This window comes from Chamaea fasciata, unplaced genomic scaffold (assembly GCF_029207755.1).
Source record: "Chamaea fasciata isolate MVZ Bird 193981 ecotype frontalis unplaced genomic scaffold, bChaFas1.0.hap1 SCAF_1, whole genome shotgun sequence".
Classification (NCBI taxonomy): domain Eukaryota; kingdom Metazoa; phylum Chordata; class Aves; order Passeriformes; family Sylviidae; genus Chamaea; species Chamaea fasciata.
This window is the reverse complement of record NW_027094086.1, coordinates 46,086,818-46,215,000: the sequence shown is the minus strand read 5'-3', so window position 1 is coordinate 46,215,000 and position 128,183 is coordinate 46,086,818. Positions and strand designations below refer to the sequence as shown.

Below are 128,183 nucleotides of genomic sequence, written 5' to 3'. Positions count from 1 at the left end.
TCAGAGAAAAGGGTATACAGTTTGGGGGGGAAAGCTGTTGTTGCTTGCTCTTCACTACTATCTCAGCAGCATTCTATGCCAAATTTTGTGTGTTACTTTGTGACAAAAGGGGGCCGGTACTGTTTCTCCTCCAGCTGCTGCTTTTTCCTTTTATTGCCATTTTCAAGTCTTAGCACTGAATCCAGCCCTTTGCACTGTCTTTGACTCCAGCTTTTCCCTTCTCCCCATGGGAAAGCCTAGCTGGAGTGCACTAACACAGCCTGCAGCTTTGTTCGAGGTTTAATGAGGAAGGTAGCAGGGGATCCTGAGACATTGCTGGATGATTCCTCAAAGCCATTGCACTCTCTTGGACACTTTGACACAAGTAGCTTAAGGCTACTGTTTGCATCAAGTTGTTCTAGGCCCCCTCTCTTTGTAGGCACCTGTGTCCTGCCATGTGAGTGCACTGTGCTGAGCAAAAGTGCTGTCAGCTGTTCTCCAGGTTCATCTCTTTGCTCTGTTCTTTGCTTTCCTCTTCATTTGTAATCACTGGGGTGAAGAGAGAAAGACTAAAGCAAGTGAGGATGTCCTGAAGGGGCAGACAGTCCAAGTGATTGGACTTGGTGATACAGGCTTGTTCCCAGCAGCTTTTCAAATGAGAGCTGCTGGGTTTCCGAGGCCAAGCACTCACACTCTTCCCTGTGCACTTAGCACATGTCTGCACATGCTCTGAAAGCTGGATGCAGCCATTGTTTTCTCAGGTCCCACAGCTCTAGCTCTGGAAATAACTACAATCTGTAGTGAAGACTTTATTCCTTTGAGGGGTGCAAAGCTGAGTACCAAGACTAAGGAGCACAGCACACCAGACCTGTCTGTATTGCCACTTTGGGTTCTGGGCTCATTACCCCGTGTCAGTGGCTTGTCCCTTTCTCACTGGATATAGAGGCTGCTTGTCTGCAGGCCACAATGCCAGTGTTTCACTTGGTGAAGGTCTTCTGCAACCTAGATGAGCACCCCATTTGGGTTTGTAACACTGAAGGAATAAGCAATACACTTCGTCTTTTCCTTTCAGATGTATCAGTCCTTGTTCCTACGGCCTCTTCTTTCCTCTTCTATTACATGCATGAGCTGGTCACTCATTGCCTGCTCTCTGGCATGTTAGCTGGTAACTTTGCTACCGAGTCTCTCCTCATGAGTCCCTGCTTCAGAGTTCCCCTCTGGGGAGCCTGGTTTTGAAAGGGTTTTCTGCTGTGAAGAAGGGAGGAAAAGGAGGCTTATTATCCTGGGCTTTTGTGGTTATTCTGGAATCGAAGGAGATGGTGGCACAGGTCAGCCCACAGCCCTGAGGCTGCTACTTTCTGTGCTGGGAAGATCCTTGCAGGAAGTTGGTGTTTCATGGTGGCCAAGACTTCCACCATTAAGACCTACTTCAATCAAAGGTTTTCTACAAGGTCCTTATAGGAGTAGGTACCTCCCATCTTCCAAGGAATGTTTCCTTGGCAGGGCCGTCCAAAGTTCCTGCTGGACACCCTATCAGAGATGGTCATCAAATCTCTTCCCCAACCCCATCTCACAGTCCCACAGCTCTTCCACGTGTCTCATTGTCTGCCTGTGTCTGTCTCAGAACTAGCAAAGGGTACAGAGCTTGTTTTGTGTGATTCAGGTGGACACTGAGGGGTGTCAAGACCCACACTGAGGCCCCCAAGGGTGACCAGTGTGTGCTTCACCACAGTTCTGCCCATTTACAGTGTCACTGAAAGACTATCTCCCCTGGGACTGTGCCTTGGTGGGAGGGAGCAAAGGTGAGGGTCTTCTGCATAGGTACTGCTAAGGCATAAAGCCCATCTTAGCAGCTTGGCATGCCACACTCCTGCTCCACAGGCTTTGTTTGATAACTGCTCTGCAGTTATCAGTAAGCAGTTACTGTCTCTACCAGATCACAGGGAATAGTATTTTTAAATCTATTTGAAATGAAGAATTATCTGACAGATCATCTGTATCTGTTTTTGAGAGCTAATTCATAATTACATGTAGTTCCCCAAGCTTATTGGGATATTCACTCTTCCACTTTGAAGTGTTTAGTGTGACAGGGTTTATTATTTACAGTAATTTTAAGGTGTTTCTTATTTCTGTTCTTAGAAGCTGGAAGGGAGGATAGAAGTATTTTTTCAAGTAATTATGTGTGAATATACATCTACTCTGTGTGTATAAGGATGGCTGAGCAACTTCTAAAAAGAAATACTCTACTTTATGTAAAGACTGAGTTATAACAGCTCCCAGGTGTGAAACTTCAGCAACAAGGAGAGAGGGAGGAAGGAGATAAATTATCTTCTTTCTTTAAGAGGTTTCAAGTTTTAATGTGTTAAAATCCTTTGATACTTTTGTGCAAAATTGGGCAGAGAATAAAGACTCCCTTGAAGAGCTGATCAGCGGGAAGTCTCAAGAAGGAAGGGTAGGAAAAGGAGAATGCATACAGAGGATTGAAAACAGAGCTCTCCTCTCTTCAGGAGTTTAGGTGATACATTTACATGCATTCCGGCAGAAGCTTTCTTTTAGAGAAAAGAGAAAACGACCTTTCAAGAACAGGTGAGTATGTGTAGGCAGGCTGCATATTTAATGAAGCAGACTTACTGAGGAAGAAATCCTTATATTGTTGCTTCCTGCTCAATGCAATTTTCGTTTTTAACTTCATGTCTCTTAAAATTGGAAAACCCCTCTGTTATCGCCTCATCTCTCTTTGAAGGAGTAGCAAGTACTGTCACCAACACAGATCTCTGGGCTGTGGGCCACATGCTGTCCATGGGTGTCGGTGTCCTGACGCTGAAAGAAGAGGCTGAAGTAAGCAGAAGATGTGTAGCTACATTAGACAGAGCAGGAGACATGAAAATACGGTGTGGGCTACTCAACATCTCATAGCTGAAGCAGTTTTTCTCTACGGATGTGAATAAACCACGGTTGGAGGCTTATAGCCCATGTGAGCATCTGACTTGCGTCAAGCTGAGGTGGTAATCAGGCTTGTGCTACCTCTTGTCAGGGCCAGGGCTGTAATTTTCTGCACCTGCCTTTCACCAGCCCATCCCTCAGCCCTTTGCAGACCGCCTGGCGGGTGATGCAAACTCAAAGAGGCCTCATCTCACACAGCTCTCAGTCTTTGCTTCTAATTTGAAAGCTTTAGCCTTCTTTATTACAGGGGGGGGAAAAAAAACCTGAAAGTGGCCCAAACGTCAGGTACAGAGGGCAAATATTAAAAGTAAGCTTGTTTTTGCCTTTGAAATTCCACACTTCTTAGAAACTGCTGCTGAGTGATGCCCCAGAGCTGGGGAGGATGGCTCCAGAAAAAGATCCCCTCAAGTGTGCAATCAGCCCTTCACAGGAGTCTGCTGGGGATGCTGAAACAGAAATCAGCATTTCGAGGTGGTTTTTTTTGGTTTTTTTTTTTTTTTTTTTTTTTTTTCCCATGCGGTAAAGAAGAACCTGTGGGAAGGTCCTGCCTATGTCCTTACACAAAACCAGGATATCCAGTAATTAGTGAGAGATACCTCCAGGGCAAGCTCAAATTTTGCAACACTTCCCAAGGCAGGGAAAATGCCTTGGGCTAGGGCAGTCATGGGAAGAGAATGAGTCAGGAGCCTTCTTTTTTTTTTTTTTTTTTTTTTTTTTTTTTTTTTTTTTTCCCCTTTCACTGTAGTCCTGGTCAAGTAAGAACTTTGTAGGGATGAAATTTGCAGAGACCCGACGACTCTTCCAGACCTCGCTGTACCTGGGTGAGGCTCCTCCACTTCCTGAGCTAGACGTCTGCCTTTGCAGACTTTTTCTCCTTAACAGGCTCAACTTTCTGCAGTCCTGAGCCACGTCTGGGAGGGGAGAAGCCGAGCTGACCCCAGGTGCAGCATCCCCCAAGGAAGAAAGCCCGGGAGGTGCCACCCAGCCCTTGCAGAGTGGAAGGGATAGGGTGCTGCCTCTTTTGGTGATTCTTTCCCCTCCTCCAGAAACACACGGATGATTTAAAGAAGGGATCAAGAAGAGATTTACAATTCCTGTTTAGCTGTCACCCGCCTTGGGCGGCAGCTGACACACGGGAGAAGCCGGATCAGCCCAGGGTTGGGGCAGGGTGGGTGGCACAGGGGCGATGGATGGCGGGAGCTGGCGCTGGCCCGCCGGCAGCTCCTGCGCGGGGACCCAGCCCCGGGAAGGGCGGAGAGGCTGCGCTGGCGGAGGCAGCCTTGAGAAAGCTCCAGCTTGGCCTTGCGCCTAGAGGAGCCAGCACCGCCCTGCCGCCCCAGGGCCGCGGGCCTGCCCGGCGCGGCCCAGCCCCCGGGGAAGGCCCTGCCCGTGGGGAAGGCCCTGCCCCTCGGTGCGCCGGCGGCTCTCGGCCAGAGGGCGGCTGGGGCGGTTGGCTGGGGGGCCTTTGAGCCCTCGCTGAACCCTCGATTCCCTCCCTGGGTGTTCTTTCATGTGACGTGGCACTAGCCTCCTCAGTCGCGTCTCTCAGTGAGGAGGTCTCCTTGAGAAGCAAGTTGGCATCGCGGGCAGTAAGACGCACGTAAGGGGCTCGAGTTCCTCTCATGGCGATGCAGCACTGACACTCCCTGGCTCTTGGAACAAACACCCCCAGGCTCATCTGACCAAGATGCAGTGACTCCACTCCTCCTTCCCACTCTTTCCCCCTCCACCTGTTTTCTGTGGTATTGTGTCTCCTTCCCACCAGTTCTTTACCCCCACAGCTGCCTTAGTTTTGCATCTTTCCCCCCTGCTTGTGCCTTGCACAAACCTGCTGTAGCACTGCCTGCCTTCCCTTACTGTTCACCCTGGCTACTGCCCTTTCTCAGTGGTTTAAGCCCTGGGAATGATGTTTTGAAAGTATAAGGTGTACCCCCACTAGTAAACAATGCTGGCATAGCGGTGACAGCAGCTGAGGACAGGGCTGAGGTAATCAACAATATTTTCGTTTCAGTCTTCAATGGCAACCTCTCTTCCACATCACTCAAGTGGATGGACAGCAGGATGGGGACGTGGGTAGCAAAGTGTTTTCCACTGTGCAAGCATGACCACCTGAGGAACTTGAATGTACGTAAGTCTTTGGGACCCGATGAGATGCCTCCCAGAGTCCTGAGGGAATTGACTGGTGTAGTTGTCAAGCCCTTCTTAATGATATTTGAGAAGTCATGCCCAACTGAAGACCCTGCAGACTGGAAAAGGGAAACATTGTACCCATCTTTAGAAAGACTAAAATGGAGGACCATGGGGAGCTACCCATATGTCAGCCTCAGCTTCATGCCTGGGAGGATCATAGAACAGATCCCCCCAGAAGCTGTGCAAAGGCACATGTAGGACAGGAACACGAATTGGGACAGCAGCACAGCTTCCCCAAGGGCAAGTCCTGTCTGACCAACCCTGTGGCCTTCTATGATGGAATGACTACATCAGTGGATGGGAAAGGCTACAGATACCATCTAAGTGAATATCTGTAAAGCCTTTAACACAATATCCTACAACATCCTTCTCTCTAAATGAGAGAACAGTCCATCCAATTTGATGGATAAACTGTTAGATGGATAAGAAATTGGTCGGATGATCATATCTGGGGTACAGTGATCAATGGCTCAGAGCCCTGAAGGACATCAGTGACAAGTGATGTCCCTCAGGGGTCCATATTGGGACTGGTGTTATTTAATATCTTCATTAATGACATAAAAAAATCGAGTACATCTTCAGCAAGTATGCAGATGACACCAAGCTGAGTGGTGCAGTTGGTCAGGATACACCTGAAGGATGCTATCCAGAGGGACCTAGATGAGCTCAAGAAGTAGGCCTTTCCATGAGGTTTTACAAGACCAAGTGCAAGTGCTGCACCTTGGTTGGGGCAATCCCAGACATAAGTACAGATGGGGGAAGAAGTCACTGAGTAGCACTGCTGAGAAGGGCTTGGGGGTGCTGGTGGATGAGAGGCTGGACATGAGCAGGCAACATGTACTTGCAGCCTGGAAAACCAACTGTGTCTGGGCTGCATCAAAAGCAGGGTGGTCAGAAGATCAAGGAAGGTGTTTCAGCCCCTCTACTCCACTATGATGATTCTGTGAATTCTGAACTGCAAGGTACCTGTCTGCTTCATCCAGGCACCCTCCAGCCTGACTTGAACTTCTGTGCTTAGGCGAAACCCAAGTGGAATGCCCATGGACCAACACCCAGGCCAGGTGCTTCCACCTTTATCTTTCACAGCTGTTGGACACCTCTGCTCTGCCTGAAAGCCTGCCTTCCTCTTCAGCTTCCATGGCTGATTTGATTCTCCTCCCCATCCCTCAAATCTTTTGTTTCATTTGGATGACTACCATTGCTTCTCACCCTTCTTCAGGTTTGCTGCTTTGATTGCCTTCCATAGGAGACATCTCCTGCACAAGCAACTCCTCAGCTGCCCCTTGTCTGAGCTGAGAGCTCACAAAGCTTTATTGCAAACCTGTTGTCCAGGCAGGAATTGTGAGCACCTGGGGTCCCTGTGGGCATGTTGAGACATTAAATCAATTTGAGCAGGGCTAAAATAGGGCTCAGTTACTTTATCTCTCATTATCTTTGTTAATGAATAGGCAGCGTCAGTCCTGTGGTATTTGGGATCTTGAGAGCTTCCAAACCTTGAATGTAACTTCTCGAGAGCCTTGAGGAGTGCTGGCTGCAAAAGTCTCTGCTATCATTTCTACCTTCCCAAGGCATCAGAGGTTCCCTTTTCCCCAGGGAAGGACAGCCAGGGTGGAGCAGTTTTCCTTCCCTAGGTTCCTGTGTGCACCTCCTGCAGAAAGAAGGCACGCTGTCCCAGGCAGCTGCAGTGCTTTTAGGCTATTAAGCTGTTTCAGATGTCTCGTTCAAGTTGGGCTTTGCTGTGATGCCAATAAAAACTTGCTGGTGTTAGGCTTCTGTGGCATCACAGAGAATGCCATGAGAAGGAAGCACTGACTTCTCAGCAGCTGAAACCCTGCTTTGGGGATTTCCCTCCATCTATTTTTTGTTAGTTCTCTTTCCCAATGTGCCATCCTCTGTGGATGTCCATGGCCCATTGCTTGCGGCAATGTAGACCAAGGACAGCACTCTATTATACCTTCCTAAGATTTACCACAACAAAGCCTTTTCCTGAAACTAGCTGTGAATCCTAAACTGACTGAAAGGTCACATCTTGTAATACGTCCAAGCATGTGGGGCTGCCTTGGGGGTGGCACTTTGCAAATCCTCTCCCTCATCCTTTTGCTTCCTGATTCTGCTCTGTCTTCAAATGGGCAGGGAGCTCTCAGAGAAAATGGAAAACAGTCTCCACTCCCATGGGTTCATGGTTTTGCCTTCCATTGTGCCAACAGCAGGCTGTCTGAGGGAATACAAATGGTGCTCAGCACCGGGTTTGGATAATTAATACTCTTTCTTTGAGCTACAGTATTATTTATGCCTCTGGTTGATATCTACAGTGATAAAGATACAGTACTTTCTGTGACTGCACAAAATAAATACATAGGAGGGAAAAATGGAATTTTTGCTGGTCCAAATTAATGTGGGCCCAAAACTCTCACATTAAATCTCCCAGAACAAAACCATCCTATTTTCATGACCCCAGGAAATGCTCTCCTAGGGGCTGATGTGCCTGCATGTACCCAGACCTCCCTCCCCAGAGCAGCTGTGGGGGGACAGGAGCTCACCTTTCCCACAAAAACATGTAGAGACAGATAGGTCACATCCACCATGATGTCACAGGGCTTGTCTGCCACTCCCAGCATGGCTGCAGTGGGGGGACAGCATTTTTCTTCTACTCCTGGGGGAGAAAAACCCTTGCCCATTCTATCCTGCCCCAAAGGCAAAGCAAAAGCTGTGAGGAGTCGCTCCAACCTGCTGTGGTTGATTTAGACTATAAAATTGTGGGGGATTTTTTTTGGTGTTATTTAGTGAGCAACTCACTGTGAATTTAATAGATGAGTTTTGCTATCAGTAACAACCCCCTTAACCCCCAAGCAGTTTATTTCATGTGTACAAGAGTAAAAAAAGGGAAAAGTAAGAACACCTCTGGGGAAAATAAGGGGTTGGGAAATGGCTGTAAGTGTAAGCACAGGATTGCCAAACCCACATGTTCAAAAAGTATGAATCAGATCTCCAGGAATCACAAGACTGGTGGTCTGAATTCCAAGTATGAAATCTGGGCAGTTCCTGAAGGGTATTTCTCTCCATGTTTTCAATGCTCTAGGGGAAGCTGTATGCCCTCCCTTGGGGATAGACTGTTGGTGGGCTGGAGTTGAGGCTTACACATGCCTATAAATCCATCCTCCCTATGCTGGAGCCTGAGATGGTTGTCATGCCCTCCAAATCCCCCAAGGCTGCCTCACTGCAGTGTTCTCCCCGACTATGGGGCATTGCTGCTGCTCCCTCATATCCCTGATGAGCTGCCTGGAAGGACAGCCAAGCCTCAGTGCCCACCTTGCCACAGTGGGGAACAACAGCTGCTTGCAGCAGCGTTATTCTCCTCCCTGTGGATAGGTGGTGAGGAAGAAGCATCTTTATTTAGTCTTCAGACTTTAATAAGAGAGAGATGCAGCTTTGAATAGTCCAAAGTTGTACCTAGCCAGGGCCATAAAACCAGCTCAGCACTGCCCGAGGTAGGAAGAGTTGCCTGCAACACGTGTTCTGGAGGGACATGAATTGCTTTTCCATACTATGCAGGAGTTTGCTTTAAGACAAAGCTGAAACTTTTTTATTGGGTTGTGCAGATTAATAGCTGCTCCCCCAAAGTTACCCAAAACCCCTAAAAATCTGAGAAGAGAGCTGTGGCAAACTTCCTTTGTATTAGATCAAGTGGCCCAATTTTTTGGCGCCTGAGCCCCCAGGCAGGGAGCAGTCTTCACCCACACCTCCAAATATGGATGTGCTGGCAGGAGAGGGAAGCTTCCTCTGTCTCCTGCCTCACTTGAGGGCCTCTAGATCTATAACTGATCTAAACTGCAGTTGCCCAATTCGGCCTTGCAGAGTCAGCTTTGCTGCAAGTCCTTTCTTGTTTCATTCTGGAGTCCCTCAGTTACCATCAGTGCCACAATGTTGGTCCTTGCAAGCTCTTTGGTCCTGGTACAACTGCTCAGTTACAGCTGTCCCCACTGAAGGAGCAGCATGACCTCCATGGGAGAGGACTCCCTAGGCAACTGACTACACAGCTCCATGAAATGGTCTACCCAAGCCCAGCATGGTAGTATTGCTTCCCTGTGCTGTGAGTGTTGCTTCTGTTTCAGCAGAAGCCACTCTCGTCTTTGTGTTTTGCCTCCTTGTTGCTCTTACATCTCAACTGATACTAGTCAAGACTCATTGGTGTGAAACATGGGGAAATCCCAGGCTGCATGGCTTTTCCTGAGCTCTTGTTGGCTAGGCAAATTACCTGTTGTAGGGAGAGGATTCAGGAGTTGGAGGGAATTGCATGCAAATGGGAAGAGCAACCAAAGTGCCCCAGTTCTCCCAGATCTGCTGAGGCCGAAGACTGCAGTTGGCAGTGCACCTGCTTCGGTGAGGGGTGGAGCTGCAGTTGTGCAATGGGTAAACCTCACAGCCTTTCTCCTTCAAAGCCAAGCATCATATTTTGCTCCAAAGCACTTGTACCACCCACCTGTGGAAGAGGAGTACCAGTGACTTCCAGCTGGATGGACAGCAATCAGCAGGCAGCAAAACCACTCACATCTAATAGGAGCTGCAGCTCTTGCAATGGTAGCTGATGAGCAGAAGCTGGTTGGTTTCTAGGGAAGGAATGACTCACAGCCCATCTGTGATTACCTGTGAGTCGTCATGCCCGACTCCGAGCTCCCCAGGGCCTGGTGTAGCAACGTCTGCTTCCTGAGTTCAGTGAAAAGGAAAAGGTGCTTGCTCCCTTTTGATGAGTGTGGATTAATCCATGTTTGCCTTAGGTTGGAGATAATACCAATAGCACCAAGCACTCCCTCCTGCTGCATATCAAGTGTGGGAGTATCTTGGCCTGAAGGACCAGACATATTAGCCTGACCCATAAGTGAAGCATCTGCATCAAAGAGGATGCGAGATTAACGTGTACATGGACAGCTCGTGGCTTCGTAACTATGCCTGCTTGCCTCATTAGAGGCCCTTTATCTGGTAGATGGACTCATTTGCCAGTATAAATACACACTTGCCAGCAGGGGTCAAACACAGTGCATAAAGTGCTGGAGAAGCTGGAAGAGCAAAATGCGTCCAGCATACATGGCAATGCTGGGAGAAGAGCACCGTTGGAGCCCAGGAGAACAGACCCAGCCATATCACAATGTAGTTCTTGCTTTGATTCCTTTTCCCCCAGTCTCTCTATAGCCATGGCTGCCTGAAGGGGAGAGAAAAAAAAAACAAAGTCCCTCTCAATGCTCACTGCAATCACATAGAGTACATCAGCCCATGCTGTTGGTTGGAGCAAGGTGATGGAACCTTTGACTGCCCCTAGGCCAGCTCTCTGCATTGTGGTGTCTCCAGAGCAGGAAAGTTTGCTCTCTCTTTCACTATCAATGTACAGCTGGCCCTCACAACCCACTCTTGTTTGCAACAGCAGAGCAACCTATGTGGGCCATGCTTCCTAGGACATCTGCCTACACAAGACTTGAGCTTCCTGCCCTCCCATAGTGCCGGTTCCAGGGATACAAGCATGTGGACATGACAAAGATGTCTCTGCCTGCGCCCTCCCAGGAAGAGCTCTGCTACAGTTGGATCTTCATCTGAATAGTGCTCTAGGTCCACACAGTGATCACCCTCTAGATCTCTGTGGAGTTCCCAGTCTTCCTTGAGACCAGTACAGGGTACAAGGCTTAGCATACCAAACTCTTATCCACATTGCAAGCCTGGTGAGTGATTCCTACTTGCTAGGTTTCCTGATATGTTTTTCCATGTCCAGATACTGTCCACAACCTATCTGGAGAGCCATTCCCCACAACCCCCTTGTCTCTCTCTTAGGAGTCGCATGCAGAGTGGATATTTTGAGATTTGGGAATGTCAGTCCACAAGCAGCAAGTGAGCACTTTTACCTGTTCCAAGCTCCCCATAAAGTTCTTCAGTGTGTGCAGTCTCTGAAGAGCTATCAGGTTGTTTCTATGACAAAGTACCTGTCTAGTTGTAGCTACACGTGCCGTCAGTCTACTGATCTTTCCTCTCCTTTCAAAGGGGAGGGATTTTCCATCCTTGCTGTGAACTTTCACTCATGAAACAGCACTTCAGTGTGGACGAGATGGCCTCGTAAGTGATGGCTCCTTTCTGGAGTTCTGAATACTGCTGACTCTTCAAAAGACTGGATTTGCTGCTCAGCCTTTCCCTCAAAGTAGCAGCCCTTATCCAGCTAAATTCAGCTGGGGGAATTCCACCTGTAAGATGTGCAAGTAAGGGCAAAGACATCCTTTGCCTTGTTTCTGTCAAGTTTCTGCTCCCCAAGGCCTTGCTTTCTCTGTTGGTAGTTCCTGCATGCAGCAGCAAGTCTGCTCCCCGTGTGTTTTGCTAAAGCCAAGATGCCCACACATTTTTTCCATTGTGAACCTGGCTTCATCCCTGCCAGCTCACGCAAGCAGCTATTGTTAAATAATTGTTTGAGTCATCCACTGAGCCCACACCCAAGCAGGCGTTTCAGATTTAGCACATGGGAGATTCACTGCTGTTGTCGTGGCTTTGGGGTACCCTACCTCCTGCCTCTGCCCAGGAGGATGGCAGCACTGAACACACTCCAGATGGGCCATTTCATGCCCATCCTTTCTTTCCCAGCCTCCAGCCACCAGTAACAGATCCTTAATGTAGTACAGAAGAGCCACCAGCTCACACCCAAGCTGGAGCAAGGGGTTTTTCTCCTGCTCCTGCTGCAGATCTTCCCCTTTTCTCCGTATCCCCACTGTTGTTACCAGAGCAAATGTCAGAGTTGCTTCCCCCACCAGTGATGATGCTTCCCCCTCACCCTTACTTGATGAGTGGGGTTTATAGTTGAGTTTTAGTTTGGCACAGTTGCTACTCCCCAGCTGTGGCAATTAGAGGATTTGAGAAGTTCATTACAAAGCCCTAAGTTTTCATATGGTCATTCTGGCTGACACCACACTTTTTACCACCTTCTACATACAGAGCCAAAATACTGGGCACATTTTCAGAAGAGGGAAGATTAAAAACCCAACCAAAAAATACAAAACAAAACAAAACAAAAACCCCAGGAAAAAACCCGAAGTGAATTACTAAAGTTTATAAGGCTAATACTTTATAGGGCTAGTATGCACAGGCCTGGGGCCTTCAAGATAATATAATCTAATACTTGGAGATCCCCTGATGAAAGGCACTATATATGCAAAGTGCTTTATAAACATTAATTAGTTAATGTTGAAAATCTTGCCCAGGGCAAAAAATAAAAAATAAAAAAATCCTACCAAAAATCCCCCTTCCCTCCCTCTCTCTAGTCCCTAACTACACAAAGTTAATGATTCTGTGTGTGCAAACTTAGAGTACATTTTAATTTCTGTTTACTTCTGGGGAGATGGAAGCACTGGAAGTACTTTCATATACGTTTTGCTTCTGCAAGCGTTAGTAACATGGTGGCTTCTCCTATCGTGTGCTTTAATCTCCATGAATGAGGACACCTCAACATCTACAGCATAACTTTGGACCACAGTGTTTGCAGCAAAACTGCCCAGGCTCTACTTGCTCATCCCTTCATAGTCTGTAATCACCGACCAACCAAGCAACCAACCCATGTGTAAAGGTCTTTGTGACAGGAGTTTCCATTTCCAGGCCACATTTTCAAACCTCGGGCAATCAACAGGTGGTTTCAATGTCATCACCACATCATATGTCACCACATAATGTATGTACAGGGAGCAATGGACAAAGTAATACACGTATTGCTTATCACAAAAGGAAGGAGTCTGAAGGACAGAGCAGATCTTGCAGGATGAGGTTGTGTTTCAAAGTAGGTGTTGTAAAAGGCAACAGGTTCTGCATTCAATGATATTTCCAACAACGATATTCCAGGTATATTTCATCTCTCCTTCAAGATCTCTCCCAGGGAAATATTCAGCTTTTTGATAACATTAGGGGTTGTTTTCCCTGGAAGCCCACATGTGCGCTGTTATAATGGTCCACCACAGTCCATCCCACTCCTTTCAGGGCACTGTGCTCCCTCTTCCATGCTTTGCAAAGCTTAGGGACCCTCACAAGCAACACTTTTCTCCTGGAAAAACGCTTTGCATCTCTGACAACGCCCTTACAGAGTCCACTCAGTTCAAGCAAGTCTGCACAATGCATGGTCCTAGTATGCCACAAATCAGCTGCCTGACTCGGACTTCTCTTTACTACATCCACCAGCAAAGGACCAGCAGGTCCCTTGTCCTATGGCCAGGGTGGGTGACTGCTTCCCTCCACTATTCTCCCAGGTGCAAGGGCAGGAAAGACCCCAAGGGAAGAAGATGTGCAGGCAAACCCCTTCCCTGAAAAGCTGGTGGTATCGTCTGGAGTTCCTTTCCCCCATCTGTCCTGTTAGAACCCCAAACTCATGCCTGTCAACCCAGACACTGGGATAAAAGTGCTTGATGGAGCAGAAGAAATATTTTTGACAGAGAGGAAGAATGCAACTTGCTTGCAGGAGCAGGGTCTTGCCCAGCAAGGTTTTCCAGGGCTGGGTCAACCACGTCCTCTTGGCAGTGGCTGGATGCAGAGAGACCTATTTATTTCATCTGAGGCCTTCCCTGCCAGCTGAGTTTTTGCAGGCACCTGATCTTTTCCCAGCACCCACAGTAGCTAGTGCTGCCTCCCTGACAATGGACCTTTGGTAGGGCATACTTTTCCTTTTCCTCTCCTGGCTCCTGGGCACCTCGAGGAATGCTCTTACCATTTTGGCTCCCCCCCTGTGAGATGTTGCTGTGCACTGGCAGCAGGACACTAAGCCAGACATTTTCTGTCTGCCTGGGCTGTCTCTGGGAGAGGCAGAATCAAGAGATGAGACCACTGCAAGGTAACACCCTTTCCCTTAGCCTCAGACTTGGTAACTGGTATGAGCAAAGTCTTCAAGTGAAGTGGAGTCAGTCCAAGTGACCACAGGCCATGCTGATGGTGGCTGTCTTGCGCCTCCAGCACTTAGCAGCCAGGCAGCTGCCTGGCTTGGGAATGAATGCATCTCCTCTCCAGCAGCTTGTGAGGAGGTGACTTACTGAGCTTCACTGCATGTGGGTGCAGCACTGTGCTTGGCAGGTGAAATGATGGGGCCAAGGAATCGATGCATTCCCAAGGATCTCAGCCCCAATGACAGTTCCCCTTAGTATCAGTGACAGCTATTGTTTGAGTCTTTGGAGAAGAGGTAAAGGTTTGCTCTGTTCTGTTCCAATCACTGCCACCTCTGGGCACAGTCAGGGTTCAGCTGAACATCTGACTCAGGAGAGTCATCTCGGGGGAGTTTTGCCTGTATTCGAAAGCAAGATCAAGCTAGCAGAGAGCAATCCCTTACACACGTATCTAATGCAGATGTACCTGAATGAGCTAAGCTATACTTTCATTTGTGCAGTTAGGGATGGTTAATTTTAATCCTGTGTCAATGGGGGGAAAAAGTCCTAATAAATAAATTATGCTGCCAAGTGCTCAGATCAGCACATCCTAGCTAGAAGCACTACAGAAAAAGCCGCCTTCCAGCACTGCAAACTGCTTTAAAACATCCCTTCAAATAGATGTTGTTGCCAGCCAGTGATACATCAGTACTGTTGTGTTGGCTTCAGATCATGAAGCATTCGCCATTCTGAGGGTGTGCAACTCTGAGGAAGAAGAAAAATGAGAAATATTTAGTAGTTTCTGATGATCATCTTGAGAACTCTTGAAGAACCCCGATTTTTCAAAATCACTGCACATTTGCTCTCAGCCAGCCTGGCTGCTTTCAGGCATATCATGCTGGGCACCCGCCAAGGCAACCACTGAAATTGCAAGTCTCCTTAGAAAATCTAGATGGGAGATTGTGATGGAGGAAACTGTCTGTGCTGCTATTGCTGAAGTTACTGATTTTTACCTCCTCTGTTTTTAAATTACTTTGTGGCATTATTTGCTCTCAAAGAGACAGCTAGGAATGTCAGGAGAAACTGGAGACTGGAAGCATGTTTTATATTGCTATGGGCAAAAGACTTGATTTTCCTGGGATTTCTTGGATACTCAGACCCTGGTTAAGTTCCAGGGACAGCAATTAGCACAAGGAACTGTTGTGTCTAGGTCAGATACCACCAGTTTCACCAAAGCTGTTGGTTTGTGCCACAGCAGAATATTTGCAATATGTATTATGACAGAAGCTTTTTACAACCCACTGATGAACTTCTATGTGTAAAATGTCCCTTTCAATTTGGGCTGAAGCAGACACTTGCTTTGATAGTTATATGAAAAAACCCTTAACTTTGCTTTGGGATATTTATAACCGAAACATGCAGAATTATTGCAGCATAAAATCTGCTTCACTGGGTCTTGGTGATATAAAAAAGGAAAAAAAAAAAAAAAGAGGAAGAAAAAGAAAGTTAATGTAATAAAGAAAAAAAGACAGATGACTACACAGAACACACTTCAGATCTACAGCACTATATTGTCGCAGCAATGCCACCAATTCAATTTAAATCCTAAGGAAAAAGGTAATGCTATTGAAGCACTGCAAATTAACAACAGCCCTGGCCTTGTACATCACCCCTTCACGACAACCAGCCCATCAAACACCTTTGCTGCTCCACACAAAGACAGAGCAGAGGAAAAGTGAAATGGTTTCTCATCCTCTGCCCTGCTAGAGGCAAGTGCCAGCTCTCAGTGTTGTAAACTGTAAGGCAAGGCAATCTGCAATGCTATAGAAAGAAAACAAATACCACAGTAGCAGGCAGGCAGGCAGGCGGAATGATACAGATATTTTTAATTGATGCTAGAGAAACATAAATAGATGAAGCTGGCATTAAGCAGCACAGCCCTTTTTCTCTCTCTGCCAGGTACCCATTTACCTGGGCTCATAACCAAAGGCCAACATGACATCAGAAGCCCTGTGGTGTTTTGCCTTTGGGCAACAGCCGGTAAAACTGGTTTCATCTGGCAGATGAGCATGTGAGCTGAGGTAATTGGTGTGTTCTTTTCTGCCTCAGATTCCTTATCTCATCCTGAATATTCCCATAACCTCCCTTTTTCCAGTCCCTTTTGTTTCTCAACAAAAAAAAATATTTACATTGAAATAAACAGTGGGAGCCTCTAGATCGCATCGGGGAGACACAGATGCCGGTAACTTCATGAACAAAGAGCCAGCACGGTGACAGCTGCAGAAGGATTAAACTGGAAAGGGAGGGTTTTTCTAGTGGGACTGTTCCTGAACATTAGGGGTTGGAACAGACACCATTTGATAAAGGAGCCTCACTCAAAACCAGCTGCTCACCTGCCCTTCCATTTTTCTTTCACTCCTGAGATCAGTTTGGATTCTTTTTCTGAGATGTTTTGCAACTGCAGATTAAAACCCACCTGAATGTGATCAGAGCACAATGTGAGAATCTTTCTACACTCCAAGGCTGAAAGCAACCAGGGCTGCCTATTCCTAGGACTGCATTAGTAGTGCTTTGGCAGTGCAGCTATCCCAGGCTATGCAGAGGTTATGCAGGCTTCCTGCAGGCATACCTCACATCTCTCCCTTCTTTGCTCACTGAAGAGAGCAGGGTCATGGAATAAATCCTGCCAGCAGAACTATATTTTCTAGCATATCACTGAATGTACATTACCGGCAGTTTTGTTGGATTATCTGTTTGGATGAGCGACTTCACCCATCACAGCTGTTGTTTAGGGATTGCCACAGCATGTCTGCAGGATACACGTGCTCAGAACAGTACTGTGGGGCAGCACCACAGCCAGGTAATATGTGGCTGGATAATCTGGGGGATGGGACAGAGATTTCTGGCTTGTTTGGAACATATGAACCTCTGCAAGCTTCCCCTGGAAAGAAGTTGGAAGGCAAAAAAAGGTTTTCTCCTTCCTTCCTTTAAATATACTACTGATACGTATAAATGTGGCAGAAGGACCGGGCACCATGCCTAGCAGGGACATGCTGGGGATGAAGTTTTTGCTTTGACACATTGGCACAAAACAGGTAGGGTGCTGCCTTCATCTCTGTAGCTTAAGGAAATGTAGCCTGCTTTTCAGAAACATTGTTCTTTCTACTTATATGTCCCTTTGGAGCTGTGAGATGCTGGAAGCATAGAGAAGCTTGGGAAATCTGGCAGTAGACAAACCCAGACACTTGGGTTTAGCCTCTCACATTTTGAATGTTCTCCCTCTTCTCCTATGGAAATCACTGGTGAAACTTCCCACTGAAGTGAAGCTGAGTCCCAGTCTGTTAATGCTGACATATTAAGAGGGAAAAGAAAATGCAGAACATAAGAGAGTAAAAGGAGCCTCCAACCTGCTAAACAAGGCTAAAACACAAATCCGGTGGTTATGCTAAATAGTCCAAATGAAAATTATCCAAATGTACAGGATTATAGGAGAAGAAAGAAAACAGACAACTGGAAAGAGAAGATGAAAAATGGGCTAAGGGAGGAGGAAGATATAAAAGGTGGGAAATTAATTGGAAAATCCACTTGGAGATGAAAGAGAGGCCAAAGAAGATGTAGAAGGAGGACACACTGAAGAAGATGTAGAAGATATAACGAGAGATGTAGGAAGGTTGGTGTGAAACACAGGTAGTTCTGGTAGTGTCTGGCAGGCACCGGCATGGGGGCTTTGGCATGTGGGTCTGAGCCTCATAGATGACAGGAAGAAACACCTAGAGGAGTATGGACACCTCCAGAGAGGCTGGAAAATATCTGAGCCCTTTGTGGTCTATGGAATAAGACATAGGGGAAGATGAAGCAGGGAAGGAATGCAGGGGTGTCCCTTGTCTAGCCCACCTTGCTGGATGTGCCCAAGAGACCAAGCCTGGACAGGTGCTGCAGGAGCTCCTGCTTTTTCCTGAGGGACTTCAGGGTTTCCTGCAGGACTGAGAAGCCCAGGGCAGGGATGTGGTCCAAGCAGTGAGCAAGGCAAACCCAAGTGGCTTCTCCAGCACATCCCGTTGCCCACACACACAGACACATACCCCCACATCCCTCTTTGCACCGCCCTGCTGCTCCCAGCCCATGATCCAACACTGTGGGGCTACCCAAGACCTGAGCAGGAAGCTGGAGGGCTGCAGCCTGTGCTGCTCTTCACCCCTACATGGCACACAGATATTTGGGAGCCAGAGGACTTAGGAAGCTTCTGAGCTTGTCCAGGAGGGTGGCTCTTCCCACAGACCCAGCCCCACAGTGATAGCACGTGATGCTCCCTGCCTACCAGGCTTTAAACCAGGTCCACACAGACAAAGGTGGGAGCACTGTTTTAACCTCACCTATCCCTGTCCTCTCTTCTGCACTGAGAATGTTTTGGCCAGGGTCTTAGCAGCAGAAGGACATGTGCCCCGCTGCTTCTCCCTTTGGTGAAATGCTAACCAGCACACCACTTCAGCAAGAAGACAAATGCCTCAGGTTCAGAAAACACATTTTGGACTTTAAAGAAGAGTGAAATGAGGCAGCTGCCCATTGTGGGCAATTTAGCTTAATGTGATATTGAATTCAGCTGTTTAATACACCCAGATGATCCAGCAGTGAGTGTATAAAAAATTCCCAACTTCAATAAATAATGAAGATGTGAAGAATTTTTTTTTCTGTTTGTTTCTTTTTTTAATGAAAATGGCAAAACCACTAATTTGCTACTGTACATCTGCATCAGTTATTTAACGTGACATCTTGCTATAGTAATAATCCATCAACATCCAGTATTACATATGGAATCATAAAAAGGTTTATGCTTGTGTTGGTGCTTTTGCTGTCTTCCAAGCCAATTATATACATTTTACAATAAATTATACATATTGAACTGAGGACCTGCTGTGCTAATTGCTCACATTTTTGTAAGGGAAAATGTGGTCATGGAGTGCTTTTTTCATTTTAAGCATATTGAGGACATGGCAGAAGAAGATGCTATGTCTTCAGTTTTTCAGAGCTGAAAAATCAATATTTAGCCCGACAATAAGTAAAACAAAAAAAAAAAATCAGGAAGAAAGAACTCAGGGGAAGCTTTCTCTGGTGTGTTCTTGCCCCTCTGCGTCTTCACTTGGTGAGGTACGGAAATACTAACACAGTTTCAGTACTGTGAGTGTCCCATGAAATGAAGACCAAACTTCTACTGTATCAAAAGCTAAGGGCCTCCTGAAATGCCTCCCCAAATCAGGACCCCACAAGGATGATGTGATGGAGCTCTGTATCTGCCTTTTTTGAAGTTCTTTGTTTGCTCTTCAGCAACAGTGACATGTTGACATGAGATACAGCTGCACTGTTCACAGAATTTCTGTGAGTAATACTTTAAATATAGTTCATTACATTAAACCCAGCACTTGCACCCAATGGCTTTTACGTCCCATTAGGACAGAATCTCCATTCTCCTCCCTACTTAAAAAAATGTAAAAGATATGTCTTGAATGGAAAGAAAGTGAGGACAGAATTAAAACTCCAGATAATATGACAATGGCACCAAGTAAAGAGGTAGGGCCACATTTCACACACCTCGAGGAACTTTTCAAATCTCAGTCAGTCCAGTCTTGGAAATGACAGAAAACAGAATGGTTGAGGTTGGAAGGGGCCTCTAGAGATCGTCTTGTCCACTCTCACCTGGCACAAGCAGGGACACCTTGAGCCCATTGCCCAGGGCTGTGTCCAGGTGCCTTTTGATCTCCAGGGGACCCAGAGGATTTGTCTGATGGTGGAACAGGGAGCTGGGCACCCAGAACCCCTCGCTGCCAGCAGTACCTCTCCCAGCCCCAACACTGAGTACATGCACTGCCCTGGGCTGCTGCTGCTTGTTACAGCTGTGACATTTTTGGGGTGATTTCTCATCACTGGTGCTGCTCTTGCAGCTCTCACTCATGCAGCAAGGCCCCATGAGCTGGGGAGTACACCAACACAAAGGCTCCATGGTTATCAATGCCTATCACCACACCTGCTGTTTGGAGCACCAGCTGAGGCTGGAGCAGAGCACACTGCGGAGACAAAAATAAAGCCAATCCAAACACTGAGGACGAGTAAATGCCCTAATTTTTAAAGATGTGCATCAAAAGGGGTGGTTCATCTTGTATTGCAGCTGTTATCAGGACAATAAGAAAAGCAAGGAATAAAAACAACAACCAAAGACGTGGCTAAATCTCTCAAGTTGCAAAAAAGATGTGTTTTTTAAATGAAAGCATACTAGCTAAAACAAAACAAAACAAAACAAAACAAACCCAAAGATAAAGAGTAACATTTACTACAAATGCGTAGAAACATCCTGGTCCTCATCAAACTACGGGCCCACATCACGTCTTTGATGGAAGAAATTAGAAAAAGACCCATAGCATATACAACAGGGAACAGGAAAGCAGCATTTCCTAAACATTTTCAAAATGTGCACTTTTTTATCCTGGCAAAACAAACTGTATGCTGTTCTGATTGATTTATTATCTCAGCATTGCCCTTTGGGCTCAGTGGATATATTAACATTAAGCAGGTAAAGACTTAGGAATAATTTAAAATAGAGTTTACAGTAGCTGCAGATCTGACTGAATTCTGCTGTGGGATGGTGAAAAAAAGAGGAATGCTCTATTAAATTTAGAGAAAAAGACAGTTGTGTTTAAGTGTGTTAGTGAGAAGAGGCTGAGACTCACTGTGGCCATGAATTCTCTGCCAAGCTGGCAATGAACATCATGGTACAATTGGTCTGGTTTCACAGAGAAGGTCCTTTCTCAGAGCCTGACATTCCTTCCCTCTCCAAAGAGCAATGGAGGATTTTTCCCTTTCACCAAGGAGCAGATCACTCAGGAATGAACTTAAATGCATGAAACATGTTAAACCCACCAAGTTACATGCACTGTATTTGGTTTTCCTTAAACATAGTTTCTTTGTACTTCCTTGCTAGCCTTCAAAGTGTGCCAAGTACTCTGCTCATGCAATATCTGGTTTCAGGCAAACCAGCATGGCAGTTTGCCTGAGCTGAGAAAATATGCTTGAAGTCGGCATTCACAGGCGGGTTCAACATCCTAAGGAAAATGCTTTGTTTTTGTAGCCTGAAAGTATGTCACAAACATGAATAGAATTATACACTCACTCTCCCTCACCCTCAATCCTCTTTACCTGAGGAAAAAATTATACACTTCCAATTATAGGGCCAGTTAAAATCAATACAAAGGTGGGAGAAAACAGATCATTTTTCTTATGGAAGTAACTGTTTTCATTAATTTTTCATTAGTCCTGCTTTTGTTGTGCTATCCATCACTGAAGAAGCTGGTATGCAGTAGATTACATTTAGGTTATCTTACATGCTTCCAGGATTTAGTAGATATTGCCCGATAAAGCTGCGAGCTTTATGGCTTTAACTTACATCTATCAATAATGCATCAGAAGAGAATTTTTCTGCAGAACAGCTGTCCCTGAGCCAAGCAGCTTTCTTCTGGAATAGCTGCACTGGTTACAGTGGAGATGATAGCACAGCTTTTAAACTCCTCATCTAAAGGCTACAACTGTGAGAAAGATGAGCAGATGCTTAAGGAGGAAGATAATCTGTGAAGGTTTGAGCCCTAGTTTCCTACTGTTGTCATTTTTATTGTGGAGCATTTGAAGCTGGGAGCTGGCCATGCCTTGCCCCATCTCAACAACCACACCTGAAAAAAATTCCTGCCATCCTGGCACACAGCAGGATTTTGTTGTGAGCACTGTATGAACAAAGAAAGCTCTTTCACAAACTGCACTGGAGTGCACCCTTCTCCCATTTTAATGCCTGAATTCTGTGTTGAGGAACATAAACATAAACAGAAAACGATAGCCCCTACTGAAGAGCTGAGACAGAGAAAGGAAATGAAATAGACTATCAGTAGACTTCACTTAAAACATGTAAGGTAAGAGAAATTTTATTTAATTTATTTTTCTCTCACTTTGAAAGGAATTAGAACAAAAAACAGAAAGTGTGTCAAGCCTAACATGGTTGTAATGCTAACATTTTAAGTTCATTCAGACATCCCAGCAATGCCTTCTATGTGCTTGAATAGCTTCTAACTCTCAGCTTAAAATAATGAATGTGTCACAGTTCCTCCTTGATTTCCTCCTCTTCCTGTACTGCAAGAGGGCTTGTGGAAAAGGACAGCTAAGGGGGACTCCAGATGTGCAGTCTGACACCCAAGTGACAGTCGAGCTTCTGCAGCCTCTCCAGCTGCAAGGAGAGTTTATTGCTGCCTTCTTCCCTTAGAAGTGGAGAGATGCTTAATTGAAGATCTGTACAATGCTTTGAAGAGACCAAGCACTGCATTAGGGCCAAAGTTATTACCCTTGAGCTGTCCAGGCACAGCCCCCAGCAGAAGGAAAACAAGCCTCCTGAACTGGAGAAAGCGAGGGAAAGAATGCACAGCTGCTTTTGGTTTTAATGTAAGCCACCCAGAACTGAAATATTTATTCAGAAGCAGCAGGGATTAGTAGAATCATGGCTCCAGCTCTTCAGAACAAACATCCATGCTCTGCTTGTTTTGCCTTTTTTTTTTGCAATTTCTTGGCGGTTAATCAAATGAAGTATCAAACATCCACTGGTGAGCCTCACTGAGCCCTTTGGTTTGACCTGAAATCAGAATGAATGCAGTACATGAGTTTAGGGGACTTCACCACATGCAGTTTTTGTTTTAAGTCAATGTCACCCTGTCTTTTAGACTGCATCCTAATGGTAAGGAGGCAAGGCCAGCCATCCCATGCTTCGCATTTTCCTCAGGAAAATTAATAACAACACTGACAAGCTACATAACAGAAGGCACAAGACCATTTAGGGTTGTAGATGAGATCATTTATCAGTCCAAGCTCCAGAACACAGAGACAAATCTCCCTCTCTCCATCTCTCTTCAGACCAGCATGCGAGAACTGTGCTCTGAGGACCTCGGGACAGGGATCAGTGGGCTGGGCTAGGGTACCAACACTCCATGCTCCCCAAGAAGCACAAATCCGGCCTGCTCATACTAGCAACAGTCTCTCCAGAGAGGAGAACTCGTGTATATAGGGCTTTAATGAGGCTGAGAAGACTCTCATCAACCCATGCTTCCTCTGACCTGCAGTAGAAAATACTGTATCTTTAGAAACAACAGAGATGACATTGCTGTGGATGCAATGACAATGACAGCCCATGACCACAGTGCACCCCTTCAGCTTCCGACTGGGGTGTGAGGCAAGTTCACCATGAGTATGGAGGGCAGAAGATGGGATCTGGCCCATAATCTCTGACATCACCTGAAAAATATTACACCCCTATTATTTTAGGGGCACAGGACTCCTATTAGGTCCCTAGTCAAAAAATATGAGAAAAGAACCAAACCAACAACAGAAGAGATTCAAGGAGAAGTGGGCTTTTCTCCATTTGTGAGAGGACATTTCCATTTCTGGAGCTCTTACTTGTGCAAATAGAAGATGCTTCAGCAGGCTAGCACTAGGGTTTCCCCGCAGCATCAGCGTTAACATCCTGGTTACCAGCTAGCAGATATAGCTCAGCTTACAAGGGTTGAAGTTGCGCACTATGTGCCTGCATTTTTTCTTTTTAAGATGAGTTGGGGCTATGATTTTAGCAGTTTCAGTCTCAAATAGAGGATCCCATATGCTAAGTCAGTTTTGGGGTCTTCAAGAAACAGATCAATGGGGTAGCAGCCAAAGCCAACACTGGGACCTGGTGCAACATATTGATTTTTGGTGGTAGTGATCCCTCCAGACCCTCAAGAAATAATAAACCACTCAAACTGAAGTCTGAGAAAAAGCAACTGGTTCACAGGCCCTAAGGATGTCTTGGTTTCATTTCCACTGTAAATAAACCTCAGGCAGCTTGAATGCCAACATACAAATACCAGTTGTCCGTAGAAATAATTCATAATATAGAATTCCGCAGTGAAGAAATGACAGATGGAAATAAATGTTTTTATTTTTCTGAAAAACTGACCATTGGTCAATAAAAATGCTTTTCTCACCCCCCAAAATCCAATCCTTCCCCCCCACCCCAAGTCATGCAATGGAAACATTAAAGAAAATTTCACTTGACAAGTCATTTGGGTGGCAGTAAAAACCCTGTAATTAGTATAGAAATCAATTTTTAAAGCTTGCTGCAAAAAATTATGCTTATGAACAAAATGTTTGACTTCAAATTGAATTCAGTGCCTGTTCAGCATAAAGGAAAATAATTGAATGGGTGGCTCAACTTTCATGTTTTCAGAGTTTACTAAGTTTTCTCCATTGGTTTTCGTTATGCATTTTAGTGGGCATCATAAAACAATGCATCAACTCGACTTGCTTGTGCCAGTCAAGCACTGAGGTGATCAGTTTCTTTCTACAGACATGTGGTAACAGAGAGGAAAAATATTCATTAGGCCAGACTGCCCAGCTAGTACATACCTGAAGACAGAATAAATTAGCAGCAACTATTTACTGGTACTGCTTCTGCAAAGAGAGATTAACCCAGTGACAAAGCAGGACTTCACTTCCTCCTGCATGGAGTGAAGTAGCTCAGTATTCAATGGGACACTCGGTTTTAAGATTCATCCAAGCATGCCAGGATCCATACTTACATTATGCAGCTGTTTGGTACATTAAGGAGGTGACAGGGAAAGAACTAAACCCTGGGTCGATGGTTATTGCAGAAATACAGCATTTGCATTACCCAAAGAAAAGGTGAGGACGAAATTCCTCTGCCTGTGTCTCACTGTGGGAAGGGGAGTTAGTGCCATCTGCAATCTCTGCACATCTGCAGGAGATCTCCTGGCAGCTGCTTAACCAACTTGCTGAAGTACAATGTTGGCAGCTACTGCTCACTGCAGCGCTGCCTCTTGTTATTAAATACAGCACCACTGATGGCATAAAATGGAATCAACACTTCCTAATAAAAAATTAGATAAATTTAGATGCCAAAATTACTGGTTAGGAGTAACCAGAGACAAGCTGACAGTGATCTGGTCCTTCTTGGTTCCCCCACTCCTCCCACTTTCCTGGAGAAGTTTCTTATTTGTTGATCAGTTTTTCTAGTGAACATTTTAAAAACACATGCTTATAAACCTCAATGGCATACAGGACTAATCTCCTTTGCTCTCTAAAAATCTACAGCCAGTTTATTCCTTCATACATTTTTCATCAGCCATCACTTTGAATATTCATGACCTATTATTCCATGACCTTATCGCAACTGCAGAGATATTTAAATGCAGGGTCTCAGAGTGATTTTTGACTCCATCAACACAAGCAGGCTTGGTGAGAGGGTGACCAGTCAGTTGAAGATTTGGGAGGAGCACCGAGGTATCTTCAAGGTCATTGACTTGGACAGGTACATGCTGAGCAAACAAAACCATCAGCAGAGCCTAACCAGCTGGCTTTGGGAGCCACATGTTGGAAAGCATCAGAGGCAAAGCTCCTCATCTTCCACACTCTGCCTCTGCAGAGGCTGCAGACAGTGAGGGCCCTGCCAGCACTGGGGGGACACTTCTGGGGCTGCTGATGCTCCTGGCCCAGCAGGCTTGGGGTGCCTGCTCACCAAGGAGCAGGAAAAGGAGCTGCACCACCCCAGCTCCAGCCTGCACTGAAGCTTAAGCCCATATGCACAGATAGGGGCCAGCAGGGCAGGTCTGGATGTGGGCATACCTTTGGGCTGAACAGAGAGTGTAAACACATCCCCAGGGACATTGTGGAGGCCCCAGAAAGTGCAGCTCCACGCAGACGCACGAGAGGATTTATGCAGCAGTCTCTGAAGAATCACATCACCTCGCACCGGCAGCCATGTACTCTCAAACCCACGGGGACCAGCATCTTTTTGGACGCCACAAATTCGATCACTTCCAATGGTTTGAAGATCTGTTAAAAATATTTATTTCCCTGGATTTTAGCTTTCCAACTTCTATGCAGACTAACAACCAAATTGTGGGCAGTAAGAGCAAGCATTTGTTTATTTCGTAAGAGGACTTCTTGCTGTTAATTGAAAACAAGCATTTTCAATGAGGCAGCTGTTTCAGTACTGTGAATAGACAGATCAGCATCACATTGAAGATCTAATAACCCGCTAATGAACCTTAATTTTGAGCCCCCTCCCTCACCCATTTTCACATTTCAGTAATTCCAAACCACTGATATGTGCTGCCAGTTATTTAAAGATGTCCTCTGACATCTTTTAATAAAAACCAGAAAAAATGTAATTTGTTTTCTTTTAGTTAACAGACTATATTAAAAACCTTGTTACATGTATCTAACAGTTTCTTTTTTTCTTTTCTTAAATAAATAGCAAAGTGTCACCAACATGAATGGAACACCAGCACCATTGCGTTGATAGAAATTTCCGTACTAGGGTGAACACACAGTCATATTCTGTAACAGTGCATAAAAAAGAGACTTTGGAGGAAAGGTGGTGGTTGCTGGTGCATCAACCCGTGAGCAGTCTGTGCAGTGGCATCGGGATGTGGTGCCTCTGCAAAGTCTCACAGGCCTGGAGCTGGTGTCTGCAGAGGTGGCCTCAGTGAGACTCTGCACAAGAGCAGCTCGCGGGACATCTAACGCAGGATGTGGATTTACTGCCTGCTGCCAAGGGTAACACAAGGGGCTGGCCGTGTCACTCTCTAGGCAAAACAGCAATGGCTTGAAACGAGGGAAATGAGCAACCTGAAAATCAAACAGACTGACTAACACTCCGCAAGGCAAGGCCTTGGAGAGTCAAAGCTGCCAACTCCTTAATCAAGAGGGAATGATGCAAGGATTCACTGTTACACTGAAGGTTACAGAACCAGGTGTCATTTTTTGATGGGTTTCCCTGGGCTGAGCTGGTGTTATTTTCAGGTCTGACCAACAGCTTCTCTTCCAGCTGGGACAAAGCTTAAAAGGGACAGCACTGAAGGAACAGCAGCCATGTGCACCACACCAGAAGATCCCTCAACAGTCTCTGCTGCCTTTGACTCACTCCACCTTGTGCAGGCAGCACTGCCTGTCCACTGCCTTGCCCCTCTCCATGCTGGAGTGCAGTGCAAACCCACCTCTCTGCGTCTGTTGGCTTAAACCAGACCCTTGTTATTTTAAACAGGAGTTTATTGTATTTAATACATTATAAAATTTGAAAAAATTGTAGGAAAGCAGCAGATTCAAACCAGAGCATCTCTACCAAATATTAATTATTCTGGCCCCCTTTGAAAAACACAAAACAAAACAACAAAAAAACTCATTCAAAAGAAAAGTTAACCTTTCACATCTGTGAGGGCAGACAAAAAGTGTGCGACTTCTGTACAAACTACATTTAAAATTTCAGCTTTCCAATGCAATGGATGGTCGTCTCCTGAACACCTGCCCATCCACCTCTAAAAAAGACAGACATAAATCTCCATATGCAAATAAAGTTGAGTCAAGGTGTGTACACATTAAAAAGTGGATGGCTGTTTGGCAATGAAAATGGGTGAAGAGTAGTCCATGAATCCCCCCCTGGCAATGGCTTGTACACCGTTAAGTGGGCCCAGGAAGGGCCTAGGACACTTAATGGCCATCACAGCACCAACCTCATCTACCACATTTTGTCATTGCATTTCCTACCCTTTGACATATACATACATATATATATGTACAGACATACATATACATACATATTTTTTATGTGTGTGTGTGTGTTTTCTTTTATACCTTGAGGTGATTATTATTATCACTACTATTCCAAGTGTTCCCATATGAATTCAGGTGTGGTCTCTATATTTGATATAAATGTGTCTTTTATTCAATTTTAGTTCCAGGACTTGTTTGGAGTCCAAACTGCACATGAAATGTCCCCATTTTTTTTTCCTCTTTGTTTTCCTTTTTTTTTTTTTTTTTTTTTTTTTTTTTTGCATAAAGAAACATGTCCATTTTAGTCCAGAGGCTCTTGCTTTATTCGAATGACAGAGGGTGCACGAGATGTCCTTCTGAGTTCTCGTCTCAGTACGTATTCACTGAACTGGGAAGAGTCCACCCCACCTCCACATGAGCCAACAATCTCAAACCCTCTTTGCTGTAACCTCTCAAGTACCTGCAAAAAAGAGGAAACAAACACCAATGTATAAGTAAATAAACAGACTGTTAGCTGTCCAGTGATAATAACTGGTGTTTTCAAATGGATTCAGCTAGGGGGAAAAAAGTGGTTACACAGCTTAATTGTACTGGATTGATTTCTGCTGACTACGGCCACTGAGCAGTAAAAAAGAAAAAAAGAAAAAAAAAATTTTTTTTTTTTTAGTACTGCCAACAAATCCAGTCTTCTTCTGGCCACAGAAACATGACTAAAAAAGCACATTCTCTGCTTCATGGAATTTACAACACAAAAGGGCAAATACATGATTGCACAGCGTATGTGCAAACACCTCAATGAAATGGTGACAGTGTAGGTTTCAGAAAACCTACCATGGTATTTACCAGAGACATAAAACCCAACACTTTTGATACTTTTATCATCATCTTCACCTCTTCTGTGCTTCCTTTGAAGGAGACTTCCTGGGGTTTACCAGAGTCAGCCTGACAGACGCCAGGCCCAAGGAAGGGGCTGATGCTCCTGGACCCCAGAAGATGTGGGACCCTCTATTTAGCATGACCAGACCTCACAAGGGTTGTTCTGGAATCAGTTGCCTACCATGGCTTTCCCAGCTGTTTCACCAGTTGTCAATCTGGCTTGCATTCATGCTGGGACAACACTGGCAAGCAGAACAGCAGGAGGCTGCAAACGATTAGGGCAGGGGAAGAAGCAAGCCGAGGTTTAAAAATGCTTCAAAGAAGACATGCCACGTCTTTACATAAAATGCTTCAGGTTGGCAAACGTCTTTCCAAAGTACTTGAGCATGGCTAATTGCACAGCAGTCATATCAAAAAGGAAGGGGTAGGAAAAGAGACTTGGAAACAGTGATCAAAACACAGGTGATCTTTAGCTTTTAACAATATATGCCAAAATCGCCTGCCCCTGCCCAAATGTGTCAGTGCAAGCCACTACAAAACAGAAGAGGAGAACTGGGGTCCTGAGAAAAAATGTAGTGGAAGCAACTCTCGAAACTAGCTCAGCCCTGGACCGTCCATTTGGTCTGTACTTCACTCTTCAGGTCTATTGGTAGCCCTTGTCCTGTCTCCCATTTTTATTAGTACTGGGAGATGCTTATATCCTCCTGTTATCAATGTGGGATCATTACCTCTCTTGAAGCCTGTAAATATTTTGCCACTCTGACTCAGGTCTTTCACATAAGTAAATATGCTTTGTAATTCTAATTTGTGCAACAAAAATGTAAGCATCAGAATAAGTGGCAAAGTGCTGAAGGATACAACTGCCTTGATAACTATCATATGATGTAGCTAAGCAGCCAGCCTTGAAACTCCTTTTCAGTTGTACTCTGACATCTAAGGCTGTCCTAAATTTGCATTAATCTCTATGACAAAACAATTCTGATGCTTCAGCATGAGAATCAAGGCCAGCAAGAGACAACTGTCCAAGCATAGCATGGATTAGATAGGTATAGATAGGTCTATTTAGAACCCTGTGTTAAGTGCTAGCACAAGTGCAGTGCCTGGTCAGCCTTCAGTGTGTCCCAGTGCTCAGCTTGCTTCATCTGGAGAAAAAGAGGCTCAGGGGTGCTGAGAGGAGGCTGTACCAAGGTGGGTGTTAGGCTCTTCTACCAGGAAAGCAGCAACAGGTCAAGGGGAAATGGCCTCAAGATGCACCAGAGGACACTCAGTTTAGGTTGGACATCAGAAGGAATTTCTTCACTATGAGGATGATTAAGAATTGGAATGGATTACCCAGGGCAGTGGTGGAATCACTATCCTTGGAAATATTCAAGAAATAACTGGATGTGGCACTTAGTGCTGTGGTTTAGTTGACGTGGTGGTGTTTGATCAAAAGCTGAACTTGTTGATCTTGGAGATCTTTTCCAACCTTAACGACTGTGTGATTCTCTACCTGGACAGTGGGACCTGGCAGAGGAAAAGATGCCAAGCTCAGCTTTCAAGCCTGTTCTGTACAAGAACTGACTCACGAGCATACAGCATTTAGGAGGTGTGTTTAAACTGAACAGCATTGATTGTGCTATTGATGGTTCCACATGGGAAGTGCTGGGTACACAGGATGTGCTAACTAGGTGCAGGCAGGTGTCTGAGGTTGGTTTTAACCAACAAAGGATAAAAATGTAACACTAACACTGAAAGTTCATCATAATTATTCCAGGAATTACGGGCATTTGTCTCCCAGACATTTTCTTACCCATTTCATAACATCTACTGATTTTAGACATTGCTACATTGCATCATAGAATACTTTGGGTTGAAAGCAACATTTAAAGATCATCTAGTTCAACCCCTCTGCAAAGAGCAGGGACATCTTTAACTAAATCAGGCTGCTCAGAGCCCTGTCCAGCCTGACCCTTGAATATTTCCATGAATGGGGCATCCACCACCTCTCTGCACAACTTATTCCAGTGTTTCACCACCCTCACTGAAAATTTTTCCTCCTTTTATCTAGTAAAAGTCTACCCTGTTTTAGTTTACAGCATTATCCCTTTTCCTATCAATGGCAACAGGCCTCTACTATGCTATAAAAAAATCAGGAAAAAACACTGAAAGTGAAGGGTTTTGTCTATGACCACAGAAAATTCTAACACTACTGTGGTTTCTTTGCAAAGAGATTTGGTGATACGTGAATTAAATGGAGAAAGAGAACTCGACACACAGAAGTTAATGACTTGCTTAAAGCCTCCAGCTGATTCTGCTCACCAAAATGCTCCAGTGACATGGAACGGGGTCAGCCCACTGGTACCTGGCCAGCAGCTCCCTTTCTAAACTCGTGCATGTGACTTTGTACCTGAACTGAGTTGAGGTGACAGTATCCGTTCAGCGGAAATCGGATGACGTGCGTGGAGTCGTGGTTCCAGCCGGCGTTGACAGAGTTACACATCACATCCCCGATCTCTGGGAACACCTCCTCTATCAATGACTTATCTCCACTCAGTGTGATCCTCTCGCCGAGATCTGGGGCAACTCGCACCACCAGGCACTCGCAAGACTTGGAGAAGCGGCCACTCTCCCGGTCCTGTTTCCACCGTTCCATCTCTCCCAGCATGGGCTGAAGCTGGAAATACTTTGCTTCTTCATATAACAAGCTGTAGTCCTGAAAGACACATACATTACTGTGCACAGTTAAGAGAGGCATTGCTAACGTGGTGCTTAAGGTATACGGTTATTCAGGCCAATGCTGCTCTAGGTCTGGAGCCCTTCAGACAGAGCTCCTAATTACTGTGTAGGAAGGTGTAATAAAGTAACAGTGCAAGGAAAAAATAACCATCAGCCACTTGAAACACAATGCATATAGCAGCACTTGTAAATGTAGGGAAAGGCTATGCTTGCTCAACTCTCTTTTGCAAAAAAAAAAAATAATCAAAAAAAAAAAATCCCACTTTTCCCCATATTTCATCCCCACAGTGATGTCATATAATAATGATCTCATTGAACAGATGGAACAGAATTCAATCAGGATTCAGAAAATTCATCACTAGATCCACTGTGTCTTACAGCAATACTAGCAGGCATTGTAACAGGTATAAGAATGTAAATGAGGGAGCTTGCAATGGTTCTTAGTGTAAAATGATTCAGATATTTGCATAATGTTTGCACATATTAGTGCATTTTAAAAATTAAGTATTTTTTAATACTTCCCTATTTTGCCACTAGTATTGTTTACCACATCATCTCAAATGCCAGAGCAGAGGGAACGCATTTCTAGGCATAGCCACTGCAGAAGTAATTTAGAACTGATGATGTGGAGTCTGCCTACTGCCATTTTTTAAATTTAAAAAACATTTTTTAAAAAAATCTTGTTTTTCTAGGTGTAAGAGCATAAAACCATTTGGAAAGTATTTATACAGCGAAAAGAGATACATGAGAATTAGGGAAGAGAGAGAAACAGAATGACAAGAGAAGCCTGCTAACAGTTAATATCATCCTGAATTTGAACTAGAAACCAAATACTTGATGAGGACACCTAAACCATGGTAAAAATACTGCTTACACTTATTGCGTAACAAAAAAGTAATGTTATCTATGTATTTCTAAGAAACAAGAAATACTGTTCACTTTAATCACTATTTTTTTGTACACCTTAAAGCAGAACTGGGGAGGACAGCCCTTTGAACATCACAGTTGGGTGAACTTGCCAGGAGTTACATTTTTAATTTCAGCACAGCTACAGTATATTTATGTGTTTAAAAGGCTCTACATATGTAATTTCTTAATAATGCATGAAAGGTGGCTTTTCCTTTTTCTGTATTTCTGATTACCTGCAGGAGAAGTGCCGAGAGCAGCACAAAGCCATGCCAAGGCTTCAAAAGAAGGAAAAGATGCTTATCTGTTAGCTCCAAACTCCCACATTATTCAGGGAGATCTACCCTTGTCACGTATTGGAGCAGCAAGGATGTGTCTACAGCAAGTGATTCAAAGGTTGCTGAAATACAGACTCATACCTACTAGCAGATAAACATCACATGGATTCTGAAGCTCTGCCTCTGTAGGCTTTGTCTGACAGTGAACTACCACTAATTCAATTTTTTACTAAAAATAAAAAAGCAGGCTCTTTATTAAAGTTTAAATAATAAACATAGAACTATTCTTTCCTGACTTCTCTAAAACTCCAAAATTAAACTTGCAGTATGCGTTGAAGAGTCTGAGGGAGAAAAGATTCTACGACTTAATGCCCAAATATTACCATGTGTGCAGTTTATTTTGTCAATATTGTGATTCACACACCACTTTCTGAATTTCAGTGTGGGAATGGAAACTGAAGCTGCTGCAGTCACTGGGGAAGCATAAAAATGGATGAGAGGACAAGTAATCAGCAAAGCTCATGAGCAGTCAGCTGCAGATTGTAACATCACTTCTGTTTCCATGAGTATGGTACAATATTTAATTTCCCTAGGTCAAATCTGGCAAGGTTGCTGCATCACCACTATATCCAGGAGGGGAAAGTTTAATATTGATGCCACTCTAGGAAAGGAAGACACCACTTTAGCAACCCCACTCTTACTTTTGTCATGTAGCTAAAATCAAACACCATACCCTGCAAGTTCCCCTTGCCTATCCAGGGCTCTGTTTTGACTACACAATAGATACTTGCTTTACCAAGGTACATGGAAAACACCCAAGTCCCTTGAAATCTCACCTTGAAATCATCAGGAATGAGGAGTTTTGATGTCCTTAAGAAATTCAAGATATATCTGAACATCTGCCCATCTCTGTCGATGAAATAATGCTGCTTGAGACTGTCGAGGACAATGGGCTCCGTGCCATCGAAAAGCCGGCCAATTCTGGAGAGGAAACAAGAGACAAGGAGCAGAATCAGACCAAGCTCAGCTCAAGAGCTAGCTGTTCAAATTGCCCAGCGCTACAAAACCTTCTCATGCAAACTTCACTGAAGCAGCTCTGTGGCTTTGTTTCATTAGAAAAGGGCTGGTTTCTAACCACTGTGTAAGCCACATGTTTCCCAGCATGGCCTCATTAAGTTCCAAGCAGCACAGCTGGGGAGGTGGAAGGGAAGAAGCCAGGCCAGCAGCTCCTCCCACCCATCTCACTGTATCTGTATCTCATAAGATGACAACCCCTCAATTATTTTTGACTTTTGATAGTCCCCTTCAGGACAGCCCATCCCCTCTAGCTGCTCCAACGCCCTGGACTTGACTCATTCTGCTTTCCAGAGTATTGCATAGGGAACTTGATTTAGTTTGGAAACTACTGGGGAATAGTTTGGTTTGGTTCTTTGCTTGGTTTTCACTTGTTTTTTAAACCCAGGTCACTTTCTGGATACCATTTACTGCAACCAACACTAGGGCAGGCACAGCTGAGGAGAGGGGCAGCACACTGTGGTAATATAAAGATGGGGGGTACAGAGTTGATAACATTTCAGTGTGAGGTAATGCTTTAATGTAAAAGTTAAGTCCATGTGGCAAGAGTCAACCAGAACACTCTAATGATAAAGAAAAAGGTCTCAGTTTTTAGACACCACCCACTGACCACCAGAACCCTGCAGCCACCTAGAGACCCTCTGTTTGGCAACAGGTCTTGCAACATTTCTGGATGTGGGTCTCCCAAACCAACTTTAGTTAGAGCAATAGGAAGGGCTGAATACGCCAAACCAAACCCTCAGAGTTACACCAAATAAATGTTTTGTTTCTGCACTGGGGATTTGTGAAATACTCCTGAGTCACTGGTGGTTTCCCAATGAAATGAGCAGGAGTGACTGGCAGGTCTGATTTTATGAGCCTGTTCATATGTCTGTACGGTCAATGTGGAAGTACTTTTTGACAACAAAAAGTCATGGCACATTATTTTTGTTTTGGTTAAAAGCAGTGAATAACCAACAAGCCCCCACCAGCAGCAATTAAAAAAAAAAAAAAGCCACCAAATATTCAGAGGTGATCAGCCCTCCAGGCTGTACAAAGCACCCCAGGCTGAGAGATGCCCCAGCTGGCCAGCAGAAGGGGATGTCCAGAAGGCACTCAAGAGGTGAAAGACAGAAGTTGCTCCCAAAGAGGGGGAGGCAGCCGGGCTTGCAGCAGTGTCTCAGGGAACTGTAGAGGGGCAGGGCTCCAGGTGACCATTCACTGTGTTGCATCAACAGCCAACTATCCTCCCTTTGAAAATGGCACAGGCAACCCAAATTGAGTTTGGAATGCTGTCTGTGCCTGGAGCAGGTATATATATAAGTTGGGAACAGAATACAAATCTCATCTATAGTTCCTCACCAGCTGGGAAGAGACCAGGAAAGAAATAAAACTCCATTAACCCAAGATGGCCATTTACAAGTCTGTAATAAATGCCTGAATCAATTCAAGTTGCATGAAATCTGTAAAATATAAGGAATTAAATTTATTTTGCATCATGAGCAGGTACAGAACACTTTTTTTTCAAAGCCATCCCTTGAACTATTCAAGCTTTCTTCCTCAAAGACTTGTTACTGCCTGCCCTGCTGCTCAAAATTTAAGCTGCGACAGCCCACAGAACACAGGCTCCGGTTCACTGGGTGTATGAGCCACATTTTATGTCTAATATGGAAGTACTCAGCATTTAGAATTAATTTTCCCTTATACTCAAGCATGTCATCTTCAAATTTATCACGGAATTCACACACAAAACATGTATTTGGCCAAGTCAGTCATTACTGAAATGTATAATAGTAATTGGTTTCTGCAGCATTTTCCTAGTTCTAAATTACTTATATAATTACATATTTTAAACCTCTAGGCTTTTTGTCTGCATTTTATTAATTGTTTAGAGAAGAGCAAGATAGTATCAGAGGATGGAGCCTTCTGACAAAACCGTAATGCTGAGGAGGAGAGTGCTCAGCCACTGGGAGTGCTACCTGGGACCTGAATGGCTTTGGGAATGGGCTGGAAGTGTTAACAGAAAGATTTTGCTGCTCCCTTAGTGCTCTGCTGTTCTGCAGCAGCAACAGCAGCAGCAGCAGCAAAATCTCAGCAACTGCAAAGTCCCAATTCCCTCCTGACTCCTCTCCCAGGATCACTCTGCAGTACACAACTGCACTTTTGCATATCAAAACAGCATTGACTGTTGGGTAGACCCAATGGGTCTACCCACTGACATTGGGCAGACCCCCAGCAGAGACACTTCTGTAAAGAAAATCAAAACTTTTTTCCCTTTCAGATGGAATAATGTAGATTCCAGCTTCCTTCATATGGCCTTCAGGGAAAAACTTGAGATACTATGGGATCGAATCTGGTGACATGGTCCTGCTCCTAATCTGCATTTGCTACACCCATCAGGAGAGGAGACTGGGCTATGCCAGGATCTGGGGAACAACCAGCATCCTCACCTTCCAGCCTCACCAGAAACTCTTGGGCTCCCAGGGGGACAGTGGGAAGCACTCTCTCATGCCTCACTTGTCACCTCCTCTGTACAATACAATTTGATAACCATCCTCCCTGCCACCCATAGCTTTGCTGGCACTCCTGCTTGGTCTCACAATGGAATTATAGACACCAGTTTGCTGGCACAAGGAAGGACTAGTATGTCATTATAATTTCACTTCCCAAGAAAAGCTGAAAGATGGTTTTCCCCATCTCCTTCTTGACAATGTTGGCCGATGATTGGCAAAGACACCTTTCTTTTTTAAATGACAAATTTGTAACAGCTGAATGGAGTTTCAAGACAGGAAAGTGCTTTGAAGGAGGCTTGCAAAATTAGATGATAATTATATGCAGAATTAGCCAAATATCAAGGGTAAAGGATAAGAAACTGTAGTCCATTTACAAGAAAATGTGCTTCTGAAATATTTAATTAAAACTAACAGGCTGGAATTTTCCGTATATCAGGAAAATTAATGTCCCATGGGTTGAAAGTGTGACCTCCAATGGGTAATAATTAATGTCTGTGGCTTTAAGTATCATATTCCACTGGCAGAAATCGAATGCTTCAAGGGTTGAAAATATAACCATCGGAAAACCCTATTTCCATCAGAGAATTTTAAAGGACACAAACTAGGTATAGCTACAAGCCCTTGTTTACTGGAGAAAAAACAACAGGGAATGGAAAAGATCATCATTTTAATTCCATAAAATACTACAGGGATGGATCTTTCTTCCCACAGGTCAGCATGCCCATAACAGCATTTCAATACCAAAAAGCTAGCACATTGCTTACAGGATTTCTCAAATTCTTCAGAAAAAAGTCCTGCTTGTCAAGTACAAAAATATACTGTCTGCAGCAAAACTGTCTACATAGTGTGTTTATAGGCTTGCTCTCTCGTTGTATAAATACTTAAATATATTATTATAATACACATAAAGAGAAAAGACTTCACTTTAGGATATTCTGCCTCAGCTGGAAATGTGGGAAAGCAGCAATAATTAGAAACAAGATGGCCAGTACTAATTAAACAAGTCAACTATTGCAAAACCCTCTTAAGGCCAAGAAAAATGACAGAGTTCTGTAGATTGTTTTAATGGCTTCACTGGACAGAGCTAAAATTCTTCCTTTCTGTAATCAGAAGGATACAGGAAACATGGAAAAGCTGTATGGCTTGATGTTTGCAAACATGCAGAATATTATATCACTTTCAAACTAAGGTAGAAATAAACATTTTTCTTCTCTGAGAAAATACAGGTTTCCTATAATTGAATATATTCAGTATATAATTTCTCATATTAATGTCTTTTTCAGAGGACACTACAAACTCCAAACTAACTGGAAATCTTTTGCAATAAACTACTTTCAGCAGTTCTGAGCTGCCAGAGTTCCCTGCTCCCCATGTCTTTCACAGAACAACAAAAAGGGAGGGAAACTGGTGAGAAGTCCTTTCCTTAACCCATCAGAGGGGGCTGTGCAGCAGGAGGAGCATCAGTGATGCCCTGGAACCTGCAATCCCACACTAATGGCAAGGCAAGGAACTGCCTGGATTTCACGGAGGGCTGATATTCAGCAGCTAGCAAAGAGCAAAATACTCATGAAAACACATCTCTCTCCTTCCAATAATGAATCACATGACAAAGGAAATGTATTTTATTTGAAATCTTACTCATCTGGTTCGAGCCACTGCAGCAAAAGTGATTAGGAGTTTGGTCCTTAAAAGTTAAGTGCAAGTTTTATTATCACATCATTATATTTATGTGGCTAATGGGAATGCTTATTTAACACTCTGGAGTGTGTGGAGAGTGAGATGGAACAGGCTTTTACTTTTTTTTTTCTCTGCAACTTTTTAGTCTGAGCTGTCCTTATTAATTTCTTTTCATTTTCTTTTACTGAGTGCTCAAAGGCAATTTGCATGAGTCCATTATAAATTAGATCTGTTTAATGGTATGCTCATCTCATGGCTATTTAATTTTACTTCCTCGTATGTCTAAATTATATAATTTTGCACTGTTCCCTAGCAGCTAGTACAGTTGAAGAGGTGTCTATGCCAGTGAGAAACGTTATCCTACCCAAGTGGGGAATGATGAAGTTTCTATTCTTTTGTTTTTTTTTCAGAGAAGCACTTTTGACAGCATCAACATGCTTGTCTTTTTTGAATAACTCACCTCATTTGGATCCATAGAGACTGAACACCTTTATAACTCTGCATAACAAAAGTTGACTCATAAACATAACAGGATACATTTGCAATTTTTAGAACATATATTACAAAAACTGCATTTGAACCAAATACCCTGTTGTAATCTCTTGCTCTCCATGCTATTATAATTTGTTCTTATCTTTTTCTTCTTAGATTTAATTTAAGGTTATGTGTCCATAAGTCTCAGGAATTCCTTGGCACATACAGTTCCTACATTATGAGAAGATGCATGAATACAAATAATTATAAAGCAAAGGTAACGGGAAAAATGTATTAAAACCTAAAAGCTCATGAAACCTTCTGTAGAAAAAGTATTTATATAGGAGCCAAAATGACAGAGAAGAAGAATGTACAGGAAGAAGTATTAAAACACCAGTTCTTATGAGATTTAAAAAAAAAATGTTACATGGCAATTTAAAGAATAGATAAATGCCAAATACTGAGTAAAAGGATGTCAAACCTTTGTGGAAATATTTGCTAAAGATTAAGGAACTGAATCATTTACATGGAGAAGATTTCAAACATCTTAAGATTGTTACTTCAGCATGACAATAAAAGAAAAGGTAGGAGCAAGCTCAGAGGGCTCATAAAGGATTTAGAAGGAAGTGAGATAGACAAAAAGTGGTGGATAATCTTAAAGGCAGAGCAAAGCATGTGAGGAGCAGATGGGAAGGATCTGAAATGATGAGTGACATGGTATCATCAGGGAATGCACCAGAGACAAAAAACAAAACAAAACAAAACAAAAAAAAAACCCCCAAAAAACCAAAACCCCACCACCTAAGAAAAAAGAGAGAAACATGGGATTTGCTACAACCTGCCTGATCAGAGGCAGCATCAGGAGTAGAGATGAAAGCACATCAGACATATTACAAAATGAACTAATAGTTGTTGGATCTAATCCAGATGGACAAACTGACACATTAACTGGAAAAGTATAAATTGCACAACATGGTGTAGTCATGTTGCAGGAATGCTACTGACACGAGAGCAAACTACGTCTTTCTACGCCACAGATGAGCGTGGAGAATGAGAGACACGTATGGAAATGACAGCGGAACAAACGTGGATACATGGGTCACAGGGAACACAGAGGTGGATTAAAACATGGATGGCCAAGGCTCCACAAGTCAGTAGAAGCACCCTAACCTCTGTCTGCCAAAAAAGGAAGTTTTCCAAAATAAAACCCGTATTTTCCCTGCTAAGGAGGTGACCTAGCTGCCTAGGAGTTTCACCCAGAACTAATGATTACACCATGAAACAGAGCTAATACAGCAACTCCCCTGGTGTACAGAACATACTGGTTGACAGTCAGTCACCCTGGTGGGTGTAGGTTGCCCGAATGTTCAACAGAAGCCAGTCCAAAAATGTAGTCTCTGTCACAGCCTTCTCTTGGGATGTGTTCAAACCCCCATTCCCAAACTCAGGACCATCATCTACCCAGACACAACTGGCCCTTGCATAAATGCTGACATTTTAGAACAGAAAGGAGTAAATAGTTGGGATGGGATGTTGAGAGCTATTGACTCATGACCAGAGAACAGTATATGCAGGTAGATGGAAACCATCTCCCACATTGCAAGACGGCAACAAGGGTGAGGCCAGGAGAGCACTACCCCCAACCGTGGATGGGCCAGGGAGTTTCTGTTTACCATATTCCTTCTCCCTCTGCTATGGTGTACCAGGGAGATGCAGACTGATAAGAGGAACAGGCTGAAACCCTAATCTGCATTTTTTCACACAAGGCTAGGCAGGTAAGTGTTTTAAAAGCAATTTCAATACCGTGTCAGCCAAACCTCCTGAATCTTCAGGTTGCATTACAGGCTTCAGATGTGGCTGAGAGAGGCCTATCCTCTGCTCACCAGCTGTTGTCTCAACCCAAACCAGGATCTTTACCCCACAAACCCCATCACTTTTCAGAAAGTGAGGTTCCTCCATCTGACAGACACTGAAGTCGCTGACACTTCCCAAAACATGTATGGGCCGTTCATGTAAGAGCTGAACTTGATGATCCTTGTGGATTCCTTCCAACTCAGAATATTCTGTGACTGAATACATCCTTGATCCACATAGTTTTTGCCTGTCTTCAGATACCAAACACACCTTCAAGCTCTTTTGATACTATTCAGATTTGTCTCCAGAAAACCTAAGCCTTGCAATCCCCAAATAGATGCTTCTTCAGCCAAACCACTGTCTTCAGACCTGTGCCACAGCCCCTCTCTTCCTCTAGGACTCTGGGACACCTCTGGGACCAGCCAGCACCCTGAGTGACCCACCTGCCGACTCATGGAGACTCAGATCAGGGCAGGAGGCTGCAGACACCTGCCATCATCCCTCTCATCACAAGGGGCAATTTGCTGTAGGTATTTTTGAGGATATCAGTCAATAAGGAACTACACACATGGCCTTCCCTGCACAGCCATGGGTCCATAGCCACAGCTTGACCACAAAGATTTTAGTCTTTTAAAATGCCATGCCTACTCTTCTTTCTTTTCAGGCTTGTGCACGCACTGGATATACTGAAGAACAGTCTGCAAGCCTTTAAGCCCCACATCTCCTACAGTGTTTGGTATTTTGCAAATAAGTCCTTAAAAACTTTCTAGTTTTCCAGAGCATATCAAAACCACTTTTCCTGAAATCACTTAAACCAATGAAATGTTAAATCAATTATTCATGCAAATACTTTTGCCATCTCTGTTTTTTGTAACCAAGTTTTCTTGGCAATGATAACATTTCACAGAAAAATTAACAAATACTCTCTTTGCTTGCCAAGATGATTTTACTAAGCTTGAATCCGATTTCATTGAGGTATGTTATTTGTTTTATCTTGAGGGAAGCTGCCTATTAAGTTAGTAGCAACCGTGTCCTTTTGCTTATGATATGGTTATTACTGAGCTATCAGGAGTACCTTTAAGTTATTAGGGTGCAATGGCAAATTAAGTACTTTGCGTCATAATTAGCTAATAACTTTTGAATTCTATTTTAATCATGTTTAAGATGGTCAGGTTGGCTGTGAGTACAGATAATGGAGGACAGGAGCAGAACAGGAGTGTTTATCATTCAATACCAAAAGCCAGAAAGTAGGTAAACCAGTGGATGCACAACATCCCAAAGGCCATGATAATCTATATATTCAGAACACTGAACTCCTTCACAGGCAGCAAAGTAAAAAAGTGGAACTTGTGTCTTAGGATCACATTTAAGTAAAAAGCAAAAATATATCAGTTTCAGCTCAGCCTCCTTTGAGCCTGTGAAATTTTATTATTTTTTTTTAAACAAAAAGATTGTTAACAATACCCATCTTCAAATCCCTGTTGATAAACCTGTTCATGCAGATTCCACAATGAGAGGACCGTTAAAGCAGCTTGGAAAAAATACCAAAGCCATTTCCCTTTCAAAACTCATGACGTTCAAGAAAAACCAAACAACCAACAAAAAACCTTCTCAGAATGGGGGAAATCCTTTGATGTACTCCTTTGCACATCAAGTTTGCCCCTCATCTTGCATGAATTTCATTCAAACCACTATTAGCTCTCAGTATTTCCTCTGTATCCTTGAGAAGACTCGGCATCAAAATTTCACATACGAATCACTGGAAATCAGGAAACATTCTGAGATTCTCCACGAAATGCCTTACAAAAGTAGCAGCAAAACAAATTCTGCATCCAAACCCAATAGAGATCCCACTACAGCATGTTATGCTTTGTGGAAGCTCTAAGGTGTAGCTAATTCTGCCCCTTTCTAGGATGTTACTTTCAGAACCTGGCATCACACTCACATGCCTGAAACCTCTTTCCTTATAAATCACCAACACGGCAATGAAACCATAATGAATTAAGCTTTCCAAGATCTTCACAACTTTGACAACTTAGCCAGAAATCACATCTATGTTGTTTTCTTAACTGCTGCCTTTTCTAAGAGAAAGGACGACATATTTCCATAGGCAGGACAAGAACATACTTGCCCTTCCCTTTGCAAGAGTTGCAAAAGTTCCTCCTGCATTGCAGCCCATAAAGGCAGGAGACTGCACAATTAACTTCTATGTGCTCTGTGGGGGATTCCAGAGGAAGTGCTTCCTGAGAGAGAGAAAGAGGCCACAACTACATTCAAACCTAAGCAAAAACTTCTTATTAATGAATAAAATTCAGAGAGACAAAGCACTTCTAAAACTTTTAGATGTTAACTATGTATGTGCCCATGTCCCCAGAAAACACCACCTTCCAGAGCCCTGAATGAAGTATTCCCAAACATCCCACTTTCAATAAATGCCCATGAATGTCACATACAAACTTTGTAACATCCTTCTTAAGTGCAGTTCATACAGAGGACAACAATTTGCTGCTGTTAGCTTGTGCAGCTAAAGCCTGTAAAACAGATTACCAGGTCTCAGTCCTCCTGCTGAACTTAGGCTTGGACTGTCAGAAGACAAATTTGCCAGGGAAGGTGGAAAAGATGTTCAGTTGCTTTTTGAAATCCATACACAAATAGACAAAGGAGAAAAAAATACACGTACAAAAAACACTATTAAGGTAGTCAAAACAAGCTTCACAAGTTAAGATATGTCAGATATTAGAGATGCACCTGCAAGTCACATTTGCAAACCTCCCTCTGTCTTCAGTGATCCACTCTGTTCTCACAGCACCCTGAACTTGGCACCTAAGCCAGGGATAAGCCAGGTTTGTACAGCAGGCTGTTGCCCATGGGACCCCTGCTTAATCTGCTGGAGCTCTAATGGATAACGAAGGGACTGCAGAAGAGAAAATTGGTAAGGTAGATGGGGGCTGACCTTGCAAAACGAACTCTGTCCAAGCATGTGCCAGATTTCCTCTGCGATACTACTGCTAAGCACACCTGCCTTAATGTTTTTAGCTCCTGTGAGTGAAGCAAGAGGGTACCAGACTAAGGAATGCTGTAAAGAAAACATGCAAGTATGACTCTTCAGAACAGGACTCAAATAAAGTGCAGAAAATACAGCCCAAGGGACACATGCTGAACTGAGGAGGAACAGGAGATGCTGATGACATGTTTAGTAAATAAGCACAGAGGCAGGCAAATGTATTGGAGATAGCATTATTCCACATATACTATGAAACCTACAAAGGTCACCCTGGCTGCCAAAATAATATTCTTTTCCTATAAAGCTTACTTTAATTGCAATGAGAGAAGATGCAAGGCCAGCTACCCAACAGCACATTTATTATACTTCAAATACTAGTGTTTTCCCTTACTTACTTAGCCCACCTGCTCAGAGATTCCTCTACCTAGACTCAAAGCAGTACTTTCAGACTAACACCCTAGATTACAAATTCTTCTAGAAGGGCAATCCATATAGCATAAAAGCATACACAACAGAGGCAAGGAAGAGGTGGGTGTTATGAGCACAGAATTTACTATGAGAAACACAGGACCATACACTGCTCTTTTTCTGATTAACTCACATACAGTACAGTTACATTGCAGTGATTCCTAGTGTGGACACACACAAGTGTCTACATAGAGAAACGTGTTTATACCCGTTTAACTCATTCCCATACATTTACATGTTTAATCGCTTCCATGCTAGAGGTTGAAATGATTTATGCACTTCAGTAACTAGAAAAATCACACCATTAACCAAATCAGTTCACACAAAACCTGTGTGCTAAGTTAAGAGGACAGGAAAGTCCACCTAAAACATCTTAGACAGTGGCTCTGAGCAATAAATAATGCTTATGGCACAGGTTAGAAATGCCAAAGCCACACCTGAACATTTTGCTGGTGGTGGGGTGATAAAAAAACACACAGATAACATTATTTCCATTGACAAACTTTACATATACAAAAGAGTGGCTTTATTGTTTATTAAATTAGATGCTGCCATGGTGTAATCATCCCTGCAGCCATGCCAAACCCAACAGCAGGTCAGATGCAATCCTGTGGAGGAGGTAGAGAGAGGAGAAAGGAAGAGAACGGAGACACAGCACAGAAGCAATACAGCCCCATAAACTAGTGGTGCAAGGAATAATTAACCCATGGATGTGAAAACAGATGCCTGTAACAGATAACTGTAGAAAGCAAAATCTGCAAAAATACCACATGACAAAAGTAGATGTTTCAACATGGTTCCTTTAATAAACAACATCCAGGATGTGATTCAGCTGCCTGTTGCCACTTGAGATACTCCAGGGCATCCCAAAATGCTGGGTGATGGCACAGGGACACTACTGCAGGCTTGTGCCCTGCTGGAGCAGCCACAGGATCTGAGCAGAAATTGTGCACAGGCATTAGCTTCCCATGTCAAAGTGAGTGTATCCCACCCACAAAAATTACCAGAAACTAACTGTACCAAATTCATATATTAAACAAAATCTAACATTCTTCCTAGACACTCACTTTAATTTTTAAAAAGTCAGGCTCTATTAAATAAAAAGTTAAAAATTTATATGATACTAAATTCAGAGCAAAAGTTTGTGGTGCTCCTAAATTGTATAGGAATTGATAACATTTTTAATTTAAGAGCTCTTTTACCTGACAGCTCAGGTTACTCTCACACAGAGGAACTGACTGGTCCAAGCTTCTTCCTGAGCTACAGCTTCACTCCAGGAAATACAGAAGAGTGCCATCCAAAGTCATATTACACTACAAAGTGTGTTAGGAGCCCCTCTTCCCAAATGCAGGCAGTCAGCCTCAAGTATTTTTGCAGGATGTTGAAGTGAGCTGACTCTAGCATCAGGCTACAGCCCATGGACAGACACAGACCCCGTGGAGGGCAGCTCACCCACATGGGGCTGGATCTCATTCCACACACAACTTGTGCACCGCTGCAGGAGTGATCGTGCACCCCAATGTAGCCCTGGTTCCTGCCTGAGATGTTTTGGTTTTCTGAAATTCTTTTCCCAGGGAATTTTCTGTAAACAAGATACATGTTTTTGTAACTATAAACTTTCTTTACATTCTTTCCCTAGGAGGGACTTCTTCTTGATGTCCCTCTGGTCTGACCAATGTGATTGAAGAGGTTTGTCTTTGTTTCACCAAACAAATTGGTCTGTGTAGAATAGTATATAATGGAGACACATCCCAAAAATAAAGGAGCCATCTTCATCCTTCTGAAGTCAGTCTTGTGTCATTGTGGTGAACAACAGTGTCACCCCAAAGATTGCAGCAGCTCTGTCATGTAGCAACTAATAAATGCTGAATGCAGGCAGACAGGTGGGAAATGATCTGTCGAGTGACACTCAAACTAGCGTAACTCCATCAGTCTGGAGGATTTACAACAATGAGGATATATGTCCTACATCCGTTGTGATCTTCCTAGTGGAAACCAGCACAACCCAACAGTGAAAATCTTCCTGGAGTGGTTCCAGGCTGCTAATAAACAAGAAGATACCTGTTAAGCTGAGCATTGCTTTTAAAACTAGTAGAAATCTGTGGCTGATGAAGCAGACTACTGCTTGAGTTTGTAGGTTTTCATTATTTCATTCACTTAATTGTGAAGCTTTTCTCTAAAAAGAGCTAAATGTAACTACACTTGGAACAATAGAAGGCGAAAAAAGCACTATTTCCTAAGGGTCTCTCCATACTCCATCTGCCCAGATGCTGGTAACACCACACAACCCTCATATCAATAAATTAAGTTGCAGCTTGCACTAATACAGAAAAAAAACCCGATCAAGAACCAACACAGGTACGTATGCCAAAAGACAACAATTCCCTTAACAACAACAAGAAAAAAAAGCTAAGAATTTACTGAGAAAAATACTGCGTTTCAAACCTACAGTTTTTTTGAACAATGCAAGTTCTGATACAGGCATTTTTGGAGAGAGAAAACTGTTTCAAAAACTTCTCTCTGTTGAAAATAAAACACATTACAACAATCTTGCATTATTTCCTCCACTTGTATGCTTAGTTAATACCAATGCTTTTTGCTCTATATGTGAATGTAATAAAGTTTTAATTCAGCAGAAATCCAGGTGTCTTGGTAGATTTCTGATCTTTTTTTTCTTTCATCACCCCAAGGCACAGATATAAATTATTTTCTGCTATCTTTACAGGAGATCTACGGAACCATGTTATCGAAAGGTGCAGAAGACTGAAAATAGTTTAGGGTAATCAAGAGCTGAACTGTTTCATCAAAGCCCCATCTCACCAGAAGCCACTGGTGTTGCAACAAACAGTTTAGGGCTATAGTTTGATTTTGATTATTTTCCATTACCTTCCTAAAAACCTCCTCTTTTCGTGGCAGGCAGAAGCCAATTAGCACCATGAAAGGAAGAAATCTGGAGAAAAATATTGTGTTAAAACAACCAACTTTGACTGGGAAGTCAAACCACCAAATTATATACAGCTAAACACCCTATGCACAAGACTCTGTATTTATTTGTTTTAACCTCAGAGTCCTGTGATGGAAACTGATAGTGCAGTTCTTGGCCCCACACTTTTGTACAGCTTTTCTTCCCTTGATGTATACCACAAGATGACTACCCACAGATAATGACAGGGCGAAATGGACCTGGGCTGCCCAGTTGTCCAGCAGCACCATGATGGGTTTTAACAGGAGGGAGAAGGCACCTGAGGTCAGACTGGGCTCTGTTATGTCACCACTGATACTGCAGCAGGGCAGTCGACAAGAGCAGCAAGATCACAGGTCTTATTTGCGTGGAGCTGCCCCTCAGATCAGATGCTTTTCCCAAGCCCTACTGCTCAGCAGTTGTGCCCACTCCATCCCTGAATCCTACACAGAGCTCCAGTCACAGTGGGTGCAGGCACATAAGCCATCTTTGCTGCCTCGAATTGCCACCAACCACCATCTATGTGCTTGGATGTTAGAAGACCTCCGGCAGAGATCTGCCCCAGGGATTCACACTGCAGTAAAGAGAGTCTGCCATATTCACACTGGTAACACAAACGCAGCAACAGCTTTGCGGGGATCCCTGAGAAGTGTTTGCCAAGAACAGAGCCTCACAACAGATGACAAAAGGAAGGGGTTATTTCTGCACTGTGCTTCAAGGGTTGGTTGATCTTTGAGGAAAATCCTCTGCTAAACAAATACTGAGAAGCACAGAAACAGCCAGCATATGACTGTGGACAGCAGCTCAGGCTACTTTGCTGGATCAAAATCAGAGAAAGCAAGTTTGCTCCTCAGAGTCTGTGAACACAGGCAAAATTAAATTCCACATCTCATTCTGGGAGCACATCACTGACTTATTATTTATAATAAATAGACACCCAGACAAGACAAAGAAGGAGCTTCACCACAGCTCTGAAGCAGGGAAAGCTGACAGGAACACATTCTTGCTGGCTGCAGCATGTGGAGTCACTTCTGAGCAGGGACATCAGCCCCCTGCACACTACCTGCCCTACCACAGCCAATATTTTGTTACTACGGCAGAATAATATTAGGACAGCAGTGAGGAAAATAAACTCTCTGTTATGATGGATGTGCATTTAGTCAGCAACGTGCTATAACAAACTTGACCTTTATTAGGACTAGATTTCACTGACTGGGTTTTTTTTTTTGGGACGTCACCCCATTTATTTTGTTCTGTCTACAGCCTCTGCAATTTCCAACTGATAAAGCTTTCATCACCTTTCCCAGTGGAAGCACACTGCAAAGAAAAATATTCTGGTATCCAAGGTCAAGGGAGAGAACCCTTTCTGTGGTCCTTCACAGCAACAGAAAGGGCTCTTGGAAGAAATACTCCCAGAAGAGCCACAGATGAGCTGTCCCGATGTGAAACAGCCTGGCACAGCCCAGCAGAGTTTCTGCAGGCTCAGGTTCAGGTTTGCAGAACAATATGACTGATTTTTCTTCTCTGAGTAAGAACTGCAATGCCAGCTCTACATTTTTTACATGGTACCAAACCTGTTATATGTTCTTAAATCACTCCCAGGGCCATTCATGTTTATCACGTTTCCAGGATTTCATTAATAAACAAAAGGGAGAAGGGCTTATGCCTCTGATTGAACGACTTTGCATTTTAATAGGTAATAATAAACTGACCCAGGTGGAAGCTATACACAATTAAAAGTTGCACCCATACCAGCTGTTTCTATTTTCAAACCAGTGCTTTATGTCTTGTAATGATAGCACACAGCAGAGACTTCCAATAGCATCTTTTTCATCCTTCATTTTGTTGAGCCTACCCAAGAGAGAAGCATGAAACATACCTGATTAGGGCTTTTATTTCTACTTCCCAAGAGGGGAATTAAATGCTCACCTAGAATCAGACCTCTGTGGTCTGGAGAGCAGCATCCATTCAGTTTCAGAGAGCTACACCATTAATCCAAAGTGGAAGTGGGAAACTGCAATTGTAGCTCTACTGATGAGTTTATCAAGGTTAGCTACAAAGCAAGGGAAGGCCAGTATGAGAGGCATGGCCCAAGGCCCAGCTTTATGAGACAGCAATATTAGAAACTGGGAAAATGAGAATGCCTGATGAAAAGTGGAGCCTCCAAATACACTTTAGCTGCAGAAAAGCAGCAGTTTTTCTCCCTTTCCTTTCCCATAAGGGCTTCCAAAGGGGAAATAAGCAGGAAGGTATCCTACCTGCCACTGTTTTGCCAGCTTGTACCTCCCTAGAATAACATTTGCCACCACTTCCCTAGTCATGCATCTCCTTTGCACCACAAGGATGGACACTGGGCTTTTCTCTGTGGCAGCACAATGCAGCCAGTGTGCTTCCCTATGGCATTACTGCAGCAGAGCTGGAAGCTGTCTTGAGCAGTGGTATTCAAACACCACCCTCGTCAGGTTTTGGAAGGCCAGAGGGAAGGTTATCACTCAGGGGAGCTTATACACCAGAGAAGCTAGTAAAGCAAAATTAAACCCTAATACTGTGCAAAGGATAAGGACATTGTTTTTGAAAATGTTAGCAGGGCAAGAGAAAAATATATTTAAAAGCCAGCCACTGGCACATCAGGAGTCAATAGTGCTGGGCAGCAAAATATTCAGAAAAAATATAAGATGAATATAAATATAGTCTACATGTTTGAAAAGTACACATTAACTGCTTCTCACATGCTTTACGGGAACTTCAGTCCTGTGCAGCTGTAGCCACAGCACTTGGAGAAAAAGCAAAACATTTCATTGCTTCAAATAAACATGAGCAGTTTCATGTGACAAGCTCCAAGTAAAAAATGAAAAAAATATTCCTAAAACTCCCACATTATACCGCTAGTAAACTAGAATTTCATAGCAAAAGTGAATAAACAATAGCTTTTGAGGCTGGAGAAATTACCATCATGGTGTTATCTAATCTCTCCCCAGAAGTCAAGAATTATGACTAAACCCTTCCAACATAGATATAGCCTGAAATTCTATGTCAGAAGTATGTCCAATTGCATTTGGCAATCCTTAGCCAAGAGAGAGGCTGACTATAATTGGATGAATATTTGAAGTGCTTCATTATTCATGTAGGAAGGCTAGGTAAAAAGTGTTTTGTAGTCCCAAGACACTGGAGGGTGTGTGCTATTGGGTAATAACCAATTAGGAATGTTGACAGCACTCTGCCTTTGGGATCACCCTGGCCAACAAAGCATGGGTTTGGTGTGTGCTGTTGTGCAATGGCACACACCCACTCTCTACTGCTCAGTTTACTTAAGCTAGGTTTTCACCAAAGGAAATGGAGGACACCCTGAAGGATATGCGTTTGACAGCTCAGTTACACTCAGAAATAGTGCCTCTTCCTTGTTCTGTCTTCCAAAAATACACCCTTTTCAAACAGTATTTCTGAATTACTGATCCTACTGGTTATTGGAAACAAATTCCAGTTCTTCTGCTTTACTGCTTATAATCTACCAAAAGAGCAACATTCTTACTACTTCTGGTAAGGAAACACTGAGGGCAAAAGATCAGCTCCTACCCCTGTAGTCTGGTAAAAAACTCCACTGTGCCACTGTAAATACTTCAAACTCAGAACAACAGAAATCAATTATTTTCCTTTCATGCTAGTCTAAGAAAAACATATGAAACATTAGTACATGCATGCAAAAGATTTTTAAAACTTCAGCATTTAAAAACTAACAATCCTAACACTTGCTCAAAAGAACCAGAAATTCAACACCAATTCAAGTAATGATAGAGCAGTTCAACCCCTATCACTACCTCTCACAACAAGGGTATAATGTATTGATGGTACAAACACTGTTTCTTATTTGCTCCATTATTTTCTTTATCATTGTAATATTAAAAAAAAAAAACAAACCTGCAAATTTACATTCTCATTGAAAGCAAAGAAATTACTGTACAAGCTGCCCAACAGGACTTCCATACCACAAAAGAAACATTCAGAACTTTTCCTGAGAGATTTGCTTGTTTGAAACATCAAAATTCAAGATGTTATAAGGAGGAACATATCAGTTTTTCTGCAGCTCTCATTTTCTGGCTTGTATCATATTTAGCCTGTCCTGTGGCACTGAGAGTTCCGCAGCATTTTCTCTGAAATCCCCCAAATGCCCCCTCACCCTCTGCCCCATGTATCAGCGAGACGACGTTTTGATGGAGCATCAAGCACGGGCCCTCGAGATAATGGATTCAATGGGATACACTTAAAAGATCATTTTTCTCTTTTGTATTGACTGCTTGCACTGCTCTAAGACAGGAAGAGCTTTCATTTTTTATGTAAGCTGCAAGACCCCGAGGGTCCTCTAAACTGTTTAAGAGGGATCAATTTTCAGATGGGTAGAAGGGGCCCAGCAGACGGTCATGGTTTGGAGCGTCTTCTTCCCCTCGCATCACCGACAAGTTCGGGTGAACCTAGAACCAGCACAGCAGCGCTTCCCACTGTTTGGGATTTGTGGTTAGCACTCAAACAGCACTACAATTTATAGTGTGCATGGAGCAAAACAGGCAAAAAAAGTTTCGCAGAAGCAAAATAATCACAGGGGCTGACGGAGATAAACAGCAATAGAGCTGCTAAGCAAAGCAGTGCTTGGCACTGGTGCAGCAGCAGGAAACCAGTACCCCGTGACACGGGTTTAATGCAGTGACATTGCTGCAATTACATCCAGGCAACCTAACAAAACAAATTCATTGTATGGCACAAAATATTTCCAATTCAACGTTGCAACATTTATTTTTTAATTACAGAACAAAGAACAACTTTTGGGGTGTGGAAGGACATAATCTATCATTCGCTCTGAAGTGACACACTTATGGCAAATGCTGTATATTCTAACTTTCTATGCTACAATAAGCAACTACAAGCAATTTCTTAGGCAAGGAATGCAAAGGGTTTGGGTGTGGTTCTGGGAGATGCTGCTTATCCCTCCATCTCCCTCTGTGTCAGCAGGGAGCCGAAGGCAAGCCACATGTTGCTGCACTGGGACTTCAATCACTCCTGTTTTACGTGTGTCACACAGCTTGTGACAGCCTTTCACCTGCAACACGCCTCTTATGGAAAGAGTTTTTACTGTTCAAATATGGCCTGAACAAGAACGCAAATAAATTTTTTAATTAAAAGGAATGGGATGTTAATAGGTCACTTAAAGAACAATTATGTCTACCATTTGATTGACAGGCTTCTCACATTTTATCATGAATACCTCATTGCAGTCCAGGAAGTAGAATTTATCTTTATAAATTGCTGAACAGCTGAAGCGTACCCCATTGCATTTAACACTGTTTTGCACAACTGTCTCATCTTCTGAACAAAACCCTTGCATCTTTCTATTATTACTCTCCCCCTTTACCTCTTTTAATCCTTTGCAAACAGAAAGGTTTTGATTCATGGAAACTGAATGGCCAGTGTTGCTCTCCTTCACCGAATGCCTGTTCTACAAAATGCAGTAGTGTGAAGAAATAGGAAAGATAGGTCTTCAGTAATTAGCTTGGGTACCAGACGTGGCACAGCTGAGTTTGCTGGAAGCAGGAAAAACGAGTCCAGGTGGAGCGTTGTGCTATATTGCTTTGAGCGCCTGAGCTACCCAAGTGTCAACACACACAGTGCTGCACAGTGGAAGGACTGGATAGGAAAGTGACTGTGAGCCCACTGCTTTCCTAAAGGCAAGTCCCTACAAAGCAATCCACAAGTAGCAGCTACAAGCTCAGCTTAAATGCTTTCAAACGGTTGCAGAAGCCCGTTGGTTCTCTGAAGAAGGCAGAAAGTGTGCCTTGAAAGTGCCTAGAAAATACCCACATGAGCTGCAAAAGACAACTGTGCTGGAAGTGTCCTACAGATCCAAGCTAATGTACACATCAGGGCTAGAAACAATTTATTTGATTACTGATTTAAAGACTCGGTGAAAGAGATCAATGTGAATGAGTCCCAGAGCATCCCTGAACTGATATCACTAAGAGCAAAAGCATCATCTGAGATATCTATAATATATGCAGGCTGCTTACCTACTCTAAGACAGCTCACTATCAACCAGAGCCAGAAAACCACATATGTGTGGGGGAGGAAAGGACAAAGCAAGCAAGCAGTGTGCTTTCATCTGGTCAGGTAAAGATCACTTGTGACCTCTGTGAGCTCTGACTCCTTCCAACAGAGAGAGAAAAGTGTGTGTGAAAAAGAAATGAAGACAAAGCAATGAGGGACTTCAGCTGACAGAAGTAGGGTCAATGCTCAGAGCAGAACAGGGACAGAGAAAAAGATACTGAAAGGCAAGAGTCAAAGACACATCAACATCTTGCATGGTGTGGTGTAGACAAAGGCAAAAAAAAGGTTGAGAACAAAAGGAGAATAAAGCTTGTCAGATGATACCTATCTGGTTATGACATTTGAATAAACTGCAGACCGGTTAAGTTAGAGGAAAAGTTCACATAACAGGACCTGGTGACATTCCCTCGGCCAGCACAGCATTTGTGCCTTATTTGCATTAAAATGACTGCAGATAACCATTGAGTCCTGAGCAGTTTTCACCATTTCCTATGCAGCCTCAGCAAATACATCCCCAAATGGCAAGCATATTTGTATACATGAAACCCAGCCAGAAGGTTGATCATCACCAGAAAGAAGCCAGAAGTTGGAATCTATATCCTAAAGCTTCAAACACACCCAAGAGGTGGCTGGGTGTTGACGGCAAAACTGAAAGCCAAATGTTTGCTTCTGCAATTCTGTATGTACTAGATGCCAATTTGCTTAGCAACGACGTTGCAATTTATGAAAGACCAATGAAGTACAAATAGTTTATGTGGGAGCAGAATGAGAACCTCGTGCTAACATACTCCTGGCCATCAGGAACCTCTGTAAGTACAACAAAAGGCAAAACAAACCACTGAACCTCATAACTGTGGTTCAAACCTGGGCCTGATCAGAAGTGACCAATAAGCAAAATACTTCAGCACCACCTCAGTTTCTAATGGGATTTTTTTTTTATTAGGTCAGCGAGACCCAGACACTCAGAATACTGTTTTATCTTCCCAGGTATTGGTCAGGCAGAGGGATTTTACTGTCATTTTACACATTTGAGTGCAAAAACACTGAGGAAGTACAGGACACTACTTTTTACCCTCCGAGTAAATACACATAAGCCCACTTCTACTGACATTTAGAAGAGGAAGACAGACATCAAATCTGTGGCCCCTTTCAGGGATGACTCACCACCAGTTACTGACCACATGATGTGAGAGCCTGCTAATCTCATGGTGCTATTTCTTTCACTAGTCACCAGTCACAAGCAACGGCAGCAACTTGCTGACCTTGCAAGTTAAACATATTACAGGACTACAATTTGAAAAATATTTACTTCTACTGAGGCAACAGTGATGACTGACCTGTGGTGATCGTTAATTGAGGCAAAATGAGGTCAATATATACCCTAAGTTCAATATACATACCTAGAGCTACAATTAATCTTGGTTCAGCCAGGACCAGAAAATACCCCTTAGAGCTCTTTATTGACAGATGTATGTTGCAAGAGAGTTCTCTTTAAAATATCAGTTGTGTAAATTCTCTGAATTTCTTTAAATAGGCATAAAGTATAGTATCATTCACAGTTCTGTTTCTATTTTCTTTCAGAGTCTGTATATGTGGTTACACTTACCAACACAACTGTACTACCTGACTGTGTTGAGTCAGGTTCTCATGAATCAACAGTTAATTTTTTATTAACATACGTTACTGATGATACCAACATCATCAACCTCTATCTCTGCTACTGGATCTATAAATATATATGCTTAGAGATAGTAATCTTCTACACTTTCAATCATCATCGTAAAGCACTCTACAAATTGCTTTTTTGTTAACCTTGGTAAGATGCAAGCGAAGCTCAAAGTTAAATCAGTTATCTTGGGTCACAGAACAGGTCAGTGAGAGTCAATGTATTTCCCTATCCCAAGCCCTCACTTTTCCTTGTCACAAGACCATGCACCAATCAAATGATGAAATATAAAAGGTGAATAACGAGATGAGGAAGACAGGATAGATAACAAAGATTTAACTGACATTCTGCCAACTTCTTCTGCCTATTTCCCTCCTGTCAGGAATGTTGCAAAATATTAAAAAGCTGTGACCTAGACCATTCACGCTAATACACCAGACAAACCTGGTTACAGCAATATTGAAAACTTTCACAGAAGCTTGCTCTTTCACAGAAGCTTGCTCCTGATGCTGCTACTCTAGAAAGATACAGATAGAGATATACGTCTCAGGAAGATAAATCCAAATAAAGAGAGTGGAAAAAAAGATGCAGTAACACCCACTCTCTTAGTATTTCCTTAAAAAACTCAAATCACCAATTGCTCATTAGTTAGAAAATTTTGTATTTCTTCAAGTTTAGCATAACTTAGAGCAGTCTGAGATGTACTTTCCAAGATGAGTAAGGAAGTTGTGACAGTTGTGACAGATCACCCTCACCTCAGCAGATCTCCTACCAAAAGATCTGTAGGAGCAGATCTCCTACAGAAGTCTGCAGCATGGTGCTGCATTTTGCAGGAGTTTGAACTAAGTGCCATGTCAGTTTGTTTTGGACCTGAGGACTGATAACAGAAACTGCCAGAGCTCTGGAACAGTCAAGCAGTGCTGCCTGATTCACAGCACGTCCTTGGAAGTCTACTTATACAACTTGTGAGGGATAAGTCTTTCTTGCAAACAGTCAAAAAAGGCCAAGGACAATCTGGGCATTCTCTTAAGTAATTCTGTGCTCTTGATGCAAAAGAAACCCTTACCAAAAAAAAAAAAAAAGTATATATTAAAAAAAAAAAAAAAAAAAAAAAAAAGCCAGTGTCCTAACTGGATCCAAGTGTGTGAAATTTAATTTCCCTGAGGGCTGAGAATGAAGATTGGGTAAGGAAACTGGGACACAAATGGATTGGTTCATATGAAAACCTGAAATAGCCCTGGGCAGAAATTTGGAAGGATTGTGAAATACTGTATAAGAAGAATCCATCTTCATATACAGGGAGTAACTCAAGATGGGAGATGTGGCAACATAAACAGATACTCCAAAAGGTTCTACAAAGTTATATACAAGGTTTTAAGTGAATTTTTCCAGTTCTGTGGTGGGAATATAGGATGTGGCAATCCCATGCCATAGTGTTATGCAAATATTTGTACCAAATGACTTGGACAGAACTAATTAAAAGTTCAGATGCTTTGAACATACGAGATAGACAACACTGCTGATATTGCTGATATCAGAGATATCAGACAGCTGATGCTTGTATGATCAAAGTTAAGCATCTTCCCATTTAGCTCCCATAGTCAGTTAAGGTTGTCTTAGCCTGGTACACAATAACTTTTGGTAGATGTCGTGCAGACAGCATTAAGGCTGAGAGGTGCAGGAATGCCGACTCCAAGCAAAGGGCTGGATCCTACTGCAAGATGATAATGCACTGGAAGGAGAGTAGGCTGCTTGGGTTAAAGTATCCAAGCTAACCAGCCAGTGTTTCCTCTCCTCACAATCAGAAATCCTAACACCTCACCCTGTTCTCCTCAGGCTTTCTGGTGACCATGGGGAACAATGGCACTGCATGCATGTGCCTGAGCTCTCAGTGGAGAAAGTCTCCCTTAGCCTACCCTCATCTTGGATCCACCTTTCCTGGAATAAGTTTTTTTCTTCCTGGGCAGTGGAAAGGAAACAATTTTTTTTTAAAAAAATCTTTATTTGTAAAAACCAAGCAATTAAAAAAAAATTGTACACCCAAGTCTTTACCAGATAGTTCTCTGTTGCCAGATACAAACCTGAAGATCTGGTAACTTCAAGTAAACCAAAGGTTGTACAATCCATGCAGGGGTGAATGCACCAAGGTCTACAGTCTTGGTGGAGAGCTACGTAGAACAACACCTGCTCCCTCCTCAGACTTTAAAAGAGAATTGCTTTTTATTTCAGCGGAGAGACCTTACGTCAGGTCTTCTTGGTAGACAGGCTGATTCACACTTCCTTTTCCTGAAGCCTAAATCTGGCAAATTGTATTATTGAGCTTCATGAGATCATGTTTGAGGCATGGTCTCACTGGTTTCTTGGGAGAACCTGAAGCCTGTTGATAAGCTAAAGTATTCATCAGAGATTTTCCTTGTGCAAACAATAGGTTCTCCCTAGTCTGGATTATAACTGGTCTCTTTGAAATTACATGCTACTAGATTTTAAAGTTAATTTTGAGGGCTTTTTTAAGCATTATTTTAGCTTCAGAATTTGTAATTCTAGGATTACTCAATTCAAACCATCTATTAGATAAGCTGCTTGTCTGTCAGATTTCTTCACTGAGTCAGCTTTTGCCCAAAACACAGAGCAGTTCTGATTCTTTGGCTTCCTCAAGCACAAGAGCATTTTAGAGAAACCCACAATGGTCTTTCCAAAGCAAAGGGCAGGGATTCAGCAACAGTAGCAAGACACTTTTACAGTCACACCAAGGTTTCTTTGGAGGAATGAATAGGTATCTGTCAGTAGGCATTTTACATGTCAAGGCACAAACCAGGCTAGGGAACCTAACAGAAGAATTATGGAAAATGATCCCTTCAAGCTACAAGTCTTTACCTGATATCACTTAAGGAACTCTTTTTTAAAGTACACTTTCCAATTCGTACTCTACTGCCCAGGGAGAAGAAAACAGAGAGGTACAAGATGAGATGCTGTTGACTCCAAAAGGAGAAGGAAGAGTACCCTTGCTCCAAAGCAGAGACTGCTCCATCAGAATAGTTTTCCCTCACAGCAGCAAGTCAGAGTCACTCCAAAGCTGCTGGTTTGAATATCACCCTTTCAATCTCACAAAGAAAGATGACTCTGGTACCTGGCCCACAGATGAAAGGTTCATTTTAGGCTTCTGGCCCTTAGACTACATGTAATACGAGTCAGAAACCTAATGACTTTCATGTCTCAACCTGTTACATGCTGGAGCCTGTAACCGATGCCTTGACTCATCCCTGGAGCAGTGCTCTTTCAGGCAAGATAATCAAGACCTTACTTTTCATAGACAACGCTTCATATAACAGTAAGTCTCAGGAGGTTTCAACTGGCCCAAAAATATCTATGAGACCTTCCTTAGTTTTGATATCATTCACATATGTGATATGAGCAATGTTGACAAAAACCTTGTGCTAAAGTTGAGTAACAAAGTTAGAGCCAGGCTAGATATAAACTGACCAGGTCAGGCTTCAAGAAACAATTTGTATTAATGTCCAAATATTACTGGATAATTTTTACCTAGCACTCACTCCATATAAATTTGTGTATATATACATATATGCATCCCGACCCTCTACTGGAAAAAACCTGATGGCAAAATCTCAGACAAAACCCAAACAACTATATCCTGATCACTGGCATATTGCTTCATGTCATTGTCTTGACATTCAAACAAGTCTAATAATTGTTCTTTTGAAGCTGCTGATGTTAAAAAAAATCTCTCAAGCTCTGGAAGTGGCTGGGAATTCCAGGTTCTAACAGCTACGCTGAAAATATTCACTCATCAAGAGGTTCAAAAGACACTGTCAGAACTGAAACACAAACACATGTCAGGACGACTTGAAATAGAATGACTATAACTCAGAGTTTGGGTTTTCTTTAAATTATGTTTGAAGAGCTTTTAAAATGTTTAATTTATTAAACTGGCTTTGATACTACAGGCATAGCTTTCACTTTCAAGTGCTACAATGGCTCAATTGAGCACAGAATACATTAAGCTTAAATTCCACTGCCACCATACACACTTTTGAATGACATTTTAGTGTTTCTTCACTTGAAGTAATATGCTCTCTCTGTGAATTTGACATGAAAACAGAAGCAGCAGCCTCTCATTCTGCATACACAACAGTGTCAGACGCCATCACTGCTCCAACTACCAAAAAACCCACTAAGTAATCACAGCTACTAGGAGCTGAACACAAGCAGCTTCTAAGAAAACCCCCAAAAGAACAGATTTGATTTTCAAAGAACAGTTCAAGTTTTCCCAGACATTACTTCAATCTCTCCTGGCAGACCCAGGCTTTGGCATGGCTTCTTTTGCGCCTCTCTGCCAGGGCTTCCTTGAGGAGGCTGTCATAAGGAAGGCCATGTGCCTCGCTGTACGCACAGTTCTCTTCCTCCAGCCCTGTCAGGAGCACTATCTCAGTCCACTTAACACTGGAAAATGCTGATGAAAAAGCTGATGATGCAGAGGCAGCAGTATAAAGTGAAACTCAGCCTTTGAATGAAGTCACATCCCATGAAGCACACTTTCCGCCCTTTGAAGAGGCAAGTCAGAGCTGTGGGATCGAGAAACTGAGAATCTCCCCCCTCAGACTGGAGAGAACACAATGGGAACACTGCCTTCCCTCCAGAGCAGGATTGGGTGGCAAAGGGCAAGGTATAGATTTATGCAGTGGACACAATGAGTTCCTGCTGTCTCATAACCAACCCTTAGAGTTACAGTACCACTACACTGCTTGTCTGCCAGCACCACCAGCTTATTATGCCCACACACACGGTTAAATGCACTCTTTATTTCTTGTAGATGCACTCCTGTTTTATCTACTCTACAGGCACTGTTTGCTCACACATGCAGCAGTTTTCTGACTGCTTGTATTAAGCAGTGAGCTACCAGAGTCACAAATACTTCATTCAAAAGGTACGTGAGAGCTAAGAGCCTAATTATTTAAAAAGTCCCAAGATTCTACAAAAAGTATTCAGCTAATACAGTCCTATAGTTTATTTCATTCAACCTTGCCTTTGCCTCGAGTGACACATCCGACACGGCATGTTGACAGTACAGGAGTGCGGTTACTGTTCCAAAAGAAACAAAACAAATACCCCAACACCCCCACCTTTGGGCTTAAGTGCAGTATCACTACAGTTTTTGAATGTAACAAACCACAGCATGGGTGCCCTGGCATAAACCCAGAATCCTAGGTAGTAGAAGTACTCTTTACTATCAGCTTTGTTTTAGTACACACACATCAGGCTTTGCAGAAGTGCCATTTGTCAGAAACACAGTGGAGCAGGGAAAGAAAAGTAAGTCTCTTAACTGCCTACTAACAAAGAAAGCTAATTTATTTTGAAACAAAAGGAGCTAAATTCATCATTCTGAGACAGCCCCAGGACGTCCAAGCACAAAAAGGAAGAAAAGGAATTTGCCAAAGACATGCAGAAGAAGCTTTTTAAAGTTACCTGGAATCGGGATATTTTGTAAGCGTGGCCAAGCTGCTGGTATACATGTGCCCACCCACATCAATGTGAACTGGTGCGTTGGATTTTGTGAGCTGTGCTGGAGTGGGGATGCCTTGATTGTTCAATGGAGATGCAGGGGATCTAGTAATCAGAGGTCTTGACATATTGGGCCGACTGTCCTGTGAAAAGATAGACCTGGGTTAACGATCTCCTTAAAAACCTTACAGAAACCCCCAGTCTTGAATCAATAGGACTGTCTCATAGTCTCGGATTATGACTTTTATCTTAGTAAAGCACAGAGAAATACTTGGCAGTTTTTAAAATGAATCCAGCTCCAAGAGTTTAAAATGGCTACATTTTAAAAAAGTGGGGGAAAACGCACTGGTAAAATCCACAAAAAAGAAATCACGTTCAATAAAACAAGTTTTTCCTGAATACTACTCGCGACAGTCAATCCATACCAACAAAAGGAGTTGTTCTCATTTTTAACAGCTGATGAAAGCACTGACTGAAAGAGATACAGACAAAAAGACTGAGAACAATATTTTCTTTAACTAACACGACCCCAGGTAGACTTTCTGTTCCTTCCCAAGCCCACCGTCACTGCCGTACCACCAGAACAGAAATACAAACCCTCAACTCCTCCATCCTGCACACTCTTCTCTTGAATTCCCAATTCACATAGCACAGGAACAGAAGCAGAAACACCTGGACTAGTCAACTGCTCATGGACTGCAGACCACTGGACATCGGCAGCCTTTGAGAAAGACATTTTCCATTTAAAAGTTACACGTATGGCGACAGCTGCCCCGCGTGCCGGGCATAGGCGGCAGGTCTGAGCGGCGTCCCGGGGCCGGCGAGCTGCGGGCGCGGAGCGGGAGGCGATGCTCCGCCGGCGAAACCAACCGCGGGTCGGTCCCCAAGGCAGCGCCGCACCGGCACGGAGCGAGCCGCGGCCGCCTGCGCGCTGCGGGCGGGGCAGGGCAGGGCAGGGCGCTGAGCTGGAGCCAGGAAGGCAGGCGGCAGGCAAAGTTGGGGATTAAAATAGAAATGCGTTCGAGAGCGGTTTGGAGAAAGCCCCGCTTTCGACTGGAGGACAGCTCCACGCGGGGTGGAATCTTATAGGGATGCCCTGAGAACTAAAAGCCCTTGCAAATGACTGAGTTTTACATTTAAAAGGTAAGCAAAGCAGCGAGAAGTCGGATACACTTCATCACAAAACTCCCTTTGTTCTTTCAACACTGTCTTTCAGCTGCACAAAGTAATGGATTCCTTGTAAACATCTCCTCGGAGCCAGGCAGCAAACCTCACCAAAGCGGAGAGAGAGCTGAGAGTTAGGGGGGGGGCGGGGGGCATTCGGACTAGCAAAGTCCGCCGCCGCCAGAAACAGCCTTTCTCCCATTTTTCATGGCTGCTAAAAGACTCAAACCATAAAGGCAACATGAGCCAGGTAATCGTCTGGCTGAAATGATTTACAGGCCAACGTTGCACAATAAATCCCAGTAATATGTAACAAAAGGCATCTATAAACCACAGGGTACTTAACTAATTTTCTTTCATACACAAAAGCAAGCTTAGGTCTAATACTGATAAAAACCAAGGGAATGGAGAAAAACATATAGGTTAGATGTAGGGGGGGGGGAGAGAAGGGTTGGGTTTCTTCTCTTTCTTTATAAGCAGAAGTTAATATAAATCTACAGAAATACCAGGCTTAATCACTACAATTGCTGGAGGAGGTGCCTGCAGCGCAAAGAAGACAAGTCCAGACAAAATAAGGTACACACGCTATGCAAAACTAATGTCTGCTACAAATGCTATGTGGTACAACCACCACCCAAGATGCTACTGATCTGCAGAGCAGTATTTAGTAAAATAATGAAGAAAAAATTAAAAACAACAACTACAAAGGTGAAAGTAAGACGTCAAGGACTGATACAAACTGGGGGTGGGGGAGCATGTGTTGGATGATTAGCAGGAGGAAAGCACCAGGTCTGAGGAACACATACGTTTCAGTGCGTAAAAGCAGACAAACAGTTTGGCAAAAATAAAGATAAAATTATCAATGAAAGTTGAGACTAAAATGAAAAGCAAATTCTGTAACTTGTATGAGGTGGACACCAGGATGTCCCTCCACAAGATCCTCTCTGGCAAAAAAACCCATAGCTCTCTTGAAATTTAGCTCAGTGCAGCACCACTGACTCTGTCATAGTTTTTCAATTGGACACATTCTCCTGTATACCCTGCCTGGGGCTGCTTGAGAGAAAATGAACAGATTTGCAGGGTTAATATCATAGTTAGGCTGGAACCTCATTCAGCGTAGCTGTGATAACACTGGCTGCACAAAACAGTAGAAGAATGTGTAGTATAAACATCACTGCCAGGATGGGAGATAGGCTGGAGGACTGTGGGAATTTTAAAAGGCAAAAGAACCCACAAAACGTAAGAAAAGGGAACCAGTTTTCAAACCCAAGTAATAACCAAGCTGCCATTTACACAGTTTACCTACTAAAACTCCCAAGAAATAAAAATGCTTTATAGTAAAACCTTTTGCTCTTTAATTTCACCCTCCTCCTTTTCAACATTTCCTCTTCAAGTCACCTGTGTTTATTGTATCTCATGAAACAAAGTCCTTCTTCTCAATGGCTGATATTAAGCACAGTAATGGTAACCCTGCTCCAGTCTTAGCCCACAAAGCACATTTCCCTGCATAAAAACAGTTCAGTACCATTTTGGAGACACTTTGAAATTAGGCAATTGTATTTCTACTGCAGTTGCCCCAGAGAAACTAAAGCAGAAATGGGATTCAGAGAAGCAGGTACTTAAAAAGTCCTGTGTTTTTTTTAACGTGGCACAGCTCAATAGCACTGTCAGAGCATAGAAGATCACCATCCAATGGGTACAGCATTTAACAGATCAGAGTTATAAAAATGCATTAGTTAAATCACTGTATTGTTCAGCTATGGAAAGGATAACACAGGGGCAAACAGTCTCTGAAGAAATACATGGCTTGCATTGGATTATTGCAAATGTGGAAGTGAACAAGCTTTGGTAAAAAGTAGTTAAAACAAGGCACTGCTGGTAAGCTAAGATTCTACCACCTAATGTGATTACAAACACAACTCCTTAGCAAGAATTACAGGTGGAGAGACAGGAGTCAGAGAAACTAAACTCAACGGGCTCCAGCAAGCTATCTGTAACAGCTGATAGACCAAAAATAATCAAAAAGCTCTTCAGAAGCCTTTCTTGGTGTCAGGCAGGTGAGGCATGAACCCAGGATCAGGTTCAGAGCTCAGCCAGGGCTGTTCCCACACAGAAGATCACAGAGGTTCTTGTTTGCCTTGGGAAGTGCATCAGCTTTGTTCGTGAGTGGGGCACAAAGCATGGCCATCACCTGCACTGGCTGGATGGGCAGCGACCCTCCTGACCCGTCAACAGTCTGATCCTTCATAGCTTTCCTTCTCAAACATTTTATTATTTATCCTACAAAAAAAATAAAGTAAGAACAGAAAATACAGTTTCATAAGAGTTCCATGACTCAAAATACTTTGAATACCCTGTAAAGCATTTATCATCATTAATATCCAGATGATTCTCCCTCCCCAACAACTTTTCATAAAAATTAGTTCCCACTTTCACTCAGAATGAGTGTATGACTGAAACTATGTAATCAAAAGCTCAAACATCTGCCTGCTAGGCAGGCTAAAGGCATTTAGGTTGTCTAAAACTTTTCAGTTTTGGTTCAGCACACAAAAGCACTGCTCTTAGAACAGTTTGGGCTCCTCTACTTCCTTGCTGATATTTGAAGGGGTCTTAGGCACAGGTCTTTAGAGTATATCTGAACCTGCTTCACATTTTCTGCTCTAGGCAAGCCCTCCTCAACAAAAAGCAAAAGCAGCCCTGGCTTAACTACTCCTCCTGGGATTTACAAAAATCTGTATAATTTAGAAGTCTTCCTACCAAAGGGGGCCAAGGATCATGGAGGAGAGCTTCCAAATCCCTTCTCCTCTCCCTGCCTTTTCTTCTATACCATCTTCTCCCCAGCTCCACTTAAAAACATTGTTAAAGAATAAGCCTTTACACCTGGGTTGACAAAAAGCACAGTAGCTGCAGGGCTGAGATGTGCACTCATGCAACTGGTCTACCAAATAACAATAACATAGGAACCATGTCAGTGTTCTGGTAGGAAGGAAGGAATAGGAGATATCTGAAGAACATGAGTCATTGCAATGTGCTAAGTGTACAAAAATCAAAGAGACGGGAGGCTTACCCCTCTCCTCAAAATATTAGCACTGGTGTCCTAAGTGTTATTTACACTCTGTGGTCTTGAGTAAAGTCATCCTAGTTCCCTTCTTAAGACAGAAACCTTGAAAAAAACCATGCCACTGCAAGACAACCCAAGCTCAGGTGCAGAAGGACCGGCATTCAAGTACAAACTGTCTGCTTGACTCACTGGACTGTGAGGATCATTTTGGTTTGCAGGTCAAGACACTGCTGGCTGGAATTATTTTAGCCTGTAAGCCAGCCCAGCTCAAGGAGAAGTGTACATGCTACTCAGTAGCATATATATTCCATGTCAAAGCCCTAGCAATTATTACTGCTGAGAAACTCAAATTTACACATTTCTAACTTCCTTGGATTTTTGGGGGGAGGTGAGGGCAAGCTTGTCTTATCTGTTCTAGACATTAGAATGAATAATCATACAGTAGTTTATTCTAAAGTATCGAATCAGTCTGTGTTCATTATCCTTTTTTCACAACAGAGAGACATGAGACAGATGCTTGTCCTCACAAAAGCTTGGCGCCCAGGAACAACTGGAAACAGCAGTTAACACATCCGTATCAGCCACCTTCAGCAGAAGAGTCTGAACACATATATCCCACTGTATGGGGAATGAATCCAAACAGCAAACTTCAGAAGCTGGCGTCAACTCCAGTACAGAGCAGAAATCATTCAAGTGTCAGGGACATCTGTGTGCCTGCACTCTGAAATAAACAGCAGGCCTATGCTCTGGGGTGCTTGTGGGATGGGGGAAAGTGCAGCGCAAGAACCTCATCCAAACCAGGAACATTAGGACTGCTTTTGAATTTGGCTACTGCACAAGTGTCACTATTTTGAAGATGCACTTTTTCAAAACAAACATTTCATTAAAGATTAAAAAAAATAATCATGATCATGTCTCACCACAATGCTTAAACAAGTACCCCCCCCTTTTTTGAATTCAGCAAAAAGACTTGCCACAACAAAGAGGCTGGAGAAAACATTTATTCAACATAAACAATATCAGTATAGTACAAACAACACTTCTGGAAGGTGTAGCAAGCAGGTAGAGATACAAAGCTACGTGTCCAAGAAACCCAGGAACTTATCCTGCTGGAAGGGGAAAATCCCACCCTGGGTACCTCTATGGGCTGGTGATGTCCTCACACCAAGTTCTCTGGCTGTGGCTCTGGTACTCAGCATCCACAGATGACACCAAACTGTGCTGGCCCCTCAGACAGAGCCCTGCAAGGTGGTCAAAGATGACCATGTGCACCACACAGAGCATGCAAACTGCATTTTGATCTCAAGGTGTGCATGTCATCATGGTGCTTTCTCTTGACCTTCATTCTGAAGAGCCCAAGAAGCAAAAATAAATTGCTCAGATCTTTGTCAAAAAGTCTTTACATGCAAGCACATCCATCCTTTTCTTCTGCTTCTTCACCCTGACACCAATGGTTGGTAGCTCCCTGAGGACATGGTTGGGCTTTACTGCTGCCACTGGGTCTGCAAAACAAAGAAACAGCCCATTGTTTTCCCCAGCAAAAATATGCCGATTGCACTGTCATGTTTTGCCTTTCATCGATAAAATCCAACTGCCCTTTCTCTCACAGCTGCAAGGTTTAGGATTGCTGACTCTGAACATCAGGAATTATGTTTATAAGGCAAAACTCCAGAACAATTGTGTTTGAGCATCACACGAGAAATGGGCCCAAAACACAACCAGCTGCAATTCAATGCCACAGTAAGCTAAGGCACCAGGTCCGCTGAGACTCAGTAGTAGGACTAGATTTATTATTCTAAATCTCTAAAGCTTCATTTTAAATCCTGAATGTCTGTCAACATTCGACAGAAGGTCAAATTATCCTATGCAAGACTGTCAAATACAATGGAGAGCTTGAGAAGCAGGAAAGTTTTCTGGATCTGCTGAGCCACCGAACTGCAGAAGATCTACTATGCCAAAGCAGCTGCTCACTCCTCACACCACAGGTGCCATGCTTGGGGCACTCAGTATTATTTGCATAAATTCATGCAGCAATGCATTTTAGAAAGGTGGGTGTCACAAGGCCACCCAAGAGAGGGGACAGGGATATCCAGAATGGTCCCTTACAGCCAGGGTGTAGGGTATAGTTCATCGTGAAACAAAAACCTTGGCCGAAACTCTTTCCTGAAGGTGTCAGGAATAGCATTAGGCTGTCCCCTCCGTATCCTGAAACAGTCCAAATGCAGATCAAGCCTACAAAGGTGATAAATGCACCTCTGGTCACCAGAGTGGCTACAGCAGTGGAGATGGGAGCACTTACCTGATGGGACAATTTTAACTGGTACATTCTCCTTGTCCCAAAGTCACTGGCCCCGGAGTGGAATGCTGATCTGGCCCCTCAGGACAGGGGTCCCTTGCAGCACATCCCAAGTGCTGGCTGCTTACAGCCTTATCCTCCATGAGACACTGGCACTGCTGAGCATATACACACGCTAAGTGCTGCAAGCGCTGGAGAGATGTAGTGGCATTTCCTTGGTAAAATGAGCCTTGCTGGGATTTCAGAGCTGAACAGGACCTAGAATAAATGACACAGGTGCAGAGAACCAAATGCAAGGCAAGGGGCTGAAGGAGGCGAGGTATTTGTTTGTGCTGGGTGGAGAAAGCTGGCTACCTGGAGATGCGGGACAGTTAAAAACCACCCTTGGACAAGAGCTTGGAGGCACCTTGATAATTCCAGAGCCCAGAAGCCAAGTCTATAGCACACAACTAGCTTGAGTAGAATGGCTCTAACCACACTTTTATCAGAAACTTGTCACTGAGCTCTTAAGAAAATCTGTAAGTGGAGAAAAACCATTCATGGATAATGGCAGAAGTCAAATGAGGGCCTGTGCTTATACCAGTAGAGCAGTAAAGGCGAGTCCTAAAACGCGGCAAAGTTTACAGAACAGGATGTGTCTTTTCAAGTGCTTATAAAATTCTCTGAAAACATCCCTAAGCCTCAAAACTGCCGACAAAAGTTTAATACCTCCCTCAAAATACTGTATAAGTTTGCACTCTTTATGGAAGATTAACTCAGCCCCTTGCTTGTTTGGGTGAGTAGTGCTGAGGTCAGCCCAAATGTTGTCATTTATTACATCCCTGTTCTTCTGCACTGCCTACCCGTTTCTTCCTTGGGTCAAGCACAGCCCTTCTGCTAGAGGTGGCTGATGTGCACAGTTGCTGTGCTTGGGTCAAGCAAGTGGCAAACATGGACAGCACAGAATCTGACTGAAACCCCTAACACAAGCAGCATCTTTGAAATACAGCCAACCCACTGCATTGTAAAAAAATCCAAACGAAACTTGGGGGTCCAGCCAAGATTCACTACCCACAAACACAACACTTTGGCTTCCATGATGGAAGGAGAACTTCTACAGCCTTTAGAGGTGCCGATTCAATTCTCACTCAGCAAAAGTGTCCATTTAATTTACAAGCAAAACCGGATTTGAAAGCTGCTCCCAATTAGCACACAGCACACCACTGCCCACCTGACACTGTAATCACAGGGTGCTCACCCCAGGATGCAGCAGTCAAAAACATCCGCTAACCATGCTGGAGGACACAGTGTTTAGAGGCAGGAGAACATTGGACCAAAGGTAACAGACTTGCCATGACGCTGCTAAGGGTGTCTTATAATAGGGGCAGACTGAACAGCCAGCATTTCAGGCCACTTGCTCCACCAAAGGCTTTTCTGTTCTGCACCAGCATCTACTCAAATTAGCAATGAAACCGAGTTAGGAGTGATCAAATAGAAGTGTAACTCCTCAGCCCTAGCTGGACACGACCAGTTCAAAATATTTCATGAGGTACACAATGCAGTGCTTCAGTCACCTTCACTCAAACTTCTTTATTCTCACTTGCAAGAGGGGACAAGTATCCCATCAGATACTGTAGAAACAAGCCAGTAAGTATGAAGTGATCCCTTGGTATGAGTGGGGAATGACAGCAGTCATTGTGGACATGTTAAAAAAAAAAAAAAAAAAAAAAAAAAAAGAGGAGGAAACGCTATTAAAAGATGAGCAGTCCCTGGGAAAGGCTTCCAGGTCTGAAGAGCCTTTAGCAGCCTGGCAGCCCTGCCCACAACACTACAGCTTGATACAAAAGTCTTTGCTTCTGCTGCCCTGAGGACAGTTTCATTTACTTTCCTTTAAACCAGGAAAATAGGTCACTTTTCTTCTCATACCTCTATCAAAACTCAGGTAGCAGAGACAACGTGAATTTACTTGTACTTCGTAGGAAAGCAAGCACACACAAAGGGAGTTTCACCTTTTGCAAAGGGCAGAGATGACAGACTACTTCCCCACCATACAAGGCTTCACTCCAGTGAAAAGCATCAATCCAAGTATCTTGGACCACTTCATCCCTGCTGCAAGAGGTTTGGCATGCCAGCTACTTTGCAGATAGCATACCTAAATACTCCGGGGCTCCATTCAGAGTCTGCACCTCCTCCCTGAAAGAGGCAGCCACTCAGTCAGCTCTCCCAGTCCCAGGGAATAGCCCAGCACAGAGCAGTCAACAGCTCCCATTGCCTCTGTGAGGGATGCAGCATCTGCGAGCTCATCTCCTGCACCAGTGAAGGCAGGAATGTGACAGCCACCTTCACTGCATGCACATGGGGTTTGGGCCAGGAACAGCTGTGGGAAGGAACAGGGGAACTCTGAACACTGGAATACATCTTTCAACTGTTCCCAAGTAGACGACTTGTAGGTTGAGATTTATTAATAACGTAATTTTTAGTCAGACTTTTCACTCAAGTGCTGTTTCCTTTTATCCACTTCTAGCAGGCACTCTACACGTATTTTGCAAGAGTCTTCACATAAGGATAAGGGAAAAACAACAACAAACACTCCCTCCTGGGTTTAGAAGGAAAGGACTTCTCTTTGCCAGAACCCGTGCTGGTATATTTGAATGCAAAGTCAAACAAATCCTTACAAATGGTGTCAAGATTTGAGTGGGAAATAAACCAACTGGTTACATTCTTCTTGGACCAAATTTGCAATCTGTCCAATAATGTTCTGGTGAGAAGTAACACTAAAAAACAAGCATTGTTAAAATCTGCTTTGTTTGCAAGGTAAGATCCTATCAGCAGTACATGAATAAAGATTAATGTCTTGAATTGCAGTTGTATCCAAAGATTTTAAACACCCATTAAAATGTAGACTTCAGTGGGAAAACTGGAAGATTGTCATGAATTGTCAGAATTTGAGAAATGGGTTTTTCTTCTTTATATTTGACTCACAAACTGAACAAAATTAAGCCTATACTGCCTTATTTGAAGCCAGTTTACACTCCAGTTTGAATAGCACCTGCCCTTGGGTATGTTCCAGAAGAATATCTACCTTTCCACAAAGGGAGGCTAACACCCATTGTAAAACTTCCAGAGGCACATTAGATGTCTGTTCTCCCTCCAGCAATTTCACCCTTAGAAGTAGAAGGAACGCTGCCAGTTACAGCCTGTGCTGAGGAAACATGAGTTATAATTTTACCCTGGGAAAATTGCTGAACTGGGAGCTTCTGGTGTGGCATAGGTCTTGCCTTCGCAATCCAATGGTTCTTTTGATTCAGAGAGGCTTTGAAAGGGTGGTGATGAAAAACATAGCCTCTCCCTTTGAATCAGCCAGCTGCCTGCTTTCCTTTGCACTTTTAAATTTGGTTTATTAATTTGCCTAGGCGCAGAAAGAAATAACACTGACCCATCTAGAGAAGATATCTACTTCAGACCAAACTTGAAAACAAAACAATACCCCAATCTGTGGACTGTCTGAAGAATTTTGTATCTAGAATCACCTTTACGACACTTAAGAAAAATACAAGAAAGCCTTTATTAGGTCTCCTGGCCATATGAAGAGAAAAAGGTAAGGGACGAAATAGAAGGATCTGATAAAACCATGTCTTTGAAATGTTGTAAGGCACAAGAGCTCTAAGCACTTTCCAGATGTTTCTTGAAGCAACCAATAATAAAATATTCTCAGCTGGAATTGCAATTTTGAAGACTTTGAGTCCACTTGGTAATTATGGCAGTAGCCAGTAAAACACAGCTTCATCTATAACCTGACTGTAGGAAAAAGGCATGAAAGTGCTTTGAAGACACACATTTGCAATTATCTAATTTATGATAAAGATGTAAACAGAACCACAATTTTGAAAGTCACAGCTCAGTCACAGAGAATTAGAAATAGGGTGTGAAATTGTAATATTAAATTATACATTCCTCACTCCAGTACCAATGAAACACCATAGGCAAAACCCCCTGACCTTTAGGACCCCTGTGTCACTCAGTTTTCTTTCTTTCTTTCTCATCTATTATTCCCCTTCCAACAAGTCTCTGAAGCTGAACTTAGCAAAGCAACGTCCCATTCTCACCAAAATGATAATCTATCAAAACCCCACTAGAGGGACAGAGACTGCCAAGAGGGAGAACAGTGCAAGCAAAGGGTAAGAGTTGAACTTACGGAGACGACAGGCTTTTTGGAAGTTCTTGTCAAGATGGACTGCAACAGGGAGCATTTACCCGCCTCTACCATGATCCTGTGCATTTCCAGAACTAGTTGGGACTTTTTCCTCTCCTCTTGTAACTCCCATTAAAATTATCAGCCTACAGATTTCATAACAAGCAGGAGAATGAAAAAACCCAAACATTATCGCGAGAGAAATCGTACTATGATTAACTATTTCAAAATGCCTGTGGGTTACTTAATACCCTGGGATAGGCAGCGTAACACCTTACAAAGGTGTCACTGTATGGGGACAGGAGACAACCTCCTGCTAAAAATATGCATGAGGCAGCACACAGCAGTGGCAGCCTCTCCCCAGAACTCTGGGAATGGGCTATGCTTTGGCACATGAAACCTGCACTCAAACCCATCAGTGACCCAGGTATTCCCTACCCCTGCCCCACTCCAAAATCTGTCCATCTTTGGATTTTAAATCCCTTAGAGAAGCAGGTATGGTTTTGGGTGGCCGGTAGGGAGAGGCTGAAGTCCCAAACTAAGCTAAATACAGCTGTGACTAAATTCAAAAGGCTCCTTCAGTGCAGTAGCACATGAAGGTTTTTTACTTCACTTTGCCTCTTTTCTGGTGTTTGGAGTTTTTTTAAATGCTGGAAATGTATTCAGGGATAAATGGAGAAAGTCATATGCCCACCATTCCCTGTGCAGGTCAAGCAGCAATTCTGTTTTGTTAGTGTGAAGGGCAGGATTCAGGGAAAGGAGAAGACAGGAGTTTGCTCTGGCAGGCAAAACGAGTGCTTGGCAAGACAACGAGCAGATGGCATATGAACAAAGCATATTTTAGATTTGGTTCATTTGATTCCATTATATGTAAAAGATACTCTAAGATCCATGGCTAAGAAATACAATTTTGGTTATTGTTTTCAGAACTGTAGGGATTTCTCCAAGTAGTCCTTGTAGCCCATATGATAAAAACATCCATTTGGCAGCTAACTGTACCATTTTTTTACCCGCAGGGGTGATTAACCCTGAATCTATATAACCCTGTGCTATACGCTAACAGCAGCCATCATTGCCTCTGCCAACCTCATGAAGCAGCAATCCACTGTTTAGCTGTGGACAAACAGTCTCTGCTAAATAGCTAGGCAAACTCTTAGATTTATATTAAAAGGCTTTTACTTGATCCAACACCAAATCAGACCATGCATACAACCTTAGGAGAGTGGATGAAATCTATATTATATACACTATGCACTTCTTTGGATGGCATAGCCTGCTTCTAAGTCTGTGGTAATACTTCTCTGGTCATTACTAAAACACAAAACAACAGTGGTTGGGCAACAAAAAGACCAGAAAATGTTTAAAGAAGCAGAAAAATCTATGCCTGTCAATCAAAGATAAATGCCTATCTCACTTTCTCTAGTTAGTAGCTCTTATTGCATCTAAAGTACAATACATTTCAATAAAATTGAAAATAAAAACACATTGGCATAAACCAATAGTCAACACATCTACGTCATTGCAGAGAGAAGAATCACATCCTTAGATGATTCCAAGGGACAGCTCAAACCTAAACCAACAAACAGCAGTTTCATCAAGAAAATACAAGATAAACATAATAAAGGTACATTACTTCCAAAACACATAAAAGTTAAGTGAGACAACCCTGGACAAGGTCTGTCACTTGCTACAGCTGGACCAGCCACCAAGGGGTAACAGGCATGACTATGAAGTAAATGTCTCTTCTCTCAGGCTGCTCTGGAAAGGGGCTCTTGGAGAAGCTGGCAGTGGCCAGAAAGCTCAGCTCAGCTCACTTAAATTGCTATTGAGGCTGTAAGCTTTAGATGAACTTACCCTCATTCAGAACAATACCTGAAGAAATCTTTTGTTGGGTTTGTAGGGAAGCAGGGGAAGACTTCATTTAACCAAAGCTAGAGAAAAGAAACTCACTGAATATCTTGAGTGATAATAACCAAGATTATTAAAAATAACCATGCTGCTCAGGGGCCTCTCTAGGCCCAGAGTTTTGAACCTATCTTCTACAATGCAGAAAAAAACAACTTTAAATAAGGATAAAGACTGCAAGATTGAGGACAAAAAAAATTTTAAAAAATCATTAAAAGAACAGTTTTGAGTATCAAAAGTATGAGAAGGTGTCAGGGGCAGAAAACCATCAACTATGATGAAATAATTTTTTAAACGCGTGTGCAAGAAACCCACCACATACCAATAGGGACCTGAAAAATGGAAGAAATGTTTACAAGAGAAAAAGTTGACAGGGAAAGGGACAATTGTATATGGCAACACATCCAGAGTCTTTATAAAGTATGGGAGATGACCGCAAAGGACTTTATCTGGAAGCAGGTAAACTTGAGGAAAACATCAGGAAGGCCTTACAGCTTGTGTTGCACTTCATGCTTCTCTCCCACTCAGGAGCAGTGGAGGAAACCATCAGCTCTCTCCTGGTGTGGAGAAGTAGGAAAGCAGAGGCTGAAGCATTAGCATTCCTGAAAAGGGCAAGGACAGGGTGCAACAGAGACAGGAGTGCACGTCAGGAGTGGGAAACCAAAGAATCCCCTTTGGAAACAACAAACCTCTTCAAGGAAAAGGAAACAGCAAAGAGAAGAAGGAGGAGGCATTAAATTGCTAAGAGTGGGGGAAGAAAACCAAAACCAAAAGCAAACTCCCCCAAAATGCCAAACATTTCAGTTGATAGGTCCCTCCTCCAGAAAAAATATTTGAGACACCTGGCTTCAAGAGCAGAAGATTTGTAATGTCAGAAATAAAGGAGCATTTGAAACAAACAAGAGGGGTTTCAGGAGACTGGCGGTGATCATCCAGTAGAGCATAAGAGAACTTAACTTCAATAACAATCCCAAAGTTGTAGATTGTCTCAGCTATCCTTCCTCCCATTACAAATACAGTCAATTAAACACTTGATTTCTGATGAACACCATCTTGGAGTTGAATAGGGAATAGCTTGGGGAGAGGTTTATGTGTGGGGAAAGGGGGTAGAGCAGAAGGATGAATGGCTAGATTTTGTTTTTCAGCAGAAAAAACAGACCTCATGATTTCCACTCACACGGCCTTGCACAACGAACAGAACTTCAATCCAGAAATCAACAACGGGTGAGGGTATGCGTGTGCCTTATTCCACATATTTGAGAAGCAGCATGGAATGAGGTGTGGCAAGTGGAATTCCTAACTCCAGCCCTGGCCAGGAAAGATAGCTGGATGCCAACTGCGCCATGAATGTCTTGTCATCTAAATTCAAGTAAGTCTTGAGGTGCCCAACATTTTCTCACACTGAGGTGTGCCACAGGCACAGAAAAAAATTATATCAGATTCCCAGGGTTTGATAGCCACAGGAGTCTTGCCTGCCACAGGCTTGCTTCAACAAAACCTCTTAACCCATCTCACAGTGATGGGTCTTATGAAGTGCTCAGCAGCAAGTAGCTTCACCGAGAACACCACACTCCTGCCGACAGCAGCCTCACTTGACCAGAAGCAAGTCTGGAAGTTTCTAGGATGCTGACACTGTGGAATACAGTAATAAGGATGGAGGTTCACTTCGTGAGGGCACAGTGAAGCAAGCCAGGAGGTTCATCTAAGACTAAGAAACCCAGGAGAAATGTGAATGCATGGCTGAGCTTAAGCAGTAGCAGTTACATTAAAAATGATTTTAAACACAAAAAAGGAATGGAAGACAAGAAGACAAAATCTAATACTCACATGCAAATTAGAATCAACGATGAAGACTGATTTTTATAAAGGGTCTAACAATACAATTCCAAATAATTCTTCCCACCTGCAGCCTGGCACCATTTAGTGTATATTTAATTCAAAAAAACCCTGAGTGTGTTTTTTTCTTCACTCCCTTCTTCTGGCTCTTTTTCCATGCTGACGCTTGTTTGCATTACATCTATTTTGAGCTAAATTAAATAGGAGAAGCAGAGTTTTGATTCAGTAGTAGCAATAAATGGGGTTAGCCTGGCATTGATCTGTGTAAAGGGGCCAAAGCTAGGACTGCCAGAAGCAAAACATGGTCAGTGAACTCTACAGCACAAAGAGTGACCCTGCAGCTGAATTCCTAGCCCTGATTACAACAGAAAGAGACTTGCTTTCCTGAACAAAGAGTATTTCAGGCAGCAGATTAGCAAGAGAAAGTCTACTTGTAATGGCAGTCAGAGGAAACTGACCAAAATTAAAAACCACAGCAGACTTTGAGGATTTTAAAAAGCCTCTGAACAGTGCAAAACAAATGCCTGCCTTACTCTGTGTTTCCTGTAGTACCATCTTTAAGTTCAAATGCTGAAGAAACAATGTTTTTCTTTTGGATCTCTGTTAAATAGCTTTAAGTTAGTCAAGTGTGCAGCAGGGAAGATGAGCCAAAACCATGTTAAGGATAGCATGCCAAAAAAGTTCCCTTGAAGACTAAGAACATTTATCTTGCAGCCCTACAGAAAGGGCAATCACATTTACTCTAAGAGGAAAGGCCCTTTTTACAATTCATGCTTTAAATTCAGCCAGCAAATTCGCACTGAAGAAGAATTTCACAATCCTTAGGAAACACGGATCAAATTTGCTCGCTCTCTGGGTGTCTGTACTGTTGTGCAACGCAAAACAGGCAGAGCACAGCAGTAAATCTGGCCTTATGACTACCAAGTTTAATCACAGCGTATCTACGATGGAGAACAAAGTGCCTCTTATTCCCACTGCACTGTGATCCCACCAGATCTCAAGCCAAGCAGGGTCGATTCAGGCCAGGTTTTGGCTAGAGGCTGGCAGAGCACTGGAATCAGCCATTCTGAGCTTGAAGCAAGCTCACGTCTCACTTCCAGCGAGTGCAATTCACACAGGAGAAGAACACAAGGTGTTGGGTACTCAGTCATCCCCAGCAGCACCTTCAGCCACTGCTCCCAAAGCTTCAGCAGGTCCACTGGCTATTCACAGGTCCTGCACACAGTGAGAAGCTGGCAAGAAGCACAGCCCTGCCAAGTGATCCAAGGCTGCTGAGCAGCAATGCTTCTTTATCCTCATTTTTTAAGCCAGGACGTTTGGGTGACATGATGCTGTATGCCCAGAGCTCAACCTTGCTGGAAATCCTGAGCCAGGGCTGATGCCCAGCAGTGCAGCCCCACTCCTCGTGCTGGCTTCACCAGCAGCAGTGGGTGACCTCAGCCCCTAGAGCAGTGAGAAAAACAGAGGAGCACGCATTATCACTGCTTTCACTTTTAACCTATTTCTTTTCCATATTTGACACAAGCATTTCCTTAAAAACAAGGATCACAAAACATTGAGCAACGTCAAATCCTTATGTATAAGCTATTAAAGGTCTTCAGCCCATTTTCCCTGCACGAAGTCCCATACGCTCTTTTTGCTTGCTTCTTTATCAAGCAGAAAGAGGCAAGGTGGAGACCCACAGAGGAAAGGGAGGAAGATTTGAAGAGTCTGTCGGCAAACTGACAGCCTGCAAAAAGTTAAGCCAGAAATCTGCAAGACAGCACCTTGGTTTTTTAATGCTGCTTGTTTGGCTCGCCACTTTTACTAAGGGTTGATTACATCCCTCTCTTGAGTTTTGCGGTGGCTGCAATGTCAGAGTATGGGACGTGGTTGTCATGACCGGGAACTTGCTGACTGATTTACGAGAACTTACAAACCCACATAACCAGAAGATTTTTATTATTCACTCATGTTCTGAATGTTCCTTTCACCTTTTATTGAATAAATCTTGAGAAAGTGAAGATTTATTTCTAGTTCGAAATTCAGCTTCCCTTTTGTAGAAGGGTGCCTAAGCGTAATATACCTTTGTCATGGAAAAATCACCCCACAATATCCCTCTGAACAGCTCGAGGTCAACATACCTACATTGATAACAGCATCTTAAAATTAGGTTGTCATTTTAACTGTTTAGCGGGCATTGAGCCATCTCAAATAGATCAGTTCATTATTAAAAGTGGCAATTATTGTAAATTATACTCTTCATAAGAGCAGCTACCTAAGTTTTAAATATGTTATGATACCTCCCTGACCATTCCCTTTAAATGAGGATAGCTGAGCGCTCCAACATCATCATGCAGCAAATAGCTGTGCAATTTCAGACAACTCTTTTTTAACCACTCCTCTTCCCAGGGCTACCACCCCCACAGCAGAGCTGGCAAACAGACTACATGCCCAAGTCTCCTCTGTTCCAGTTCACAGACTAAACGTGGCAACTCAGTTTACCTGTGACAATGACAGCACCCAAAAAATACTAATCCCTTGACCAAGATTTGTTGTAGCTGCTGAAGTGCAGGCACACGGTTGCTTTTGCTGACTCCACAAGGGAGGAAAAGCCTTCCACAAAAGAGGAGGGCAGCCGAGGGCAGTAACATCAAGCTAAGATTTGCCAGGGCTTGTCTGTCGGAGGACGAACTTTTGCGTTTTAACCACTTTTGGCACATTCCACATTCAGTATTTTCAGGAGCTTTCTAGGATGTTTATGAAACAACTGCAGGGTAGGCAAGTAAATTGATGGCGGCACAAAGAATGCCTTCCCACATTCTTCTCCCATGCTCTTACCGTTGAAGTAAATGAAGATGTAGTTTATGTTTCTGTAATTACAGTTTGTGAAAAGGAGAACAGGTTGTTAAGTTACAGTGAGCTCATGAGCCTGTCCTCTGCTTTTGAATACCACAGTGATGTAGATTTTACTGAATAAAAAGACCAGTCAAAACATTAGTCAGAGAGAATCTACACTCTGATGCCACCCAGCATAAAACCACCTACTTCTGAAATAGTCATATTAATCAAACCAATCAATTGGAAATTGTTCTTACGAGAGCTGTTTTAACGTAGGTGGACACTGTGAAGTTTCAGTCATTTAATATTAACTGAAAGGATACTGCTACACATTTGCTCTATGACATTTCTGTACCATACGTCATCAGCTGTTGGCTTTTAATCCTGCATTTCCCCCATTAAATACTGACAGCATTTAAACAGCCTCACAAAACTGCAGTACAAAAGAATAAGCCAGCAGAACCTTTCCCCATACATTACTTAGCAGCTTAACTATGTAACACAATGTGAAAGGTTTATGCATACCAGCTGGATCTCATTACAGCTAAGTTTCTGTCTTTTTAAAGTGTACTTTATCTGGAATATTGAAGTCCCTTAGAATTTCACTTAAAAGTACTGAGCGGACATACAAACAATTTTCTACTGCAGGATGCTAACTCAGTAAACAGGTTTACAAATCAAACTTGTGGACACTAATTTCTGGAATTTAAAACGCATCAGGTTGAATTCAAATATCTGAAGCCAACTGAACACCTCAGCCTAATTCAGTCTTCCCCTCCAAAGCATCACAATAACTAGAGATGCTATTCCTTGTACAGTAAGAAAACCAGCAAGAAAAGTAAGAAAGAAAGAGTTTCAAGATAGCATTGGTATCACCTCCCTACCAATTGGTGTTAAGGCTCAGAGGTACACCAGCTTTATATAGCAAGATACATCTAAAAAGCAGGAATCTGAGCTGTGATGAATTCAGTAGGGATTCAGAAGATCATCAAAGAGTTTACTAAATACCCAGATGAACCAAAGAAAGCTTGTCAAACACTTTGGTATTACCAGTTGAGAGATTCCTGTTCAATCGTGAGGCAAGAATTGCGGTTTAATAAAAGCATAGAACAAAACCAAGCATAAAAAAACCCCATGTGCAGTGATTTTATTTTTGTTGTATATTTGACTGTAATTACTGTCTTAAGTACTTTAATTGCCTGGCATCTCCTCAAGTGCCTTGCCTGTGGGGAGGGGAGGCAGGGCAGTTTATAGTTTGTTATTAATGAATGAAGTACAAACAAGTTTACCTTGTCTGTAATCAACGTTCCCATCAAAACAGTTTGAGAGGAAAATGTAAAGGGGTCCATACATCCCACAGGCCCAATGTGACTCTACTAATTTCTGCTTTTTAATGATTAATGTGCTCCTGACATGTCGCACCTCAGAGGGAGAAGTGGCAAACATCTTTATAACATCCACATGAAAAGCATCACCTACCTGTCCATTTCTGTTCTCTCTACAGACATGCGCTCTTGGCCACAGATGTGGGGATGAAGGATGGGAACAGGCCCCATATGACCTTCCTTGCATGCATTCTAGGTGAGAAAATGGAGTATACAAGCAAATCTGTAGGGTCATTTACAATAGCACTGGAATGACACACATCCAGCCCTTCTTCACTGGAAATAATTTTTGCCAGGAGTGGAAACAGAGTGGAGGGAAACAAGAACAAATTATGAGAAGCAACTCACACAGGATAAAATAAAATACAATTGTCTGCTTCATTAAGAAATTACTAGAGACAGGAAGCCAAAAGTAAAACTCGTGAGTTATATGAAAAAGATGGTGAAGCCAGGAGGATGGAGCAGCAAACTGCTATTTTTCACGATTAGTGAAAGACAGGGTAGAAATTTGGCCATTAGTCTTGTTTTTCCACTGAAATTGGTACAGGAGTCTGCTGCTTTGAGACAACATCACATCAACAGCCTAGCAGACCATCCAGGCAGCAAGCGCGCCACTGGTAGAGCGAGCTTTCTCTTGCAGCTGTCACCCTGTCCTGCTGGTCAGGAGCTCACCTCTGGGGCAAGAGCAGCACTTCACCACCCAGGCTGCCAACAGCAGGGACAGCCAGCATGAGCTCAGTAGACTCCACTGCAAGGATACTTGCCCACTAAGACCCAGACTGGGACAGCTAATTTTCCCACAAGTCACCAAAAAATGGGCTTTAGGAATGGCTAACGTGCTTTCCATTTTTACAGATGGGGACCTTTTCCCCCACCTCCTTCTTTTTGACTCCTTCACTAGTGCAGCCAGAATAACATCTCTGCCATGTACCTTGTATCCTGCTTACAGTCTTCCATTACCTGGTACAGCATCTCCAACACTGTCATCTCCTATGTCTTGAAATAAAACTTACTTTTGTGTCACTGTCCCACTGGCACGCAGGCAGCACACTTGCTGCTCCAGAGAGGCTCAGTGTTGCGGTGGCCACTTTTCTCTAATTGTGTTCAACACAATTTTCAATTCACAACAAAGGCCAGCATATTTGACAGCTCCAAAGCACATTCCTTATACAACCGTGCTCAAAGCATCCTCCTACCATTGTTAAAAAAGCAGATATTGCTAATCAGATGAACACTTCCCCTTGAAAAAGTTTCTTATAAAATGCATAACCATGTTTTTTGGTATAGCTGCATATATAAAGCATGAAAGCAGACCCTGTAAATATTGATTTGAGCCTCCTACTTATGCAGATGTATAGGCAGAAACTTGATAGATCATAAAAGTTTAAAATAGATTTCTGAAAAAAGTGGAGAACAGTATGACAGCAGCTTAACTTCTTCTCAAGAGTGGGTTGCTGAAAGCCAGCACCCAGCCATCTACCTACCAACAAGAAATTCCTGACTTCTCAGAGCTGTGACACCATGTGTTTCCTTAGGGGGAAAAAAAAAAAAAAAAAAAAAGTGTTTTGATTAAGCACACCACCAAGGCATTTAAGGTTGTCATGTAACATGAACTAACTACACAAGAGAAATTCAGGCACTAACATACACAGAATAGACTAGCATGCACAAGTCATTTTGGATGCAGACAGCCATTCATGCAAATAATTCAACAATCCTAGTATTCCACTAGGAAACTATGAGTCAGATAAACATGGGAAGAACAAGACACTCAAGACACTCCAACTGTCTCCCCTCGACCCCGAACACTTCCTTTGTGCCCTCCCACCATACAGTGGAGCTGCTCTCTCTGGCATCCAGGTGGGATGAAGCTGTCTTTGAAAGCAGGAGCCCACCGGGGTTCTTCTCAGGAATTTTATGAAGTAGCTTAAGGATTAAGAGAGTGTATGACTAGCTTCTACAGGACTCTGATCAAAAACATGTTTTCCCAACTTCCTCAGTGAGCTTTAATAAGATGTGAATGAGAAATTGATCCGGACACTTTAGTTTACAAGGAGTACTTCAAGTAGCTTGAGGAAACTACTTTATTGTCCATTAGGCATAAAACCAAACACAATGCTTACAGGCCATTTTACCACCCTGCTGACAGCAGATTTCTTTCAGAATACATACCCAAGAACCAATGCTACTCCAACACAAAACTCTACAGGAAACCACTGCTTTAAATTTCACATTTTTGAAGGTTAAGGGGAAAACCCTTTAGATTTTAGTTCCCCTAAGAGGAAATAATACCATGCACTTAAATTAAGTCCCACTCGCTTTTTTTTAAACTCACTCTAAAGTCAAAGAAAACCCAGACTTCCCTCCCTGCCCCTTAACTGTTCTTGTACATTTTCGTCTAGTTTTTCTACTTTAAAGAAAAAAAATGCATAGTCCTTTGCCATCCCTCTGGGTTTATCTTTTCCTTGATCAGATTTTGTTTCAGTACACCTACAATGTTTGCTATTTAACATTAGGAAAGAAGGATTTTTCCCCCCCTAATTTCTTCCTCCAGTGTTAGACCCTCTCCAAACAGAGACATTATTTTTTGCTTCCTGAATCCATTTAACTAATCCAGCAGAAGCACACTGGTATACAGAAATTTATCTAGTTCCTGAACTGATATGCTGCAACAAGATAGTTGGTAAGGTATTCTCACCCCGCTTTTCCTCTCCTTCTTAATTTTCCATTTCAACTTATTACTTCCATCTCTTTCCTCTCACAGAGTAATCATCCTCTGCCTTCAAAATCCTGCTAGCTCAGTTATTTAACCCTTTCTAGATAGGCTGGAAAGCTCACATCTGCTCCCATCCCCTAAAAATCTAGTCCCTTCAGATAAAGTAAGTAACAGCTATTTCAGACCACTATAATTAATGTTAAAGACAATTAAAGCTTTTCAAGGTGGGGCTTTTTTGGAGCATTTTGATTTTACAAAGATTGGGGTGGAGGGGGAAGATATTTTGATTTTTCCTTATAGCATTAGTTCCCCTTTCTGGGAGGAGAGCCTGAGACCCGCAGAACCCTGAGCCACAGGCAGGGCTGCAGGGCCGCTGCTCCAGTGGCAGTGCTCCTGCGGCTGGAGCCTGAACCAGCTCCCTGCAGGAGGGATGGGGCCAGGGAGGGCACTGCCATCCCCCTGTGCCAAGCAAGGGGCAGCTGCTGTGAGGGTTAGGGGAGCTGGGTAGCTCTGGCAGTCCTGCTGCTGGCAGAACAATGCCAGAACACCACGACACCAGAGCGCTTCATCACAACTAACACTGGTAAGATCATAACCCTGTAGCAAAAGAAGTGTCCAGTCAAATCAGTCCAGAACTTTACAGAAATAAAAATGCCTTAATAAGTTAGAATAGGCAGCTGAGTTACCAAGCAGGAGGAGGAGTGTGTTTTGCTGTTTTAGCAAAAATTTGGACATGGGCTTGTGAAATCTACATTTAAAAACAAAACAAAACAAAACAAAACAAAAAACTACCAAAAAAACCTCCCCCCCAAAAAACCTCATCTATTATATATTCTTCCTGGAAAGATACAGATTTGACCTGATGCCTTTGTATCTCTCAGCAATTAAAACAACATACACAATGCTTCTGAATGTTTTACATGACAATCACAGTTACTGCCATATCATTATCCTGTACTGCAAATCTAGCCTACTATTACGTTCATGATCCCAGTTACATCCACAGACAGTGTGGAAGTGAATATACTGTACTGAGAAAAATGGAGTGGTTAAAATTCTACTTTAGCACAAGGAGGAGAGATCTTTTCTTAATGAATTACCACAGTAAACTCTGAAGTGTTGAATCATCCTCCTCTGTACCATGGGGATAATTTAACCAGTTACAGAGTAGTGTAGTGCTACTTCCATACATCAATACAACGGATTAGCAACTCAACTAATACTATATTTAGTATTGAGTCATTGTACATTCTACATGCCATGCCCATTTTGACACATTTGTACTTCCTACATAGAATAAACCTCATTTTCTTTAGCTTTTTTTTTTTTTTAAATTCTTTACTTTTGATGCGTTCCATGCCTAAACCTGAACAGAAGAGCCTGTATCTGGAGTACTTTCAGTGGAAACAACAACAAAAAATTGTATTCAAGTGCATCTCAGAAGTAAAACACTGAAAGTCTCCCAGAAAAGGTAACTTACAAAGACTTCTTAGAGATAAAACCAGTAATAAGGTTGCTTTGGAAGTGTGTCAAATACCCCAAAAGGAAAGCAAAACAAAATTCTGAAAGGACATAAAAGTTGTTTCTGCTTTTCAAAAATCAAACTGTGACTGTGTTACACATACTGCTTTGGATTGGCAGCAGCTTCAGAAAGCCGATTTTGCAGCAGTTTGAGGCTGACACTGAAACGACGTTTCTGCCTATTTTATTTTCAAACGGTACTTGGAGGGGAAAAAAGCAGATTCAAAGGCTGAGAAATTTTGCATTGCCATCCCTGCTAAGGAATGTAACTTTTTCAAGTGTTAGTGCTGGCAAAAAAGTCATATTCTTACCAGAATCTGACAGTTCTAGAGAACTTAAGTTTTCTTCACATGGTTTCATGGATCGCATAGCTTTGCCTTATCTGTTCTTCCTCAAAGAACAATTACTTCTCCACTCCCAAGTCTGTCAGTCACTGATCAGAGAAAGTGGGTTTTTTTTCCGAGAAACTGTATTGTCAAAGAGATAATCAGCAAGATACATACTTCAGCATTACTAAATTAAGAGACAAAAGAAAATAAACTGAAAAGCTCAACAACTCTTTCTGAACTGCTGATTAGCCAAATCGCACAAGCTTAGAGCATTTAATTATTTCCTCCATCCCTTAAAAAGCATTTTAAAAACTTGAACAAAATGTGAACCTGGTCTTGCAACCAGTCTAGAGAGAGTTTCCAGAAACTACTGTATGATGACAAGAAAAACACAACATCTTCTAAACCCAAGACGGAAACTAGTACTGATCAACTTGATAAAAGCCTACAAAAAGCCACAAACAGCCAGTATCACTGTCATATCTGACATACGGAAGAATAGCACACAAGTTTTTTTTGTGACTAGCCAGTGCTGCTAGTTATAAAATCATTGGAAACACAGTGAAACCCCTCAAAAAGGCAATCAGTTGAAGCAGGCACCCTCTTTATCTGAATTTCAAACAGTTTGTGCTACAGCCATAGGATTCTGTTAGGACATCTGTGCTCCCATTTACACTTTCCAACTTGTCAACCCAACTCTCAGCTAAGTCCTCCCAATTTGGCAGAAACTAGCTGGGTTAATTACAGCACTTCAGATGAATGGGGCAATTCCAAAACAAGGGAAGGAATTTATCAGGCATGTCACAGGTGAAACAGCCAGCCCTTGTTAAGGAAGGAAGCTATTTAAGTCCACCTTCCTTGCCTCTCCTCTTCCCCACATTTCAGGCAAAAGGTCAAAAAGAGTCTTAAGCCAACCCAAGCAGAAATGAAGTGAGGAGGGCAAGGCAAGCGGATTTCCCCTTCTCTTTCATGCTAAACCCACACACCCACGCTCCTACCCCACACACTGGCCAGACACACCACATGCTTCTGCTGCTCCTTCTCCAGGGGAGCTTGCAGCCAGAGGATGCTCAGTAATTAACCACTGGTGCTGCTGACCCCAAGAGTTTCAATGCTGTCCCTTCCTGTGCACTGCAGACGCCTCACCCATGAAACAAGAGCTTTCACCAGCAAGCTGAGGTGAGGACAAGCTCCCTATCCAGTCACCCTGCCTCAGAGTAAGAGCTCAGTACGACTACACCGGACTTGACTGACCCAAAGCCAAGGCATCAGACACAGTATGCCACCCTTACTGCAGACCAGCCTCTCTCTGCCGCTTTTGACGCCTCCTAGAACCATACAGAGAAAAATCAACAGCAGCAAAAGAAGCAGCTAGAAGTATCGCTGTGGTGAGTAAAAGCTCAGGCTTCAGCTGAAGGGTGTTGAGAAATCACTCTTGAAACTTTTCCAACGATCTTTAATTTTGAATAAACACAAGTGGACACACACACACACAAAGCTTAAAATAAAGGTGTTTTAGGGAAGTTGTTCATTTATGCATTACATTTCTGACAGGCTGACACTGAAGTAGTAACAGAGTACGCAGGTGCCAATTTGCAGAGGAGCCTGAGAGCTGTGGCTCCCTCATTAGAGCTACCAAGAACAAGAGTCTCAACTACACAGGCTCCTCTTCCTCTCACTCCTGATATCAAAAATCAACCTAAAATAAACAACAGCATCATCAGATCTGATCCCTGGGCACTTTCTGGAGGACAGTGGGAAGTGAAGCACTGTGGTAGAGATAAGTTCAGCTCAGAAATCCCCCCAGCACCTCCACAGGACTTTTCTGAAAAGGAAAGCCAAAACTTCTTTGGAAAAGAAAGCCAAAATTCAGCTTCACACCTTGCCTCCTGTAGCTTTCTGCTCTCTTCCTTTTACACAGACAAGTGCTCCAGCCTGTGTTACCTGAACAACATCTACCAACCAACCTCCCTCCCACCACGACCTACCCCCACCACCAAAACATCTCCAATCAGTCCTGATCTCCTGTGTCTAGCTAGTGACACTGTTTGAAGAGAAGTGACGACCTCTTTCCAGAAGTCACACAACAGTGCATTATATCCAGACTACATGACCTATTTTAAGTACCAAGAACTCTGCAAATCACATCAGAACACTCAGGCTAGGATTTGAAGCAAGTCAGAAGTCCCAAGGAGGTGCTAGCTCAGAACTGTGCTATATGGAGCAGATGTGTCCTAAACATACAGTGAAAAAAAGTGGGGGGGGAAAGAAAAAAAAAAAAAAGTCCATACATTGGTAAAGTGAATGGGGCTTTAAAATGTCATTCAATTTCCATTTCATTAAAATGATTTGTCCTAGCTACAGAAGTGTACAGATGCATACAGTAGCTAAGTTTCTCAATTAATTAAGAATTTATTGGAAATGCTTATAATACATTTGTGCACTACAATTTTGATTATTTTTGAAACTAAAAGTTGCATTAAGAACACATCAAAGGTACTTGTTCTCATCAGGGATTAAGTCCTTAGCAAGTTTGAAGGTTTTCAGATCAACTAAAACTGGCAGAGTGCAAAGCATGCAGATTTCTAAAGGCCCAGAAAAGTAATTTTTCCTTGTTGATAATCCCCAAAAAACAACGAGAACAGAATTTAATTGTACATCTTCCAATGTTACTTTTAGATCAAGGTATTACAAGAAGTTCCAATCCCTTCCTTATTGCCCATTCTAATGCCTGGAAGAGTCTGAAAGTGTTCCCTGGAAACATGATTATATATTTTTACTGTCTCAACACTAATAAATCTCTTCCACATCAGATAAAATGCAGTTACCAACACTTGTCCCTTGAATCCAAAGTATGATAAAAAAATTATCTTGCACATACATATTTGGCTACATGCCCTTAACAATTTCCTTCTGAAAAGAAGGGTGCATTTGTTGCTTCAGAAACAGAAAAGCAAAATAATAAGAAAGGACACAGGGAAAAAGATGAACAGAAGGGCTTCGAAAGTGACTGAAAATCTACAACATCTCTAATTAGGTTCCAGCTTCGAACACAATAGTGGGGGTACCATGGCCTGTTATCAAGTTTATAGCCAAGGGCACAAGACAATACAACCCCACATTCAATTTAATTACAGCCTATGGCTTTTGCAGTAGTGGTGTGTTTCAAAGGGTTTAAGCACTCATTTATTTCTACACCATACATGAAATAAGGCAGCTCCCTGTCATACAGACTCACCAATTAGACTGCACAGTTTCTGATCTCTTGCTCTCTAGAAACAGAGCAGTGGGCAATGGGAAATCTTTTACAGGATAATCACAGAATACTTTTTATTTAAAAAAAAAAAAAAAAATCAGCTCTCTGCTGCCTTTAAGCTTGTGCGTTTTACCTTTGATGTGCATAGAGTACCAACACAGTCATTTCAGATTCTATAGGATGTAAAAGAGTGTCAAAATACAGCAGCACTTCAGTGATGTTGCTTTTTTCTCCTGATTATATTACAAAGGTCATTATCATTTGAGCTACAAGGAACTGGTCACCTCTTGCATTCCTTGCCATTGCTGAAGGCTGGACAAAACAAGTTCTCCAAGTAGCTCATGTGATGCAGCTAAATAAAATGAGTCTAACTTCTAAAAAGGAAAAATATTTTGAAAAATTAAGTGATAGTATAAATCACCAGCTGAAATAGTTACACAATTTAATATCTCCAACATACCACGCCAGTGCAACCAAGAGGACCTACAAAGACAGTACTGGACCTTCAGCTCCACAGCCGCCATTCTAAATGCACAGTCAAATATCAATATCAAAACACCATTCTTGAATCTGCTCTGAAATACTGTCCCAAGTCACCTTAAATCACCTCCCTCCCTAACAGCTGATCCAACATGAACTTAACTCAGTCTAGGAAAGAAAAACCAGTTCCCTTCATTGCTTTCAGTGCATGTACTGCTCCCAAAGCGGTATATGGGATCACTAAGACTAATCTTCATTCTGCTTGTCTTGTACTCATCTTGAGAAACACTCACAAGTGCCTACCAAGCTTCACGTTCATTTTAAGGAATGTAGCCTGGGATATCTACTTTCTTAAAAAGAAAAACCCTATCTCTCTTCAACAATCTTTTGAAGCACTCAATTACAAACAACACTGGCTTCCACCCAAAGGAGCAACAGCCAGGATTCCTGCATTTCACTATGGAGATTGATTAGAAAGCTAGGGGGACCATACCTGACACCACTACTACCTTATCCCCTTGCCCTCCAAGGATTTCAGAGCAAGTTTGATGACAATCAGGTACAATAGTCCCTTCTACAGTTCTACTTTTCACATCTGTGATTTAGCAGAAGATAAAAAATTTTCCTCATTAAAAAACCCGAAATGTAACGAAGGAACAAACAGTAGCCTCTAAGGTAGATACAGTATCTTAAACCATAGATTAAAGTTCCTTTAACCATTACCTTCTAGGATTTTAACCTCAATGCTTCTCCTAGAAAAAACAAACTAGCAAACTGTGGATTTTCTTGCAACCTGAGATAATGCAGTAAACAAAGAGAAGAGCACTAACTACGGAGTAGGGCAGCCAGCACTAACCTCTGAAACCTGATCAACAGTAGCACTGTCACAAGAACTAACAAGGCATTTAGCAGTCATCAGTCTTAATAGCTACTGTACTTCAAGCCCTTAAGATAGGGATGTTGCTCCATCTATTACCCTGGTAGAAATAAAGCCTAGCATCTTTACACCACTATCCTAAGCATCCTTCCCTGAAGCTACCTGATGAGTTCTCCTGCCCTGCTTACTGGGCAAGCACCTTGCAACGATTCTGGTCAGAGTACTAGAGATACTTGGACAAAACACAAGCCTTTTTTGTGGCCATTTAAGGAACATGCAGGATGTTCCCAGATCAAAGATCAAGCAGACAGATTCATATCCGCCTCCTCCAAAATCCAAGACCAAAAAGGGTCTTGTTCCCGGTTGTGCCTACTGCCTACTCATATTCCTCACGTGCTATTGTTCTGCCTTCTTCTGCAAAACCTGCAGCCAGAACGAGATTTCTGGTTCGGGTCAAAGTAAGCCCTTCAAAGAGAATGTAAGGCAATGAAAAGACATATGCCAGGTCAAAAGACAGCAAAAAGGGGCAATTCTGAATTTAAAGCAGAAGAAAAAAAAAAAAAAGCATTTCAGGATTCCCCAAAACAGCTATGACAAATGCACATAGCTCAGGTTTCAATGACCAGGCTTCTGGTAGATATCTTAATAGCTAATAAATTCTTCACAAGCAGCCCAGAGAAACCCAACCGAGTTACAGAACAAATGTAACCAAAGCATTTGCAAGTGACAGGCAACTCTCCTCCCCATGGCAGAGGCCAAACTATTTCCTACACCTATTTTTGGGTATCATTACTGTAGTAAGTTCAGCATGTACCATATCAATAAAACCCAAAAGCTACCACCACATTGTAGCATCAAAAGTTTAAGCTTTAGCTATTGTTCATCTTTCAACAACATGGGAGATGAACAGCAGCCAAATTACATCTCTGTCATCAGCTTGAACTGAAGTACTGCTGTCAGTGGCAGGAAAATTGCTACACTTCAGAGCAAATAAGGATTGAAAAGAAAGTTGTGCCATGATGGCAGCGCTGTATGCTTAAAATACACTATGAATGCTGCTCTTAAGGCTAAAACCCAAAGCAATAGTTGGATCAAGACAAACATTTAATGTACCTTTCCTGAGCTCTGGAAGAGGCTCCTACAAACTCAGTGTTGAAAAGACAATTCGGGGCTAAACGAAAAATGGGAGCTACAACACAAAACCACACAACTAACATTCTTGCTCAGACAGTCAACACAAATTGAAGACACCCTGTTTTATTACTTTCATTTCCCACACTTTGCTTAATGCTGTTTAAAAAAAAAACCAAAATGCACAGTGTAAAGATGCTAAGAAACACACACATTTTGCCACCTCCTTTTCACCAGCGTATTGCACAAATCCGTGAGTTCAGCAGAATCTGTCCCCTGGAAGACTAACTACAAAGACAACCAATAAACCACAAACTTATGACCTTCGTGTTTTCAAGGAACCAGTAATATTTGTCAACAGTGGAATTTAGTGTCATGGTACTTGATGAGATATACTCAGTAGAAAGGCCTAGAAACTCTTTGTTTATAATTAAGCAATAACGATTGAGGGCCAGGGCATTTCCTGGGGATTAATGACCGGCTGGGAGAGCCAACGGCTTGAGGCAATGCCTTGGGCCATTAACCTCAGCCAGCCATTAATTTCCCCAGGAAATGCCCTGGACCTCGATTAGTGTAAGTATCATAAAAGGTAGCTAGAGAGAAAAAGTTTAGCATTAACATTCTCCCAAGGAAATCCATTCCACAGCCAGTATTTTTTCATTTTGTCACATCCCAGAAGTGCATAAGTTAAAACTGACACAAGAAAAATTGGTGATGAAAAAGGGGGAAAAAAATAAAAAAGAGAGACGTTTTTTCTCTTAAAGATTTGAATTAATGAGGTTTGTAGCAAAGGTGAGATTCAGCTAAAAAAGTAACTGGGAACCTTGTTTAACTCATGAAATTGTGAATGGAGGTGCACATTTCCATATAATTACTGAAAAAACCTGACACTGTCTAGTTCTAGTACCCTTGCTGATTGCTCATTTTCTTTCTTGATACACTTAGGAAAACAGCAGATGCCTGTGTTTTATTTTAGCTATTTCTCCCTTTCTCCCCACAGCCTGCTGTTAATGAGAATTACAGCTCCGAACGCTTCCCGTAGGAAGCCCAGCTTTGCAACAAACACTACAGCAGCTGGATTTCTCCTCGCCTAAGCTTTATGCAAGTGTGAAGGGATTTGTTGGCCAGGGTAGAGATCGAGTTCTCTACCTGAAAGCACCTGACAACTGAAAGCACCAAGACACTTCATTTAACAGGTTAAAGACACACACACTGCGTGAGCACTGACTGCTCTGCCCACTTCCCTCTCCCGCTTCCCAGACGCACGTGCGGCGCTCCTCCTAAAAAGCTAAACTACGCCCGAAGTTTCAAAATTACTTTCAAGATCATTAAAAGCAAGGGGAAGAGGAATCGAGGGTTAAATACAGCGAGGAGCATTAGCTTCTACCTGTAATAATGAGCTAGAACAAAAAACATTATCTGCACATAATCAAGCCTCTAAGCCATTCAGAGACACCAGATACACACAGCAGGAGATCAAGCTACAGTACTCCACCGAAGAGATCCAAAAAAAAGCCTCCCTTGAAAGAAAGGAGAGGTCACAGGTATCTTAAAGAACATAGATGCTTATGCAGGCATTCACTGGGAGCCCTGCCCTCCCCCTCCCAACCCCGATTAGCCTTCAGGCTGGTTGATTAGTTGACAAACTCTTTGAAAGGGTCAGTCTGTCCAGAACTGGTATTTCCACTCGGGAAACAGCTCAGGCATGTCATATACCTGTGCTTGCCCAGCGCCGCGCTCTCTGGCTGACGGCTGCGATCCCTGTTATTACTTGACACAAGAATGTCAGAGGGGTTTTGTAATCATGTAGGGCAGCCAGCAGTAAAGTTCTTGCCTGAAACGCGGTACTTTATGGGGCACAGCGTAACTGCATACGCGTTACAGATTTAGTTAGAATGGCTTCCAAACTTCAAGCCAATTGCAGAGGCGCAGTGAGTCTTTAATCGAAGTAATTTAGCTCCGGCGCTCAAACACCCGAGAGGAAAGTACTTTTGGAGGGGATGGGGAGCAGGCAGCAGCACGTGCTGGCACACAGCACAGGGGGCTCCACAAGGCACGCATTAAGGCACAGCTCGACAGCGTTTTCGACAACACCGTTTTTACCTTAACGAAACACATCTAATGAATTTGGGCTCATTCCACAGCTAAGATGCACCTAAACCCGTTTAATTGTGCTCTTACTGTATATTTCGCCACCATGGTAACTAATGCAACTAAAGCCAATTTGCCTTAAAAAAAAAAAAAAAAAAGGATCACTGCCAGGAAACAGAGCTATTTTAAATAAACAAATATAAGATGAATGCAATTGCCGTATTAACCCTCTTGTTAACTTCTGAAGTTTAAAATTACACCCTCATTACTAGTGTGTAATTGAGTATTCTCCCGGCTGTTTCCTGCATTTGAGGTTATTCAAATAGTTCATTAGCACATCAAGAACACCACACACACTAATGATACCTGATGCCCCTATCTACTATTCTGGCCCAACTTTCATAAGTCACATCTACTGCAAAAAGAGAAATAAAAGACGCAGAAAAGAAATAAAAAGGAGAAAAGGGGGAGCCCACAGGGCTGAGCTGTCGGTGCTGCTGCCGAGGGGGAGCATGGCAGCACACAGGCACCATTCAAGTCCAACACCCAGGCACACAGTGAGTGGCCACTGGACCAGTGGCGGGGCATGAAGAGACTGGGGGGGAAAAGTAAGTTGGGTAACACGCGTCCGGGCTCTTTGGGTGCCTGAAAAGTGAGAGTGACCCCAAGAGCCACCCCAATGCTGGCAGTGTGCCTCAGTGCCCAGCCTTGGGGGAAGAAAAGAGGGGGGCAGTGGAGACTATGTGGGGCAGGGTGAGGGGTTGCCACTTTTTTTTTTTTTTTTCTCCTTTCTCTTTTTCCGGTTACCTGTGTGGGGGAAACAATAGCAGGTGAAACTACTGTGGGTGAGGTGGTGCTTCTGTGCCCGTTTGCTTCGGGGAGGAGGTGAGGCAAGGGGTCATGTTTCACTGAGACCACCACCACGGCGGGCGCAGCGGCATCCAGGGGCTCAGCGGGGCGGCGGCAGAGTCTTTTGGGGGAGGCAGAGGGCCCACATGCGTCGCCGCCGGCCGCAGCCCCTGCTGGGAACACTGCCTCGTAGAGCGCCCGCTTGGCCGGGGCCACCGCGGCCGCTTCCGCTTTCACTGGCGCAGCGTCACCGTCTTTGGGCAGCACATAGGGGTTGGCAGCGGGTGGCCGCGGCCGAGGCCCACCATTGAGGGCAGCAGGGGTGTAGCAGCCCCCGCCAGCGGGGTGGTGGAGGAGGTGGTGGTGGGGAGGGGGGTGGTGGTGGTGGGGTGGCTGCAGTCCTCCCAGCTTGGTGCCAATGCCAGCGATACTGTTGAGGGTGGCAATGGAGACGGCACCAATGCAGTGGTTGGTGTAGGTCTTGGAGAGCTTGGCTGCCTTGGAGAGCATCTGCATGCGGGTACCCAGGAGGTTCTTCCCGATGGCCTTGTTCTCGTACCAGGTGATGTCACCCTCGCTGCAGTGGTCCCGCGGGCGCTGGAAGAAGGCCTTGCAGAGGGGGTTGCGCTTGGAGAGGTACTTGACAAAGCTGGCGTAGGGGCAGAACTCTGTGCCAGTCTCATACATGCGAGGCAGGTTCTCCTCGTCACTGCTCTCCGCCCGCTTCTTGCTCCAGGAGGACGAGCGCGACTTGTGGTAGGGCCCCAGCGCCTTGAAGTAGACGAACTTGCGTCCGTCCTCATCCACGGCCAGCCCAAAGGAGTCCTCCTCCAGCTCCCGCTGGTTCTCCCGGCCCCGGGTGCAGAAGTACATGCAGGTCTCAAACCAGACCTTGTTGAGGAGCCCGAAGGGGCTCTGGGTGCTGAACACACTGCACGTGTAGAGCTTGCGGAGGTCGGCGCGGGTGATGGCCTGCTTCTGCACCACCGGCCCGGCGCCCTGCTCCTCCAGCTTGCGGATGACAGCGGCCAGGGTGAGGTTGGCGGCGCGGAGCTCGGGGTCCTTGGTGAGGTCGAGGGTGCGGCAGTAGGGCGGCTCATTGAGGTAGCGGTTGAGGGAGCTGCGGATGCTGATGAGGGAGGACTTGGAGTAGAGCTGTCCGCTCTTGGAGCGCGCCTCGGCGTAGAAGGAGCGCAGGACCCGGCAGAGCGCCCCCTTGTCCATGGTCTCGAAGTCGGGGCTCTGCGCCTTCTCGCTCAGGTACTCGCGGAAGATGCGCACGGCGTAACGGGTGGCCAGCCGCGTGTTCTCGCTCAGCCGCGCCCGCTCCGGCCGCTGCAGCAGCAGGGCCGCCTCCAGCTCCGCGTCCTCCGCCGCCCCCCCGGGGCCGCCGCCACCGCCGCCCCCCGGGGCAGCCGCCGCGGCGCCCCCCGGGGCAGCCCCGACGCCGCTGCTGCCGCCGCCCGGCGTACGGCCCGGGGCGGGCGGCAGCGGCTCCGTCTCCTCCTCGCCGTCCCACTCCAGACCCATCTCCTCTTCCTCCTCCTCGTCCAGCAGCAGCCCCCCATCGGCTCCGTCCTCCTCCTCCTCGTCCCCCGTTATCTGCACCTCCTGGATCTCATCCTCCTCCTCGCCCTCCTCCTCCTCGCCGGCGCTGCAGTAGCGGTGCGGGCGGGGGGCGACGCCGCGGCCGGACGGCCGGTCCCCCGCATTGTTCCCGCCGCCTCCGCCGCGTCCGCCGCCCCCTCCGCCGCCGCCGCTCCACTCTCCGCCGCCGCCGCCGCTGCCAGGCATTCTCGCCATATTGCCGTCTCCCTGCCAGTCCTCGGGCAGGGCGCATGCGCTATATTGGACCGCAGCGCTGGAGCGCTTTTGTGTTTTAATGACCTTCAGCTACCGGGAGGCAAAGCCGGGCTCTTAAAGGGGCCGCGCTCCCACTGGCGGCGGCGGGGAAGGGGCGGGAGAGGTTGGGATGGATGGGGAGGAGGCTGAGTCGCGCTGAGGGGGTACCGCGGGGAAGGGAGCGGTACTTACCGCCGCTCACCTCGGGTCCGTCCCGTCGAGCAACGCTGATGGGCGCCGGGCGCGGGGGGGAACCGCCGGGCAGGTGCGCCCCGGCCCGGAGGTTCCCCCGGCGCCCGTCCCACCTCCCCATCCCCGAAAAAGAGCACTCCGCGTGCGGAGCGGCTCTTTCGGTAGGGACGGACCGCCACCGAGCTGCTACGACGCTTCGCACCTCCTCATTCCACAGTAACTTAAACACAGACCGAAAAAAAAAACCAAACCAAAAAAAAAAAAAAAAAAAAACCAAACAAAAAATAAACAAACCAAAAACGCAAAGCGAAGAAAAGAAAAGAAAAGAAAAAACCAAACAAAATTCAAACACACACACAAAAGACTCAGGCTGTGCTTGTCCGCAGCACGGCTCAGACCTCGATAGGATGCTGCTGGGGAGCGGGCGGAGGACCCGGCCCCGTTCCCCGCCTGCCGTACTGCCGCGACATCGCACCTTTAATCGGGCGCCCGGATTTCGGTCGAGGGGCTCGGGAGGAGACGGACGCTCGGGGCATTGCATCCGTGCGGCTTGCAGTCCGCCCGGGAACAGCCAGTCGGTAGCCGCGGCGCTCGCTCGGCTTGCGGGAGCCCCGGCGAGGTTGGCAGCGGAGAGGGTGCAATAAGGACTCGGGGACTGACTGGCGCTCCGGGCCGCCCTCTTGCTCGCTGGGGCTGCAGACCTTAGGGCTGCCGCAGGGCCCCCGGCCCCCCCGTGCCGCCGCTGCCTCCCATCGCGCCCACGTTCTTCCTCTGCTACCCTCTTCAGCGACGGAGCAAAACCCGAGGGGACTCCCGCAAGCGCGCCGGGGCGCGGAGCCGCCGGACGCAATAAGGGCACTTTGCGGGTGTTTCGGCGGAGGGGAGGCCCGGAGCGGCGCAGCGCGGGCGGGGGGAGCAGAGCCCCGGCTCAGCCCTGCCCCCGCCGGCCCGCGCCCCCCGCCCCGTGCGCGCCCGCGGGGCTCTCCGTCCCCCGCCCGGCTCTGCCTCGGGAAGGCGGCTGGCTGCACACTGCCGTCCTTACCCTTCCTGCCTGGGAAGGGTCCTGGGCCGGGCTAGGCTCGGGCAGGAACACGGGCATCAGCCTACGGCCGCACACCGCGGGGAGAGGGAGCCTGTCCCACTGGGAACGGGAGGGGACGAGGGGGTCCCCGCTGGTAGCACCCTGACTCTCCAAACCAAACCACCCCACAGAACTCCCCGTGCTATTTAGTCGGGCCATTTCTTTTATTCGGTACGATGAAATAAATATTCATTACGACTGCTGGCTACACCTGAAATTATAGCCCTAATTGCTGAGCTGTTGGCCTGAGTTACCACATTTGCTGCTTACTCATCCGTAAAAATTGCTCAGCGCCGGGCCCCAGCCTTGGTGGTTCCCTTTTGGGGGGGCTCGGTGCCCGCCGGTGCCGACCCCCGTGGCCGCTCCCCTGGGGCAGAGAGCGACGGCCACGGACGGAGCGGCCCGGACAGCTCCAGCCCTCGCCGTCCGGGGAAACGTGGGATGCCAAAGAAGGGATGTGCAAATTGTTGAGCAAATTAGGCCAATTCGAAATAAATAAGCACTGCGGGAAGAGAGCTTGCCACTCCCGGGAAATAATTGAAGAGAAACTCGGCGCTGTTATATTGATGTAAGCCTGGAGTAATTACTCGGAGGTCAAAGTTGTGCACGCACTACAGAAGTTGTGCTCACTCTGTAGTTTGAGAGCGGATTATGTTCCCTCTTAGGTCGATGGCAGATAAATAAATTCTGCTTTTTTTTTTTTTTTTCTTCTCTCGTATGCACGTAAAAGGATATAAATAAGGAGGGTTTTTTTCCCTTTGTCGTACTTTATCTGTAACCTAATCCTGAAACAAAGTCTCAAAGACCTTCCCATGAGATGGACCAGGTGCTGAAACAGATAGCTAAAAGAAACAATACCTTGTTGTGGTTAAAAGCTAAATGCCCCAGACAAGCTCCTTTTAGGAGCTATTACAACCCACCCTAGAAGACAGAGAACTGCAGGGCTTGCAGCATAAACGTTTTTTACAGAGATTATTTTTCTTTATTGTTCCCGTAAATGCTAAAAATTACATGATCGGCACTGACCTTTGATTCTGTCTTAAGATCGTGAAACACTTTTTTAAAAAGACCTTTTCAGAGCCATATGAGTGCAAAAGGTAATTGAATATTTTTTTAACTTTAAAAAAGATGAACACCAGGTTGACAGCTTCTGTACTTGGATGTTCATTTAATCACCGTTTTCTGATTACAGGAGGTGAACTATGTTGACAGACTTGCAGATGAATATGCAGCCCAGTATACGAATAGTAAGTATAAAGGACATAAAGAACTTGCAGTGAGGTTGGAGGGGAAAAATGTATACGGAGCATCCGTATTATACACATCAACTGGAAGCACCTCTGCAGCCAGAGGGAATTCAGAGAGTAGCAAGGGAGGTGTTCAGAGTGCTGCAGGTGCCCATAACTGGGAAGACACATGCGTAAGTTATATACCTGTATAACCTATATGCATATAGGTAAGTTAATCATATACACGTATGGTAACTTACCTGTCTATGTTCCTAAAAATAGCATTTAGCCTAGTCAGTTGTATTCCAGAAATTTAAATCCTATTGTCCAAGCTCTCCAGTTAGATAAGGTAATCGAACTGCATTCTAAAACTGACAGAGTTGCACAAGGTTGTCTAATGTGAGCTGGCATATAACATTAAACTTACATCCACTCCACCCTCCACGTCACTGATCAGATGTTTATCCTGCTGAGAGCTCTGTGCAGGCATAGACAGCATTCTGCATTCTCCCCTGGGACTCAAGGTTTGAGGCTGATTCTCAAATAGGTCCTGTCCGCACTTGGAGAATACATTTTATTACTGCTGTCCGTAAAGAAGATGTGATACCCACAGAACACTAATAATAGACTGGCCTCACTAAGGATTATCCTTATGTGTATTTGGCGATCAGTTCGTATGCCACAGAATGAACATGCCAGTTTAAAAACCAAAATAACCTTCTCCACGAGTCAGTTGGTTTACAATAAAGGTAGTGCTTGTTACCACATTAGCAAATAGTTTCGGGTCTTTCTTCACTTCTTTTTTTACTCTTGCCCCTGGCCTCGCTCCTGGCAAGCAGAGAGCTTGCTAGAACTGTGTTCTTTGACAATCGGCTATTGTGCTAAAGCTTTCCACAGCCTAGCTGTCCTTCAGACTAACACAATCTACTTCTCCCGTAGCCCCTGTAAGTGGTTATTTCATTTATAGCCACCTAAACCTTCATGCTTTGGTGAGTCTTGGGAGGTGTTTCATCATGAGGCTTCACGAGGAACTAAACTCGAATACCCTCAAAAGCCAAGAAGTAAAGAAAAAGCACTGGGTCCGTGTGCTTCTTGGGATCCTGTCTAGGCATATAGAAAAGTTTATTTAAAAAACACTGCTTAAAGCAAGCTTGTGCATTAACCCTAATGCTGGCCACCTGGCATTTTTTAAAGAAAATAACTTTTTTCCCCACGTACACTTTTGCTGTTAGTGTAAACACAATAAACATTTTCTTTAAATGTCTTAATACATTTTCTAAACACAAGATGTTTTCACTGTAGAGGCAGGCTATGTGGAAATTGGTATGAGAAATCCATATTGACACTACAGAACTAGAAGGCAAATAACACTTGGGACTGTTGGAAAATTTCACTTAGGGAAAAAGTATGTCCTAGAAATCCTTCTCCCACCCAGAAACATGCAGTTTTGAGATAAGCTTTCTTAGCATTTCAGAACTGTCATTTCAAATGCTAATTCTGTTTTTATTTTACCTTTTTTTTTTTTTTTTTTTTTTTTTGTATATGATATTTCTAGTTGTTTCAATACTTCTTCATACTAGGGACAGCTAATGCTGACATGTAGTGTGCTATAACAGATTTTAAATCTCCTTTATTTTAATTTTTTTTTTAGCATCTTCCATCTGTGTGTCAATGAAACAGCCTCATATAACTCAGCAAAGGAGATGTTGATTTACTAAAGTGAGGATGTATCCATCAGCACTAAGTTGCAGCTGTTCTTAATGGATTTTTAAATACAGAAACTATTTCACCTCTTCGATTGTAGTAGTTGCACATATCAAAGCACCAGCTACCACCTAAACCTTGTGAAACGTGTAGGCAGCCCCCTTTTGAAGCTCCCCGGTGCAAACTGAAAGCCTATTTTCCCAGTATGCCCCTCCTTTTTTTCCCCCCCTCAGGTATTTGCCGTTACTCACTCACTGTTTTTTTTTGTTTGTTTGTTTTGGGTTTTTGTTTGTTTTTTTTTCTGCTATTGTTGTTGTTTGGGTTTTTTTAAAATCCTTTTACAAAAGCAGTATTTCTGCTGCTGAGACCACGATTTGTTTCCCAATTGCTTTGTTTTCAAAATAAACCAGAGAAAACCCGAGTCATCATCTTTGTAAGAAAGCAGACATTCATTCAGTGCTTGGCAAATTAAAGACACGACTTCGCAAATCACCTTTATTTTCGGTGTCAAGCAGCCGGAGCATTTTTGCTTCCAAAAATATAGAAGAGCTATGCTGTCAGACAGACTGGAGAGAGGCAGGTAATAAATTGCATTGTGGTGCATAAAGGTTTTAAGGGTCTTTTAAAATGTGCTGGAGGTAAGTTGCCAGGAGATATATTAATGCTTTTATTTAGCTGTATTTCAGTTTGTGTTTGTCTTTGCCTCTCTGGTGTTGAGGACAGTTGAAACAAATTGGCCGGTCTGTGTGGCACAGTGGCACCTGGTTAAAGCTGCTCTAGTGGTTGTCTGATCATTTCTATGAACTACTGGCACCAAGCAACCTGGTGTGTTAGTGGCACAATGTTTGCTCTCCGTGGAGGGAGAAAGAGCTCTTTCTATCCAGGCTGATAACTGGTTAGTTTTTATTCCTTCTCAACTGAGTCCATACATTCTACATGAAGGTGAGGGAAATCTAGAAGGACCAAGCCAGTAACTTCAGAAAGGGAGCTTCAAAAAGAGAGATCCCTGTGAAACCACAAAGTTTATAGGTGTTGTAGGTCTAAGTACAAGTTTTCACTTTATACAGTGTCTTAAGTACTATGTAATAGGGCATAACTTTATGCTGTATTGGATATGGAGTTCTTGAAATCCTATTTTCTGATCATAATCTTCCAGTAAAAGTTTATTTTGAACTCTAAGTTCAGGCTGGAAATCACACTGGGCTGGATGAGGTCTATAAATGCAGGGAGGGGTAACTGGTTATATGATAACAAGGTCCAGCTAAGAAAACTCCTTAAACATTCATTTAAGAAAAAAGGAAAAAAAAAAGAATAAAAACCCCAAATCCAAACATCATGAGACTTTAAAGAAGTGCACTTTCCAACTTGTTTCTGTACCATATGGATTTTATCTTGGTTCCTTTCACCATCCCCATTGCATGACCCAAAGTTTCTATGTTGCCATGAGATGTGCTGAGCACTGATTCCCACAGAGGGCCAGAGGTAGAGCTTTATACCCCATGCAACTTATTCATTCCAGGCTTTTCTCAGAGCATGGGGTCCTCAAGGGACAGGACAACAGCTGGCCTACAGCCCAGCATGGAAAAGGGGATCTTTGGACTGTCAACTAGTGGCTTTAAAGCCTCTTTATACCGTGAATTCACTGTCAATATACTTTTGTTTTGATTTAGTGAGTGAAATAAACTGATTACTCCCCTTTTCCACCAGTATTATGTCTGTGTCATCATGAATTTGGAAATTCCCTTTCAGGTATTTATGTAGCAAAAACCCCAGTACCAATGGTCTGTCTTCTTGGATTTTCTTTTCTCAATTGAGTTATCTCAGCTGGGTTGACACAAACCCAATTTAAGCAACTTTAGAACTGTGTGAGTTCAAAGGGAGCCCACAGAGGGTGCAAAAATACTGTTAAACAGTGTCAGAGCCCTGCTCAGGCTGTCACCCAGACCCACCTTTCCATTGCTGTTGAATTTTAAGTTACGCTAACTTGTAAAACAGCATTCAAGTAGAAGGGAATAAATTCATAGGTCATATGAAAGAGGAGTACTGGGATAAAAAAAGTACAGCAATGTTTACTGCCAGACCCCATCACCTCCTTTATCAGCGTGATTTAATTCATACCAAGAAAAAAATGGTAGAACATGTGGCAGAATATTAAAAAATAAGGGAAATCCTTTATTGAAAACCACTTGCACGAACTACATGTTCCCACCATATCTTTCTTCAGGTGAAACTGGGGGGAAAGCCTCAGGATACTGTCAGGACTTTTCTTTGAGCTTTAAAGCCAGAGGCCATAAAGGACCTTTCAGGCCTCTTTGCAGTTTGCACCTGCATTTTGCTGCATTTTAAGTTATAGATAGTAAAGCCTGGAAAAGTAGAAAACCTGAAATGATTCAGAGAAAATATTAAAAAAAATTGTTAAAGTTTAGTAGATGTATTGGATGTACCTCTCTTTTTTCAGCATCAGGTAATAAAACAGATGAAAAATACCTTCTAGCATCTGGTAAACAACATTGTTTTGTAAGAGTCTGGCATTAAAAAAAAAAACCCAAAACCACTCCTGCAACTGTTGAGAATGCTTAACTGCAAAGCTTTTTTTGTCCATTGCTGAATTGTACTGTGCTTTGAATAGCCTTGGTTTTTCTATCCATGAAAGGATAAGGTGGGCTTGAATCAAAGTTTTCTTATTTGAAGATCAAGGTTAAAACTAAATTTCTTTTTACAGAACAAAAGGTATCATCAAATAAATTAAAATAATCTAAAAAAAATCCTAGAGCCAAGACTTTGCACATTCATGAACTGAATTATACAACTACAAGCACGTAGTTATTTGCTAGTAAAGACCCTGCTTTTAGTAGAAATGAGCATTATTAAAACAAGCAAGAGAAAAATTACAAGCTCTTCCTTTGCCTTGGACAAAACAAGGTCACATTTGCAATTTGCAGTGCTTGATCTTTCCATTAGCAATCTTGGCAAAGGTTTATCAAGTTATTCTGAATAATTTCCTTCAAGTTATGAGTGTATCCCTTCGTCTGTTACAGACCTGTTCCTTCAGTTTACTATGCTGTTTACCTGTGGATTGTCACACTCGTTCTAGCTGATCAGTGTCAAAAGAAAAAAAAATAAAGCAGTGTTTAAAATCAAAGCTTCAGTGTGGAAGGATATAAAGTGTGAAATCCAGACCCATTGCTTTCATTCTGGCTTTAGTGATCACAGAAACCTGCTGTAGGGCAGGACTAATCTGCCAGAAAATTATTATTGAGCCCTGGTAACTCAGATATATGTGCAGACTTGAAAACGTTGTTCTTTGTGCCAACTCCAGGTCCTACAAGAACCTCACACGGTATCCTCCACCTGGCGCAGAAATATGCCGAGTTCCACCATAAAGAGGAGGAAGTTTGTTAATTCCCAAGCAGCTGTGAACAATTTAATCTCTTTCCAAACAGCATCCTATTCCAATTGGGAGTTTCTTGGGGGGATAGATAGTTTGAGGAGCTGGTGCAAGATAATAGTGTCTTTCTTTCAAGGCTGTTCCTATGGATTTGGCCTTGACAGTAGCATCTTGATAACAGGGTTGCCAAATCTCAAAGCCTCGCAATACTTGGTTGGCATTTCCTCTTCCATATGCTGGAACTGAGAAGTATAAAATTAGTCTTTGGCAGACAACTTTGAAACTTTGAATTACTGGTCTGTAAATACTTGGAAATCAGGTGGCGAGCCACAGTTTTGTAATTTTAGGAAGAAGCATTCCCTGTAATTTTAAAATATGATTAAGATTTTATTCTGAACATTGGTGGTTGGAACTCCTGGGATTTCCCAGATAAAATTGCCTCTGAGAACGGAGCTGATAAGCTGAATTGGTTTTCTGGACAAGTCTCTAAATTACTGACTTCTTTGCCTCACATAATTTCTTAATCAAAAAATCACCATCCAAATCCTACACAAGCCATTTTTGCGACCTCTTCGGCAATATGTTTGGAAGAGTCAAAGAATCACAAAGAGATACTTCAAGAAATTCATACCCAGATTTCTTCTGAACTTTTTTGTTCTGATTATCAGAAGGTCTCTGCACTCAAAAATGGTTGTATAGGTATTTAAGTCTGATGTATATTTAAACAGGCTTGCACCCGATACGGTTTCCAGGGGAGCTGCTTGGTCCTTGGCCATTTGCAAACATGGCTGCTTATGTAGATAATTAAATTAGAGTTAGTGAACACAGTGTTCTTCTTAACAGCTGACCTTTGGTCTTTCTGGCACACTGGTGGTAGAGTGAAGGGAAATACATTCTTTCTATGGTTTACATTTTCTGTACCACGTTTTTCTTTTCCTTAAGACTAGCTAGACATGACTTTCTCAATACTTTACCAAAATCTCCTACTATTTCACTGTATTTTCAGCAGTTACCCTTGGACTGTTTTGCACAACTCCAGACAGAGCATTTAATCATCTTAGTTCTTCTATTTTCATTGGAGTTCCCAAATTTTTAAGCTTTTCTTTTGTCCAGCAAGATATATTGGTCTTAGCTTACACTAAAAAGTTCCATAATACTCTCTAAGAACTAGTTTTATTTAATCAGAAAGTAGTGGAGTTTAAGTACTTAAGAATGTCAGTCATATCTAAAGTGTAGAGGCAGAATTATAGGAGCTTTGTTTGTAAAGCTAAATGGATCAAAGTATCTGGAAGAATTTTTAACCATTTTTGGAGCAGGCAATGTATTTCAAAGGAAATTGTAGATTCATTTTGTTAACCCATTGCTTCAAATGAGTTTGTCAGATCCCAAATAGGGAGGGACAAGATTTTGGCTACTGAATTCAAGTTTGGCCACTAGTGCCTGGGCTAATTAGGGATGGGTAGAGAGAACCCCACATGCAGCTGAATAAACTAGAAAAATCCTGATGTCCTACTGAGGTCAGCAGCACTAATTAGCATTCACAGACAGGAAATCTGTTTGAACCTGCCTGCTTTGCTTCCTGGCTTTGATCGCATCCAAAATCATACAGCGAAATGATTCTGATGCTGTGTCATGCCAGAAGCACATGGTGGGATGCTCATGGGCTAGCCTGTGCACCCAGGACTTACACAATCCTTCTCACTTACTGGGGTTGCTGAAGTTTTGTTGTATGGAGGATAGAAACCCAGAAGCCTTTTGGCTGCTCAACAGAGCGAGTTTGACCCTTGCAGGGGTGCCTATCTGCCTGGATCTTAAGCTCTATGAAGTCCAAGAAGCCTGGTACTATTCTAGGAAGTCATGTTGAGAACTCCAGCTCTCTGCACTAGTACCAGAAACACACAGAAGCTACAAACCACCTCCACTTTGGGGAATTTTGCCAGGCCTTCATTTCTTTATTCTTTCTGTCCTCAAACTCTGAGCTTTCATGAAGCTTCTCCCTAGCACCATGGACAAATGCCACTACCTTCCTTCTCTGTGCTGCTCAAAAGCCCACCCGAGGTATAGGCTGCCAAATTCTTGTTTGGTTCATGCCCTCTGAAGGACTGTCTCCACCTCTTAAGCTTTCTCTAGACCTGGGTGACTGTTGATAAAACAACAAATTTGTGTAAGTCCAACACTTTTTCAGTATTTTTGGGTAAATTAGTGGAGTAATATCTGAAAGCTTATAGTGTTTTATCTGCTGGTCAATAGAACAATTTTGAAATTGAGAAATAGGAAACATTTTCATTGTTTGAAAGCTTCAGAAAAGTAAAGCACCATTTTCCAACATAATTTGAACATAAGCACTGTGGTGTTTGTATTAGGCAAGTCTCCTCCACATAATACATCAGTAATAATACTTTTTAAAATGAAAGGTGGTGAATATTGGCCCTACAGTAGTAGTCTCTCAAAGTTCTATGCATAAATGATTATTTTAATAGGCAGTAGGTGAGCAATCACTTCATTTAGCCTTCATTTTAACCTCAGAGAGAGAATCCCTCTCAATTTCTATTGCGTTGCAGAAAGGACATGAAACAAACAAATAGAAGATGTTGTGAATATTCTACAACTTCAACTGAAATTAAAAAAAAAAAAAAACCAAAAAAAAAAACCCACAAAAAAAAAACCAAAGCAAAACCCACTTCAGCTGAAAACCGACTATTGTAAATAAGGAAACAATCAAAAATTGTTAATAAAACTTCCCGCTTTGATGACACAATTGTTTTACAAAGTGATAAAAGAATGTATCTCTCAAGTGTGTGTAAAATGTTGCCAAATCACAGAACAGTACACAGAAATGGGCAGGGATTTTGTGTTATTGGCATAACCTGTTTGAAAACACTCGGCTGGATAATGACGACCAAACTTTTATCATGTGGAAATTACCTATTACTATAAAGCACCTATTACCTAATCCTCCAAAGTACTTCAAGAAACACTCCAAAAGCAAGAGAAGAGAATCTAAGACCACTGGTTGCACCTGTCCTTTTGCATCCAGCCATGACGAACATCCTTCTGTTCTGGGCTGACACTGCCTGGGTCGTCTCTGTTGAGTCTGCCAACAGAATAAGGCTTAGCAGATAGACTGGGGAAAGGAGAATTCAGTCTCAGCTGTTTGCAGTCATCTGAGAGCTTCTGGTGATCCATGCCACTCTGTGCTTGCTGCAAAATGCATACACCTTAGGGGAAAATATTAGTAATCTGGGCACAAGAGCTAAAAACTTTCCGGTAGAATAATCTGAATCACATATTTGGCTTAGTTTTCTCATGGAAGAAATAGAAAGTCCTCTTGCTCCATGAAATCAACCGTCATTCAACTAACTATTGTATTTTTAAAGAACATTCTCAGTAAACTGCAAGGATGCCAAGACTGCTGCTCTGCCCTAATGATTTATGTGAGACCTTAATGTTGATACAGAGCTCAGGGTGATGAAGATTTTCTAGGAGAGAGCAGGAACTCTAGAAAATCTACCACCACATTAGCAAAATTAGCAATGTTGAGGGGAACTCTTCTTGGACTCATGACAACTAGTCTGACCCATGAAAACTTCCAAAGTCATAACAGAGAGAAGTAAAATTTCACCATGGATATTTCTCTTGAGAAAAAATCTCCCCTACCCCACCAAAAAAAACCAAACCCAACCAAACCCCACAGAAACCCAGACCAAACAGATGGCTCTTTCCTCAAAAAGCATCCTGTCTTCCTCCTTTTGAACCACTGCCACTGTTACATCAGAAAAGATTTGCTACTGGGATATCAGGGTTGGGCTGGGTTAACCCAGCCACATGAGATGGAACAACAGTGAACAACAGGAAAAGGTGGGGGGATGGAGTTGTAGTACAAAAGGGTATGAAATAATTCTGAAATTACTCCCACTCATGTTGTGTTTTCCTCTAACTATCCCTATGTGCCGTCTAAGTTTGTTGGAAATTAGCCAAACCTTTAGAGCCCTAAAGCCATCCTATTGTCAAACTGTCTACAATTCTCCTAAATTTTGCTGAGAGGAGTATTTAACGGAGGAAGGTGTGGTCTGGCTGCCTGCAGTTTTTCCCATCAGCAGACACAGTGGATAGAAAGAATCACTGTAGGAGCATTCCTGTAGCCCTGATCCATTTATGTTCCTTTGGCACATGCAGGCATATTCATGAGCTCTATATCCAGAACAGGTGAATTATTCTCAGCAGTACAATTAAATTTGAACTCTGTTGTCCTAGTGAAGGGCAGTGGGGGACAGGGTTCAGGGCAAGAGCACATTTGACACAGAAAAGATAGGAGACAGATGCAAAAGAAACATAAAAGGATGCTGTAGAACCACATTTCCTTCATCCCACAGGTGACAAGAGCTGGGATTTGCCTCTTTTCCCTCCCAGCAGTGACTCTGCCTTGGTGAAGGCAGCAGCAGGAGCAAGTCTCATTTTCTAGGGCTTTGGCACAGATGATGTAGACTTGGGACCAGAGCTGATTTGCTCCTCAAGGCAATCTGCTGCCCTCAGCTGCTTCTGTGTTGCTAGAGCCTCAGGTCAGCTCTGTTCAAAGCCTCCTGCAACCTTCTCTCAAGACAAACTCCTGCAGTCACAGGCAAAGCCTAAGTAAATTTGCTGTGCCTGCAGAGGCAAGAGAGGATTTCTCCTGGGACACTTGGTAATGACTCCAAACAGTGGTGCCAAGCAGCCCGTATCTTGCAGTTACCTTCATCAGACAGGACCACTTCACCCCAAAGATGGCTGAAAGTGAACAAAAAGTTGTGTTTTAAGGCACACCAAGGGTTCTCTTATTTTCCGTTTTCACAGCTGTCAAAGGGGTACAAAATATAATAGCTTCTCTTTGTTTACTCCAGTTGAAAGAAACTAGAAATTTAATTTTGATGCCACTGTCAACAGTCCAGTCTTGAGCTGGTAAATTTGGCTGATAATTATCCTTGGCCTGAGATTCTTCTTTCTTATTCTTCTAATATAAACTCCTCAGTTTTTCCCCTCTTCCTTGTGCAGTTACCTTGTTACCCAGGTACCTGAAATGCCACACATCCTCCTCATTTATCCTCCGCCCTCTCCAAATCATGTCATTCTCCCATGCTCTCTCCTTCACCACCTGTTCTTCCTTTGAGAATGAGCAGAATTACATACCCATCTGCCTTAACTGTTTCCTACATTTCTGCTAGGAGAGATTGGGAAGATAAAAGACAGGGAAAAGTGGTGCAGAAAATACACTGAACTGATATGTCAAGCTACACTGAACGTGCGTTCTACAATCTCCTCCTGCTGCTTTATCTCTTCTCCTTTGCAGTTCTGTGGAAATCAGGAGGAAACCAGGAGGGAAAAAAAAAAACAACAAACCCAAAACAAAACACTGCATGGCTGTCAGCTTCAAAGCAGGAGAAAAGAAAAACCCCTTCCTCTCTGAGCTGTGATTACATCTCACGATAGATGACTTCCCACACTTCTCTGAGAGAATCCCTGGCTGCTCTCTTGTTCCTATGGGGCCACACAAACAGCTGAACAAACAGCAGTAATATCCGTGGGAAAGACAGGATGATTCTACCCATCTTTATCCAAGTTTCTTCATTTTTCTATAACCCTGACTGCCTCCTCAGGAGGTTCCAGCTCTTTACCTTGGCACACAGTGCCCAACAACTCCAATGCTCTACTCAAGGTGGCACCAAGCAATGCAATCCTGCCAGTACTGTAGTCCCTAGCCATGTGTGGGGGAATCTCTGTACTTTCAGCCATGTATCCTTGCTGGTGTTTGGGTAAAACAGTGCCCAGCTCTTGCTAATCTCTAGTATTCATGACCACATGATGTTCCAAAACAAAGCATGAAGGAAGAGATGAAGCCTGGATGATTTTTTAAACAGTGTATTTGGGAGTAGTCACTTAACTTCTGAGTCTGAGTTTTGAGACTGCAGTAATTTTCAAGTCCTGTTCTACCTTTTCCTTCTCTTGCTGCCTTATCCATTTATCCTCCACCCCAAACATAAAGGCTAAGTATCCTCCATCCCAGCCATAAAGGATGATGATTGTTTTTCCCTTTGAAATCCAGGAATCTCTTTAATCCTGGATGTGAGACAATGGGAAACATACTAGGAGGTGAAAGGAGAGGCTTGGCAACACAGGAGAGAATGCAATAAACCAGTTATTTCTTTTCCAATCATTAAACTCCACACCCTAGAGTTACTGGTCTTTATGGCAGCCTTGTCAAATAGAAAGAGACACAGAAAAGCAGAGGAGAAAGGTCCTATGTTTCCAAACTGATGCATGGAAAAGTTGCCAAATGATTGCATTTCATTCATTTGCCACAAACTGGGTTAGCTTTGAGCTTGAAGGAGAGAGAATAGCAGGTTTTTAAGTACTGCTTCTGGGTCTGGCATCAACATTTTTGTTGCCATAATGAGTCAGACATCAGAGGCAATACACATGAAAGGATGCAGGCCAATGCCCAGGCAAACAGAAGTGGGAAAGCAGAACTGAAAAATAAGTGCACGCGTCAGGGAAGAAGGACTCCATCCTCACAAAACTTTTGAAATGATAACCTCAATCTTCTTTATTCCATCAAATAAATTCACTTCAAAATAAACCCACTACCACCACCACCAATACAAAAACCCCTCTAGAATTCTGGGCAAGGTTAATTTGCCAGAGGCAGAGTTTGTTCTGTTAATTGCCATTTGCCATGTACAATGCCACAGTCCCCAAATGCTCTTGCACATTTCCCATCAGGCAGGCACACACACGATTAAGAACATTTGAGCAGTCATCCTTAGAACTGTGAAAAACATTAATCCTTAAATGAAGGGGAATCAGTATTCTGAGCCTCAGAAACCATGGCCTCAGATGCTCCTTCCCTTTGCCTTTAGCCAGGGCTCCTAAAAGGCTGTTGGATGATTAGGGGTAGATAACTGGCTCTGGCAACAGACTATGGGGTGGAAAGGGCATTGATAGAAAACATTTCAAACTCTGATTTGTACCCTTACTTGGGGGCTTCACTGGGAACTCAGAGCAGTCCAGAGACACATAATTGGCACTTTTCAACTGCCAAGTAACTCCCTCAATTGCTCTCTTATGCCTCACATTTCCACTGTCTTTTCTTCCTCCTTCCTTTTTCAGACCATCTTTTCTTCTCTGACTTGTCTTTCAACTTGTATCATCATTACCTAGAGAGTTGATGTGCGCTGCTTGGTGCTCTTCTTTACTATTCCGTTTTCTCTCCAACACTTTATCAAACATAATTGTCACAAAGAAAATATTTACTCCAAGAAGTTCCAGTGATCTGCTAATCAACTAGTACAAAATATTCAACTACAGAACTCTAAAAGATCTCCCATGTCCCTTCCTGTCCTCTGTTACTTGGCTTCCTTTACTGTATCAGGACTTGTCTGTTGACAGTTTTACTAATTTGATTGATTAATGGGGAACTTTTAATTTTGTTTTGACCAACAATTGTACTGACAGAATCTCATCACTGTTAGCCCCGTTGCATTGTTGTGAAGATGCAAGTGGACACCACCTCTTTGATCTTGGTTAGATCACGGAAGCTGCTTTCCATCTTGGGAACCAGAGCTGCAGAATTTTGTCTTGCAAAATTATGTCACATTAAAAACCTCTACTAAAGCACACAGAATTCAATAGCCATGTATATAACCCTCTGGTACCTCCATTGCTGTGGTGTTAGATGGTGTTGATGTGATACAAGCCAAAATGGTGAGGTCACTGCTCCAATAGGAACACAGTAATGAGGTCCAATATCCACAAGAACATGCACTTACATTATTGTTCTGGAGTCAGTTAATGATTAACATGGATTAACTCCTTGCGCCTTACGGACATAATATCAGGGTTTGTCAAAAATGTAGGGATACACAGAGACACTGTAGAGATTTTGGCATAGATTCTATTATTTAAGATGACATAGTATTGGAAAGGAAAGGTCTTACACAATATTAAAAACGTGCTGAATTCCTGACTCTGCTGCCAAGAATCAGCCATCATTTTACATGTAGTGCCTTGGTATTTCAGGCCATGCTTGCCTTGTGTGATCCCACGCATGTGCTGAAAATAAAGAGAACGTGATAAGGCAGCAGAAACATGATTCAGCTTTGATCTGAAAAGTGATCCTGACTCCCTTATGCTGCTGAGTGTTTGTGGGCACCAAAGAGAATATGGTAAGTTTGCTCAGCAAACTAGAGGTGTGGCATTAAAACAGGTTACCCAACACTAGAGCCTTCCATACAGCCGCAGCTAAAATAAATCTGTTTCCCCACTAATTAGCTGAAAGCCAGCATAGCTATGTTGCTTCTCCTACTGCCACATTTTCTTTTGCACTTAATGATCTAATCACATCCTCCTTTTTCTAGAGGGCCTTTGCCTCATTCAGTGCCCAGGATGGATGCGACTCATTGAATAGGCATCTGTAGTCTGACAGTTTGTCTTGGATTTGCCTGGAGCTGAAGATACATCCTTTGATTATATCCCTGGCTCTGCTGCAAAGTTTCTGTGTTAGGGTACTGGCCTAGTCACTTAAACCAAACAAAGTGGGAACAAAAAACCCTCTTCTTTTTTTGCTGTGGGTGTCTGATTGTAATGACTTGAGATCTCATTTGTGAAAGAGCTAAGTGCTCATTACATGAAACTGGGGCAGAATGCTGCAAAATGCTAAATACTCTGAAAAAGAGAGACACTCAGAGGTTCAAAATTAAAATTAGCAAGACAGTGTCATCCATGATCTCCCTGGACTTCCCTGCCTGTATCCAAAATATTTCTTTCAGCATAGGGAGAGTGTGACAGCAACAAGTACATATCTGGGAAACAGTAGTTTTAAAGTTTCGAATCCCCATTAGGACAAAAGCAAAACCATTCTCAGGTCTGAAGGGTGGACCTCTGTCTCATACAGGTTCCAGGTGTTTAGGCTTTCCTATGTAGTTGCTCAAACCAGCAGACCTTTGGTACTTCTAGATCATTTGTCCACTCAGTTCAATCAAGAAGGCTTTGCCCTTCATGACTTAAGCAAAACTGAAAAATCCCAGCAAAAAACTTCAGTTTTGACAGACCTTTTCTTGTCAGACAACAGTTTTGTACATATTTCCTGTCTGAACTGTTGACTATGGCAGGACTCTGGGATGAGCATGCCAGTCCCACTGTACAAGTTTATGTTTGCAAGAGTTGTTGTTCTGGGAGAAGTCAAATTAGGCTTGCAAAGGCATGTCTGAAGTTCATCTGAACTCTTCTGTATGAGCTACAGATGCTCCGCAGTTCCAGGGGAGCTCTCCTGGCTCAGGTCATCATGCCATTGTTCAGACACAGAGGGTGACCAATTTCCTTGATAAGCCCAGTAAACCTGGGCCATCCATCCAACCTCAAGGCCCTCAGGTTTGCCTGGAAGGCTATGCTGCTTCAGGCTTAAAGTAGTCAATGGATACACCATTACATAAACCATTTGAATGAAGCTGGCACCTATATAAATGTCAAAGCTTCTTCACATACATACATCCCTGTCCACACCAAATCTTAGTCTCTTCATCTTTAAGGAGAAGACAATGTGTCAGAAGAGAGATTACCTGCCCCTCAAGGCTGATGTCGAAGGGCAGCAAGGAGCATCCTAAGCAGCCCTATTTATTAGGCACTACAAAAGCAGGGGTAATCAAAGCTGTTCCAAAGAGAGGAGACACTCATCTCATCCTTCTTGGACTCCAGCCAGGTATTTCTATATCCTTTTCCAGCAAACCTTCCCACCTTTAGAAGACAACAAAATTTAGGCAAGACTACTAAAAGATATGGAAAGATTTCAGGAGGCCACAGCAGCAACTACAGCCTTTGCTGTCTGGGTTCTGTGCACACCACTTCTAACAGGGATCAGTGCAACCTGGTATTTAAATAATATTACCGTGGGAGCGGTTCTTTTCTGCAGCATGCTACAGTTTCTTGTGCAGTGTCAAATTTGGGATCATTTTGACATCTGGTCTGTGGCACTCATTCATCTGTTGTAACTGAGTGGGTGTTGGGTGGGGCTGGCAGGAGAGGCTTGTTTAAGTGTTTGTTTTCATCCTGTAGAGGAACAGCAGAGTCAGTTCAGTAATTAATTAAATAATCATCCTAAAGAAAAAAAAAAAAGAAAAAAGAAAAAAGAAGAAAAAAGAAGAAAAAAAAAGAAAAAAAAAGAAAAAAGAAAAAAAAGAAGAAAAAAGAAAAAAAGAAAAAAGAAAAAAGAAAAAAGAAAAAAAAAAGAAAAAAGAAAAAAGAAAAAAGAAAAAAAAGAAGAAAAAAGAAAAAAAGAAAAAAGAAAAAAGAAAAAAGAAAAAAGAAAAAAGAAAAAAGAAAAAAGAAAAAAGAAAAAAAGAAAAAAGAAATTGTGTGTGCTAATATTCTAAAGAAATGGTGAATAAGGCAGCTGGCACTTCTCACTGCTGAAATGTGAGGACATTGTTCCCATTTCTACTTGGTTCCATTTGTTGTAGGATGCCTTCCTCATTGGGCTGGCACTCTGGTTTCTATTCCTGACTCAGCCAATTGCCTCCTGGCTGAATATGGATAGGTCACTCCATCTTTTGTGCAGCAGTTTCCCTCTCGGGAAAATGCAGCCGAAGTAAAACACCTCCTTTTTTATAAACTTTGAAATCTGCTGGTAAAAATGCAACAGGATAGGTGGCCAATATCATTACTACCATTATATTAATCTGTGGTTATTCCATTCAAATAATCATAACTTTAGCTTTTGCTGTCATCTGCTCATAGCAAAAGAAAGGATCTGAGCACAGTGAAAACAAATCCACAACTTCTATGTGCTGACTCTCTGTGTCTTTTGGCAATTTGTTTCTCTCATTTCACTCAGAACAGAGCACAAAAATACTTCTCCCTTGTTTAACTGTGTGCTCATAATCTTCCCACCATTCACAAATGAATGGTGCACCAAGCAACCATGTCCTTCCCTGTGAGTGACTAGGGAATGTTCCACCTGCTCTGTTTTAACTTCTGGACAGACCTTGTCGTTCATTTCTTTGCCTTAGGACAGTGACTCCTGCTGTTCTGTTTGCCAGTCTACTGGGATGTAGTTGTGCTTTCTGTTTAGAAATCAGTTTTACCCTGCTCTGTGATCAGTTTACAGACTGAGAAATTATTGATAACACTTGAAAATGCCTTCAGTAGAACATCTATTTGCAAATGAACTAGATAACCACAGAATCAAGGGAACTCCCTATGTATAGCTAAATATAGTCATTTTTGTCCAGCGTGTCTAATTCTGTGAGGTTCTGACCACCTGGCACAGGCAGGGTTGCTCGGAGCAGCTTGCAAATTGCTATTTTGTGACTGGCAGATATGAATACCACATTCATTAATCCCAGAATATATTTCAAGATGTGCACTGAGCTATGGAGATTACACAGTCTGTGCTTGTGAACGGAAAACTGTGCGATGCGGCTTTTCACTTTCCTCCTTCTCCTTATCGTGTACACACAGCAAGATGTGTTAGCCTAGGAGTCTCTGTAAGAGAGTTTGTGGGAAGGCATTGAGTATTGAATGCCTTGTATCTGGTGGCCTCTAAAGCCTGGAATCTCGGGACTCTCGGAGCTTAGCAATTTTGCACCTAGGATTATCAATCCTGTTATAAAAAACAAAAGTCAAATCCTGGACTTTTAAACGCAGTTTCTTCTAAAATACTCTGTTAGAGAAGCATCCACTGGGGACACTGATTAAGAAGAACAAAAGGCAATCTCTTTTGTTTTTTGTTTTGTTTTGTTTTGTGTTTTGTTTTGTTTTAGATAGTAAAAAAAAAAAATCAGTGTTGGTAATATCACCCTCAAGATATCTACCATTTTACTCTTTGCCTGGGAAAGGTGGAGGAATTAAATGGATTTTATTTGTAGATCAGGTTAGGCAGAGAGGTTTCATATGATCATTTCTTAGCTTGCAGACTAAAGCATGTACTGTGTGTTGGAACTAAATTCATCTTCCATTTCTCTACTGTGATTTGTGTCATAATAAACTTTAAGTTTCTTCTCTAAATTATTTCCCTCTCTGTAATTTCCTCTGGTGACTCCTGGACCCTGAAGTGCCACTAGCTGCAAAATTACAGATAGGAGAATTTTGAACTTCAGTCATTCACAAGAGATTAATAATCCTGACATCCCACAAATATTGTGTTTGGTGTGAGATGAAAGGAACTTATTCACTGCTTTAATCATGTCTTATTCATTTCTATAAATGAGGATTTCTCTTTATTCAAGCATCTCTCCATTTCTTTCTTGCCCACTCCAGGACTGACAAAATTTCAAATAACTCGTAACAAAGTGAACACATTTTGCAGCAGAACATGATCACTGCAGGAGTAAGGGAAGGAAAATGCACAAGAGCAGTGAAAGGAACCTTTGGATTACAAAATTTAGTAATTTTTTTATAGAAAAAAATATATGAAGGCTCCAGTACATTTCTCCTTAAAACTGGATCACAGCTTTGTTGTAAGGCACTAAGTCCCATTTCTGTATGGTCTTTTCTTCTGTCTCTCTCCTAAGGACCAACCCCGGGTGTGCCAGCCCATGCTGAGCTGAATGATATTTGCTGTCAGTTACAGAATCTTCAAATCATAGAATAGTTTGGGTTGGAAGGAACCATCAAAGGTCATCTAGTTCATCCTGCACCAGGGAGTTTCCATTTAGTATCAAAATATAATTCTTCTTATCAGCTTTAGACTTTCTAGCTTTATGTTTCCTTTTGCATTTCTAATCTTTGTGAGATCATTGCCCTGGCTGGTTCAGTATGCAAAGGCAGGGAAATAGACATGGAAATAGGCAGGAGTGATGCCGCAGCCAGTTCTAGCCAAGAATTTAGAAAAGCTGAGTCTTCCAGGAATAACACTGCTTTCTTTTTTACAAACTGACACTGCTACACAAAAAAATTCTTAATATTGTGGCAAGCAAAACAAAAGATGGAATTTATTTTTCCAACTGTATTAATTATGTAATTTACTTTTATGATATGCTCCATCTCCTCTCTTAACAAACCAGCTCTTTCGGTGCATTTTGGGTCTGTTCTGTGTTTAAGTCTTGTTCAACAGGGTGACTAGACCAGTTCACTCGGGTGGGGACCTGGCTGTGTCAGGGGAGCCCCCTCTCACCGCCCTCCAGGTTCTGGTGCTGCCTGGAGCCTCTCCAGCTTTGCCCTCAGACGACGGAGCAACACTGCTGCCCCTTCCACTGCTGCTCTGCTCTTAGATGACAAAGAAAATAAGAGAGTTTAAGAGGTTTTTCATAACCTGAGAGTGTTTTCAGAGAACACAAAATATTTCCTCTTGTATTTGGTACTTTCTGTGTTAGCAAAGCAATAAAATTAATGTCACCTTCCTCTTCATCTCAGTTCATTTGGGTCCCCAAGTTTTTCAGAGTCATCTCGCCCTGGATGACCAAGGGGCCAGATGATTTTCCTAATGTTGTTACATTTATATGTCCCACCTTATTGTTCTGATAATTCACCAAAGGATTCTACTGCCTTCCTTGCCAACCTTTCATTCTTCATTCCTACAACACTTGCTTTGTAAAACAGATCTAGGGCAAAATTTTGTATCTCACTTCATGACTACTAGATTTCTTAACAACATCTTCTGACATAAATTATCAAAAACATTCTGAAAATTTCCTTAAACATTTATATTAAATGGTTCTGCTAATCACTAAGACCTTCAAGATTTTTTTAGGAAGTTATAAAAGGCATGTTTCACTGTTAATGGATCAGCCATGCTCAGCATTAAGCAGATTTTTAGTTTGCTAACTTATATTTCAACATTTTTTTCTTTTCCATTTGGTTGAGATGATCTTGATCTTAAAGTAAAATACATGCAATGTTCCCTTGCTTTGGTACAGCAGAATAGCCTATTTTTAAAGGAAACTTGCATGATTTTGTTAACAGCTATCAGTCTTGATTGATGCCATCTGCTCTGGGAGGTTTGTTACTTTAGCATGTCAATCCTGCAGTTTCTCTTCTGATACCTCAGTGTTTGACAGGCACCCATCTACAATAATTAAATAGAATATGTAGAGACTGACTGTATTTTCAATTGGTAAAGACTGATGGGAGGATGTGATCTAGTCTCTATAATTGTATCTTGTCATTTTTAACTGCCCCTTTGATCCGGCAAATTCACTAATTCTGTTTTAGATATTTAAATTTCTCGTTTGCTTGTAGAAATGTGTCTCTTTGCATTTGAAATATCCCATCAGGCCTCCTGTTTCCCTTCTTTCATTTTCCCTTGCCAGTTTACATTCCTGTCTTTTGGGTTAGCCAGGGCTAGATTTCCTTTTGCTGAAGGTTACCTGTTTGGTTCATCATGCTGTGTTTGTTTTTTCTAGCCTTCCTGCTTCCTTTTTGGTTTCAGGGTATGCATACCTTTTGTGATGCAATTATGGTATGCTTAAGTAGTTCCATGTTGAGGGCAAAGATTGTAATGCCTTCACTTCTGACTTCTCTGCACTTCTTTCCAACCCTCTCCTCCCTCCAACTGCAAGAAATTTAAAGGATTATATTTTAATGGCAGTGCAGTTCAAGTGTTATATTGTTATTAAGCTTCTATCTGCACCCCAGGAGGCTTTATATGATGTTTTGTATTTCTCATGTTTCACCAGTGTGGGGGGGTAATTGTGTATTAGCTTCTTTATTTAGGACTGGCCCAGACCCAAGTCTCTACACTTCTAGAAATTGCATTAAGTGCAGCTGTGACACAAACAAGCAACAAATACCATTTCAAATAAAGGTCCTGCCAAGGTGCTTTGAAGGGAAATGATAAATTCAGATTGGTCAGACCATTTGATGCTGTAGCGGGCTTCAGTGGGTTCAAGGGCATTAGCAGGGTTTTAGGAAAAAGTTGGGTGTGTTATCAGGCTGGTGCTCTCTAGAAAGGTCAGAGTTGTTTTGATTTTTTTACACCATGATCCTGTTAAACCATGTTTGCTAAACAAGAAACGGGGAAAAAGGAGTAAGAAAAATCCCGGTTTAAGACCAAGCGACACACATGCTTTGTTTTAGCACGTCTCTGCCATGGTAGGACAAACTGCTTTAATCAGTTTCAAAAACCATGCACGGCTCTGGAACCCAGAGGAAAAATAGAGGCATTTAAAGGAAAATGCCCAGAGCACTGAGAAGGGGAGAAAAGAGGATCAGGGAGGAAAGAAGGGACATCTTGCCTTCTGCTCACACACTGACAGGAGGAATATGATCTGTACAGGAAGTAAAAAATAGGGAAGGGTCAGGGAAATATGAACAAATGGTTTCCATGTAGATCCTGGTTATGAATGACACCAGGCCACTGGACTGCAAAGATACAACCAAATCCACACAGGTCCAGCTTAGACTGGGGGTCCCGGGGGGGCTCCAAGTTGGGATGACTGATCCAGTTCCATCCCAGTTCCCTTCCCATGACTGAGCATGGCAGCCAGGTGGGAGCTGTGCATCTTTCAAGCAACATCACCACTTTGGGTGTCTCAGGAGCACAGCAGGGCACAAATGCCACTGCACATGGTGGAGGCCACCTCAGAGAGAGTAGCACCAGACTTCAGCATGGTGGGATGAGGCCTGTTTGGCTGTGGATAACTGAAGTCAATGGAAAACTCTCCTTCCCGATATAAGTGTAGGATTGACAGAGAAGAAGTAGCAATCTCCAGCTTTATATTAAGTTCTCTGTAGCCATGGCAGTAAGACAACATTACATTCACTGGAATTCAGCTTTGAAAAGAGTTGCATAAAAGAAAATAATAGCACCACCATATTTTTTAGGAGAAAATGAAAGAAGAAAAATTTTTTTTTGAAACTGACCCTTGGCAGCCTGTTTAAAAGAGCTTGAAACTATCTGAACTACACAAGGGGAAAAAAAAAAGAAAAACATGCCCACGAGGGCTGAAAAATCACTTCAGTAATAGATGGCTTTTAACTTTACATCAGAAAATGTTTGGCAGGCGTAATTTTAAAGTGTTAGGAAAATGTGTGTGATGACTGCTTGGGTGAAAGAGCAAATGTAGTCCACAGTGAGATTTATCAAATGTTCACATAAGCAATCAGAATCTGGCAGGGCCAGCCGCCCGTAGAGAGGGGCAAAGAGGATCACAGCTCTAAACTTTGAAAATTTAATGAAGCCCACTGACTTCTCGCGGGAATTTTTTTTTTTAGCGTCTTCATGTGTCATGGGAATGCTAGTGAGCAGAAGGCTATGACAAAATGCCAGCTATAAGGCACAAGGGAAACAAAGCACTCCAAACCCCACCAAAATCCAAACCACCTTTTTTCTTTTTTAAAGCTGCAAACATTCTTGATGTCTCAACACCCCTGGGCTTCCTTACGTGTTATCCTTAACCACACAAACAACCCTCTTGACCTGAATGGGGTTATCAGGAGTCTTCCAGGATTGGCCTCTTTTCACAGAGACCAGAAGAGCACCAAATTTCCTGGGGCTTGCACAGGAATATGTACAGAGGCCTGAGCTCCAGTGGAAGGAGCAGACAGTGCCGTCTGGGGGATTCATGAAAGCAGGAGCTGACTATCTGTCTACAAGGGGAAAGAGGGACATCAAGGCAAAAAAAACCCACACCAAAACAAAACAAAAAAAACCCAAAAAACCCCCACCAAAACTAAAAACAAAAACAAAACAAAACAAAACAAAACAAAACAAAACAACAACAACAAAAAAAAAAAAGAAAAAAAAAAAGAGAAGGAGCTATGGGGCTGGGGGGAAATGCAGCTTAAAGAACAATGTAGCTCTCCTTAGTTTTATGCTACAAATATCTAAGCAGCATGCTTTTGTCATTCTGCTGGAATAGCATCCTATCAAAGTGTATTTTGCCAGCATCTTTTGTGGCACAAGAAGATTTAAAAAGAAAGGTTTTATAGTTTCAGACACCTCATAGATCTCTCCTCCCACTGCTTGACACATGACCCTTTTGCAGCAAGTGACGACACCTGGGAAGGTGTGTGCCTGGAAGATTCCTTGGAGTGTGGGGCTGTGACAGCAATGTACACACATCCAGAGTGCTCCTGGCTCCTGTGTGCCAGAAATGAGGCATCAAATGACACACACAGGCAGTAAGGTGCCCCAGACCTGATGTGGGCTTTTGGAGAGTGATAGAGGTGCTAGAAATATGTAACAGCCAGGCCTTGCTGAAAACGTCAGAGGAAGGAACCAGATGGGCAAGTCTTATGCTCCTTGTAAGAGCCTTGACAGGTTGTGGATAATCAGTTTGTGTAGACTGGAGGCAAGCCAGCAATACCTTGGTCTAGATCCCACACGTGGGAAATACGAGTGGGAGTTAGGGGTACCTTGTGTCTCCCAGGAACAGGCTGTATCCTACATTTAAAAAGTCAGAATTTGATCCTACTTTTTCACTTCCATCAGGACTGTGATGACTTTCCAAATTCCCAAGGATACATGAAAGTATTATGTCTGTTAGATCCAAATTGTTAGTAACTCATACTTTCCATATGAAGCTCACCATAAAATAACAAAAAGAAATTACTTAATTGAATATGTTTGGAACCTAATATCAGAGGAGTGTAACAAATAGGAAACAGTCAAGCACCATACAATCAAAGAGTTAGGGAGAAGTTACAAATTTCAACACACATGCAGCTGTCTTGTGGAAAAACAATCAAACCCACTACATTTAATACGGCTACGCATCTAGAATAATTTCCATCTAGACACGGAGAAACACTTAACATATTTTGCTTGAGATTTCCCTGTTATATTTTCTGGAACTAAAAGGGAAACTGTGAAACCCTGCAGCCAAGTGATTAGTCTAAGGTCGTAGGGCAGGAGATCTGGAAGAAGAACTGTGGGGTCTCAGTAATATACTTTAACCACAAGACCATCCTTCAGTCTTTTTCACGCTGATGACTTTGAAACTAGCTTTAAAAGATCCAGTGAGAAGCAAGATGGGAGTGATAGATAGCTACACTAGATAGCCAAAGGCAACAAAAAAGATTAGAGACATGTGGGGGTATTTCTAAACAAAAAGATTAAAACCAGAACTATTTCATTTAGAAAGGAAAACAGTAAAAGATGATGGAGTTGAGGTATGTAAAATAATGAATGGTGTGAAGGAGAAATCAGATGCCCTTCATAAAACAAGAGGGCACCTAATGGAATTTAAAAAGGCATTAGCTTATAAATGAATAAGAATATCAGTCTACAGCTTATCTCTCAGCAACCTGTGGAACTCTCAGTTGCAGGACATTGATGCAAATACTTGAGGAAGACTAAGGAAAAAAGGAAAGTGTACGCAGCTAGTAATAAATACAGATTTTTGAGTTAAAGAAAATGCTTCTTCAAAGCCACAGTTTTCCCTGAAAGAACCACCTTTCTTCCTGAGAAAGACCTGTTTTATTCCTGAGCAGAGTTCTTTCCAAACAGGAATGCTCCTGCCTACTGATTTCTCAGGAAGTCTCTTCCTTGAAACAGCATTACCAGCCTTAGAAATTCACTTTTCTGCTAATAGCAAAAATCATGTCCTTACTTTGCCTCCAGGAATTCCAAGCTATTTTTTGTACCACAGAGGCCACTGTAAGGAAAAGCTGGAGGATATGGAAGGTTGCACTTTCTTATTTTGTCTCTCGGCTCACATCTGCAGCCATCTTGAACTCCACTGCTTCTGTCCTCCTTCTGCAGAGCCAAGCTGCAGATCCATGTAAGATTCCACCTGGATCTCATCAGTGTCCATCTCCCGAATGCCTAGAATAAACCCATTGGCCTTTTGTTTGTCCACACAGGATGGAGTCCTACCTGCCCCAGCTCTCCCTTTTGACTCTGAATTCCTCCGCTGGACTTTCTCCAAGGCTCTTCCTAATTTCCTTGCACCTTTGAGCCCCCTTTGACAAGCAGGGTGTAAATTGTCCTCTGCCAATTCATTCAGCCCTTTTCTCATTTTCTCCTGGAATGAATGGTCTTCATGCCTTCACCTACAGCCACCAGCTGGGACAGCTGCCCTGACATCACGACAGTCCCTCTCCCATACAGATGTTAAGCCTGCCAACCTCCATTCCTGCCATCCCGCTTAGAGCAGAACAGGCTGCTATAGATCCATGGTGTCAAAGCTGCCCGTCACCAGCAAACCAGGAACGTCTGTTTACCTTCTGTGAGTGGTCCTAAGCGCCTGGATTATCTCTCCTTAGTGTTTAGAAAAGATTTGGTGTAATGGGTACATAATGGGCTACAGAAATGATAACGATCTGTGAATTATTCAGCACTGGTCCCTTGTGCTGAAGGAATGGCCCATCAATCTCTCTTAGGGCAACTTAACTAAACCTCCAGGTGAGTCTTGCCTTGTTTTGAAAGCGATCCATGTTGAGGAGAGCCGCATCCTATTTTAGCTAGAGACGCCCATTTCATTCCATTCCCTCGATCCTGGCGAACCGGGCGCTCCTCCCTCCTTCCCCCGACAGCTCTGTCCTCATGCCGATGGACCTGAATTCCCCTTGTGAGCTTTGCTACGCATCTCTTCCACCTAATGCCGCCGCCAACTTCAGTCCACAGAGGGAAATAAAGCCGTTTTAAGGCAAAGTGCCCTTAGGAAGTAAACTTTCAGCTACTTTCAGCTACTTCGGCAGCCCCTGGATTCTCTGGTTTCCAACAGTTATTCGGAGTTACACTCAAAGCCTGCCGCTCCTCTCCCCTCTTCTCCCTGCTCTCCTGGCAGCACGGAGAGCAGGAGATACTATTAATTGTTTGAATGCCTGCAGTGCTCTGCTGCAGGAGGGGAGATGGTCCTGCCCCACCAGGATTTATAAATCGGGCATGCAGGCAAGTTAGCCTGCCTGGGTGTCTGGATGATCGAGAGGATGTTTTTAAGTTACGTTTGTAAGAAAGTGAGGGAAAGAAAAAAAAAGGGCTTTTTGCTCATGTTTCTTCGCTAAATCTCCCCTCTCCTTCTTATAGAATGTGTTGAAAATAAAGTGAATGCCACTAAATAAATCATAGGAAAACCGTAAGCATTAAAGGTCTAACATGGGGGGAAAAAGAAGAACTATAGAAAAAGAAATAGTTTTGCAGCTGGAATGAAAATAAACTAAGGATCCTATGTGGGGAGCAAATCCTCCCATTGAGAAAACTTATGCGAAATTTTCACTGATTATAAAAACAGATATTGATAGGTTTTTTTCTGTGAAAAATTCAGTGTTTATAAAAATGTTTCTGTCACTTGACGTTTTTCAAATTTCTATCGAAGGACCATTCAAAATAAATAGTGGTTTTCAGGTGTGGAAATTGATTTGTGACACCCCCACACACATATATAAATGTGTATATTCTTTCAAAAAGCTTACTATTTTGTCCACTGACAGAAATGTTGATGAAAAAAAACTTAGTCAATCATAGCCTATTGGTCACAACTAAGGTCACTGAGGTACCTTTTTGGAAATATTCTCCAAGCAGCCCAGGTTTCAAAGGTATGCACAAAACAGAGTATTACCAAATTTAAGGTCTCACTTTCAATGCCGCATCTTCTAGACAATGCATCCCAAAGTGTTCTGGGAAACTACTGCCTAAACAGGCCCAGTTTATATCCATGTTTATTGTCATTTAGCTTTAACAGCTACTTCTCTCCTCTGTGGGATTCACCACCTGTGTGACTTCACAGGGAATTTTCATATCACTTTGCAGACTACACATTGCTAAAAAGGACATTCAAGCCTCTTCCAGTCTCCTTCCATAAGACAGACTGTCCATACCCCAGTCATCCTTCTAACTGTGGTTCCAGCTTAATCTTGCCTTCTTCAAAGATGAACACTTGGAGATGCACACTGTGCAATAGATTAAGTTTCACCCGTGACTTACACAGAAATATTAACATTTCCTCATGTCTGCTGGAGATATTTTGCCTCGGACAACCTCCCATCATTTCTGCCTGATCCAATCACGATGTGGCTTCAGAGATCATCTGTGAAAACTAAAAACTGACGGGTGAGGTCTGACAAAGGTCCTGCAGGGGGTAGGACCTTTGTCAGGTCCTACAGCAGTAGGAGACAGTTTTGTTCCCACACCAGCAGCCTGTTAGATAGTGGCAACCACAATCACAGAGTCAGAAGTGGGATGCACACGCCTGTGACTCTGTCCTGCAAATCACCCAGAATTACACCAGGGAAAATAAGGGAAAACCCAGAGATGCCTGTACTGAACCTGAGGTTGAGGCAGAACTGAATCATAAACACTGGCTGAGGGGGAAGAACCACAGATGTAAAGGTCTTGTTTGAGAAAGAGAAGCAGAAAGAGCCATTAACCTGTGAGACAGAACTCCTTCTCCTACCACCTTCGAGCAACCCTGCTGTTCAGAGGTGGTTTTTTAGTTTGGGGGGGTTTCTTTAAGGCTGTTCCTTATCCATGGGTGCACTGAGCAAGGAAGGCTAGCTGAGTAAAAGCCACTAAATAATTTGTCAGGACGAGCTGCCCTTTGCCCCAGCAAGCACTTCTAAACTTTGTATCCCTCACCCGCAGACTTCGGCTGTGTACAAACCACCTCCAAAGCCGCATCTGCACGAACCTGCCAACCACATCAAACCGTGCCTTGCATCGCCAGTGGGGGTAGGCAGCAGGATGTGGAGCTGTCAAGAAGAGGTTATCAGGTGAGCCATTCACTTCATAAACACGGGATTACGACTGAACTTTCTACAGCATCACCTTTGGTTCTTTTGGATATGGTCATTTGATTCCTGGATTAAAAGCATGATTAAAACACATATTAGAGAACCCAAGATTACTAAAGCCACAGCATACATCATCAGTATGGAATGTGCTAATGGCTTTCACTTCAAAAATTTTTTGAAGGTGTTATCAGCTAGGAAGATAGTAGCTACTCCCTTCTCCTGCCTATAGACATTCTCTAAACATATTCAACTTAATTTACCAAAGAAGTAGAGAAAAGAGCTCTCTTCCTGCATGAGTAGTAAAGGTGGGCGAAATAAAAATGAAGATGTACATTTTATATTTGTCTCCTTCTAAAATCAAACTTCTTTCTTAAAAAAGATATGTGTTCTGTGGAAAGTTGGACAACAGAAATCTGTATTTTAACACGGAAAAACAAATTAATGCTTTGTGACACAACACAGAAGTCAATGGCACTATACCAGAGATGAATTTTACCCAGGCTGTAAAAAGAAAACATAAATGCAACACAGACCAACAGAAAAGATTCCATTTAGAGAAAGAATTATGTTTCTGTCAGAAAAAACCCCAACAACTAACTAAATTTATTTCCTGGAAGGAGATCCAACTTGGCTCCACTGCAACAGCGTAAAAGGATCCAAAATAAGTAACAGCAGGCATCTCCGCTAAAATTTGCTTCTGATCAACATTATTTTTCCTCTGGAACAAGAGAAGAGTTGAACACGTACTGCAAGTGAGGCACAGTAGTTTACTGCACAGAACATGAGAAAGGAGGCTAAAGCTCTGGCATTTAAAACTCTGCTCAGCCAGGGAGCCAGCACAAGGTCTTAAACCAACCACATGCCCTCTGTGGAGCTAATTCCCAACTCAGTGCTTTCTATTTCAGACATATAAGCTCAAATTGGAGGGGGGAGGGGATGGAATAGTCTTAATTACACCCAAATTCTACGCCTGCTTCCCCACACACGAGGATGTCATGTCAGACCCTCACCGCAGCAATGTCAGCTCCCTGAAGTACCAGCATCTTACTAAATTCATCGGATGACAGGAAAGCAGGAACTTTATACTGTGCTTTAGCGGTGGCAGCTTGTACATACCAGCACACATTAATAAATGAAGAGTAAAGCACCACAACCACACTCTGTACATCTGTGTCTGCTTTATGGTATCCTGAAAATATTTGTAAAGTAGCTGGAATATAGACAGCAGAAATTATCCCTTCCCAGCTAAGCTCATGTGAAATGCCATCTGACTGTGACTGGCAGATCTGGTATTTTGTTAATTGTGAGAGACCCCACTTTGAATAATGTACAAACATTCGTTATGATCAGTGAATATTTCCCTTCACATCGCATTTTCTCCATACATAAACTTACCATAATCCAATAAAGAGCCTATGTGAGCAAGTCTTCTACATGCAGCCTTTCCACTACACAGGGGAAAGCCTGGCTGCTTTTGCATACGATGTTCATGCAATTTTTCATTTCTGCCTGAGTGAGATCTGCAACGAATGGAAGGGTTCCTCACGCAAAATCTTACGGTGTTCTTAGGGTGTTCCAACATAAAACTGAAGGTTAGGTTTCATTCACAGACATCTAGTAAGAAATGCTTCTCAGAATCCAGTAACAAAATCTGAACTAGACATGAGGAAATCGTACATTAAAAGAAACCCACAATATCAAAACCCAACTAGGGAACTATGCTGAGGTGACAAATGAAATTGTGATGGGGGAAAAAAAAAAAAAGAATAATCAAAAGCCAACTGAGTCCTAAAGTTTCACAGTAATGTGTCTTTCAAAAGTGGATGTACACCAAATACTCCCCCAAAAATCTTGCATCTAATTCACTCATGGCATTAAGTCAGTGTTTCTAAGGGACAGAGAAGCACATAAGGTCCAAACTTGACTTAAATCCAGAAGAATTCCACTGAAATCAGTGGTTACAGCAGTGCAAATCAGCAAGAGATCTAAATCTGTCCTAGCTGATTCCAGATCTATCTTTTATTTGCTATATGGCTTCAGGCAAGTCAGTGACCTTCTTTTTATTTCTCAGTTTCTCCATCCGTAAAATGGTGATAATATTGTTGTAATACATGAAGATTGGGGGGACTAATTAGTTCTCTAACAGAGTCTGGATATGGAAATTTCCCAGGATCAATGATTTTTAGTCACCTCCATCATTTTTATTGACTCATTGTAACCTTAATACTTGGCTTTTTGCTTGCTTGCATGTTTCTCTTTTAAAAACCACAAGCCATAGCCTGGTATCCTTATTTAAGTTTTATGCTGTTTACTTCTATGGGAGGATTCACATGAGAAAACCGAGCACAAAATTTGGAATTGGCCTCAACAACAAACGGTGAGGCTATTTAAAACAAAACTCATAAATCAGTGCATGAAATTAATACCGTTTACGTTTTTTTTTCCAAGAGCACAGTTTATTAACTGATGCCCAAACAACCAGGGCACAAACAAGAAAGTCGCAAATCTTTCTTCACCCTGATTTGAGCAACGCACGCTGCACTGGCATTTGAAGGGACAGCCGGTTTTGTTCAAACAGTTAAAGCGGGGAAAAAATAAATAATGAAGAACAACCCAACCTGAAAACACCCTAACGTCTGACAGCTCTGAGAGGGACCTCTAGCGTGTGCTAGAACATTTTGTGTTGTGCTTCGGGCGCAATTAATACACCAAAATCACCGCAGTCATTTTGAACGGGCAAAGGCAAGTTTCGCCAAATGCCTCCGACCCGCGGGGCCTGCATCCTTCCGCGGGCCGAGCATCCTTCCGCGGGCGCTGCCGAACCCCACCCGCAACTATTAACCTGACACTTTTTTTTTTCTTTTCTTCTTCTTCTTTTTTTTTTTTTTTTTTTTTTGTTTTGTTTTTTTTTTTTTTTTTTTTGTTTTTTTTTTTGTTTTCACCTGCCGGACTCGGCGTGCGCAAGGAACCAACTTCCCCAGGTCACCCCGGAGTTTCCCCACTGCCCAGGTCCGCAGCGCCCAGCCCCCTTCCACGGCCCCCGCGGCGCTCGGGGGCAGCTGAAGCTGGAAAGTTGCGTTCCAGGCCCAGCCTTTCCTCCGGGCTCGTGACCGGGAACAACAATTACGGGAGGCACCAGCCGCACCGCGCTCCCCCCGCGCACCGGGCGCTGCCTGCGGGCACCGGGCGGTGCTGCCCATTCCTTCCCTTCCCTTCCCTTCCCTCCGCTCCCCCGCCGGCCGGGGAGGAGCCGCGCTCCTCGGCAGCCCCCGCCGCTCAGGAGAGGGAAGCGTTTCGCCCATCTTTAATTCTCCAGAACAGTCCGAGCACGCTCGGTGCCTGCAGGGTACGCTCATATAAACTTGTACCGCGCTGATTGGAAACAGGCGGGGGGCGGCTTGCTTTCTTCTTTCCTTTTTATTTCCCTTTTTTTAAATTTTTTTTATTTGATTTTTTTTTTTTTTTTAAGCCGGCCGTCCCGGCTCCCTCACCCGCGCCGGCGTCGGACACAGGGGACGGGGCAACGCTGCCGGTCCCGGGGGGCACCCGCGGTGCTGGCGCGGAGGGAGCGCGGCCGCGGGGGGAGAACCGCGGGGCCGCCCTTCCCTTCGCCGCCCCGGCAACAAAGGGCGCCGCGGGGGGCCCCGGAGGGGGCGCGGGCACGGGGGAAGGAGCCTCCCGCTCTCGCACAGACACATACACACAATGGCGGCCCCCTCCTGCAGCCCGGCAGGAGGAGAACAATGCCGGGCGCGCACCCCCAGCGCGGAAACACTCACGTTTGACTTGAACGCGTCCCCCCCCGCCCCGCACACGCCGCCGCCGCCCCGAATCCCCCCATCGCGGCGGCGGGGAAAGGAGGCGCCCCCCGCGCGGCCCCCTCCCTCCTTCCCTCCCTCCTTTCCCCGCTCGCCGCCGCTCCCCGCCCGCCTCCCCGCGGCGCTGCGCGGGTTGCGCGGGGGAGCGCGGCGGGCGAGTCGGCCGCGCCGCGTCCCCGCGCGGGGTGCGAGCGCCCGGCACATGCGTGGAAGCGAGAAGCGCCCGAGTCCCTCCGCACCTTCCGCTGCAAACAACAACAATCCCGAGCAGCCCTTACCTGGAACATCGGAGCCGCCAAAGTGTCCCTCTTTTTTTTTTTTTTTTTTTTTTTTTTTTTTTTTTTTTTTTTTTTTTTTTTTAACCCCCCTTCCTTTTTTTTTTTTTTTTTTTTTTTTTTTTCTTCTTCCCCCCTTCTTTCTCCCCTTCCCCCCCCCCCCCCCCCCCAACTCACACTTCCGATATTTCTCTCTCCCGGCAGCGGTCTGCTCTCCTCGCTACACCAGAGAGAAATGCAATAGCTTGGCTAAGGTAGACAGAGCAAAATACAGAGAATAGTTGCTCCAGGGCTTTGAAACCCCTCAAGGCAAGGATCAGGATACAATTAGCTCATGTCTCTACCTCCAGTCTGAATCAATCTCCGAAATAAAAGTTAAATTAAATTAACTGATCACACGGGCACAAAATTGATCTCCTTCGAAACGTGCATATAGAAAGATATATATATATATATATATATCTCGTGTGTATTTTTTTTTTCGGATTTTTTTGGTAGAAAAAACAGTCTCATTCCAGCCTACAACTTGCTTTTTACTCTCCTCTTGCACAGAAAAGCTGATTTTAATCGTTGTGATTAGTTTTGATGTAACGTTTCCGCGGGCGATTTCTGCAAATGGATGGAGTGTTTCTTTGCCAGAAGAGGGAAAAGCAGCAGATGATGATAATTATAAGGATTGTTGGTTGTTTCTTTCTTTCTTTCTGTCTCTCTCTTTCTTTTTATTTGTATTTAGATCTGTCTCTTCACTTTCCCGAGTTGACCTGACATTGCCATTGCACTAAGGTCGCACAACTTGTTGATTAGGATCACCTCCCGTTTTGATCGAGGGATATGGGATAATTTGGCAGTGGAGCAACACATTTTCTGTTCCCTTGGCTATATAACTTCCCAAATGACGTGTATAAAAATAAGCACATGGAGTCTGCTTTGCCCCAATCAAGTCTGAATCAATGCCTGGGGGTGATACACAAACTCATTTCAAATGTTCAACCATGCAGAATTGCAAAAAGATTGAAGGAGCTGCACTGCATTTTTAAAATTTTTATATATGTCTATCTATATTTATATTTTTTTAAGCGGCAAAATTAAAAAAAACCCCACAAATCCGTGTAAGCAAATCCAGGAATTTACCACTTAGGTTCATGTGACATCTCTCCAAATGCTACTAACTTTACTTCTCCAGTTACCCAATAACAATGGAGCCTTGCCTTTTTAATTTTCTTTACCCTGCAGTTTGCAGCTGCCTTCTCCTGAAGATAACGAAACGGTGAATAGACAGATAATTTACAAATCTTATTCTTGGTCATTTTTCCCTTATTCTACCTTTCTTCGCATCGCACTCCACTATATATTGCTTTGTTCAAAGCTACTGTGCATAGAAGCTGTATTAATTTGTTGTTGTTCTTGTTAGAGTAGACTATTTTGTCATAAACCCACGGGTCACCTCCCATTAGTGTCACATCCTCGCTGTATACTTT

General features: G+C 43.3%; 2 protein-coding genes across 7 annotated transcripts; both read right to left on the bottom strand.

Annotated features, from left to right (window-relative positions):
• Positions 1–25,880: 25,880 nt before the first annotated feature.
• KCTD1 (potassium channel tetramerization domain containing 1) lies at positions 25,881–126,905 on the bottom strand. 6 transcript variants are annotated; one of them, XM_066182240.1, is made up of 5 exons: positions 126,883–126,905; positions 59,617–59,795; positions 33,211–33,355; positions 30,862–31,167; positions 25,881–28,056 (listed from the first exon to the last, which is right to left on the bottom strand). In XM_066182240.1, exons 2-5 carry the CDS (start codon positions 59,778–59,780, stop codon positions 27,898–27,900), a joined length of 774 nt encoding a protein of 257 aa, XP_066038337.1. In that variant the 5' UTR covers positions 59,781–59,795; positions 126,883–126,905; the 3' UTR covers positions 25,881–27,897. The 6 variants fall into 6 exon arrangements, with proteins under 6 accessions (XP_066038337.1, XP_066038323.1, XP_066038342.1 ...); XM_066182226.1 differs by lacking the exon at positions 126,883–126,905 and adding an exon at positions 126,709–126,744; XM_066182245.1 differs by lacking the exon at positions 126,883–126,905 and adding an exon at positions 94,050–94,403.
• LOC136300547 (uncharacterized) lies at positions 103,977–126,491 on the bottom strand (the record flags this gene model as incomplete). Its single annotated transcript, XM_066203021.1, has 5 exons — positions 103,977–104,177; positions 106,009–106,113; positions 122,458–122,570; positions 123,729–123,836; positions 126,050–126,491. Coding segments are annotated over 5 exons (969 nt in total), but the record flags the coding sequence as incomplete, so codon positions are not given.
• Positions 126,906–128,183: the final 1,278 nt, after the last annotated feature.

Excerpts from the sequence above, each read along its gene's own strand:
- KCTD1 (XM_066182207.1), bottom strand. The coding sequence starts at position 93,343 with ATGGCGAGAATGCCTGGCAGCGGCGGCGGCGGCGGAGAGTGGAGCGGC. Across the intron at positions 59,796-91,498 it reads CTATTGTTTCCCCCACACAG|GACAGTCGGCCCAATATGTC; the intron begins GTAACCGGAAAA and ends ATCTTTTCACAG. Across the intron at positions 28,057-30,861 it reads GTCACCTCAACTCAGTTCAG|GTACTTGAGAGGTTACAGCA; the intron begins GTACAAAGTCAC and ends TCTTTTTTGCAG.